Source organism: Ammospiza caudacuta, chromosome 6 (genome assembly GCF_027887145.1).
Source record: "Ammospiza caudacuta isolate bAmmCau1 chromosome 6, bAmmCau1.pri, whole genome shotgun sequence".
Classification (NCBI taxonomy): Eukaryota; Metazoa; Chordata; class Aves; order Passeriformes; family Passerellidae; genus Ammospiza; species Ammospiza caudacuta.
Window position 1 is genome coordinate 23,119,433 of NC_080598.1, and position 144,179 is coordinate 23,263,611.

The window sequence follows — 144,179 nt, forward strand, 5'->3', positions numbered from 1 at the left end:
CTGAGAGTGGATGCAGAGGTATCATGCTTAGAAAGATGCTCTGGTGACAGAGATTTATTTTTTAGACTGCCATCAGTAGATCTACTCTCTCCAGAGAAGAAACCCAGCTTGTTTCCACTGTTAAACTAACATAACTAATTTAACAACTGCAGCAGAGGATGATCAGTCCATGGGCCACATCTCATGAAAAATCACAGGAACTAAATTGGGTCAATGGAATGTTGGTATGCAGGATATTAAAATCCACAGGCCAGCCTAAGACTGAAAAATTCACATTACTCTAAGCCACAGAGATATATTTAGTGAGACTAAGAAAGAGAAGAGGAACATACGTCCCTTTAATGTAATGTCACAAAGTAATTCAGGAAGTCACAAGAAGAAATATAAAACAGCTTTAGTCAAATTCAGCTGTCACATTAATTGCAAAGAATTGCAATTACTGTGAATTGCGTGACTCTTCTCTTGGGCTGTTCCCAGGAAAAAAAATCCCACATTATTTACAATTCTGTTCTTATAAAGAAGAAGCCAGGATCTGATTTAGTATAACCTCACTAGTTGAACACTTTGTAGATTGCAGTGCTATGCAAGCAGTGTCTCTGGCCATGTGAATCGTTTCTACACACACAGCAGGTATGTATATTCAGTCTGTATATTCAGTCTATAGACACAAACTGCCATACTGGAGTCAGTTTAATGAATGAACCACTGCAATCAGTCAACATCCCAGTCTGACACAAACCCCCCCTTATTCAGTGACATACTGCACTCCTACATGAAAATTTTATCTGCATATGACCAAGAGGTTCACAAAAAAAAGAAGTGCACATCTTTTTAGCTTGGGAAACTCAGACACAAAGAGGCAACTTAAGGTGATTAAGAGCCAGATTTTAAACTTTGTTCATATTTTTTCTAAGATAGAATTCCTCCTACTACTCTCATCTATTTCATCTTCTCTGTGAGCAAAATCCTCCTTCCTCCACACATATTTTAGGCGTGGGGCAAGGCACAATTTTCCAAATCAAAATCCACACTACTGTTACTCAGACAATTAACCAAGGCCTTATTACTCCAGCATAGTTTAAACTAATTTCTCTATATGTTGTAACTCCTGTACTAGGAATTAGATCTGTTTCTTGTGGAAATTCCTTTATCCTCCAAAGTAGAACATAGGTTTAATTTATTGGACAGAGCAATGCTAGTACAAAACCAGCCACAGAAAAGTGTACTTTGAATGGTAATGACAGGTCTTTTCCCCAGTGAAGGTAGAGCAGACAATCTGTGAGCTTACTGTAGCAGTCTTTCACCTTCCTCTCCTGGGGAGTTCAAAAAATGCTTAGGCTGGAAAAGGATGGATTTTAAACCCCAAACTAGGATATATCTGAAAATTCAAATCAAGCTGCTACCCTTTCTTTTTGATTATGAAACAAGTTTCCAGTGAAATAAAACTACGATCTCCTAAAATCCACATCAGTTTTTCTTCTTATTGATAATAGTTGTTATTCTTCCTCTGTGCTGAACAAAACTAAGTCAAATGCAAGTACAAGAATAGCCAAATATTAATTTAAATGCCCTGTGCACACCACAGCCTCAAGAACTTATCATTTTTTAAAAATGCTAGTTGTTTGACACATTAAACACTTTTCTAGACTGCCTTCTGTACCTTTTTTTGTTTCCACAACATCCAGCTCTCAGATCCAAGAACAGCAGCAATTAAACTGGATCATTACCTGGTAATTCTTGCTTTTGGTAGCGTGAGGTGTCTAAGGCAGAGAAGGTCTTAAACTACATTTGGTAATGTACCTGAAATGCTCTTTTCTAGAGCTAGGAAGTGCTGCCACACCTGCTGACTCTGGAGATAATGGGCTTTAGCTTGGGCACAGAGGTACCCAGGCCTTGGGCTGGCAAAGGTTGATTTCGCTCTCCAAGGCAACAGCAACAGTGTTGTTTGCCAAAAGAAAGGAAAGTGCTTTCCATGCCAAGTGGTAATGGACAGAACTTGTTTGATCATTACTTCTGCTGCAGAAGCCTGGGAATGCCCTAAGGATGAAACTTTCATGCCCCAGAAAAGACAGTTAAAAGAAAAGGAGTCCCCATCCCACTCTTTCAGCTTTGAACCATAATGACACCTTTCTTCACGAAGTAACCTGTGCTCTGTTGCTATTTACACTGCTACATTACACAGTGATTAGGCTGATGTGAGATAGCACAGTCAGACCAGAAGAGCAAACTCCTGCGAGAATAATGGACCTTATGATGGACAAAAACTACTTCAAAGCAGAATTTAAACTGCTCATATTTTAAATTAATGCATGCAACAAAGTTCAGTACTCTTGATTTTTCAACTCCTGTAGTATAATGGAGTTTAGGTAGAACTTATAGATTTTCAAATGCCAAACTCCTAAAAAAAAAAAAAATCACTGTTATCAGAAAATGTCTTCAGATTTCCTGTAAAACCCCACTATCATTAAGAGTATTAGAGAGAAGTAAAAGTAGGCATTGTTGTTAACACTGAAATATGGAATCATATTTTCAAGCACTAACTTAAGGAATACTGTGCAAGGAAGTATCAGTTGCTGTAAGAAAAAAATTTTTATTGTATAAAATCAGGAAGTGCTTATACAATTAATTTCCACATGACCTTTTCTGGAAAATTGACACTGACTACCCATATAAATAATGAATCAATACAGAGGACTAGTCCAAATCCTTTTTCTTACTCAAAGTGCACAAATATAATGAATTTCCTTGCAGCCTGGCCAGCACACACCTAGCAGGGGAAATGCCTTTAGCACTGCGACAGAAAAACTGGCCAAACTTTTCTCTTTTCTTCAACTGCCTTGTATATGTATGTATGCATAGATTTCTGGGTCATGAGACTGACAGACCAGTGGAGTGACTTTGGATAATTCATTTATGGAGTAATACTTGCAACACTTATTCCCAGGCACATTAATCAATAGTCTACTGATAACTGATAAGCACCATATGTTTCCACTAGGAGCTTTGTAGCTATCATCACTATGGCCTCATCCAGGCAGAACACATGGAATTATGCTAATGCCTTTTAATTAATACCTATAAAACACTTTCATTTCAAAGCTATCAAATGGCTAGACAAGCTGAAGCAATAGGAGATTCAGGCAGAACTTGTAACTGCAAAAACTAAATTCTAATTTCTTGTGAAAGTCTGCAGGCATGTTGCTTATTTTGTTGAGATAAAACCTTTCTTTTTTTTCTAATAGCAGTAACCTTTCAGACATCCAAGTCTTTTGGGCAGCCACCACACTCACAGCATTTTAACAGGTGAACCTAAAGACTTGAAAGAAGAATTTTTGTTTGAGACAAAAACAAACAACATTCAGAGCTCACTAGACTATAAAGAGCTCCTGACTAGAGCAGAGCAGCCCTTGGGGATTTCTGAAGACTTCCAGGTGATTTCTCTTTATTTGGAAAGAATGCTGTCAGGCTTTAATCACCTAAGTATTTTCATGCTTGAATGTTACTTAGGAGACTAGATGGTGGCACACTCACAGTTACATTCATATTTTAACTTATTTAAGTATGTCAAAACAAATTTAATTTTAGTGAGCAGTGGAAGCATACTATACTGTATTTAAGACCAAGATATTCTATGGGTTTTTCCATAACAAAAAACCAAACCCAAGCCAAAATTCCCTGAAACTTTCTTCAGTTTATGAATTTTTAGACAGAATTTCCTGGGAAACGTTCAGAATAACAAATACAAGGAAAACACTGCCAGTGAGAAGAACAGTACTATTTAACTCTACTTTGGCAGTGACTGTGGTTTCTGCTCTCCCTTTGCACACTGAGAACACACTGAGATATGCATTATGCCTTTCTATACCCCTCAGTCGATCCAAAGAGAATGCAAGATGCTGCCCTAGTGGAACAAAGTCAACACCCACAAAGCACTTAAAAACAGGGAGGGAGAGGTATGGCTGTGACCAAATGTGATTCCACAAGGCACAGGCTCCAGGCTACACTTAATTACCACCTACCTCTACAGGCATGAGGCATTAGTAAAATGATCTGAGACCCTGGGAAAGCAAACAGTGAACTAAACACAGATTCTGAAACAACTAAGACATTACTCCTTTTCACTCCAACTCACAATTACTTTTGTTTTCTTTTTGATATGCTTTATACCCAGAATATTTTATGGCCAGTTTTCACAGTTTGGATCTAAAACTTTTTTTTTTTTTATGTGCTTAGCTAATCTGTGCTACTGAGATACAAAAGTTTCTCTTCTTGACTCAGTAAACCCGAAAAAATCGAAGTTCAATGGGTGAAGAAAAGAACGCATGTTCACCTCAGGTGCATTTTCACGCTGAAGCTCAATCAGCATAGGTACCTGTTGTGTGTCTTGTGTAATACAGTAGCAGTTTTCTAAGACTGAAAGCAGTGCTGCAGTGTTGCAATACTATGAAACTTAAAAGCCATTTATGTCTTGACAAGTTCTCATTCAGCAGAGTCTGAGCTCCATGAATCTTCACTCACTGGGAAAAGCTGTAGGTAATGTGGAATATGCAGAAGAATTATGCCCAGGATGACATCATTAAAACAATCCAAGTGCTTTTATCAGCATGCTTCTGTAACTTTTTCCCCCCTTTCTCGTACTAGAACGACAAGTTTTATGACCTTTTCATTCTACGGGAAGACAAAGCAGTTTCATGGCAAGTCATTTAAGAGCTGGTGAACACAGTGCAGAATTCACCCAAAGCTTCAAATCAACACTTTATTAATCACTCACAGTGACACCACAAAATCCACAGAGCTGAGGGGTAGCGTGCAGAAGGTGTCAGAGGCAAACATGGGGGAATACTTTCGGCAAGCTTTAATGACTAGGTCTAAGGGATATAATTAGAACATTTTCCTCCCACCTACAGCTGATATTTCCGTTTAAGCACGAAAAGACAGCGTGACCTATCTCAGCCAAATGAAATTGATGGAAGTTACTAGTGAAGTAATAATTTATGACTAGTGAAGTAATAATTTCTAACTCATGCTAATAACGTTAGTGTAAGTATTAAACATTGCCAGTCTCTACTAGAAAATAAGGGCTATCGGGTTTAGAAACAGTAACTTATCTTGCAAATTACCCTTTAACGCGTTCCAGAATAATTTACTGAGTGTCCCTATTTCACAGCGGGGAATCCAGAGCCCAAGTTCAGCTGCTGTGCTGGAGACAAGCGGGAGCACAACCCGAGGGCCCCCGCTGCTCATTTTCCCGCCGCTGTCCGACGGCTAGGGGCAGGGCAGAGTCACTCCTCCGGGGCAGTCAGGGCAGAGTTACCCCGGCCGGGTTCCCACCGCCGGGCCCCGGGCGGTGCCTGCGGGCCCCGGGCCGGCCGGGCTCAGCCCCGCTGCGCTGCCCGCGCCGCGCTTTCAATTCCGGAGCAGCGCAGCCGGCGCGCCCCAGCGCGCAGCTCCGGCACCCCCGGCCCGGCCCGGCCATGCCCCGAGCTCGGTGGAAGGGGCCGCAGGGCTCCGCGGGGCAGGGCAGGAGGCGGCTCTGCTCCCCAGCCGGCAGCCCCGGCGCGGGGGAAAACGCTCCGCGCTGGGCACCGCCGCACGCCCGCAGCGGCCCGAGTCCAGGCGGGCCCACGCTCCCCGAGTCCGGAGTCTAGGCCCGCCGCAGCCCCCGCCCTCCCGGCCGCCCCGCGCGTTCCGCCGGACTCACCGCGACCCGCGGCCGCTCCCAGCCCGCCGCCGCTTCCGCTTCTGCTCGGGAAGCGCCGCAGCCGCCGCTCGCAGCCGGCGCGGCCTCCCGGGCGCCACGGCCGCTGCAGCGCCCTCTGCCGCCGCGGAGGGGCAGCGCCGCGGGGGCGGGGCGGGAGCTGCGGCCTCACCGTCCCCCCGCCCCGACACGCACAACGGTGTCACTGTCCCCCCTTCCCCGACACGCACAAAGCTGTCACTGTCCCCTTCCCCGACACGCACAAAGCCGACACCACCAGCGGCTGAATCCTCCTGCCGGGCCATGTTCTCTCCGCGCTGCAGGTGCTTCCATGGAGAGCCATTAGGATGCGCTCCGCTCCGCCCTGAGCGCTGTTAAAGACGGGGCGCTGAAAGCCAGGCATGGTGGGAGTTTGTGGTGTGTGCTCACGGCTTGGGACTCGCCCAAAAGCCGCTTCTCAATGCACACCCAAAGCCCCTGAGACACAGTTTCCTCGGCCCGCCCCGGCTGAGCCGCCGGGGCTCCTGCAGGCCCCGAGGCCGGGTGCGCTGCCTGCCGGGGCAGTGCGGAGCCTGTCCCGACGGCCAGGAGAGCGGGAAACTGTAAGGAAGTGAAATACCGGGACAGTGCGAACACAGCCGGCTTCATTTCCTTAGGAACGAACCCGGGGAATTTGGTTGGTCGCATTAGGGAGTTTTCTTGGCAAGAATCTCTGATTAACACACATTTAAATCCAACAAACTCTTCCCATTGTTTGGGGGGATGTTAGCTGGGGACCACAGTTTTCCGGGGATTTTCGGTGTTTCTGTGTGCTTGCCATGCTCCCTGGGAGCTGGGAATCAGTGGATTGTTCCATGGCTAGAGTGCCTGTCTCCCTCTGCAGGGCGCTGCTGCCGGAGGCAAGGCCATGCCAGACCCCAATGCACCCTCCGGGCACTTCTGGTGCCCAAAACACACATTTTTTGTTAGGACCTGCCAGGAAGCTAAAGAGTTAGGGGAGAGAAATAGCTGGGCCGTCAGAAAGGGCTCCAAAGAACCCCAATAAAGAAATAACAGCATTAAGGATAAATAAATAAATTGAAACTTTGTGGACCTGCTGCTGGACAACTGGACGGATTTCAGAGCTACGCTTTTTCCCCTGCCAAGTGAACATACTGTGTGCTGCCTTGATGAGCTGTAAACTAGGAAATTTATCCCTGCATGGCTTTGTAAAACAGGTATCCTTCGATGGAGGGTTTTCTATGTCTGAAAAATACTATATTTTCTTTTTAATCTGCAAGGTGTCAAGGGCACTGATGCCCAATCTATTTTACCTGAGAATTCAAGGAACTTATCTGTAGCTTTTATTCCAAGAATAAATGAATTATTTTATTCAGAAGGGTTTCCAAATCTGTAAGGCTTAGGCCCATAATCACGTATTAATTTCCATGCTGTAACAGAAACAAATGCAAAAATGCTTTTCTCCACTCGGTGGTGCTAGCTGCACAGGAAAAACATTTTCCAGCAGTGGCTCTGTGCAACTCAAACTGTTCAGCAATTGTGCTCTTATGGACACAAAACACGCCCAAAGCTGTAGCAATTTGAGATCAATTAAAATCTTTAGCTGCCTGCTCCATCCCTACGAGACAATATTTTTCCAAGGTGATTTCCTGTGTACTTGGAAGAAAAGCAGTTGACTAGGCTTATGTATGCTGATGTTGTTCCTTTGATAAGGAAGCTGATGCCTGTACAGGGGGTTTTGCACGGGAGCTCAGGCTCCTGGGGGGACGGAACAGGCAGCCAGCCACCCGAGTGAAGTTTTGAATAAGCATCCCAGAGGGAGAGATCTGCTAAACTTCTCAAAGAGCCTCAAATTCCTCAATCCTAACAATGCACATTGTCAGGGAACTGTGCCTGCCATTTCAAGATAAGAGAGGAAATCAGTCTGTGACTGCAGAGAGTGATTTTGATTGATATCTGGCATTGCAGCTCGACCTGGTATTTTTTTTTAAAGGTCTCTCCAAGTGCTAGGGAGTGAATAGTAAAATAGGTAGGTTGTTAGGAAGTTCAGGCAAAACAGCAGCATAGTGAGCTCAGGCCCTAGTCATCTAATGTTCTCAGATGTCCAGAAATGCCTCAGCCATGACATCCTTGTCCCACACTGCCTTGGCCTGGAATGACATCTAGGGCTTCTGTTCTATTTTAACCTGACATTCAGATGTTTCTGATTGGGATTTATTTCATATTAGGGTTTTGTGTGTGTCAGAATCTGAGTAAGGATATCAACATTTGTCTCTAAACCCTTTTACTTTCTCCATGCATTGCATAACCCATAAACACTTTGTTTCCTTTCTCCATACATTACTTGCTTCAGCCTGAATCTTTACACTGGTTTGCAGATGCTGTTGGCCTCTCATGTGACACAAAGACTCAGGACTAAGCACTTCTCCAAGACATCATTTAACAAGAGTAGCTTGAGTCAGAGTGGTTGCAAAAGGACCTGGAGGTGCTGGTTGACAGCTCAAAATGAGCCAGCAGTGTCCAGGTGGCCAAGAAGGCAAATGGTATCCTGGCCTGAGTCAGCAGTAGTGTGGCCAGCAGAATCAGGACAGGGATTGCTGCTCTGTACTGGGCACTGGTGAGGCTGCCCCTTGAATCCTGTGTTTGGTTTTGGACCTCTCACTACAGGAAAGACATGGCTGGGGCAATGAGACTGGTGAAGGGCCTAGAAAACAGGTCTTATAAGGAACAGCTGATGCAGCTGGGGTTGTTTAGCTTGCAGAAAAGGAAGTTCAGGGGAGACCTTATTCCTCTGTCCAACTGCCTTTCTTTCAAGGACTTTGTACCAAGGTGGGCTTGGGCCATTTTCCAAGTAACAAATGACAGGACAAGAGGAAATGGCCTCAAGTTGCACGAGGAGAGGTTTAAATTGGATATTAGGAAAAAGTTCTTCACCAAAAGGGTTGAAGAGTACTGGAACAGCTGGCAACAGAAGTTGTTGAGTCACCATCCCAAGGGGACATTTAAAACACATGCAGATGTGTCACTTAGGGAAAAGATTTAGTGGTGGACTTGCCGTGTTAGGTTTGTGGTTAGACCTGATGATCTTAAGAGCCTTTTCCAGCCTAGAGGCTTCTGTGATTCTAGGAACTGAAAGTGTTGTAAGATCAGAGTAGATAAAAGAGTGTGAGTCCTCTCACCTATTTTAGCTATAGCAAATATCAAGTATTACGACTTTTGCTGATTTTTCTTCTGGCTGACATCAGATGCTGTCAGGTAAGAGATGCATAAACTGGGAGATCCTGAGCCACAATGTGGCCTCCCTCAGCCACCTTCTCATGGAAAAATGTGCAAATCAGAAATGAAATTTGAATCCTGCAGGATCATAAAGTCTCTGGAAAAAGGGATATGCCTGGGTGTTTATGTAGTTTTTCTGCTATTGCAAATTCCTACTTCTGGAGTGTGAACTTATGTTCATGTTTGAAAGGACCTGATGGATCACTAGAATTTTTGCACAATGTTGTGTGTGGAGACTGAAACCTCTCAGGGTGCTGTTATAGGACAGCATCTTTCCACTTTGAGTCAGTTTTTGAGATAGTTACTTTGTGGAAGCTAAGCATAGATTTTCTTCTTGGGCTTTTAGGAAAAACTCTACTGACACTGTTTGTGGTCACCTATGGCCCATACCTGGTGTAATACCTGCCAGTTAATCAATAAGTATGTAACTAATACCTGCCAGTTAATCAATAAGTATGTAACTAACTTTTATATTGATGTCCTGCCTGCTTAGGGCCTTCAAGACCCCAGATACATATTACTAAATAGGTAATATCCATGAAAATTAAATGCTGGTATCAGAAGCACAGACATTTTGTGATCCCTGTTGTCATTCACCCTAACTGCAGAAGGTTGGCTGGGGAAGCGAGACATTGGCCTTCAATTAAATAGCTTTGATGTGGAACACCAGGGTGACCAAGACTAGGTTCTCCTCTCAGAGAGTTAACAGTGAAGAAACCAGTTATGAAACTATAATGAAGAAAGCTAAATGCAAACTTTGTGTTAAAAAACAGTGCAGGTGCTCCTCAGAGAAAGTCTGCATACTTATCTCAGAGCCCAGGAGTCTCACACGAGACAACCTTGTTTATATGAATTTTGTGGTTAAGCCTCATAAATTGCCAGGTGCCACCTGGATTTGAGAGTTCTGTATTGTGTTCAGTTCAAAGAAACTGTGGTTAGCAGCAGTGTTGTATGGGGAACTCAGAGGGAGAAGGATAAGTGAGATAAACAGCACTGCAGTGTCTTTAAAAAGCAGAGGGAATACAGAAAGAGTGAGAGCACGCGTGAGAGACAGCAAACAAGTCTGACATTTGGAGCAAACTGGGCAGGCACAGCAGCAGCTCTACAAACTGACAGCGAGCTGAAGGTAGGCTAGCAGTATTAATGAGAGCATCCCACATGCTTGTAGGACATCCCAGTGTTGGTTCCTTGTCCTGGTTTAATGGGCAGGTCAGTGATTTTATATCTGCTTCCTCACTCCAGAGGTTGTTCTGTTCATTTTGGTGAGCCTTTTTATAAAGCAAAGTCTTCCTTGATGTGAAGAAAAGTATTGCAATCTTGCTTGTCTTCAGAAATGTATGAAATATTGTGATCTGGCGGAAAACAGGGATTTCTTTTCCCTTGTCAAGAAAAAAAAGGTGGTACTGAACACAGCTGTTTGAGTTGATTAAATAACCATGGCTGGAGATTCATGCCTGGGGTTCCCTCTGTAAGAATCTGAGTGGGGTAGGCAAGGTGAAAAAAGCATGACCCCCAACTAGAATAACATAACACAGGCACATTTTCAGTAGCAGGAAATATTCCTAGCACTGGGAAAATTTCTTGCTCTCTTAAGAGAGTTGCTGTAATCTCCACTGCCTGGGAGCTAGACAATTCAAAAGCATTTGATGAGTAGTCTGTTGGCAACAATTAACCACTGCAGAAGGTGAAGGTCTGGTAACCTGAGAGGGCATCTTTGTCATTCATTTCTTCCAGGACATGTTCAATGAAAGAGGAAAAGAAAAAAATGCTTGAACTTTCCTTTAGCATGGGTAAACCCTGTCACATTAATTTGAGCTGGTGATTAGTAGCAAGAGTCAGGTCATGGCTTTGGAGATGAGTATGACACTGCAGTGGCACTTACTCAAAGGGTCAGAAGAGCAAAGAAAGTATTAAATATTTTGCATTAAATGTGCGCTGTGCTAGCTGTTTCTTTACAATGACTTTGATGTCATCCTGAAGAGGCATTACTCATGGTTTAAGAGATTCTGAAAGTGCTGCTGGTGATGGTGAAATTGCACAAAATTGCATAGGGTGTTATGTAGAAGAGAACGATCTGTGGGCAGTATAGGGCAACTAGGTATTCAATTACTCTGCAGGTGGCAGGAACACAGAACTATTCAGGGGAAATGGGTTACTGCTCAGAGCATAAATTTCACCAAGTCTGTCACAAGATGCAGACAAGAGAGTGGAACAGGAGTAATGCTCTGGATACATCTGTGCACAGCTGCACCTCACAGTTCTGTGAACAGCAGAATACAAGCATGCTCCTTGCCAGGCTGGATCAGCAATGGGCAGCAGGGGACTGCAGTGCAGACAGATATTTAGGAGTACAGCAGCTGGACAGAGCAATGTGGACAGATGGGGACAGTGGTATGGGCAGCTTGCTCTCGGTGGGATGGAGCGAAGAGAAGCTGGGATGAAAACAAACCTAAACTTTAGTTGCCAAGCCTAATGAATGATTTTAAAGTAAAACTCAGCTCTTCGGGAAGGAGATAATAAGACTGGTTTGTTATTCTGGATGTGGAACTTAATTAATGCATACAGTCCTTTCCCAACAGACTGTGAGGGGCTGTACTGAAATGAGACTTTATTGAAAGGTTATAGATGAAATAATCCCAGAAACACTGGGCATCATCACTTTGAACCATGACTTGGATGTATTACCTAATGAAGGACAGCCTCTGAAAAGACACCAAACTGAGATTTCTAGCAAGTTATGTGGATTACTAAGTGATTATAAGATCAATAAAAGAAATCACAGCTATGTAATTTCTAGTTCTAGTGCATTGTCTTAAGGTACAGTCTTCCGCATTTTTAGTACTCACACCAAGCAGAGAGTAAAACCAAAATAGGTCAGAAAACATAACTGAATTTTCTCTATACTGTTTATTTACCTTGTGCACTTCTCATAGCCAGGTAATGAAAAATAGGTTAGTCACTCTTGTTGTTTCTATACTATTTTATTTTCTGGGTCTGATGCAGTAGCAAAAAGTTTCTGTGTTTGAGGTGAAAGTCTTGTATTTATTTTTATACATGCCATATTTCCATGGAAACCACATTGATATTACTTTTGGCTGCACCTCTATGAAAGCTAAAATTAGGGTCAAATTTACACAGACATTTTTCAGATTTCCAGTACCAGTAACCCTTACAAAGAGATCTCAGCAAGGTACTTAAATGAATGACTAATATACAATGTATAAATATTCTCCCAGGATCAAATCTGAAGCCAGTATGCATTGCTGTATCCCCTTTGGAGTTCAGGGAACTGTAGTGCTTTGTATCAACAGAGAACACAGTCCTCCTGCTTTAATGGAACTACTCATTAAGCACACGCTAAAGTACCTTACAAAACTGAGGCCTGAATAAAGTCTAGGCTGGGACTGAGTGGTATGTGCTACTCTGCCCATGTGGAATGCTGTGTATGAAACACTTCTGACCAGATTCAGAAATAAAAAGGAACATGAGAGCAGTGGGTTTGCTGATTTAGATAACCTAGCATGAACACACAAAATTCTACCTTTCAGACATCAGTTGAGTCCAGTTTCACATTAAAAGAATCACCAACTTGTAGAATGTAATGCTGTTGTCTATAGTAGCTTTACTTATGGTAAGCTCCATCAAGCAAAAGAAGGAAGGGGCAGATTTAGATGTTTACTACTTCATGTAAGGTGCACAGGTGAGCAAATAGACATGTGATGCCTCAGGATCCAAGTCAAAATAAATTTGGGAATTCATCTCATATATTGAGTGGACAGTCTTTTAATTTGGAAATTAAGCTAACTTACATACTTCTATTTCTCAGGTGACCTGGTTTCTGTGAGACTGCAGATGTCAGTAGCATCACAAATGGACCTACCTGAAGAACTTCAGCATACATATACAAAATTTTCTGAATGGAAATTCAAGCTCTTTAAATTGCGATCATTTGAAAAAACAGCCTCTGATGACAGCCAGCACATACACAAAGATCAGGCAGAAGAGGCTGTTTCTTCAAATAAAGAAATCATCCTGCATGAAGATGAAGCAGTGCCAAGAGGAGAAAAGATGGAGTTAACAGGCAATAGGCAGGGACTTGAGGAAGATGCCCATGCCATGAAAACACAAGACAATAGAGTTCATCAGAACAATCTGAAGCAACTATGCCGCATCTGTGGGGTTTCATTTAAAACGGATTGTTCCAAGAGAACTTACCCAGTGCATGGGCCAGTGGATGATGAAACTCTTTGGCTTCTGAGAAAGAAAGAAAAAACAGCAACCTCTTGGCCAGATCTTATTGCTAAGGTTTTCAAGATTGATGTGCGAGGGGATGTTGACACTATCCATCCCACTCGATTTTGTCACAACTGTTGGAGTATTATACATAGAAAATTCAGTAATACTCTATGTGAAGTGTATTTTCCTAGGAACAGCACAATGGAGTGGCAACCCCATTCCCCAAACTGTGATGTCTGCCACACTACCAAACGAGGAGTCAAGAGAAAAAGCCAGCCCCCAAGCGTGCAACGTGGCAAACGTGTCAAAACCACTGGGGAGCGTGCTCAGCTAAACAGAGGTGTAAAGAACCAACATCTCAAACAAGCACAGATAAACAACAAAAATTTAATGAAAGAGATTGTCAGTTGCAAGGATATACATCTCAGCACCAAGCTGCTTGTAATTGATTACCCAGTAGATTTCATTAAATCCATTTCTTGCCAGATTTGTGATCATATTTTGGCAGATCCAGTGGAAACAACGTGCAGGCACTTGTTTTGCAGAACTTGCATCCTTAAATGTATCAGGGTTATGGGCAGCTATTGCCCCTCCTGCTGGTATCCTTGCTTTCCTACTGATCTGGTAACACCAGTGAAATCCTTCCTGAACATCCTTGATAATCTGAGTATAAGATGCCCTGTAAAGGAATGTGATGAAGAGATCTCGCATGGAAAATATGGCCAACACCTTTCTGGCCACAAGGAGATGAAAGAAGGAGAGCTCTATAGCTACATCAATAAAGGTGGCCGACCGAGGCAGCACCTCCTGTCTTTGACGAGGAGAGCTCAGAAACATCGTCTGAGGGAGCTGAAACGTCAAGTCAAGGCTTTTGCTGAGAAAGAAGAGGGTGGTGATATAAAGGCTGTATGCATGACTTTGTTCCTGCTAGCTCTGAGAGCAAAAAATGAGCACAAACAAGCAGATGAACTGGAGGCTATAATGCAAGGGAGGGGATCTGGACTTCATCCTGCTGTCTGTCTGGCCATCCGAATCAACACGTTTCTCAGCTGTAGTCAGTATCATAAAATGTACAGAACAGTAAAAGCTGTCACTGGGAGGCAGATCTTCCAGCCTTTGCACGCTCTTCGCACTGCTGAGAAAGCCCTTCTACCGGGTTATCACCCATTTGAATGGAAACCTCCCCTGAAAAATGTATCCACTAACACAGAAGTGGGAATTATAGATGGACTATCAGGACTGCCACTCTCAATTGATGATTACCCAGTAGACACAATTGCAAAGAGATTCCGATATGATGCGGCCTTGGTTTGTGCCTTAAAGGACATGGAGGAGGAGATCTTGGAAGGCATGAAAGCAAAAAACCTGGATGACTATTTGAATGGCCCCTTCACTGTGGTAGTAAAAGAGTCCTGTGATGGAATGGGAGATGTCAGTGAGAAGCATGGAAGTGGGCCTGCTGTCCCAGAGAAGGCTGTTCGCTTTTCCTTCACAGTCATGAACATTTCTATAGCACATGGGAATGAAAGCAAGAGGATCTTTGAGGAAGTAAAGCCCAATTCAGAGTTGTGCTGTAAGCCCTTGTGCCTTATGCTGGCTGATGAATCAGATCATGAAACCCTGACAGCAATCCTGAGCCCCCTCATAGCAGAAAGAGAGGCTATGAAAAACAGTGAACTGCTGCTTGAAATGGGAGGCATTCTGAGAACATTTAGATTTGTCTTTAGGGGTACAGGATATGATGAGAAACTCTTGAGGGAAGTGGAAGGGCTGGAGGCCTCAGGTTCCACTTATATTTGTACCCTGTGTGATGCAACGCGCCTGGAGGCATCCCAGAATCTGGTCTTCCACTCCATAACCAGGAGCCATGCTGAAAATCTGGAGCGATATGAAATATGGAGGTCCAACCCCTATCACGAGTCTGTAGATGAGCTCCGTGACAGAGTGAAGGGTGTTTCAGCCAAACCTTTTATTGAGACTGTTCCCTCCATAGATGCATTGCACTGCGACATTGGCAATGCAACAGAATTCTACAGGATCTTCCAGATGGAGATTGGTGAACTTTACAAGAATCCTGATGTGTCTAAAGAGGAGAGAAAGAGGTGGCAGTTGACTCTTGACAAACACCTCAGGAAGAAGATGAACTTGAAGCCTATGCTGAAGATGAGTGGAAATTTTGCTAGAAAGCTCATGTCCAAAGAGACTGTAGAGGCAGTATGTGAATTAATTAAGTGTGAGGAAAGGCATGAAGCCCTAAAAGAACTAATGGACCTTTATCTGAAGATGAAGCCAGTGTGGCGATCCTCATGCCCTGCCAAGGAGTGCCCAGAACTGCTGTGCCAGTATAGCTTCAATTCACAGCGTTTTGCAGAGCTCTTATCTACAAAGTTCAAGTACAGATATGAGGGCAAGATTACAAATTATTTCCACAAAACGCTTGCTCATGTTCCTGAAATCATTGAAAGAGATGGGTCCATTGGGGCCTGGGCAAGCGAAGGAAATGAGTCTGGAAACAAACTGTTTAGGAGGTTCCGAAAAATGAATGCCAGGCAGTCCAAGTTCTATGAGATGGAGGATGTCTTGAAGCACCACTGGCTATATACCTCCAAGTACCTCCAGAAGTTCATGAATGCTCATAAAACATTAAAAAGCCAGAACTTCACCATTGATTCAGAGGGTAGTTTAGGTGATTCTTTGCCACTGGAGGTGTTGGAAAACAATGATTCAGCAGAACTCTAAACGTACAGCACCTTTGGTGTTGGGTTTGTGATGGTGTCTCCCTGCAAGGAATCAGATTCTTCTTTGAACCTGCAGAGGTACAGAGAAGTCTGATATTTACACTCCCTCTTAAGGTGCTGAGAGGAGTTCATTTAATAAAATGTGTGTGTTGGGCATCTCCTAGAGGCAATGCACTGGTGCATTTACCAGTTGTTATATGAAATGAAAGCAGAAAAAAATCACAAAGAAGGGTCTTTGTTTTGTTCTGGTCATATTGTTTCCAAGGGACAAAATCAAAGTTAACAAGGTTTTATAGCAAGTTTTAGCTGGGAGGGAATATGATTGTGGAAAGTTGTGACAGTTGCTGCAAAGGAGCATTGCTGTTTGTTTGCATCCTGTTGAATATTTTGCTGTTTACTTTTTAAGAGGCCTTGATTATTTTCTTGATGGTTCTTTGGGTTTTATAAGTAAAGATTCATCAGTGAGACAGTTGGATAATTGTTTTGGATAAAGTTCAGTTATTTTTGTAGAAAATACTTACTAAAAATGCAAACTTTGATGTCACATACTCTAGAAATATTATTATTTAACATATATATTGTAGTACTGCTTAGGAGCAGATGATGGTATCATCATGCTAATTTACTACATGAAGATATAGGAAAGGTAGCTGAAGTTTTTAGAAGATTTTTATCATAGCTTGTTTACTCTGAAAGGCAAACTTGTGCTCCTAAATCAGGATTTACAGTACCTTGTGGTTATCTCATTATATAAAGTACATTCAAGCTCTGCTGTGTAGCTTGTTGCTTCATGAGCATTTTAGACTTCTATGGTAACTTCAGTATATAGTACAATTTGCATGTGTACAGTTTTATTGAATGAATTCCTGGCCTCATTGAAGTCACCAGTAAATCCTCATTAATACCAGTAGGTGCACATTTTCACCAGGTGACTTTAGTCGCAGCAGTCCCATTTCTCAGGGGATGGTTATTACCTCGAGCAGATACATGCCAGCAGGGTATTTCCCTGACTGCGGCTGCTGTACTCTGCCTGTATCTGATACCAAACTTTTTCTCACTGCCTCATTTTCCAAATCTGTAAAAGAGGGATAATATTTATTAACCTCAAAGACAGCTGCTTACACGACTAGTTAAAAAGCAATAAACTCCCTTGAAACTTCTGCATGCCATATTTTTCACTATTACAGCAGTGTTTAGTTGGTATTTGTCTTTCTGAAGTGATATTTAGTATATTTATAATTCATAAAATTATGACTTTAATTCACTGACATGTTCATGAAACATACTCAAGTACCTGAAATACCTCCAAATCATCCAGCCTTTCAGATCTGCATCTGTGGCTAGGGTGTGACTGTGTTTGCAGTAATGTTTCTGAAACAAGGTTAAATGCGGAAACAATCAAAGCACAGATCTAAAAGAATTCACTTTTTTTTTTTTCATTTTGATGTGGCAGAAGTTGGTTTCTGAGTGTAAGTGAACAATGAATTTAAAAGAATTAATGGTCTGTGGTTTGTTTTGTAGTATCTCGTTCATGGTGTTTAAGGATCTGGCATTTACCATTTATGGACAATTAAAAAATAGAATTAAGAGCTAATTATGCCTTTCTTTTGGTTTCAACTAATTAAATCACTATTTTTAAAATAGTCTAATTTAGGATTTTAGTTTAACATTATTTCTTTAAACAGAGTTTTACACAATGTCAAAATCTGCAGATGGAAAGAGTCTTTTTTCTAAGCAGCCATGAGGGCTACAGAAATTTCTGTATGATGTATCATTTATATCTGCACTTCCTGAGTGTTCATTTCTGGATTAATTTTTTTTTAATTTCTTTGAAAACAAGTATTTCCTATATAGCATAAGAATAGTTTTGCATAACTATAAATGCACACCACAAATAGACCTGTTTCCTAGGGAGTGCAAACAGCAGTTATAAAGAACATTCTCTAGCAGTTATAGTTTTGCAGATATAGTTTTCATATTTGGTCAGCATATATTTAATTATACAAATAGTTGCACACTTTTATTTTTTCTCTGTATGTATATTTGGGACAGCTGTTTTACCTTGTTTTGTATCCTTGAGTTTGCTTGAATGAATTAGGGGTTTGTTTAACAATCTTGGCTCATCTCGTGGTGATCTTCACTCCACTTAAGAGGTATATACTTAAGGCATTGCCTTTGCACAGGAGTGAATTTCAAGTAATGCAAAGTCATCCATGGTAATGCATTGATACTGATATGAATTTGTGGCATGGAGTGAGGGACCAGACTTTGTTAATTTTGCACATTTTATTTCAGTGACTGTAACTGAAACATGGTCAAATTCCCAATTCAATTTAACAGACTGCTGATACAGCAAGTGATTGGTCTCACTGTCTGTGAAAGGGCTGAGTAAGTTTGATCCTTGCACACATGTTTTCTTAAGACAAGCCTTACATCCTGGGGTAACTCATCAAAGTGAACAAAATGTGAGTGGGGACAGAGGAATGCAGTGCCATGTAGCAATACTCTTTTGTGAGATATTTTAAGCTATAAAGTCACATTTCACACTCTACCAGCTCTGGGCAGGATAACTGATACAGAGAAGAACTACTATTTTTTTCCCTTTTCTGTTTTTTCAGACTTGAATCTAGTTTAATCTTCTATTTCCCCATTGTTGACATCTTTCTGTAAATCAGCTGAGAATTTTGAGCTCATTAGAACAAACACTTAAAGAGTAGGTACCTGCAAGTGAAGATTTTGTAAACAAAGCTGAAATAATGATGCTACATGCACCCAGCCATGCACTGGAAGGCCAACAAATCCTGACTGAAGGCAGGTGCAGCATTTGGTTATGCAGCCTGTTGTCAAGCCTTCTGACTTTGAAGAGGCTTTAGAAATATGGAGAGACTTCTATTCATGGTACTCTTTCAAACCTTCACATTCTGTTTTTTACTGGTACAAATCCTTCAGTAATTACAGTAAATAATTACCACCTTGTTCTGAAATTGTATTGACCATAGTTTTCATACAATTACATTATGTAACTTTTTTTGCTTGGTTTTGTTTGGTTTTGTTTTCTTCCAGGGTTTGGAATTGTGAATTGCCATGTTATAAATTATATGAACTATGTTAGAAGCCACAATTCTGCTACCACATGTTTTTCTTCCTCACAGGAATAATTATATTGTCTTCACACAAATTACTTTGATTTTTAATCAGGTAGCTCAGAAAGAAACTTTAGATATTTACAGGATCTTAATTTCTGACTACACTGAGTTATTTGCTTTATTTCACTGCATGGCTTTATAATTTTACTTTTTCTTACTGTATTACAGTTTCTTATTTCATTAAACCACTTTAAAATAAAAGCCTTATAAATATTTAAGTTTCTGACTTTTTATTTCTTACAGTTTTTCAATGATGCACATAATTTCCTAGTGGTAGTCTTAGTTTTCATTTAAATTGTGGAAGCTTTTCACAGTTAGGGTGTTCTAATACCCAGAGGCAGCTGTAATTCCAGCCCTCTTCTGGAAGTCACTAATTTAACACAAATGAAGATTACTCTGTGAATCTCAGCAGTCCTTTCAGCACCCTTCCTCACAGGCAGCTTTTTGACAGTTAAATAAGCTGATATAAAACCAGTTTTATTTAGTCTGTAAATGTCTTTTGGTTAATTTACAAATACCATCCCAGATTTTATGTAAAATCAGCCTTGCACTTTTATCATCATGCTAATACATTAAGTATCTTTTGCATCAAAGTTTGGCTCCTCATTAGAGGTTAAGCTGTAAAGATTAGTTCCAATCTACCACTATTTGTAGCTTAGCTTTATTCTACTTCAGAAAAATCTTTCTTTCTTTCTTACAATGATATCTACAGGTCAAGAGATTTATGTGAACCAACTGGTTTGAATGGAACCAATGATGAGCAAATTAAGCTACGTGATTTCCTGTGTAATCAGACAACCAGAGATCTAATATCTGGACGTTATATCACCAATTTAGCTTTTCCATCTGCCCTCAAGTAAAAAATTGTTGGATAGAAAAAATCAGAGCCCATATAAAGCAAAAACCTAAGCCTCAGACAGTTTTCTGGTAAATGAGGATGATGTAACTCCTTAACTCCTAAATCTGTAGTAACTGACTGAATTTTACTTGCCATGTACTCCTGTGGAGATAAGATGAAGAATAATGAGGTCTGTCACACCTCCTCAGAGTGCTGCTTTAGGGGACTGAATATGGTGTGATGGTCAAGCAGCTGACCAGCTACAGGTACTGTTTCCTTAAGTATTTAAGGAGCTTTTGTACCTTTTTCATCAAGCTTAATATTGTCCATGATACAAAAAGAAACATTAGAGACAATTTAATTAGCAGCTTTTCTAGCAGCATGAGGAGAGAGGTCAAGAGGTGCATTTTTAATACTCCTCCTCTGGAGATGGGCATTCTGAGCAAGTGGACAAGTAACCACCGTCTCTACAAAGGTGTCCTGCACATCTGTGGAATGGCCAGAGCCCAGTTGTTCCTGTACGTGTTTATGTATTGAGAAACTGCAGAGTTTATGAGGTTATTCTCGTGCCTTTTTTCCAAAGCAAAAATGTGCTCCACAGTGCCACAGTTTTCAATGTAGAGACAACAAATTGGAGTTTGATTTTCAAAGGCTCAAGCCTTTCCCAAAAGTTAGTCATGTTTGAAATGGAATAGGGTAGGAAATAAAATACAGAGGGAACTGAAGCCACCAATCATGAAAAAGAAGTAAGCCAGTCCTTCTGTCTTTATTACATAGGGTTCAGCAGTAAATAACAAATTCCTTTTCAATCTGAATTCAATATTTTCCTTCTGCTTTTGGCTCCCACTTGCATTATTTCCACTCCTTTCAAAGGTCCATTGGTGCAATGAGTCACTCTGAGCGACAACACATGCTTTAGTGCTACCAGTAAAGTTTGTGCTGTGCTTTTCCGTAAATTAATCAGGTACTTCAAGGTCCAAGCACCTTTCAATAGCAGTAAAATCCATATATTCTTCTCATAGAAGCTGATAATAGCAATACAGTGTTACTAAATTGTGTCTGGGAACCATGATGCTGCTTACTGCGGTTACAAAACACACAGGTCAATTGGATGCAGATACAATAGAGATTTACTTCTGCACTTAAATCTACTTCATCTTATCTGTTAATTCTAACCTGTCTGAGCAAGAAACATCTTGTATTGATTAGCTGGTTTTGAAGACAATGAATGCTTTTGGAGTACCTGGCTCAGGAAATTAGGTGCTTTCTGCAGTCTTGAGTGCTATGTCAAGTGTCTTCACAGGCTGAAGTTTGTGTATCTCTTTATGTTCAAGTCCTTTCAAATATTTTCTGTTTTACTTACAACTTCTTTCTCCTGCAGTAGCTACAGTCTCTGAGATGTGATTTAATGCTGCTGGTACAGCCTTTCACTGTGAAACTGGGACATGCTTTAACCAAGCAATTTTCCCCTCCTACTCAAATAAACCATACATTTAAAAAACCAGCTCAAATACACGGTACACTTATGTTATGGGCCTAGTGAGGTATAACATAAAGTCTGACTGTGAATTGCTTTTTTCATAGCCACAGTGTTAAGTAAGGAACAACAACTCAGGTAAGAACTGGAAGGAACCACAATGTGTGCTTGTGCTCCCAGGGATTCAGGGAGTCACTGCAGCTGCAGGAGTCAGTTCTGGAAATTCAGAGTTGCTCCCAGCATGCTGCAACCACACCACCAGTGCCTGAGCCACAAGGCTTTATCTCAGGCCACATGTCACTTCTGCTAGGCCAGTGTTGAGCTTTCCCATCACAAAATATTTCCATTTTTTTATTTGTCTGCACTAGCAGACAAATTCGTCATACAGTGTGCTGTCCAAGGAACTTGAGGTAATGACAGTAACTGAGAGAGGTAACAGGCAAAAACTCAGACTGGGTATTGCCAGGGAACTCAATAATTATGGGCAGCCCAGTAATTGCAGGGATCCCTTTGTTGTTGCAAAATGGCAAAGTGGCAAGGGGGGAGGTTTTTGTGTGAGTATATTGCCCCTTTTTGTTGGTGTTGAGATGATGTGGCTTTAATGTAGGTGTGGATTTTTTTGGTTGATCTAAATAAGTGCATGATGAAGATATATTTTAATGACAATTCAGCTCTCTAAGACCTATGACTAACCTTCAAAAGGGGACATTGACTATTTCATCAGTTTGAAGGGACTTTGAATGATATTAACTTACTCTTTGGAAAAACATATAGCACTACATACTCTGAGCTTACATAAACTAACATAACAAAGGAAAAGGGAAGTTGGCATTGAAATCCATTAATTTATACCCATATACAGGCTGTAGAGAGGGCAGTCAGGGTGATATACTTCCCCTTTAGAGGCTCAATCCAAACTTTAAGCTCCCTCAGCACATGAAAAGTTGTAAAAGAAAACTTTGTACAGTTGCCCTTTACTCTTCTTCGCTGTTCACTTGGGGTGCTAAGGTTTTAAGGGGAGTACTGTGCAGACACGTCTGTGTTGACAGGAGTTCTGTGCTCCACACACTGCTTTGTAAAGGAGTGGCTGCTCAGGGTCTGCACATAGTGATCAAATAGCTGACAGCTGCTCCTGTTTTCCTTTTTTATTCAGGGATCCAGCATGAGAGTTGGACTGTGAATACTGAGCTATTATTGTTGGCTCACAAATGTTGAGCTGCTGGTATTGATTTTCTGAAAAGCTGTTTAGAGCAGAAACAAAAATAAAAAATAACGCCAAGAATGATGAGGCTTCACAAATAGCCAATAAAAGAATCCACAAAAATCTTAGTAAACTCTTGGGCTATTCAACCTTGACACTGTCCTTTCCAATCTGAATCCAATCTTCTCCTCATGTTTTGAGAAGCCAACTGCATTTGTTTCTACCCTCACAATGCTCCACTGGCTCAATGAATCCCTCTGAGCTACAGTTTGCACTTCTAAGCTTTCACACTCTACACAGTCACCCTGGGAAAGCTGAGAAAGAAATGGGCAGTGAAGGACCTGGAGTCCTGGATAAAAGTCCTGCTCATCAGAAGGAATTTTTTCTGAAGTCAATGGGAGCTCACAGCATGGGGTGGCTGTCAAGCTGATTCCTCATCAGGCCTCATATGGACCTCCCAAGCATATTTGCTGTCCTTTTGTAAACTTTAGGATTTACAGCATTTGATTTACCCATGAATACATGGAAAAAAAACACAGTCATTTTCATTATAAACTTTATTATATTACTAAATTTTAAAAAATACAAACATAAAGAGCAGTTGATGAACACAGTAGTTTAAGAAAAGCAATTTAATTTTTACTGTTGGATGATATTCCTCAACAGTAGCCAAAACTGACATATAATCATTCCATAACTCTCAAAATAAAAAATTAATTATCCAGAATTAAATGCTCCATATATAAGCCTTCCATAATGGAAGTCCCTGAAGAAAACTGACCCTCAGTATCTGAATATTTCATTATTTCTGACACAAGGGACTTAAAACCACTACTTTTGTTTAAAACCAGAATAATTAGTCTCATTTTATTTCATTACACCAACATAAAACTAGAGTAATGCAGCTATAAATTAGGTCAAATATTTCTAGAACTACTGACTAAGATAAAAAATTTAAATGGGCAATATAATGTTCTTAAGGGACAGATGGTAACAGCACTGACTACATGGGACAATGTCCTACCCTACTAGCAATTCCATTAAACTTACTGGGGAGTAAGTTATAGCACAAAATTCAGTTATAGCAAAAAATTCAGCACACAGTTTACCAGTGTCTGGCTGTGTGTTTGCACAGTGTTCTCCAAGATGGGGATCCCTGTCTGGGTTTTACAAAAATACACATAAGAGACAGAAAAAATTTCATGTGCTTTGAAATGTATCAAAAACATTGAGATAACTGAAATAAGATCTCTTCAAGCTCCAATAACCCACACTGCTTCAACCATTGTTGCCTTTGCCTGTGATTTCATTTCCTCCCAGGTGAATACAAATCAGCAGTGTAAATCTATTCAAAGAGTCTCCGAAGGAAGGACTTTTTCGCTGATGTTGATAACTTCATGGGTTTCTTTTTGCGCAATGGTTTCATGGGTGGCTTTTTCAGGCACGCCACCTTTTGGGGAGTTTGTAGCCCTTTATTAAGGTCAATGTGCTTGTTGCAGAAATACTTGACATTTGCTTCTGAGAGACGTAGAAGCATGGTCTCTGAGAGATCCATACACTGTGCGTGGACCCAGTGGCCAGCCCCACTGGAGCACAGGATCATTGCAGGCTTGTTGAGCTCTGTTGAATAGAAAGGGACCCAGGTGTTGATGTCGATATTGCAACTGGCACAGCAGGTGATCCAGTAGCCTGTTTCTGACTCATCTTCTTCATCATCTTCATTGTAAGTATCAGCATCGTTAGCATCAAAGCTATTGGCTTCAGCACTAAAACAGAACTCCTCCGAATCTTCAAATGGAGTGGAGTCTCCAGGGTCTTCACTTGATGTCTGACTGCAAGTTTGTGTCATCACTTCTTCTTCCTTGTCCTCTTCTGCTCCTTTGCATCTCAAAATGTAGAAGTAGTTTGCATCTGGGATTATTTGTTTGTTGGCCCCTGGAATGCCCAGCAAAACAGACCCTTCACCCATATCACAGCCAAACCACATTCTGCAGTGTTTAATATCTGGTGTCCACTCTGGGCCCACACTTTCAACAATTTCTATCTTATTATCCTCCAGAACTACGGTGTTACATGCCAGCCGTTTCTGGTTGTCTGAGAGGTAGCCACCAACAAGGACAAATTCAGTGTCACTGATCTGGGTCACTATAGCACTTGACACTGATATCCCCCCTGGCAGGATGGTGCAGGTCACAGCTGGGCTGCCCAGGGGCAGATCAATTTTTAGCTTGTACAAGTTAGGGGGCCTGGTGTTATTTTGAAGTGAGTGGCCTCCCAAGATGTAGATGGTATCATCTTTGGCAATTGAAACGTGGAAAGAAAGTCCATCTTGAAGCTCTGGAAGCATGTATGATGTACAGCATCCAAACTCAAAATCAATGAGAAACACAGATGGCAAACAGTCGACTACACTGTTCCATGTTTCAGTGGTTCTCTGTGCAAGAGGAGTATATGACCTCCCTCCAAAGAGAACACTCATCCTTTTCCCCCGGCTGTGAACTACGTTAATTGTATGCCCATATCTAGCTTCAGGCACATCTCCACCCAGGTCCTTCTCAATGCATTGGAATGTCATTTTCTTGCTAGTTTTGCTAACCAAACTTATAAAGTAAATCTTATCAGAAAGATCATTGTTAGGTGTTTTACCACCATGGATGATGTACTGGTACTCATCAGCCCTTGCATCGCTTCTGAGCGAGCAAAGAGCAGGGTAGCGGAGAGGGGGAAGGTAACATGAGTCTTTGGAGAAGAAGACAGGTTTCATTTTGAGCTCATTCTGCTTTATATCAAGAAGGAAAACACCAGTGGGGCAGGATCTCTTTGGCCATCCTTTCTGACCAAAAAAGAAAACATGCCCCTCAAAATTCAGGAGAGAGAAGCCCGGCTGAAGCAAGGATGAGTTACTGACGGTGGATACCATCTGCAGGGACATTCTGTCTGTTGACTGGGCCATATTGTGGCTGAGAAAATAAAAGAAACAAAACAGATCAATTAGATCCTATCACAATTACTGTGATTAGATCCTATCACAATTATTTAACACAGCTTGAATAAATCCTATGGAAGTCGCGCTGCAGTTCCCTTCTGAAACCCACAGAGACACACTTTTCTGCGTCTCAAAACATGAGTCAAGCACGAGGCGTGCACCATTTCCGCGGAATTTTGGGGATTTTGTGCTCAACACGGGCTGTCGGCACACGGAGCCTGCACACGGCGCTGCACTGGGGCGGCTTCCCGGGGCGGGCACGGCCGCTCCCAGGGGAACGCGGGCCCGCGGGCTGCTGGGGCCGGTAGTTCCCGCTCGGTGCCCGGGCCGGTAGTTCCCGCCGGGTGCCCGGCCCGGCCCGGCCGCCGCTTCCTTGTCGCGGCCGTGGGGAATCGGGACCGGCGGGCTCAGCGAGCGGGCGGCGGTGAGTGCGGCCGCGGGGCCGGGCCGGTGTGCTGCCGGCGGGGCTCGGCCTGGGCGCGCCCGGGGCGGAGGGAGCGGCGCCGGAGATGTCGCAAGCCGGGATTTCCTGGCCGTCTGTCGCCCCGAGGCGGCCGGGGATGCCGGGCTGGAGCCTCCCAGCTGCCGCAGCCCCGGGCCCCCGAGTGCGGGAGCCTCGTCCGGCGGGGCTCGGGCTCGCCCGGGGCGGCAGGAGGCTCCGGGCAGGGAGCCTGCCCAAGGCCCCGCAGCCAGCGGGCTGGAGGAGCGACGTGCACGGAAACTTGAAACTGCATGTTTTGTTTACGAGGGAAACGTCAGGATTTGTTGATTGCATTTATAAGGGGAGGTGCCCGCTGTGTGTGCAGCCATGCAGGGCTGGCTGGGGCGGCAGGGCCGAGGTGAATCTCAGCTTGTGCTGAGCAGCCCGGTCGGGGTCTCGGGCTTGCGGGTCCCGCTGGGGCTTCGTGGGGCGCGAATCCTCTGCCTGTCATCTGTGCGCTGTGCTCAGGCTTTCATGAGTGGGCTTCAAGGGGTGTCTCTTGCTCTCATAAACCTGTTTGTTTGAAGACTGAAAGAAGTTTATGTAATCAGCCTGGATATTGACTGTGAAAGAGCTTTGGAGAGCACAGACAACAGGGAGGGAAATAACTGGCTGATTCATTGGCAGTGCCTTTGGTGGCAGCAGACTGGTGCTCTTTAGTAAATGTTCAAGTTCTCTGTCCCAGCCTTTGCCAAATCCCCAGAATTTACAGATGTGAGCAAAACATTAGGAAAAAAACAACCCACTAAATCTTACATTTAAAAATGTAATTCCTCTTTTTTTTTGAAAGTTTAAGGATTTGTATTTTCCTTGCTGCTTTTCATTTTTCTGTGACAACAAAAACAGGACACATAGGCTTTCTTTTTTAAGGAAGGATTGATATCTTCTAGTTACATGACATCAAAACCTGGGGGGATCTGAACAACGTTGTGTAGAAGAAGAGTTGTTGTAAAAACACAGGAACTGATGACACTGCATCAATTGCCATGTTGTACCTTATTGCTGCACTGCCTGCCTTAATTCCCTGGTATGGGAACTGCTGTGCTAAAATAGGCACCTGCCATGGAATGTTTTTCAAAGGTGAGGTGTTTTCAGGCCAGAGCACACAGACAGGGTAGGCATAGCCATTCCTGTGTCTGTTTGAAAAACAATCAATGGAATGGCTGTCTTACCTTGTGGAATCATCCAGAGATTGTGGTTGAGTTCTGTTCACTGTATAGCCTAATGCCTCTGCCCTGAAGGTGCTAGATTTTTCTACATTTAGATTTCTTTTCAGAAGTACTGCACTGTGGGTGAGGTTTGGTTATAAGTTAATTAAATTAGTGAACCCATTTCTGAGCATGTGGTTGTGTCCTTATTATGCATAAAGAAAGACTTATGAATTTTTTTACCTTCAGGTGATATGCTAAACAGGAATCTGCTGCTTGTTTCTTACAAGCATTCAAAAATGGCATCATCAGAGGAGCTTGCACTAAGCTAGGTTTACTTGATTAGATGTCATTTGTCTCTTCTTCCATGCTGCCTGGTTACTTAGCTTCTTTGGTTTTACAGGATCTTTAGAAAAGTAAAATGTCTTCCATACCGAAGATGCCATAAGAAAATTTCTGTTCTATATGAGAAAATTAGACTTCTTTATCTTCTACCTCTCCTGTTCTACATTTGACTGCTGGTTTATATTTGAAGTCTAACGAGAGTATCAAAAGTGGCCAACAATTTAATTGACATATTGGTACACATATTACATTTTTACATATACTTTTAAGAATCTCCATATAGGGCAATTGTTAGTGTCCACAATGTCACAAACTATTTCCCAGATATTGAGCAGTACTCACTTCTGCAGAGTTCTCTGTCTAAAGAGTCTGCAGATACAGAGTGGAGAAAAGATCAGTAAAAATTATTTGATTGATAGACATACAGAACATACGTTAAGAACACTTAAACACATTTCCTTGTCTCTCATATTTCTTGAACTTTACATGAGCAAACAGTTCAGTATGTAATGGAAGGAAGGTTTGTCTGAGATTTTTGGACAGAAGTAGCTCTTAGACACTGCCTGGAATTGCTTTGGCTTTCCATGTATTTTCCTGCTAATTACAGTGTGTCAATACAGTGTGGTTGCTCTCTGGCTATGCTGACCTCCAACTCTAACCTTCCAATACCACTGATTCCTTTGGGCCATGGCTCATCTAACCCTGAACAGCTTTGGGGAACCCAAAAGATCTAACCTTATAAACAAAGAGTTTAAAGTGCTTTTTTGTGGCTTTATGCTCAAAACTGGAGTTGGATTAGCATTACAGCTGGTGCAGAGATAAACAGACAAATGCCTTTGTTGTGGTACAACACAGGATACTGAGAGACACTACAATGAGTAAAGACAAATAAGAAAGGAGGGGGAGTTAATAAACAATTGCCAGTTATGATGACTTGAGTCATACTTCGTTATATTTGGTGTTTTTATAGAAGGTTAAGCTGTAAGCATTATACAAATAAATGAGAATCTCAGCATTACTTTTATAAGCCCCGTGTTTGGGAAGCAGTAGTCACCCAAGCTAGAAACTAAGTGAACAGAAAGAGCAAAACTAATATTCTCCCTGTTTATTTTAAAATCAAACAGTATTTTGAGCAGACTTTTCCAATAAGAGTTGTTTATATGGCAAGAAGAGATCGTAAGGAATTCAGATGTTGATGGATGCATTGGGAAATACATTTATAGAAGAATCAGATGAAGACAGGTGTTTTTTAAAAACAGTAGCTAATGTAGTTTGAAATGTGCTTACTATGGAAATAGATGGACATAGTTACAATTTTGGGTGATGTACCATTTCATAAACCCTATTAGGTGGTCACAGAGAAGTACAGGAAGAACATCTTTTAGAGGCAAGGGGTAGCATGAGTGACCTAAACAGCAGCTGACATTTCATATACCTTTGGATAGTCTTCCTTGTCTTCATGCTTCTCCTATGGAAGCAAGTCTGCCATTGTTCTGTGTCCTAGATCCTAGTAAATCTAGGGTTTATGAAATGTCTCTAGATAACAGTGTTTAGGCACTGAGTCACTCACAGACTGTGTTTATTAGTTACTGTCCTCTTTGACCCTACCCAGAAATGGTTTGTTCACCTGTGGGCTTTGCCTGTTACCTGTTAGTTAGGCAACAAAAACATTCTAATCAGGAGAACAATGACTAATCAGTGCTGCTGTTTAGTGTGACATCTCATATTTTTCAGCATTGAAAGTATTATTTATAGTAATTTCACAGTAATTTGAATGCTGCAAAATAATGAATGACTAATGAGTTGATCTTATGAACTGTAGCAAACTCAAAGAACCTGTATTCATTTATACAAAAATAAGATGTTTGAGCTGTACTGATTGGACACTGAGAGAATGAAATGCAGGATATAAGGGAGTCTTAGCTGGTAAACACCCATTGCTGACCATTAATTAGTTTGCAGTTATTTTGATGAGAACACAGGTACCTAGTATAGCATTAAATTGATTTTGCAGTGTTGTGGTTTTTTCCCTTTGATAGATCTGTTTTTTCATTTCCAAAATGGAAAAGCGTACCCCTGAAAAACAAGTGCTGTTTCCAAATTGTCCACAATCAAAATCATATCCAGACACACACAGAAGTTGGAAGTCCTCCATAAAGAAGCTTAAGGAAGGAAATTTTTTATATAGTATTTCTCAAAACATTTTCTAAGTGTATCAACCAAGTTTGCTTTGAGCAAAGCAGCAATTCAGACGTACCTGGCTGATAGCAGTTTTTTGCGTCCTCCGTAATCTTTCTGTGTAATTGGGATTCAAATGTGAGCAGTGTGAGGAATCTTCTGTGATAGCCCAGGGGGCTCGTGGCATGGAGAGACAGCCTGATGGAGGGGATTCTATCTGCTTAATTTGCAGATGTGCTCTGAGAACTCGATCTACTGTGGCTAACTGGCTGTGACTGGGTTGTTTCCTTTCCTCTCCTGTCTTCAGATGGCACAACAAGAAACCCACCAGTCTCCAGAAGCTTTAACTCTTTGCTGTGGAAGAAGCTCAGAGTGACAGCAGGTGCCTCTTAGGTTGTAAATATCTGCAGCATATGCTTGTTTAGGGTTGAGTTTTTTTACTCTGTTACACCTATCAACCTTGTGATCATCTTCAGAATTTTTCAGTGCTATTTTAAAATGTAATTTAAAATAAATGTTGAGTTAAAAAATAATTTCAATAGGTAGTAAAAGAAAACAGTTCTTGCTGGTTGGCATACTACTTTCCCCAAGAGTGCTCTGCTGCAAGCAGGCAATGACATTGAAACAGAGCAAAGGAAGTGACAAATGCATGCAGTTCACTGAGTGAAGGCTGACTAAAAAGTCCAGCTCAAAGTCCACTAGAGTAATTAGAAATGTCTTTTTTTCTCCTTTGGTGGCCTTCTGATCAGACCTTGAAAGACTAATAAAACTTTGCACCCTTCTGTGGCATTTTTCATCAGTTTCACAGTGCTTTTCTCCAACACCAAATAAATAATGAGAGGCTGGGAAGTCCATTGGGAACATATCCTTTCAACAGCCAGCAGTGCTGGGGCACAGAGGATAAGCCACTTGCATAACACAGCACAACAAATAAACAGAAAAACCTGGAAAACAATTTACTCTTCATAGCTCCCTGCTTTTGTTTTCCTGGCCCTACTTCACCCACTCCTGAGTTACAACATCTGCTGCACAGTATTTTAGAAATATCTCAACTCCCATTTGAAACTGCTGTGAGAATAGAAATAGAAGGAACTTGAAATGGAATTTGATTAGTAGAGCAAAGCAAACACACCAAATGTTTGCGAAAATTGTCTTGAGACACTGAATAACTGTAATGCAGATAGGATGTGGTAATGTTTTTCATCTGAAATAGGAGTGCTAAGGCAGTGCTAAGGCACTGTGCCCTGTAGCATCCATATGGGTCTTTTCTTCTGAAACAAAGATAAAAGGAAACTGTAGTGCAGAGTTGAATGCTGAAGAACTTTCCCCAAAGTTGAGGGCTTTCAGATCACATTTGTTTGTATTTTCAGTAGGGCCTAGATAATACTCAACAGCTTTTTATCTAAGTGTTCGATGTATTTTGACCCTTGTTTGGGTCTGTGGTCAAAGATCAAATATTTAAGTGAAAATCTAGTCCCCAGTTGTGTCACTTTAATATTTTACATTAATTTTATACTTTTTCTACCAGTTGACATGCCTTATCTTTAGAAATTCTTTTTCCAGTTACTTTGTGGTTGAGAAGATGGAGAAATTAAATTTTTTTGGTAACAACAGCATGTCATTTTTGGATGAGGACATGGACTGTCCAAGCTGGTCTCTGACTGTCGGTGACAAAGTGCTTTGGAAAAGCTGCAGCAAATAGCTTCAGATTAATGTATCTACATGGTAGGCAAATTATGTTGAAAACTGTCCTGGTCTTAGCAAGAAGACTTCCATCCTGAATTTAACTGGCAGAGAACCCATGTGAAAAGGAATAAATAGACTTTTCCTTCACAATTTCTATTTTAATAACATAGACAGAGCTAGTATATTTTCAGCAGATTTCTCACTGTTGTGGAAATGCTTTATTTCACTTGATTTTCTTCTTCTACAATTAATTTCTTAAAATAATATGTTGTTTGTGTCTTCTTCATCCCAAATCATTCCAAATTGCATTGAGATATTTCCAGGCTTTTCAGCATATTTTCTGCCAGTAAAACACAGTCATCTCTGAGCTGAAATGTAGCTGGCTTCCTGTGGGTTGCAGTAATGCACTCCAGCTCAGCAGGGAAAGGGAAAGCTGCCTTACTCATTTGTGTAGGGTTTGCCAGCCAGAATGCAAATGTGCTGGATACTTAGCCAGGACCCACAGGCTGAAACCTGTAAAAAAAAGGGCACAGAGAGTCCAGCATCCTACAGTCTTCAATTTTCTGTCTCATCTAAAACTGACAGTAAACAGTATTTAACTTGTGAGGGAGAGGGCTTTATTTGGAGGGCTTATCTAAAATATGTGATTGAATCCAGCTGTGCTTTGACTGTCAGATCCTCAACAATCACATTCCAGGGGGCAGTGGCTGCTGCAGTCTGGATGAAGTGTTACCCTTGCCATGGGCTTCCAGGTTATCTTTAAAGGGAGCAGTACTCTTGAAGCCATTGGAAATTCATTAAAAAAATTCTGCTCAGGTATGGCACTGGCATAATAGCACTGAAATCCAAAAGGATCAATATGCTTGCTTGCAATTAAAGCCCATGGATATATCCTTTAAAAGCTCATATGAGGTGGGCATGAGAGGCACATGTTTTTGTCCATCTAGAGGTCAGCTCTCAGGCTCAGTAATGCACTCAGGCGAGCAGATGCAGCTCCCATCCCCACAAATTGCTGATGCATTAAGTGTGTGCCCTTAAGGCCTCCTGCTGAAGGCAATGGCAAACATCCAGTTGATTTTAACAGGATTAGCTGTGTAGATCCCATTGAATTGAGAGGTGTTGGAAGGAACTTCATCTGAAAGTTTTTGTCCTTCGTAACTTTCAGTTTTTTCCTCCAGCTGGGTTGACCTGCACCTGCTTGTGGCCAGAACTTGGTGCCTCTGTGTTTGCTCCTGGAGCTCTGCCTCCCCACAGGTGGTGGTAGCAGAGAGGAGGAGGGAGAAAAGTAGGGCAGGACATTAGAGCAGGGAGGGCTTTCTTCTGCAAATGTAGGTTTGCAGATGTCTAGACAAGAAGGAGGCAGTTTTCTGCCTGCAGGAAAATGGGTAACTGCTTGACTCAAAATGTTTTATGTCTTTCTCCAGCAGGAATTCCCAGAATCACACCTTTCACCTGGCCTACTTTTAAAGCACCATCCTGGGATGTTTGTTAAGGCAGCGACCACGGTACATAGCTAACAGCAAGCATTTGTTAAGGACAGGCTCGAGTTCCAGCTTTGCCTGCCTCTTTGCACCGTGGGGGCTGATGATGTGCACTGCAGGCTCCAGCTCAGCGCGGTGGGTGTAGGAGTGCCCTGCTGGCAGCTGCTTTTGCAGCATGGAGGAGGCACAGCTTTCTGGGCCATTTGTGAGGGTGTTCCTGAGGAGGCTGCGCTTTCTGGGTTGCATAAGCAGCTATGACAGGCTGCCAAAGGGGCAGTCCTGCATCCTTCCCTTGCTCACGCTGTCCCCTCGTATAGGCAATCGTGATCGTACAGCTGAAAGGCAGAGCAGAGAATATATCTTTGAAACAGAGTATTATATGCATTTGCTCTGTTTACTCCCAGGTTTTGGATTGGTGGTTTATTTTGGATTGGAGGTTTATTTTGTCTGCTCAAGAGATGGACTGGAGTGGTAGACCAGGAGGCGAAGAGGAAATGGAGGTGGTGGTGGCCTTTTTGGGAGCAGCCAGAACTTAGATAGACTTAAATTGATTCTGAGTGCACTTGTCTGCTAAAATCTCATTCTTTTTGCAATGCTGCCACCTCATTCTTCATTGCTGCAACAATTTTGTTAAAAGTGTAGTTACTGTGATAGCTCTGTAGGGAAAAAAGATGCGGCATTTTCCAGTGGCAAAAGAGTATAAGATTTAAAAATAGTGTATTTATATTCAATCTGATTTTTGTAGACATAATTATAAAATCCTGATAACAGATGTACTTAGTGGATGTTTTTTCTGAATCTATGGGTGAACTATTAAAAAAACCCATTTATTAATCAGCCTTTTTTTGAAATTGAGAATGACTTCTAGGAGGGCAAATCCATATTGTGAAAATCTGACTTGAACCTATGCCAGAAGTGCTAGTGAAGTTGGTTCTTTTTCCCTGAAAAATTACATTTCATAAGATTTTATTATGTTTGTAGAGACAATTAGCTTTACTGCTCTTTCCTTAAAAAATTCATAATCTCGATTTTTCTTTTATTGCCTCTATTGTATTTTAAACAAACATAAAACACTTAAAAATGCAACATAAACCAGGAAGTTTATATTCCAGCACATTTTGTGTTAATAGAATTAATCACGGTATAATTGAAATCATGCTAATACTCACTTGACCTGCCTCTTTGATTCAATGCAGAGATTTCTGATTTGTCTTAAACTGCTTGGAAGAAGACTGTGTTTTGAGAAATAAAATTGATTTTGCACAATCTGCTAATGATCAGCAAGGCTTAATGAGTGATCGCCTCAAGAAACCTCATTAAAGTAATTTGGATGGATGAGCAGGAGTGAAATGCAAAAAGAAGAAAGCATAGTTGCTGCTTGAATGCATCACTTACTGATATTTGATTCTAAAAGTGTCCAAAGCCAGCACAAGGAAAGGATCAGATACCCTTGCTTTACTTTCCTTGACACTTCCAAGTTTGTTTGATTCCATTGGGGAAAAAAGAAGATAAGTTTTTGATTTTAGTAGTATCTATTCTTTACCAGAACAATGCAGTAATTTCATTCCTTGAAGTGTCATTGTATCAACTTCTTAAATTGTGGAGGATTCCAATCCATTACTGTGTATTTTTTCATTTTTTCAGGATAGTTTAAAGGAGTCATTGCCTTGAGGCTGTGAATTGGGTGTTTGCTGAAGCCTTTTAATTTTGTAGAAACTACTGGTTGGCTCCTTAGCAAAGGTGAGAGCCTTCTGGTCAGCCTGGTTTCAGCTGTTCACCTCACAAAAGTTTTCTGTGGCTGACACAGTGTGGTGATCATTTAAGAGAGACTCTGGAATAAAGCAGGTGGGAAGCAGCAGAAAACAAAGTGGAATGAAAATGAAAAAAATACCAAAGCCTTGATGGGTTGAGATAAATTTTTGAACACCCTTCTTGTACCATCCATCCTAAGTACATGTTCAGTTTCAGGGATAGTAGATATTCCCCTCATACCATCATCTGCACTTGCTGTTATTTAGGGCCATGCTACAGCACCAGCAGTTCTGGAAAATGATTGCAAGCAGGGAACAGGTAGTTCTGGCTGCCAGTCTCTCCTCTGTTGTCTGGGAAAGTGGCTGTTTTTTTCTGACAGAACCTAGGTTTTCATTAGGACCTGGCTGGTTTTTGCTCTCTGTGAGGAGATGATTCTGTAGACCTCAATAACAGCTGTGCAAGGGAATATCTGAAGTGAAGTTTCCCACATTCTGTAGGAGTAGAAGCTGCACAGCAGAGTAAGAATTGAAATACATGATTTTTGGTACCACCTGGTCTGGGTGCTGAATCTCAGGCTGATGATCTGGTGGCTGCAGAGCATGGCTTTCACAGAGAAAGCTGCCATGCAGGTGGTTAAGGATATGATTATGCCCCCAAAATGCATATTAATTTTCTAGTTTCCTGGAGCATTTGAGAGTGCATTAATGTAAGCTTGGCTGTCAGCCCTCCACCAACTTGTTTTTAAATCATTTATATTCCTGGTGATTCGTTTTTTTTAATCTGTTATTGGGAATAGTATTTGTTTTCTCTTCCTTATGGGAATGTTTTTAAGTTTATTTTGTGTGTTTGTAAGGGAGCTGGAGATCCTAGACACCAGACTTAAAAGAAGAACAAAGTTATTAACTTTTTATTGATTAGATATATACATTTTTTTCTTTTACAATAGCCTTACAAATCACAGCAATATTTCAGGTAATGATTTTAATAACCATAATGAGGAACAGAAGGCACTGCTTGCCTCTCAAAGCCCTGTAATAGACATAAACAACTTTGAGAGTCTGCTGAGTTATATTCTGCTTTGTCAGTCCACAGAGAGATTAATAGGGGTTGGATTTTGTAAAACATTAGAAAACTTAAACTTTAGATCGTGTGTGTGTATGTATTTTGATATCTTCAGAACATTAGTCTTCCTTGGAAGCAGGCAATGCAACAAAATTAGAGCTTTATGAGAGAAGTCATGCTTTATTTTCTTTCTGGTCTCCAAACAATTATTTTTCAATCTTGTTTAACTTCAATATCAGGTTGGCAGCCTTTCCTTAGTATTATTGAAGTTTTACTAAAGAATTAAGCTTTCTTTCCCAAAATCCACCTCTTAGTGTTGTGGTAAATCAGGAGAGGAGAAAGAGGAGCACATGTAAATCAAGCATTTTGTGTATAATGCGTTCCTTGATCAGGTTTATGTGTGCAAACTGGTTCTATTAGTGTGGACCTATGTGTATGAAAAATGAGTGATATGGTGAGTGTTTAGCGTCATGCAGCTGTTAAAATGCATTTACACAGATTTTTTGAGTTAGGAGCAAGGTTAACTTCAGCATGCTTTACCAAGAGCTGTTCAGGACCCGCAGAGTCTGGTTAAGTGATGAAGGTGGGCTGCAAAGCTGTTGCTGTGTGACTGGAGAGTGGAGCTCCCTTCCTTCAGCTCTCAGCATTTGTTCCCTTCTCAAGAGTGATCCTCACGTTCCTGCATGGCTGTCTGGCTCCAGCATGCTCTCCCTGTCCTGTGTCCTGCCTCAGCATACACACACACACACACACAGATGTGTGTCGTTGTCATGCCGTTGTCATGTGGTCCAAAATCTGAGTTTATGGCTTTGATGGTACAGTGAGCAGTGCACCTGAAGGTGATGGACTCAGTCCAAAATTTGAATGTACAGCTGTGTCCTGGTTGTTAAATACAACATGCTGTTTGTGTCACTGTTTCTGCAAAGAAGGCAGCATTTGAAAGACTGAACAACTTAAGGGAGTGAACAGCCAAGAAGAGCTGGCTCTTCTCTGGCCCATGTTACACAAGGTCATAAATTTCAAGCATAAATGATCACATTTTCTCCTTTTATACTTAAAATTTCTATGTCCATGTGAATTTTGGGAGAAATGTTGAGTAAAGTTCCACTGACAAGATAGAACTACACAAGGAGAGAAGAAAAAAGTATACTTTCTAGTGCCCATCTATGTGTACTAGGGACTTTTCTGTTGATTTGTTGTCTGCCTCCAGGTATATATAGCTCTTTTCTTTCTATTGCAGGAGCAGCCTACAAAACCAGATATACCTACTGGACTCTCAAGGTGTGGATGATCATGGGAGAACAACTGTTAAAGAGCAGCATCCTTGATCAATTTATTAATAGCCATGAGCAGTCATATGAGGAGTTTCTAAATACATTCACATATCTTTTGAAAGGTTTGTAATTTCCCAAATCTCCTGTTAGATACCACAGACAGAAGGAAAGATAAAAAGACAAGCAGTGCTATTTACTCACCTGCTTTGTGACTTTAGGCAAATCCTTGTGATGCTTTTGTTTTTGCTCTCAGCAGTGGGAACCCTAAGAACAGCTTTCTACAGATTGTTTCCCAGGCTGCTGTGTCTCTACAGGTGGTTAGCCATTTATGCTTGCTTTGGGGAGGAGAGGGGAACATGCACTGTCTGGAAGGATAGATGTTTCCTAAGTACATCTTGCATTGTTTTGCTTGAGAAGTCTCCATAAAAGAAGAGCCTAAGGAAAGTACTTAATAGTGTGAGATGGCCTGAGATTAGGAGTGTGCAGTTTGGGTACTTTTAGAGCTTTACTGACACTAGATGACTGTGCTGTGCCTGTGGGTGTGCCGGCTAAAAAGTGATCGCATTCTGTGATGGAACAGTTACCTGGAGGGATGTGGATATTGTCTAAATTGATTTCAGCAAGGCTTTCAACACTGTCCTTCACAACATCCTTGTAGGCAAACTCAGGAATGTGAGCTGGATTAATGGACAGTGAGGTGGGTTCTCAACCCTCATTTGGCTGAGTGGCAAATCCCTGAGGGTCATGATCAGCTCACAGGGTCTGGCTGGGGCCCTGTCACTGGTGGTGTCTCCCAGGGTTCAATGCTGGGCCCAGTCTGGTTTACCTAATTCATCAATGACTTGGAGGAAGGGGCAGAGGCCTCCTCAGCAAGTTCCTGCAGACACAAAGCCAGGAGCAGTGGCCCATACCCCAGAGAGCTGTGCAACCCTTCAGAAGGGCCTGGACAGGCTGGAGAGAAGGGCAGAGAGGGACCTTCTGAAATTGAACAAAGGCAGGTGCAGGTCCTGCTCCTGGGGAGGAACAACCCCCTGCAGCAGCAAAGGCTGGGGGCTGAGCTCTTGGAAAGCAGCTCTGTGGAGAAGGACCTGGGGGTCCTGGTGGAACACAAGCTGTCCACCAGCAGCAGTGGCCAAGAAGGCCAATGGGATCCTGCAGTGCATTTGGAGCAGCATTGCCAGCAGGCCGAGGGAAACGATCCTGCTCCTCTGCTCAGCCCTGGTGAGGCACATCTGGAATTCTGTGTCCAGTTCTGGGCTCCTCAGGACAAGAGAGACTTGGAACTCCTGAAGCAGGTCCAGCAGAGAGCTACAGAGATTATTGAGGAGCTGGAGCATCTCAGTTAGGAGGAAAGGCTGAGGCAGTCTGGCCTGTTCAGCCTCAAGAAGAGATGAATGAGAGGGGACCTTATCAATGTCTGTAGGTGTGTGACAGGAGGGTGTCAGAGGATGGAGCCAGGCCTTTCTCAGTGGCACCAAGCAATAGGAAAAGAGGCAATGGGTAGAAACTGATGCACAGAAGTTCCACCTGAACATGTGGAAGAACATTTTTGCTTTGCAGGTGACTGAGCACTGGAAGAGATGCCCAGAGAGGGTGTGGAGTCTCCCTCAGTGGACATTCTCAAGATCTCTCTGGATACAATCGTGTGCAAGGTGCTCTGGGATGACCCTGCTTTGGAAGGGAGGTTGGACCAGGTGACCTACTGGTCACCTGGTTAGACCTACTGACCTACCAGGTGACCTTCCAACCCGGCCCATCCTGTGCCAAGCTAACAGGTAACTTGCATGAAGGTGCAGCAGAGGACATCAGATTCATGATTAGGCTGAAAAGATCTCATGCTCTGCAGGTGAAATAAAAAGTGGAGCTTAACCTTGGTCTGAGCATTGCTGAGATACAGAATTCCAATTCTGTAGCTCAGGTTCACATTTTTTAACCATGTTCAGACAGGTGCCATAAAAATAAGTGCAAGCTACATGTTACTCACAGTTCTCTTTACCACTGCTTTGCACTTGAAGTGATGTCCTCATACTATTGCAGAAGCACTGTATTTTTCAATTACAGCATGTGGCATGCCCCATTGATTGGTACTCAGAAGTCTGTCCTGTCCTTATCCTTCAGGCAGAACTAAGTGCCAGTCACAAGCATTGAGCAGGAAACCAGTGGGGGAGCTGAAGCTACCACAGGAATAATCTTGTGGCAACTTTCTGTTTCTCCTACCTATAAAATATAGAAGAGAAAGGAGACACTGGGAGATGAGATAAGAGGATTGAAAATCCGGTTCTGGTCTTCTTATGTATGATTGATTCACTGGGGATAGCTCCTATCATAGAAGCATGCTGCATATCATGATGCTACTTGCAAAAAGCCTCAGCATGTATTTCAGTCACTTGCACTGTCACTGTAGGCATTTGCCACTAAAATCATATAAAAGGTAGAGCTTTACCTGAATCAAATGCTTAGAAATGCATGTTCTTATGATGGTATGAACTGAACAGCTCAACTTGTTTTCCTCCCACTTTCATTTTCCTTTAAAAGTACCCAACATGCTGGTTTGCATTATAAACTAGTGACCTGCAAAAATTCTACTTAAAGCATAAAACATACATTGTCATCTGATAGATTTTTGTCTGTCATAACATTGGAAACAGAAAACAAAACTAATTGGATCCCATTGATTTCACAGAGTAACATATTTACAGAAGGTGATTTTCACTTGTGCATGAATTTATCCTAGGTATGCGGTTGGCATTGCAAGGATATTTTCATCTGAAGTTTCTATGTTATTCTTGAAAGCATCTCATAAGAATCTGATGCCCTAGTGATTTTTAAATTTTCATTCATATGTTAAATTTACACACAGTTAAGCTGTAAAGAATATACCTTGAGTAGAAGGACCCAAACATCCTTGGCTGTTCTAGCCTAGCTAAAAAGAACTTTTGAGGCTATTAATAGCCTGGAGTGACTCCCTGTGAACACATTAGGACCTTCTGCTTTGAGTATAGTTTCATTCTTATAAATGTGGGAAACAGGATTAATGAACTTTTACATTCCTGACTTCAATTTGGCTTTTTGAGAATTGCTTATATCCTAATCAAGAAAATCACATTTTTAGAATGTTGTCTTTTTATTGTATCTGAATGTAAGATATTACCTTTGATTACTTCTCTTCTTCCTTCTGCTATTTGGAAAGATACTCTCTTAGTTCACATAGAACAAGGTCTGGAGTCTTTCTAAATTCTGTGTAATTGGTTTCATGATGTGTGTTTGGTTTAACTAGCACAGAGATATGTTATAACTTAGCTGGACCATAAAACTACATGTTTGATATGGAAGTTTAATCTTCCAGATTTTAGTATTCCTAAAAATCCCAATGGCTCTGTTTTTTAAAATGTGTTTGGTGCAGTGAGAAAATGAAAGTTTATAGACTAATTGACAAGTAAATCCTACAGTAAGACTATTTATCCACATCTACAAATCTGATGGAAAATGGATAAACATATGTAAATATATTTTTGAAACCCTGACCTCAGCCTATAAAACATACTGCTCCAACAGAACATGACCTATATAGCTTAAATAAATAAAATTTTAAAATTATAGGAGTACTTCCTCCATAAGTAGATTTTTTTTAAAACCTTTTTTATTGGTTCTGTAATGGATGGGCATTTGAGGGCTAGGTCAAGATTCTAGTTAAGTCACTTTATTTTTCCTATTTAGAGCATCCAAAGTGTGTTTTTTGTCACAGGGATAATATTAACAAGATGAATATACGGGCAAAAGTGCTGGTGAACCCATGGGAATGTAATTTAGTAAATTAGAGCACGAGTCCAGGAAGATGAAATCTTTCATACTCACTGTAAAGCTTTGCAGTTGCAGGAGCCTCAGAAGAGCTGAATTTACAAAGGAGTGGATGATACAGATTTCTGCAGATGTGGTCAATGAGTGATGTGTTCAAAGCTACACACGTTCTAGAAAAACTTTGGGCAAAGTCTCATGGAAATCCATCCAACTCCACTTTTGAAAAAATTGCCACAGAGGAGAAAAGCCTCTTTCAAATCTTAGGGAGAGTGTTTGAAATCTGGTGCAAAGCTTTGATGCTCACAATCAGAAGGCAGCATCTGCTCATATTTTAAAACTCAGAGGAAGAATGGGAAATTCACTGGAGCATAAAATAATCTCATTTGACCTTGTACAAAAAATACAGAAAAAAGCCCCCAAATGGTCCAAGCTTCAACATTTTCATATAGATTTTAAATTAACTCCTCTCCCACTTCTAAAAACACAGGATTAGGGGTCATCCAGCTGGATAGGAAAATGCTGCCATGAACAAAATTCTTACCCAAATCCAAGTTAAGATTTGCATTTTTTCCATGGTTCTGGGCATTTGACCACTAGGATTAAATTAATTTCATTCCTGCTGATAATTGTGCTGTATTTCATACACCTCCCACTGCCTGTGTGTTGAAGCCCAGGGAACTTGATTAGACCCATCTAAGCAAGCCACAGCTTGGATTGAAACTTCTTAGCCCTGGTGCTGTTGTTTTGATGCTTCTGTGCTGAACAAACTGTCAAGTGGAGGAAGTTTGGAAGCTACTGATCACTTCTGTGCTTACAGGTGGCATGCCAGGGCCATATTCTGTGTTGTGCTCAGATTAATTTAATTCCCCTGTGAAAGCTGGGCAAGATACTCAGTTCACAGTCCATTTGACTGTGGCTGTCTGCTTCCTTTTTACATTAACCACATTTAGGAAAAACAACAGCTTTAAACTTCCCATGTAAGTGTCAGTGGGGGCACTTTACAAATGTCAGTCTTCACAGCAGAAAGCATAGCAGAGAACTATATGAGAAGTGACAGTGAATGCACTTTTATTTTAAAAATGGACCAGTAGGACAATGCTAATCCCAAGAGAAATTTCAACCTATGAGTAGATTTGCCAATAAAAGCAACTAGACAGTTCAGTAAAACGAATTAAATTAATCTGTCATCCCCAGGGAACTTAAACAGGGCATGAAATAGGGAAACAGTGTCAATTCAGAGCTTTTTATTGATGTGTTGTGCTGGATCATTTGATAGAATTGGCTGGGAGACAAAATTTGCAGTTTTCTATTGATCATAAATTCAGTAGCTATCTCTGTGCAGCCTTTATTCAATATAGTATAAAACCAAATACAATACAGAGCCTCTAAATGTAGAAAAAATACTAGACATAGAAATGCAAATGTAATAGATTATTTTTAAAATAATAATAACTGATCTGTTTTATGAATATTTGTTGTCCTGGTATTTGCTCTGAAAGATACTTCATCTCAATTGTATGGACAGAAAAAAATAGGCTGAAAGAAGGGAGGTGACTTGTGCATTTGCACAGTAACTCAGTGGCAGCACCAGATAAGTACAGGGGCACTCAGACTCCTGGAAACTTGAACAGCTCTTGAACAGTAGTGCTGCCCTAATAGCAATTCTTTGTTTTCTGTGGTGCCTTTATTACTAAAGAATTTCTGAAGAGTATTTCAGATTTAAAAAAAAATAAATATTTTCATTCTCTTGCATAACTGAGATTTTTTAGAACACAGAAAGGGAAATATTTAATAATTTTGCTGTTGATACTTTGGTAGAGGTTCTGTCCTGTAGTGGCATATTGGCAGTGATTGAATTCTGGTAATATGAAAAGCACTAACAGAGTGAATTCTGCTGTACCTCATCACCTTCTCTAGAAAGGCATCAAAGTGCAGTAAATGCAGCTGTTGGCTTAGTTTCATGTATTGCAGTGAGCTGAGGAAGCTTATGTGGAAACATGTGGAAATGACACAAAGCAAATAATGTCAGAGATCAGAGCTCTGTATGAGTGACTCAACAAGACAATCAGAAGTCGAGTGACCTCACTTCCAATTTAGTGCTGAACTCTTTGTAGAATTGGGTACTTTTCAGTGTTCAGTATAAAATTAAATAGAAGTGCCTAATTTCAAGAAAGTAGGCTTTTCCCTTAAAGAAATAAGTCAGGCCTTTTAGGGATGCCTTATTGTTGTGATAATAATATCCAAATTCCAGCATTTTCAAAACTCTTGGGCCTTCTGACATTTTATTTTGTTCCCACCTGCTGTCATCTTTTTTTATATTATTTGTTAAGAAATGAATACTTTGTGTGAAAATGTCAGATGCTTTTAATTATATACAATTTGCTTGTTTCTTTCAGCGCTTACCTATTCGCCTATTAGTGCTGAATTCTTCTAGGATGCAAGCACACTGAAAGACTTCAAGATTGATCCTGCCCTGATTTATTGGTACATCACATTCTTTTAAAAGTACATTCTTTAAAAGTACATCACTGTTCTTTTAAAGCGCTCCCAACATATGTATTTAATGTAGTTTCCTTGTGCTGAGGAGATCTTTAAACAAATTTGCAGTTTCTTTGACTGTAAAAAAAAAAACAACCAAAAAGCCTAAGTATTTAAGAAATAAACTTCAAAGGTTCAAAGTATGGCTTAGTATAACCCAAATTCAGAAAGAAGTCGGGAGTTCTTGTACATCTCTTGAAACAAATAGGATTTTGCTTGTACAAGCTACTGAAATGGTGTAGGGCACATTTGCCTTGTTATTTAACTGACAGCATTAGTATTCAAATGGAGAAGGTATCCAGCAACAACACTGCTGAGCTGTGAAAGAATCATATGAATTTTTAAATGATCAGATGGGGTGAATGAGGAATAAACAGGAAATACTGCCCTTTTTCTAACACTGAGACTATCAAAAGCACAACAGAGACATATATATTGATACAGATAAACACTACATAAAACCAGAACACATATGTTCCATTAAGTATAAAGGGAGAGATACTGATACAATAAAAAAACAGCTAAATTTTTGCAAATTAGGAGCTCAGTTGGTTTTAGAGAAGTATTGCTGTACATTAAGCTAGAGCAGGTCTGTGAGAGCAGCTGAAAATATACTTGATAGTAGCAGTCATTCATCTTTCCCCTGAAGGAACACGTAAAAAAGTCCTTTCCTGACTTACTTTTAAACATACTACAATAAGTATCCAAAAATGGCAGTCAAAAGTAACTATCAGGACTGAAGAGTTTACCCTTTTAGGTTAGAGTTAGTCCCACTGAAATTACTTGTCCCAGTCCATGGAATAGTTATTATCCTAGCTGAGGAAATAATACAGTGGAATTTCCTTAAGAAATGGGTAAATTGAAATTAAAAAATAAAGCCCATATTACTGATTATAGTAAAACCTGACCTTTTCTGAAGGAGGAAGAAAAAAAGTCTAGACAATACTTTATGCTGACTGTTTGTCATTTAATCAGGATAAGATCAAAGACATTAGGGGAAAAGGCTGCACCAGCTGAATTTTTGTGTTACAAATATTAATTTGCTCACTGAGGTAAATGTTTTAGGCAAGGTCTTTGCTGTAAAGGAGTTTTGCTTGCTCAGTACTACTGTGAGATCACTGCCATTGAAATTAGTGCAGATTTTGATAGAGTGAGATTGGAATGGACCTTACATGAGCTCAGATAGTAATGGGATGGACACTGCAGATGCTGAGTGTGAGCAGATGTGGCACAATATCTGTAAAACATCCACTGCCTTTTTGGGTGGCATCAGGAGGCTAAGCCCTTAGACTCCTAAAGGAACACTACATGATGATGTTTAGGTGCCTGAATTACACCTGAATTGCTCTTAATTTTAGACAGGCATGTAGGACTCAAGTACTGAAATCCTCCAGCTACATGCAATATGGGATAATTCTTCTGTTGAAAAGTCAGTCAAAGTGCATTGATATACAGCAATTTATACATAAAAATACATGGAAACAGAAAGGTATCTGGTTAACATAAATCAGAATGGCTTTTTTAGGCTAAGTAACTTTAAAACACTATGTTCTGTTCCCAGCAGGACAATATACAAACACAGGAAGGCTACAGATTTTGGTATGGTTACTGTGTTATAGGGTTACTGCAGAAAATGTGGGAGCTGCTTTGATTGAGTTAACAAAAGTTAAGAAAAGGTTCTAAAGTTATCTTCTCAGCAAACTGGATTTTTAGCCTTGAAATTTCTTATTTTCCTCTTGCAGCTTGTAATTTAGGGTAAACGAATGCAGTGCTGCACAATGGTTTACATAGTTACAAATAGTTAAATACAGGTAGTTCTAGAGTGTGTTACCACCTTGTGAACATGTCAAAATGGTGTTTTGTGGAAACATTTCGGTGACAGCCTTTTTTTCTTGTTTTAAAATGTTTGCTGATGGTGTGTTTGAAGAATGGAGAAAGTGAATGAACATGACATTTGTATTTCTTATCTCTGCTCAAGGCAGTTATTATAGTACTGTGAGTAAAATTGGGTTTTTTGTTTTTTTGCTCAGGAGTCCTGCAGAAAGTCACTGTAATATTTGAATTCCAGGTTTTCCATCAAAGCATAACTTAGAAGAGATTTAAGGAATTCATAGGCCTTCTGCTGGCCCTCAGTCCAGGATTTGAGGACAAAAAAGTAAATTGGAACTAAAATAGTACCTTTCCTGTATGAGTATTTTTTGTTGTTGTTGTTGTTGTTGCTGTTTTATAGCTGAAGGGGCCTGTTTTTAAATCTCAACAAGTTTTTGTTTTTGAAATTAATTAATCCAATTGAAAAAAGTGGGAAGTACCTGTTAGTTTGAATTGTTTTGTCCAGTGTATTCTGTGGTGTGTTATTGATTGTTCTGCCTGGTCTGGCTTTGAAATGCTTCAGACCATGAGAATTTTATCATTCTTCTGGGGCTACTATGTCATCTGAGAGATTTCACTGACAGTAAGTTTTTCCTGATAATACAGGTAGCTCTCTTCTCTGGTTCTGTGATAAGTGACTCCATTATTCTTTGAAATATGTGGGTAATCACTAGACATTCTCAAAAAATTCCTGTCCAGATTGGAAGACAAAGAGAATTGTAGGCAATATAGAGGATAGATAGCAGGAGAGAAAAAAATTTATCAAGTTGGATATCCTTTTTGATTGAAACATGTTTCTGAAGTCTGCACCATACTCATAGTGACACACAATTATGATGGATACAGCTCTTGAGAGACTGAGATGTACTTTTCTAGAGATCTAAGTTGGCTTGTTATTTCATTTTTAAGATACTGACAGTGAAATTACTAAAAAGTGAGACAGAATCTGTCTGCAGAATAAATATGTGAATCTTTATATAATTTCAACTTTCTGCCTCTGCTACATTTTGTTGTGTTTGTATCCCTTATTTTTGATTTTTATCACATATTGTGAAGGCCAGTGTTCTGCAACAGGATCTTGGCAGGTTGAGAGCTGTGACTGTGAATAATGAGTCAATTATCACTTAGTCAGGGGAAAGGCAGTGATCCTCTTGCTGGCTTGAATGCCATCCTTCCTTCTTCCCCTTCTCTTCAAAAAGTAAGAACAGAAATGGTTGAAATTCAGAACACTATCAAAGAAATACACCTGTGATGCTTGTCTTCAGATTGTAGTTTTTTTAACTTCAAAACAACTTCTGTGTGTTTTTTTAAATAATTTTTTTAAAGTTCATTACAGTTAGTGCTTCAGAGGGGCCAGTTATGTGGTGCATGCACTGGGAGGCTGTAGGTGTCAAGAGTTGCTTTGGGCAGCTGAAGTTGGCTTTTACTGGTCCTGAGGGACTGTGCTCCAGGCTGGCAACATAATGTTTAAATCACCTGTCCCCCTTTAATTTATATGGCATGGCCTCATTATGCACATGGTTGCATAGTAGATTCTCTGTCCACAGAATTGCATTTAACAGCTGCTTTGGCTTGCTTAGACATTTTAATTCTGAATTTTTCTTCACAAGCAGTCATGGATGTAGTATCACATTGCAGTGCTGAATGTTTCATCAAATGTATGGTTTAATATTCTCTTACCCAATAACTTTGCAATGGTCTTAACCAGGAAAAGGTTTCTGTCAAAAGTTTATGACTGATCTCTTAGGAAAAGGGATAGTGCTTCTAAGCTGTAGGCTGGGGTTGGTAAATGGCACATAAATACTCTGAATGCACTTGATTTCTTACTAGCTCATTTAATCTTTCTAGCTTTTTAGCTGTGACAATAGCTCAGGTGTCCAGAAAATATATAACCTGATAAAATAAATTTGTCATCTCATATGTGTGCCTAATTATAACTGCCCAACTATGTGTCATAGGTCTTTTGATGCTAAAAGTGGTATTATTTTCTCTGGAGAACTCAGAACCTATATTTTTGAGAAGGATGATCTGATTTATAGCCCAGAAGAATGACCACAGTGGTATGCAAGAAAAGCATGGGCTAGTGCAGGAATGTCATGTTTACTCAGAGTCTGTTGGCTCTATGAATTATGCTTCTGATCTTTCCAGTGATGATTTCTTTTGTCTCTCTGTTGGTCTGGTGAGAAAAGTGTATGGCTTCCAGAATCTTTTTATCACTTCTCATACAGAAGTGCTCCTGATGTGCAGAGGAAGGACCCTGGGTTGCTCCTCAGGCCCTGCTGGTACTCTGCTGGTCTGCAGATGTTCAGCTGCATTATTTGCCAGTACACATTTGCCCCAAAATACATTAATATTCTTTTGTGGCTTGTCAGTCTTTAAGATAAAACTGGCAAGTTCTTAGGATAAAACAGGAAGCCTGTCCTCTTTTACTGCTAAAGTAAAAAAAGAAGGAAGTTTTTTGAGCTAGCCATCTAGTTTTTGCTGTAAAGTAAGGTGAGAGTAAAATTATCTTCAAATAGTGGGTGACCATTTTACCAGTCAAGAGTTTAAAATGGAGTTTCACGTCTAATACTGCTTCATTTCCAAGGCTTTAAAAGAGAATGTGTTGGAAAACATGATGGCTCGTATGTACTGCTGTATCCAAATACTGTTTTAGGGAAGTTCTTGCAAAAGAAGCAGGGAGAAGCAAGATGTTACAGAGACCTGGGATTTAGGAATCATTCACGGGATCCATCTGTTATTTCAATAAACACTGAAACCTGTTTACTAGGTTGCTCTGGTGTGGTTTGCTTTGTATGAACCCTGACTCTTGTAAGTGTGGACTTCAGGTTATGCCCAGGCTGCCAGCCCTTAGTGCATGTCACAGTAACTGCAGCACGGAGCTGTCCCAGGGGATTAATAATTCTTTGCTGTATGGTTCAATGTAGCAACCCCAAAGGCATCATTAAAACTCTCCACAAGAGTTACTTCAATGCTTATAATACATAATTATGCTTTAGAAATGCAGTGCAGTGTTTTTATTGTTGCAAAGTAAATTTTTCAAACTAAACCCAAAAAGCTTAATTAAATGAGCATTTATTTTTCATTAGGAGCATGTGGTGTGAAGTTAATTTTAATTGATTGACCTATAACTGCTCCTTATTTGATAATGGTACTTTTAAAATAAAAAATGCTGCATTTTTATTTTGGCTATGATTACTTTATTTTTTGCCAGGTTGAAGGCAAAAAACCCCAGCTATTCAGTGTGGGTTTGGAAATTCATACTTCCATGCACATAGTAGTCAGCTTCTAGATGCAGTAAGGTGTAACCTTACTGTCTTGCTTTTTGGGGTATTTATATTCTTGGTTGATTTTATGAAGTTTTCTGTATCTTGCATAAGCTTTTGTGATAATGAATTCTTCAGTATTGGACTCTCTGCAATTGAAGTTCAAACTGCATATTCAGTTTTATGGTAAAGTCTGGTAAGGTTTTATGCTGAAGTTTTATTTTATATTTTAAATACATGGAAGCTTTCATGAGAGGAAAAATGAATGTGTAAAAAAGTCACTATTAAATGTAATTAAACACATACTTTTCTTTTTCTTGTATAATGCATTGTGTTATCTGATCTGGTGTGATTCTGCTTGCAGAGAAAGAGGAAAAGACAATTCTGGAAAGTAAAGTGGACTCCTTAAGAAAAAAATGTTCTATTTCTGAATTACCAAACAGAAATAAACAGGATGGCTCACCTGAAAGAAGCAAAGAAATGTGGGTGTCATTTCCACCACGGATGCCAAATGAGAATGAGGTAATGAGTTAACATTTGTCCATGTGGACAAGCACCACATTTAAACAGATGAAAATATGGAGGGATACACTGTCCAAATGTTAGAGGCTAGTGGCATTTATCCTATGTGAGGCAAATATTTAAAATACTACATAAGTGCTAAATGCTTAGAGAGGCACCTGCAGAGATCGTGTTTGGCAGTGGCATTTGCCCTGCTGAAGAGCTGCCATAATCTGACTAACAAATAAGGCACCCTGCAATGAGCTAAGTAATGCTTTCACTGGAGACTGCAGCTTGTGGTAGAGGCTGGCAAAAAGGAAAAAAAAAATCCTGAGAGTGTCGATGCCACCAGCATGGACAGATTCATTTTGTTTCTTGTAGATTTTAGGAAGTACAGAGTTCTGTGTTCCTGAAACTATGTTACTGCCTGAAGTAAACAGTAGGCAGGCCAGGGGCATTTTTGATCTTCTGAAACATAAGGGATTAGGGATTTAATGTGTAGGGACAAGAAAACAACAGACATCATCTGGAAGGAAGGGAGATGGGAATCGGAGTCAACTTGTTAAGAACTTCTGCCTTCCTGCCTGAATAACAAATAATTAGGCTGTGATCTAGTCTGTAAAAATCTCAAAATTGCCCTTCATTAAATTTTATTAAAAAAGAAGTAGCAGGTCCTTTTGTGTCTGTTGAGTAACACACTAAAGTGCTTTCAAATGATGGGCCTGCCAGGCCTCAGAGTAGAAGCTGCCACTTTCCTCCTTGCTAGGACACGTCTTTGAAGTAGAATCAAGCAGGGCTTTTAAAACAATGATGTTCTGTCAGTTGATTGTGTAATAATAATGACAATATTTTTTTGCGATTTTTTACATAAGAAGTATTGGTTCCTCATTGGTATAATTTGTCCCTGTGTCTCTTACTTTAGCCACATTGAATTGTCTTTCTGCCACATAAAGCAGTGTACAACTTATGTTATCCTTTATGCAATGGAACTTCCATAAACCTTTATGTATGTTTTTGTTTCTAAAAAAGAAAAAGGTTCAGACATGCCTGCACATTTTTGTCACATTAGCAGTTTAAGAAACAAATACAAAAATAGTAGAATGCAGCAGAAAAAATGCAATGTAGTAGCAGGAAGAGGCCGTAGTACATTAAGTTGACCGCTGTAACCTTTAAGCCTGCCCTGGGAAAGGAAAATGGGGAAAACAGTGCTATTGAAAACAGTGCTACTGTTCTAAATGCTGCTTTTTAGGCATGCTATGAATTGCTTGCACTGTCGTTCCATTTGATTCAGTCTGGTCCCATGTAGGTTTCCAGAGAATTACCTGTACCTGTTCTATTTTCAGGAGCATTCCATTCACTTTTGTAAAGTTTTTATATACAACATTTATAAAGCTGAGTAGTGTGTTCTAGGGGAGCCTTCTTGTTCAAGGTGACCTGCAGTGGTGCGTTCCAACCTTACCTATTCTGTGATTCTGTAAACTGTGTATAAATCAGTAGGAGCTTTGTGATTTTGATTCTGTTTCATGCATGTAAGTATTTCTGCCTATCTATCTACAGGCAGTGATGAGTGAGTGCTCAACAGCTGGTGTCTCTGTTGGAAATGATCTCAGTCTGTCTGAAAAAGTGAAGGTGAGGTTTTCTTCAAAATGGGGATTATGAGCAGAACATGACTGATTTTTCATGTATTAATTTACAAATTACTTGCAATTTGCTGATGTACTTCCCATCTGTGGGAAAGAAGAATGAGACCAGTCCATATTTTTTTCTGATCTTAGTGAGTATGTACTTTTAAAGTGTAAAGGTTATGTAAGTCTTGAGACTTTTCAAACCAGGTTGAAAAAAAAAATATCTGAGAGCATCTTTAATTACTTCATGGAAACAGAGAAGAAAATCCAGGGCATGTAGTCAATCCTCCATGGTAACACTCTTTGCAGATAGGGTGGCAAAAACCTTTCATTCTCACCCTGTGCATCTATTCAGAGTGGTACCTGAAATGAGAAATGTCTTGTCTTTGGGTATGTTTTAAATAGTTTAGATTGTTCAAGGGACATTAGCCTGAGAAAACAGTAGAGTAAAGCCCCAGGTGAAATACTAGAAATGTAATAATTCTTAGGGTTTTTTTTTTCCTAATCAATTTACCATTAGTGTGAAAACAGAAGGATCAAGCTCTAGTTTGCCTACAGCATGTATTCTCTTTGTGTCATATGAAATGAGCTTGCAAAATTGCATAGTAACTTATGCATCATTTTCCTCTGATAATATTTTACTTCTCCATCTTCCCACTAAGTTCCTGAGAAACTTACTGTACAGCTTGAGCTTCCTTTCCATCACTTATGTGGCAATTTTGGCAGTAAATCTTTGACTATACCTAAAACTACTTCCTTTGGGTTACACATTTCGAAGAAAACTCATATGCTTTCTTGGAAAAACACAGGGGAAAATGGAGAAGATGAAGTAGACAATTTAATGCATTTTTGCTTTGGTCTAGATTGTACTATAAGGAATAAAATTGATACATTTTTATCTGTTTTCCAATTTGGGTTTTCATGGCAGGTGGACAAGTACTTACACTTGGAAGATGTAGACACAGATGAAGAGACATGCAGTGGTAGGTTTTGCCCCTTCGTATTCACCATTGTTTTCTGTCTTCGAATGCAAGTGTGTGAACATTGATTAAAGAACTGCTTCTCCCCTAAAAGAGATGATCTTGCTCAGTTCTTCTATTGCTAGAAAATTCCCCACATTGCCCCAGTTCCCCAAACTGAGGTATGAATTTCCCCACTCTAAGAGGTAATGAAATAATAAATTAAGAGGAATATTTATTGTACTTTGTCCTGGTGCAGTTTAATTTTTTTTCCAAGCTTTTCTAGAAGTGCAGAGTGCTTCTTGTTAGCAAAATCTCTCCATATTCATGCATTTCTATTGTGTATTGAAATTACAGTCATTACAAAAGTTTTTTTTGTAAAGTAATGTGGGTGCTAAGAGACAGTGCTGTAAAGTGGAAATATTTAATGAAAATGCTGTCCCTACCTATTAAAACAATATCATCCTGGGCTTAAAAATAGATTAGACTAATTCTGAATTTTTAAAGAATTAGTGAACTTCTTTAAAAATTCCAATTAGGAGCATTTTGAGTTGCGTTGAACTCTTCTGTATGTTTATAACAATTTTAACTCTCCCACCTCCAAAAAGTAAATGGAATGCTAATGTCTATAGTTAGTTGTCTATCATAGGTCCTTCTTTGGTCTTTGCAGACAGAAGTGACAACCTTTTATTGTTGAAATTAATTTTCCTCATCTATGCCTGTGACTGTACAAGGAAACCAGGCCACACAGATTAAGGGATTTGCCTGAGGTCACAGACAGAAGCTGCAGGGCTTTGATGCTTGGTTTCTTAGCTATTGCCACTTGAGTGATCTCTCCACTCTTACAGTGAAGTTTTGATTAGTCTTTCCTTTCTGTGTGTCCTGAATTCCTGTGAAGTCTGAGGGCTTAGAGACTTCCAGTATCTCACAAGAAAATAATAAACCAATGTAAGTCAGGTTTACAGCAAATATTCTTTCTCCAACCTTTCAGAAAGGAGGGAGTAAAACAGCAGTCCCAGATCAGGTACAAATGTCAAAGACTTTTTTTGAGTGCAATGTTCATATGTGCCCATTTTCCCTTTGTAGAGCATTGTTCTATGTTTATGTCTTAAATTCTGGCATTATCTATTAAAAAGGCCCTGGAGTTTACTGGTGGAAGCACAAACCCACGTTTCACTTGTGTTATAATGAAAAGAGAAATGCCTGTAGCCAGTTCATTAAAGTATTGTTAGATATTCATTGTTCCAAACAGGCCACAAAGTGGTTGATGAGAATTAAGCCCAATGCTACGATACCAAGCAGAACGTGAGGAAGAACAGTTCTGCTGAAACTTAATGCATTCAGTACTGTGACAGACCTTGTCTCTCTCCATCTTTTGGGTCATTTCTGTGTATTTGTGTGTGTCCAAGGGTAAATGTTTATCACATACATGTGGAAAACCCTGGTAAAACACATTTCATTTCAGGCAGATTGCCTCAGTGAAGATTGAGGCTGTATCAACAATGCTCACTAATATTAGGTTTTTAGATTGTATTTTACAGCATTGAAACTCTACCTAGTCAGAAATTAATTGTTCCTTCTAAATGCTGCAAGGAAAGTGAACAACATCCAAATTTATACCTGGGGAATCCTGGTCTTTGAAGATAGTTGTTGAGTCGGGCTAAAAAATTTCTCCTTGACTCCTAAGTGCAGAAAATAACACTTATGGTTTGATAGCTGTCTTACATGTCAAAATCCACTCAATAGCTTCATAGTAAGAGAGGTAAAATCTTAGTCCTGTAGAAACCATAGCAACAAAATGCAATTTAAAGTATAAAATTATGTCCCTTCTATTGCTTGTAATGATAAGGTAATCTAGAATAATGTCACTAGTGAATACCTTAATGAAAGATTAATTCTGTAGAATTACAGTTAGTTTATAAACGAGGTAAATTGTTGCACAAATTAGACATTCTGTTGTTGACCTTTTTAAATGCTGCCACCTTATATCAGAACAAATGATTGATTGAAGACTTCATATTTTCAAAACAAGCTTAAAAATATCATAGCTTATTTTACCCAGTAAAAAATACCATACCTTGCTAGTAATTGCAACAAGCCTTTATCTCTCCTTGTTATTGGCAGGAGCTCAATATTTCTGTGTTTCACTTAGCTTTAAAAGGCAGATCAGTTAGCTGAGTTAGCAACTGTACACTAATACAGTAAATATTCACATTTAAGGGCAACTGGCTTAAAGCTGACTGTATGAGAAGCACGATAGAAAATAGGTGTTAAAACATCCCATGTAACCAGTGCTGTTTGGCAGATGTCCTGGAAGAGTCATTCTAGTGAAGTTTTTTTTTTTGTTTTGTTTTGTTTTTTTACCAATTTATCTGGCAAAGTTCAGTGTCCTTTAAGGTGTGAATGAATGGGACTTCTTCTTTGGAGTAGGAAAAGCAGCCCACAGATTTGGCCAGCATGCAAATTCATTGTAGCTGCTTTTGTTTGACAGCACTGGGCTGAAAGCTTGAAACAGGGGCAATGCTTGGCATTGTGGGACTTTGGCACCATAAACCATGATTGACAAAGTGAAATTGCTGCCCTAAACCACAGCCTTACTGCATTGTGTAGAGACAGCATGGCACGGTGTACTGTAATCACTCTTTCTCCCTGAATTTAATCTCTAACTGTAAGGAGCTTAAGGCAACAATAGAGATGATCAGGTTCTCTCCAGGGATGGATGTATGCTGCCTATGTTTTGGCAACAGGACCTTCCAGGACTGCTTACAAACTTCTAGATGCGGAGTTTGGGGCATATCTTGGTAATAATAGCTAATATTTGAATAAAGTACCAAACATGTTAGAGAATATCTGGAGATTTTGAGTGCTATTGTTTAAATGCAAGAGAAAATGAAAACAGGACTAATAAAATGTGTGGGTGAGGCTTCATAGGCTGGGATGTAATTGTCTCATCCTAATCCAGCTTGGAGCACTGAAGTGCTGCAAACTTGTCTTTTCAACGTCCCAGTTGTCTGTAACACTGCAGAGGCTGAGGAGAACCTGATTGACTCCGCTACTTTGAAGCTGAGGCCAAGCATAACTATTGATTATTTCAATTTTTTTTTGGCAAATTATATCAACATCTGTTATTTTTCATAATCTGTGCCTCTCCATTTGTGTTTTGAGCCTATCCTTACATCCAGAAAAATCATGTTGAGAAAGAGGATTCAGAGTTAAATGAGGTGGATTTTTTAAAGTATGGGACTCCCCCCCAGCCGGTGAATCCCTTTCTTGTTTTTCTTCTCCAGTCTCTGCAATCCATTTAACACTGCCTTGAGATGATTTCACACTAGGCAGCTCTTTGGGACTAACAGCCTGAAGCATGAGAATTAGAGGAGACTGCAAAATTTAGCTGTTAAGCTTTTTTTGTTATCACTCTCTTCTCAACTCCCCATCAACAGCATTTTTGTGAAATGTAGTGTCTGAAAGTGGTAAAACCTGTGTCAGTGTATATATAGCTGTCAGTGTATATATAGATGGGCATCATTTGGCTACAGTAAAGTTATAGACAAAACTTTGAACTTCCTCACTCTTGAAAGTTAAAAGCAGACTTGTGCCAGTAGATTATTTTTTTCTATACTCACAATTGATGTCTATGATACAGAATGAGCAAAAAACTCCCAATTCAGCAGTGTTGACAGATTTAGTAATCACTTTCTGGGATGTAGTAGGGAGGGACTAAAGAGTATTATTGTTCACTTTCCAAATCTGCTGTTATTAAAGTATTCTGGACTTCAGTAAAATTGTCAGCCATATCATCCAGGGAGTTGATTCTTCAAGGTATGAGAGGTGCATTTCAAAATGTCTTCTCAGTTTTTTTGGTATCACTGCCTGTTCAGCTATCTCTATATATGGTGCTGTTGGCAGTATCCAAGGCTTTCCTGTTGCTAATTAATCACCTCCACAGAGAACATAATTAGCAGCTTAATTAGGATCATCATCCAGTAGTGCTGTAGCAGCAGTTTAAACAAGCTGTGAGGTACTGGCTAGAAATTACAATGGCCTGGAGTTCCTTTGGGTGCTCCCACTGAGAAGGACGACTGTCAAAACTCTCTAATTTTTCCTCTCTGAAGGGGTTTCTTTATTAAACATTATCAGGGAAAGCAGCGTTTACCAATTAGACTTTCATATGCTGTCACACAGCCAGGATAGAGTGAGACAAAGCTCATTTCTGGCATGTCTACTGGTAAACAAAGGTTGATTACATTCTTACAGGGTGATTGAAGGGAAATTGAAACATTGTTTGCATTACTAACAAGCCTTAAAAGGTGGAATTGACATTCTTAGTATGACAAGCACTTCTTGCTAAAAGCAAAAATAAATTTCCTTCTGTTGTCCCAATTCTTAAGAGTTATCTTTCTGAGCCATTGCCAGGCTGTTGCATAACAGTGCTTCCTCCTCATCTTCTCTCTGCAGATTGGTCTGTTGAGGGGGAGAAGCTCTTAGTGCAGAAATAATCAGTGTTTATATCAGTAGGTGATAAAAACCTTCTGGTGTCCAGACTTCCCTTACTTTAGTAAGGGTATAGAGCTAGGTTGCAAGTTTGAAACAATAGTGGAAGATGCCATTGTCTTTAAATGAGCATTCACATCTTCCTTCTGTCCTATAAATACTTTTGACCCAAATGATGATAAAAGCAGCTGCAGAGCATGTGTAGACATAGCCTAGATACCTGTGGACTGTGCTATCCTTTTCAGAAAGTTTTCTCATATAACCGGTGCAGAATCAGAACAGATGCTACGCTGAGAACAAGGACTGAAAGCACTTACATGGCTGGAGATAGACATAAGCAACTGAAAGAATAGGGTGAAAACAAACTCACTTATCACAAAACAAGAGATGAAAATCCAGAAATGAAATACCCAAGGGAATTAATGCAACTCTTTCTAAAAGAACGTTCTACTTTCCAGTTTGAAGCCCTGCTGGCTTTTAGATAGTACACTATTCCCACAAGAAAACTAAATGAAGAATTTGATCATGGATTTTTTATGGAGACCTAGGAAATCTTTATTTCCAAATGCAGGTTCACAGGGGAATGAGAGGTCTGGAACTCCACTACTGTGGTAAAATTGTGCAGGTAGAGATAAGTAGACACTCATCCGTTTCACCCTGGATCTATGTACTCTCTTGTTTCTTCCATTAAGTAACATTTAAGCAGTGCTTTGAAAATTTATTCTGAGATTACAAGATAAATGTAAATGTAGTATATAACTGTAAAGAAACTTGTGTATCAGCTGAAAAAATAGTAGGTAGATTTACATAATCCTTTGACTAAATTGCAAGACATATGGTCCCCTTAAGTTCTTTCATAAAAACATTACTGAGACATGATGGACACATCTGTGCTGTGGCAGAGCTGAGATTGATTCATGTTAGAAGATATTTCTAAACCTAAGGCATATCCTTCTGATCTGTCACAGAATGCAAACCCACTGGTCCTGGTATGAATGTTTTGCTAAAATTTGCAAAAGAAAAGTGATTCAGAAAAGCTGTTCATTTGTGAACTGTGGAACAAATCCTGCCTGTATGGAAAGGTTACATGTCACTCCATCCCAGACAGGGGGAAGTCCTCTCAAGTACCTCTTTTTGGAAAGCTCAGGGAGAAACGAACATCTGTGAAATACCCTTAGACAAGAGAGTCATCTGGCACTGCAGTGGGGAATATTAGTAGTTCTACTAGGTATTTTTACTTAATGTTCTGTGAGAAGCATACTAAGATGCTTTACAATGATTCTTTATGCCCAATGTACAGCTGGTGAATCTCTAGCTAAAGAGAAATGAATGACCCTGCTCAGCTCATCAGTGGCAGACGATGTGTTTTATAACTTCTACTGCAGATGTCTCTGCTAAGGACCTTCATCTTTGTTCTGAAAGAAAGGAATGTAATACCAGGTGCTCTCTGAGTATAAGAGCATCTGCATCCAGATTTTAATTCAGCACCCTTAGGAAAGAAGAGCTACCTATCTGTTTTCAGACAAGTTTGATTTTTCCTTAGTTCAGTATTACTACCTAGATTTTAGCTCAGGACTGCGTGGCTCTGTTTTAATGATAGCTTATGCAACAATAACTGCATCACACTCTGACTAACAAGCTACTGCCCATGTCTGAGCACTAAAGGATTCTAGCAGGATTTTGCTAATTTATGCATCGAATGGAAGGTTAATGTTGACTCCTTTTTATTCAGCAGGATCATTAGTTCTTCCTGGAGAGGTGGAAGAGACAGTGAGTTGCTGTACACCCTTCTTTGATAAACCTATTCAGCCAAAGTTCAGAGCCTGGTCAGTTCCCCAGCCATCAGACAGCAAAGCCCAAGAGGTATGAGGTCAGATGTATTCATTCAGACTTTCGGGGTTTGGGGTATTTTTATTTTTCCTGTTGGCTTCTACTGTTATTTCCACAAGAACAGAGGGATGTAGATGTAGTATGTGAAACTGCAATGAGTTAAAAAGGCATATTATTAATTTTTAAATGAATAATGAATTCTTAAATATGTTAAGAATTGAAATAAACACTATTTTATCTTGCACACTGCTGCTATATAATCTTACATTTTCAAAATGTGCACTTCAATACTTCAAGTGGTATGTGGGCTTTTTAATATTTAATTTGTGTAACTCACAGAATATTCAAGTAAGCCTTTGCCCTTTAAGCCTTTTAGCTACCCTTGCTTATGTAGAATGATGGACCATTTAATTTTCCGGTGATCTCATGATCTTATGGCATACTCATTGGCTTAATATAGGAGCCAGTTTTTGTAGCAGGGAGGTAGGAAATGATCCCTTGAACATGACACTTAAAAGAAAAAAAAACATTTTAGAATATATTGTGGTCAGAATTAAGATCTGGTCCCTTGGAACTGAGTAGTAGCAAGATGCTGCTGAGAAACTGCATTGTCAGGGTCTGGTGTGGAGAGGTTTGCTTTATGGCCTCTGAGCCTTTTAGTCAGACACAGTCAGTGCAGACTAATTTAGAATTGCTGTCTTCCTTCAGAAATTCAGTTCTTCTCAAACTGCAACAGAAGGTGTGAATTGCTCACAGGCTTATTTTAAGTCATTAAGCTTCCGATCCAAACAGTCAGCGTGAGCATTAACTTTGGGGGTGTTTCTCTTGCAGAGAATTCCTCATTGCTCTTTTCCCCTGCCTGATCATTGCAATAGAAGCTGAAGTTAGCTTCCAGCTAAAGTGGGCCAGTTTTGATAGCTTCATATGGTTATTGATGCTCCCATGAGGCTTAAATCAAGTTTATAAATGACGCATGACCAATGAAGGTTTGGTGTTACAGCACTGCATATGGTGCCTCCTTTCCTGGGCTCAGTTGTGTTTAGTTCCTTGCAATAAACTATTTACTATAAGGAGCAAGTTTGCTTTGGGAAAAAGTAGACGTTCTAAAATGACCTTTCAAGCTTTAATACCTACCATTCTGTGAATAAAAATACTCACTCTTTTCCCTAAGGATTGACATAATTCAAGGTTTTGCCTTTAGATATATCCGTTGGACACAAAATAACACCCAAAAAACTAGAATGAGGCTTTATAACTTTCTTATTTCATAACTTCTGTAGAGAAGATGGAGGGTTGTAGCAGCCTGCAGTGTTCATAAAGGACTGCATATGATTCTTTAAACTATGGTTCATGAAAAATAGATAAAGATCCGACTGCATGCAAAATTCATTTCCATTTGAGGGAAATTTGGGTTATGAAAGAAACTGAGTATTATTACATTGGCTATGAGTTGCTGCATTTTTCAAGAAGAAAGACAATTTCCACAACCATTTGGTTGGTGCCAGGCTACTTAAAATGAAGGCAGCCTTTCCCCTAAATTATAAACATATTTTTGCCTTCATTTAGATAATATAACTGTGGCCTGATTTTTAGAACCGTCAAGACTGAACAGGTCCATTTTAAAGTCCCTCAGTGCTTCAAATTGTCATTGCCTTGAAAATTAAGTCTTGCATTGCTTATGGCAGGACTAGTTTAGAAAGAGAAAAAGATTTTCCCTGCAGACATCTCTGCTTTAAAATGAGACTGTTCTCTGTCCATCAAAACAAATCTGTTAGGGAAGGGCAACATAATGTGGCTGCCTAATTGGTTTTCTTAGAGAATGGAAGACCATTCTGTATGAAAAATAACAGGATGAGAAATGTCTATGCTATGGAAACACTTGTGAGGCACTTTAGGGCAAATTGTGTATCTCTCAACATATTGCTAGGGAAAGTTTAATAAAAGAAGCTCAGCTAAGACCCAGTTTATAACTTGGATAATTGTTAAAGAACACCTTGTCTCCCTGAAAATGTTTTTCTGTCAAAAGGTGTTAGGAAGTGGCTTAGTGAATGACATAGCAAATTATTTGTATGGTCCACCAGTGTTGCTTCATCTTTCTTTCCTCCCTTTAGACATAAATGTATTTCAGGATTTCAGTATCAACAGTGGAGCATACATGACCTCCCACTGCAAATTGAACCAGCATTCATTATGTCTTTGAAGTACATCATCACAGAACATTTCCCTCCCATACCCAGAAATTTATTTTCTCCTTTATTTCTACTTAATATATTTTTCCATATAAGATATGGATTTTTATTAATATCTTTATGTATTTTTATGTCTTAATTCCTGCTTCCTTGTGTCTTAATTAATTCTTATTTCCTTTTCTGGGTACACATGAGTGCAGTTGCATAGTTTTCATCCACTTGCTACAATTATGCATTCAAAGTGGGATTCATCTCACCTAACTTGAGTTTTAAATGTAGTTTTAGTCCTCCAGTCACCAAGAGGCAGAAATAAGCAACTGCAGAAAGTGATTAATCCCCCTTGCTGTAGGAATTTGTTGCAAAATGTAATATATTTCCATCCACAAGCTTGGCCTGGGCTATTTTTGGCTAATTGACTACCTTAGTCTAGAAACCTAATTTTTGTAAGGCTGGGATTAAGAAAGAAGAAATCTGGCCTTCTATTATTCTTTATTTGTCTGTAGTTTGAGCATTCAAAAAAGTACTTAGCATGTCTGTCATTTTATCTTAATCTGTGGCATGGCAGCTTTTATCCCCTAAAATACAACTTCCACTGAGTTCCATTGGTTAAAGTTTTACTGCTCGGCCTCAGCTGAGGTTTGTTTCTGCTACGTGCTATGCATAAATGCAACAGGAGCACGGAAGAACTTAAAGACAGGATTGACTAAGTCAAAGAAGATGGAAGAGTTATATCTTCTCAGAGGCCAGTAAAGACACAGAGATTGAATGACTTGTCCAGAATGATGAAGCAGAAGTGGAAAATTGGCCAAGATTTATTGACTTCTAGTCCACTGCCCCAAGCTCAAACAAGCTTTTTTTCTCCCAGGTACTCCAGGCTGTACTAAGCTTATATGAGATCATAGCACATATGCCTTCCCCCCACTTCTTTTTTTTATTTATTTAATGTTTTGAACTAGTAAGTTTTCCCTTGAGCATGCAATGAAATCACTGGTGAGTGTACGTGCAAGCTTTACATAATTTGAACAAGTGATCATAGAGTGCCGTAATTACATAGAAATACAAGTTTTAGAAGGACGGAGACAAGATGTTCTGCTAAGTTTAACTCCTCACAGATTAATAAAAGAACTGAGTTGCCAATTATTAATAGACTTCTGAAAATGTCAACTTCAAGGTATTTTATTTACAATATTACTTGGTAAAACAACCTCTAGCAAACCTAGTTTGCTCTAGTTAATAGGAATATTACATTCTTTCCTTCCTTTAATTTGGATATGCAGGAACTGTAAATGAAAGTGATTTTTTTCTTCAGAGAGTAAATCACAGAAGCAATCTTAAGCAAACTGGCAGTTTTCTAATAGAGCAGGAGTCTATTCCCGGAGAGCTCTCAAAAAGATTTCAATTAGATGTTAAATTAGACACCTGAAATTCACATATTTCTCTCAGTTCCTTAGGCAAAAATAACAAGGTAATAACTTGATCAGCTCAGAGAATTCAGTGTTCTATCATAAAATGTCTTCCTTTTGACACAGAACAAAATTGCAGTTTGCAGTTTATAAGTTTTAGATTGCTTGTCTTCATCGAAGTTTGAAGTCAATGGCTTCACAGAAGAAGAAGATAAAAAGGAATCCCTAATTTGAGTATTCATTTGAGAGATGAAGCACACTGATAAATATGCAGTCTGAATAAACTTTTCAAATGTGCAATAAGTGGGTAACAGAGAAATTGTTAACAGAGTGAAGTGGGGTATGTTATATTTTGGCATCTTATTTCAGTTTACCATTGTGGGGTCAAGTTTAGTAAACAAAAATTTTTCCAGTATTATGCTGTGTCTGCATAAAATGTTCCTGGAATGACATGAATGCCAAGACAAGGTCAGAGTGGATGTGTATACTTTCTTTTGGCAGGGGAAAATAGATTTGCTTTTGTAAAATCCCTATAAAGGCTTACTGTAGTTTGAACTCTTCTTAGCTCAGTTACCTTAGATGTGTGTCGTGGTTTAACCCTGGCAGACACCAAGCCCCACAGCCACTCACTTGCTCTCCACCAGCAGGGCTGGGAGTGAATCACAAGGGTGAACTGAAAAACTCATGGGTTGAGATAAAGACAGTTTAATAGGGAAAGTAAAAGCCTCACACACAAGCAAAGGAGTTAATTCATTGCTTCCTACGGGTGGTGCTCAGCCACCTCCAGGAGAGCAGGGCCCCACCACGTGTGACAGTCAGTTGGGAAGACAAAGGACATCCCTCTAAACTCCCCCTTTCTCCTTCTTCCTCCCACTTTATGCACTGATGATTCCACACACATGTGGTGTGGAATGTCCCTTTGGTCAGCTGGGGTCACTTGTCCCAGCTGTGTCTCCTCCCCTGCACCCCCAGCTCCCTCACCACCATGGCAGCATGGAAAGCAGAAAATGCCTTGGCTCTGTGTGAGCCCTGCTCAGCAATAACAAAAACATCTCTGCATTATCAACCCTGTGCTCAGCACAAATCCAAAACACAGCTCTATACCAGTCACTGTGGAGGAAATTAATTCTACTCCAGCCAAAACTAGCACGAGGTTGTAAAAAATATTGTTACAACCAAAATAACTGAAAAATATTCATGCCTTGAATTGTATTTTAGAAGAGTGCTTTGGATTTCTGCAAATGAAAGACAGGTAGTAGAACCCTGTTTGCTGCTACCATTTGTTACACAGTTGCTGGTAGTCTTACTCACGAGGAATTCTACAAGGCTTTGGTTGTGAAAAAGATGGAAATGAACATGAATATGCTGAGGAGGTCAATGAGTTGGCTTTATCTCTAATGGGAATGAGAGTTTGTGTGCAGGCTTTGTCTCCTGTTAACATCTTTCAAGTGGGCTATTTATAAAAGTTACTGATGGTTTAGCTGAAGTAGTTTATGGACATAAGCAAGATAATCTTTGTGTGCAGAATGAATAATGCTTTCTAGACCAACTCTGTCTACAAAGTTCTCCCCATTTATAAATGCCCATGGTCTACTCATCTGTATCCAGGATTATTTGGCAGCTCCAGCATGTAAGCCAGATCCCTAGAAAACTGAGCAGTAGAGATGATTAATAGAGTTATATAACCCCAGAAAAACTATTTCCTGATTATTCATGCAAATTACAGTTTATTAAGAAAGAGTATAGATACTACCCAGATGCTTTCTCCCATATCTGTCAAGTACTCGGCCACCAGAGAGGAATCCAGCTACCAATTCTCTGACTTATTAGATGGCATTAACTGTGTCAATGCTTCTTCTAACCAAAATGTCACATCAAATTGTGCAGGATTATGCCTTCTAAACTGAGCAGTGATCATGGGATGCTGAGTGTTCTTCCTGCTTTTCAGCAAGTACATGTGTATTCTTAATTTCATATATATCAGTAGTCACGGGATTCATTGAGGACTTGTCAAAAGCTTGAAAAAATAAGCATGTGTTTAAATATTTTGCTTATTTGGTGCTGAAGTACTTAAATCTTTGAAATATATTTCTAGACAATTTATATTAACTTCTCAAGGGATAGGGAGCATTCCTACATAGTTTTAATACTGAAGATGTGTTTCCTGTGTTGCCCTGGAATTCATTTTATGTAACTGCTTAGCATAAACCTTTCTTGTCATAGCCCCCTGCAGTTTCTTATCAGCATGGAGCCTGCCATAGTTGTTTTCATTGTTTTATTTTATAGGCAGAGTGTTTATTCTAAGATATTTCAACCAGAAGCAATGCAGAAATGCAATACAGTATGTCAACAAAGCACTTATTGGCAAATGCAGTAAGATTCTTATGTTCATCATGCAAGAAATGCAAGCTCACATATCTCTGAGATGGTGGAAAAATTATTGGAGTATGAAAATTGATTAGGTGTCATTTTGCTCATTGCAGGCCTTTCCTTCACTAAAACTGAGTTCTGGGAAGCATGTTACATTAGTATAAGATGCATGTATGCTGTGGCTTTATGTAATACTAACCCAAATTTTGACAATATGGAATTTGTCTTTGAAATTTAACATAGCTGCATATAACATGTCCATATCCCCCCCAGCCTTGCTGCTGCAAGTGGCAGGAATATAATAGATGTGTGCAAGGGAGGTTTTTAGATTCCTTGCCTTGAGCAAAATTAGTTAATGATATTCATTCAGATACAGTACAGTACAAATGGGGCACATTAAATGGCTTAAATTAGGTCAAATTGAATAATTGAATTTATTCTTTTACTTAAAAAGAGCTTAATCAGCTGAGAGTGTTAGAGTCAGAAAAAAATAGTTTAATTAAATATTAATTAGAAGTTTATTTTTGAGCTTCCTTATTATCACCTTCAGCAATATTATTTATGTATCTGTTTTTCCTCATTACAGCTACTGGGTGATGATGTTCAGCCATTCTCCCTTGATGAAGAATTTGATTATGACAATGTGGCACTGACCCCTAAGTTCTCTGAAGCTGAGCTGAAGGCCCTTACAGAGTTGTTTGAACAGAAAAGTGGTACACATGTCAAATCAGCACCAGCTGAAGACTGAGTCAAAGGTGTTGTGTGCAGGGCTGTTGGAATGACCTTTTCATGGGATGAATGTAGCTCCTTGTTGTACCCTTATTTAGTGTTCTTATCTGCGTGGCCAGTGAATGGCATCCCTGAGATTTGTCATTATTCTGTCAAGGTGCCTTGGATCCTGCACTGGCTCAGGGTAGGTGTGCTGGAGTGACTTCTCCACAGGAGCAGAACAAGCTGGTGGAATTCAGAATAACATCGTGGCTACTCGTGCTTATATCTGGTACTGATTTGGTTCCTGAGTAGTACAAAGCTGGTCCTAAAGCTGCCTTTTACCTCGTTCTTTCAGTAAGGCAATTAAGAGCTTTTTAACAGCTGACAAATCAGTCTATGAGCTCTTTAAATGTATAGAGATATATGAGTGAATAAATCTGGGAATATTTTTTTTCTCTGTCTTTTGAGTTACTTCAGTTCTGCAAAAAATAAATATTCCTGTTTCCAACAAACTTCTTGTGTTGATCAAAATTGATGTGGTACAACTCCTAAAATTAAAACAGTAACTGCTCAAACCACCCCCCCCTCCACCTTCCACACAGGCAAAAATAACAATCTCATCCATTAAAGGAATTGGCATTGAAAGGCTGTCAGATTTTAGATTTTTTCACAGGAGATGATTCCAAATAACAGCTTATAGCTTACACTCTGCATCACTAAAATACAGCAAGCTGGAGTTGAGTAAAAGTCAGCTATATGTGTGGGAGAGAAGAGAGTGCACCTCTGATACAAGGTAGTACGTACACTTTCTCTGAACAGTTCAGAATCTTTTGTTTTCAGTAACTGTAGAAGCTTTGCCATCGAGGTTTGATTTAACATCACAATGCTGCATTGTATTTTTGGTCATTTTCTGGTATAACTGCATTCACTAAACCTTGCTGACCAACATTTTGTCCTTGACCTCTCTCTGTTATTTCTGCAGTGGGTGATTAGCATGATAAATGCTAATTTATCTGCCTGAGCAGACTGACAGGGCACCAAACCATAGGTTTGTGTAAAGGTTGTGGATGAATTTTCTGTGGCTGGTTGGCTGCTTCATTGTCAGTAATTTATAAAAGCAAAGAAAGGTCTTCTGATGTTCCAAAGGAGATTTTCAGGATTAGTGATTTTGTAAGCCATAATTATGCTCCACTGAAATCTGAGTAGCATTGGTTTTGAGGAATGGTATTTACCTTGATTAGGGGATATAATTTAAGAGTGAGAAAAAAAAAAAACCAAAACCAAACCACCAGAAAAGAAAGAGCTCTCACAGAAGATATTTAAGGAGATTGATACAAAATTACAAGTATGTCCTATAGAAAAACTGGTTTGTACAGGACCTTGCTTGTAGAAAGTAATGAGAATTTTTTTTAACACCCACACTCAAAAAAATGCCTGTGCTGTAGTTAAAATGTTTTTTAAAATGTAATTGGCTGTGTAGCAATTCTGCTGGGTTTTCTGAAGCTTTTTTATATGTGAATTTATTTTAATTCAATAAACGGTTTTGTTGGACCCAAGGTATTTTAAATTAAATGGTTTAGATCCAACTGGAGTTTTCCACTGAAATCCTAAAGTTAAACATTTCTGAACAGATCTGATTATTAATTCATCTTCTTCTGAAGGATACAGATAATGTGTATAAATCAGAAGGATAAGAAGTAAGTTCTGGAAGAGCTCCATAACAAATCTGGGAGAAAGAAATGGAGAAGTGCTGCATAGTGATTGCAAGGTCAGCCTTTGAAAGCCTCAACAGAAAAATAAGGGAGACAACCTCATTAACATATGTATGTATAGGAAAGATAAAGTAAGGAGCCTTCTGTCTGAGAGACCTCTCTGTACAGGGTATGCTATCCTGCAGGCAGAGAATCGGCCCTAAGGGTGAGCATTTGTGGCTTTGTGGAACGGTGAATTAGGTGCTTCTTGCGTGTGGTTTTTTTAGAAAGGCATGAGTCACACAAACTAGAGATCAGTCCTGTGGGAATCCTATTGCCTGTAGAGTTGATGAGAAAACTTGTCGAGGGGTTTATAATTTTCTTCAGGCCACATCAGCTCTGGAATCTCTTAAGTGCCTTTTCTATTCATTTCATTATCAATTTTTCACTGTACATTAGGGATACATCCAGCCATCCAATTCCTTCTCTCATAAGCAGATGATTCTTACCAAATGTTCAGGGTGCCTTCTATGCTCCATAAGTGTCATTCAGTATAGTCATGATATGGTTTCCTTTGATATAAAGAAACACTTTGCTGCAGAATACCCAACAAAATTGGAACTCTTTAGTGACATTCATCTTACACAGAGAAATGGGAATAATTCACTTACATTTACACCACTCAGGAGTTAGATTTTTACTCTTTGTTAACAGGCATGAATATCACAGTGAAAATTAGGCAATATAGGCTATTTTCTTTACATGACATTTTATTGGCCTGCCCCTGTGGTTGTTTTTGGCTTGTACCTTTCATTTGATTACCTTTCACAGAGGAGGCATATTTTCCTCTTAGCCATTACCAGGTTGTCATTTTTAAGAACATACTTTATGTGCATGTTAAATTTTATACTTGCTCATGGAGTTAGTTACCTGGAATTGTTTTAGTGTTTGTGAGGTGGTTTGAAGTCTGAATAATATATATCTTTTCCTCTTGGTAGCTTGTATTCTGTTTAATATTTAATATTTTCAGCAGGGGTTGGAGAGGGACATTAATCTTTTCTATTTATGGCCTTTTCTAAACATTTTTCCTGTTTTCCCAAAGAATTAAAGGTAAAACGCTCACATGGAGCAGGAAATTTGGAGTGCTACTTGGGATTGACTTAGGGGTTGCGGCAGTAGGGAACAGCTTTCTCCCTATCACACTGACAATGATTTTGAACTGCAAATCTCTGACATTGAGTGAACCCATGGGAGATGAAGGCTGTGTGATGCATCTCCCCAGTCCCTTTGTATTAATGATTTCATTGATGTCCAAAGTGCAGCAGAGATGTGCATCCTTATCAGTCAGTGAGCTTATCTGTGTTGAACCTGTGACTGCCTTTGGTGTTGCCAGAAGGATGCTGAGTGTTTCTCTCCACAGTCTTGATGGATCCTCAGTTATGGGGAGGGACCATTTGTTTTAGGAACTCTTTGAGTTTTCTGAGATGTAAAATAGTTCTTCCTCTGGGGATGGAAACGGAAGGGTTGTTTCCTTGGCTGACTGAGGTGAAAGTTTGGATATTGCTAATGTTCAGGGTTAATGTTCACTTCTCATGACTGTGAAGGGAACAGTAATCATCTGTTGAGGTAATGGTTTTGGAAGAATGAGATGAAGACTGAAGAAATGAAAAGATATGGAGGCAAATCTGACTCAGACAGTTATGGGTATATTTCTATTAATGCCCAGAGGTATCCTGGCATACACTTGTATCACACAATGCCACTGAAGGAAAATAATTTTGGTATGGAGAGTACCCACCAGATAATTCAGAACCTTATGAAAAAGATGGCATGGGAACAAATCCTTGCACTTATGGAAAAGACTGATCCTCTGGCCTTCATTTTCTGCTGCTATAAACTGGCAGAACTCCACTGAGGCCATTTGTATTCATATAGAGCAGACAGGAGTCTGGTATTTACAGTCTTAGCTGAAAGAATATGGAGCCAAATCAATTCCTGATTTAACTGCACTGAATATATAGTTATGTATACGATCCATTATCATTAAAAAGATTTAAATGAAGAGCCAATGCAAATGAAATGTAAAAAACATATCTCGTAGCTGTTCAAATACTACACAGGTTCTTTTGAAGTTTCTGTAGTTGTGGGTGCTTAGAACATTGCTTTTTGCTTTAAGAAAAATATCTCATATATTTTGGAGTCCTGTGCAAATCATGAAACTTGTTTACACACCTAACTACTAAAGATTCTGATCTCCATTAACGTGGTTTTTTCCCCTCTGCATATTGACAAGGATTAGAAGTGGACTTTGCTTTATCTTGGAATTGCTTTTGAAATATCTGATGTCCTTTGTGAAAACATACACATTCGTATAAAGGTAGACTCTGAGTTAGTGATGCTACTCTAAATGCAGAAGTAAAAATAGGACCAAATTCCTGGTTGCTCAGCAACTTCATTTACATCATAGTGTGGGTAAACACACATTTGGTGCAAAAGTGTCTGCTTGGATAGCAGGCTGATTTATATCCTGTTGTCCTCTACCTTGAACTTTCCTTAGGAGTCTCAGCAGTATCTCGGTCCCAGCAGGGTCTGAGTGTTCACAGGACACTGTGAGACAGGTCAGTCACACCGACCGAAGCAGCTGAAGCACAGCCTTGTGCTGGGGCTCCCTGCTCACTCCGGGACACTTCAGCCAAGCCAGGCTGTTCTCCCCTGCTCAGATGCGTGAGATGTGTGTTGCTGCAGCTCCTGAGGACAAGGCTTGGCTCAGGGATTCCTTGGGCTCCGTTCCCTTTCTGGGCCGTGCTGAGCAGGCAGCTCGCTGCCCTCCATGCCGGGCTGCCGCTCAGCCCCTGCCTTTGCGAACGCCCGAGCGGGGCTGAGCCGTGCTCAGGGTTCTGCTGGCCTCGGGAAGGGGCTCCGTGCCCGCAGAGCCGGCGCTGCTGGCAGCCGCGGGCATTCCCACCGCGCGGCGCTTTCTTGTGGCAGCTGTCGGTTGGCACAGCTGGGCCCAGGGCCGCATGTGTCCCGGGCCCCGGCTGGGAGCCGCCTGCCTCTGCCCGTCCCGGCACACACACCCATGCCAGGTGCTCCGAGTCTGCTCATCCCTGGGGAAAACACGGCACACAGCTTTCTCTGCCGCGGTGCTGAGTTGTAGAACATCTCAAAAACGGGGAGTTTGGTGAGTTTGTGATTGCTGGTGGCACCTTGTGTTTTGCTGGCAAGACACTGTAAGCCTGCGTTGCAGGTGTATGGGCTGTGAAATACCGCAAATTAGACTGAAAATGGTTTTAGGGCTTGGCTGTGACAAGTTTCTAAGAAGAACAGCAAGTGCTAAAAGGTACTGTCATTTTTATAGACAAGCTGCTTTATTTGCAATTGCAGTGCCCCACAGTTAAAATGAAAATCAATTTTAATGCCTTATGAAAATGCAGAAATATTTGTCTCATTTACAGCACTTCCAAAAAGGACAGATAATAAAATTCTCCTGATTTATGATCTAAAATTTTATGTACTCTGTGGTATCTTGTTCAGTACATCTCTCCACATAAACATTCCAAAAGAATGAGGAAAAATAGATCTGAACAACATTCCTGAATCTAACTTCACACTGAATTTCAGATTGTAGAAACTCTATATTCAAAGCTCTCTTTGATCTGAATATTCCCAGACTTTGGGGAAATAGATGCTTAAGTTTAAAAATCACTAATCAAACATTTCTCTAGCAACCACATAGTACTGATCTGGACTAAAAAACCCAAAGCAGTGAGAGACCTGCCTGTATAAAAAGAACCAATGAAATGTGAAAATTGGCATAATGCACTCTGTATGAAGATCGTGGATAAAAGGACTCTAAAGATAGTAGAATTAAATGAAAAATGTTATTTTTCTGGAGAGTGAACAATACTAAAATATTCTGTTAACTTCATGCAATTCTTGAAAGCCTTTCAATGCCCAACTGAAAAATTAGTGTAAACATCTTGTAATTCATGTGGATATACAACAGTTATCTCTTGAGCCATTAAAATGAGATTAAAATTTGTGTGAGATTCTTCAGTATATTTTGTGGCAGTGCTGGCACCATAAATAAAGGCTTTAGCCTCATTCTATCATATGTTACAACAAAGTTTGTTCTTCTGTAGCTGTTGTGGTTGAAGATTCTTGTGGCAGTTTCTGAAGAGCAGGTGTGAACTTGTAGCAAGTAAGCTCTGTTTTCTTGAATCCATCTGCTTTTATGTCCAGGTGTATAAGAACTTGAAAGGTGCAATATGATGTGCCTATTTCTTAGAAAGAAGCAAGTGTCATTTATGATCTTGCTTATGCTCCTCAGAATAACTTAGCAAGAGGAAAAATTCTACTGATTACCTAAAGTCTTGATTCTGCCATTTAGATTTGCTGCAGACTGTACATTTGGTGTTTGAGAGAAAAATGCTGGAGTGCATTTTTTCATCCTCTTTTCCTTATATTTGATTTTGTCTTTTCTATGTCAGTTTTGCTACTAGCTTTCCAGAAGTTGACACTACATTAATCCAATGAGCTACTTTCCTGCTGGATAAAATTTTAAAGTAAAAAAGATGGAAGGCTGGTGTGTGGGCCAGGAAACATCAAAGCATGGTTAGCATTTCATGCTCATGCTTGGAATTTGCAAAGCTGTCAAAACAATCAGGAAAATACAAATAATGGTCAGCCTACTTATTGGATGAAAGTTTAATTCCAAATTGCCTTTGTTTAAATCAGCTGCTCACACTTTGTCTCCTCTGCTCACCAAGGATTCTGTTAACTAATATATTTCAAAATCCAGACTGCCAAAAATACTGACAGCTTTCAATGGCTGAACAACATTTCCCACAACAAAATTGTGATCCGTTTAAGGCTCTTTGCTTCGGGTTGTGACACATTGCCTGAATCCCACGGATTTATTCCCCATTCATGAACATTAGTGATGTGAACTGTACAAACCCCCAGTGGCCCAGTGGATATCCTTCTGCTGACAGCAGGGAGAAGAGATGCAGTGGGAAGAGGAGTTGGCTGAGCAGCCAAACGTTGCTTGTGCTCCGAATGCGATGCTTGATGTTTGCTTTTGATTCTTTTGCAATGTGCGTGTGAGAAGCTTGGTTGTCAAAAGCCAGCTGAATAACACCCTCCCCACTGCACCCCCAAGCCCCCTGGTATGAAGGTGCTGGAAAGCAGGCTAACCAAATTCAGCTGGCAACTGTTTCAAGAGAAATAGGGTTGCATACATTACAGGGTGTGTTTTACAAGGTGCTGCCAACTGATACCATTTCCCAGCTGACAGGATTGGGCTCTGCTCACAAGTGTGCTAATGAGTGTTTATCTGGCTTTGCTTGTAATCCCATACTTCCCAAAATTTAATTTTTGAAATGTATATTTTTTTGATACTTTTGACTCACTGCTTGAGAGTCAACAGATCAAGGACATCCTTCAAAGATGATACTAAAAAATCATGACTTCGAGTGTTCTGAAGCGATGAAATTAAGAATGAAATAAAATTAAATAATGTTAAATTTAGGAAAAACATCATGCTGAAATTCAGATTCACTAGACTCTGCAAGTACCACAAAGAAAAGTTGCTGGAGCTGTTTTGCTAAGGTCGATTAAAAGAAACCTGGAAATAAACATTGGAGAATGTGCTATAGGGACACAGTGGTGCATCAGACAGGAGCTGGATTTCAGTAATATTTTTCCTCTAAGATTAAGGTACATGAGAATGAATGGTTGAGGTTTGAAGAATTTTGCTTGTTAAGGTTGTTCTGTCTTGAGTTCCAATTCCTGTAATGGAAAAAGGATGGTTCAATTTAGTGAAGCAGGTTCAGTCTGATTGTTTTAGTTCCGGAGCATCTCTACCAACTCTTGATTTGTACACAGGCTGGCAGCCCATTTGTGAAGCATCACTGCCAGCATTTGCAAAAACGAGCAATGATATATTATTTAAATATTCTGCTTTTTTCGAACAGTCTCACTGCATTACAATTGCACAGTAAGATAGGAGAAGGCCTTTTAATTTATGTTCTTAAAAAGGTAACTTAGATTAGAATTTGGAAATGGAATGCTGGATCACAACCCCATCAGGGCTTCATGAAAACCTGTGTCTATATGTAATCTTTGGTTCATGACTGCATGGCTCAGCCTTGAGCTCTTTGCTGAAGTAAATGACATCACATTTGATCTTACTTTGGAATAAGTGAAGTTTGGTTTTTTTTTCCAGAATCCAAAAGGTCTATCCAATCTATATTTGCAGGGCATTCTTCTTTTACTGTTTTCTCTCCTTGCCTTTATTGGCCTCAGCTGCTACTATACAGCAATCAGTATAATATAGGGTACAGAGAACCAGCCATGGCATTGCTACATTTTTCAGTAGGAAAAGGGAATCTTCTCCATATTGAGAGCTGAAGAAGCTGTTGAAACCCTTTGGCTGACCATCCGTAAATTTGAATAGATGCATATTGGGCTAAGCTGGTATTTGTGTGAAGCATTTGTTCTGCCCAAATCAGGGAGGTGCTGCTGGTTGGAATAATTAAGAGCAAAATTCAGGTCCGTCAGCTTCAAAATTGTCTTTAGGCCGTTACAAATTCCTCTTAGTACTCCCATTCCACTCTAGCTCTATCAGAATCAACACAGCAAACACATGGACACTCCCTGTCTTTTTCAGTTGGGCTCTTGTATAATGCTGCCAATTCTCTGGGAGCTGCAGCTTACCAAGACACTCCCCAGAGGAGCATGGAGTTTTCATTTATTTTCTGTTTCAAAAAGCTTCCATGTAATCCTGCTTCACCCTGCCTTCCCTGAAGGAATGACTAGAGGAGAATACCAGCATCTGGATTGATTACTATTTGTTGGTGTAACAGTGTTCAATTTTGTTTTTCAGTTCACCTTCCCCAACCTTTCCTTTCCAGATAGAATTTTTCCTCTGGTGCCAAGTGTTTTGGAAACAAAAAATGTGTGTTTCTTCAAGCCACTCCTCTATTATTAAGATTCAGAAAGATGTTTGCTGATGTATTCAACAGGAGAGGAAACTGATTGCTACCTCACAATAAAATTTCTCTGTTATAAATGTTAATTGTTTTAAGCACTCTGGAGTTTTCTGTGACCTCTAGGCATTTTTTTTTAATGACTGTTGATACAATGTCTCAGAAGAAGGGGAGAAAAGAAGTACTTTGCTGGCCTAGTTTCAGGTAAGCTCTAAAAGTTCAAGTGGACCAATTACATGTAAAAGAGCAACAACTTCTGTAAAGCTTCATTTGAATCCCAAAGGGGAAAAATTATAGAAAATCAATTAAATTTCCACATGAAAAATAGCTCATATTGCAAAGCTTTCCTTGCATAGTTTTCTGATTATGTTTGGAAGAAAATTGCCTTGATTATACCTTTGACGGGAAGGAAAGTCTTTTAATTAATTTAATACATGCTATAGCAGTGCTAAATTGTATCATGGAACAATTAAGTGGATCTACACTGATATTTTTTCCCTGTTGAAAATGGATATTGCTCACTTAGTGAGTCATGCTCTTGCTGGGTTGACGCAATTATCCATTCATCGCAGAGCATGTGACTAAAAAGTTATTAGGCCCTTTTATACAGGAGAGAGGCTGAATGGAGTAAACAAAAATCCATTTCAGTGAAGAGTCAGGGAAAGTTCAGAGCCTGTACCCACACTGGAAGCTGAACCCAAACCCTCAAGCCCTAAGACAGCTTCCACTTTAGGAATGCTTTAGATGTATTTTCTGTCTTATTTTCTATCTATTTGTCTTCTCTGAAATGAGGAGTGGAAATGATTGTCTGTTAGCCATGTACTGACATAATCCTCAAAATCATGTGCAGCTAAGAACAATTGATAGCAAATTTGTAGTAGCATCTAGAGTGGTTGCTGCACTAGCTGCTTCTGCAACCAATTTTTGCCTCAAGCTGAAAAAAATTACATTTGTTGTATGTGCTGAAAATAGGATTTTTAAGTGACAATTTTAATTTAAATGTTCTAAATATGACATGAAACAACAAACATGGTTTTTTTTTGCAAATTGTGCATGTTCTTGTAATGATGTTACATTATATTGTTGAAAGAAAATAACATTAGGAATCTTTTTAATATGTCTGTTTGATATTGGACATGTTCTTGTCTTGCTGGACTAGTACAGCAGGGTCACATCACTTTCCCTGATGGATCTTATCTGCTGGAAATGTATTTGCCTGCATCCTGCTTTTCATGCTGAGGTGGGCTAGGTCTTTTCTGGTGAGCTGTAGAATCAAATATCCAAGAGCTGAGTAATAAATGAAAGACTCCATCACCAGAGACTGTCTCATGAATTAACTCATAACTGTGTAAACTCAGATAAAATATTATCACAGATTTTTCTGATGTCTCAAGGCCATAAACAATGAAAAATATAAAGCTGCACAAAAGAGGAACAGTATGCTGTCTGATCTTTCTGTGTTCTTAGAGAAGGGCCAGCTGATGAGGGATTTGTTTATAAAAGGAAGCTAGTAACTGTGGTTATGGAAAGACTTGAGACAAGATACGAAGATTTCCAGCGGCAGTGTGAAGGAGAATCTCTACTAGAAATTAATTTCAGAGGTGCAAAATTGTGGCTGTGAGCACTGTACCACGGGACTGGTAAGTTCTGATTTAGAATGTTGTTCATTATTTGGAGATTTAATTTAATTAGAAGTCTTAGATTTCATAATTAACATTTTGAATTGTGACAGAATTGGGCTGGAAAACAATATTAAGCAAGGAGTGCTGTCAGATGCACTTTCTAGTCTTGTGTACCAATAAAAATATTTAGTGTTGACCAGAATGGCAAAGCCAGGAACCACTATGGCTGCATGACATGCCTGGCATTAGGTAGAGAGGTGCAATTTGTGCCAGTTAATTCAGTAAAAATTAACTTCCTGGAGGGTACGTTTCAAATTTGCTTGTTGCTCACTGAGGGTGTCCTCAGGGTCTCCCACAGGGTGAAAGGGCCAGCTCAGTACCTGTCCCTTCCTGGTTCCAGCAGGTTTGCTGCCCATCCTCTGGAGCAGCTGAGGACTGTGGCTTCAGTGACCTTGAACGTGGTGGTCAAGCTTAATTGACTGTGTGTAGTCAGTAAATGTATCCACACTGCTGATACAATCACATATTGACCTTTTCCAACTGTGGCATGAATGGTTCAATGTAGCCCTCCACCTCCCCATCAACTGAGATTATGAAACAAAAACATCTTGTTTCTTCTTTGTTATTTAAATTTGCCTTTCCCACCATCGCAGACATTATACATTTATGTACTACTCCAGTTCTCCCAAGTGAAAAATACCAAAAACATAGCATACCTTCACTCTACTGTAGCTTGATTGCACTAAGGTTCTATGTTTAATGTTAAGCCTTTTTCATCAAGAGGAATAAAAATACATTCTAGCAAAGATTCAGGCAAAGATTGTTTGTGAATTCTATTAGTGCTGAGATCAGCATCACACTTACTCAAGACCTAGTCCCTTTGAACAAGAACAAGGTTGTGTCAAAGGTGATTGAAAATGTCAGTGATCCTGAAAGGCAATCATGTATGGCTAATCATTCCCAGTGTAACTAGAATGTGATTTTCATTGGATTACTCTAGGAAAGATGCTGCTTGGCAGTTTCAGCAAAAATGTTAAAGAACTATGTTATTTTTAGAAAAAAACACTCCCTCCTGATCTATTTCAGTCCTTGAATTTTCCACTTAAGCCTGGGATCATTAATTCCTAATGCAATTCGTGTGCCCCACGAGAACAACAGACCAAAAGGAGACTCCCAGGTGTGCTGCCTGCTGGCTGACTCTGTAGAGAGACTGGTGGCTGATGGCCAATGCTCCAGACATAGTTTCCTAGTGCCTAAGCCCACAGTAAAACAAAAATTTTTGTTGAGAAGAAATTACTTACCCTTAAATTTTTTTTTTTGCTTTTTCTCTGACTCAGAAAGGAGGGTAACTCTATTGACTCCATAAAACCAGTTCTCGGTGCAGAGCACATGGTGGCAATGTTGCACTGCTCCTGAGCAGCTCTCATGTGGCACTTACCCAACCCATATTCATTTACTGTGTAATAAATAGATAGATGCAGTAGAGTGCTGCTTTACCCAGGGAATATCATACTCATACATGGTAGCACTGATTGTGTTTTCTGGTAAAATAAAGAGTAAGGTATAGAAAAAATAATTTTTCTTCCTTTTTTTTTACCACTTCTGTATTATTTGCATGCATCCTAGGCACAGAGATACAGAGTTTAAATTTTGGAGAAATAATGTAGCTGATATTGGAAAAAGATATGACAATTTAGTTTTGTTCCATAAACCAAGTACACCTGCCTTAGAGGAGCACTTAGGATAATAAAACCCTCTGCCCATCAGGCATGCACAGAAATCGGAAACTGAAGGTTTCTCGCTTTCAAAAGAAGGCTTTGCTATTTAAACAAGCTAGCCTTGAACTCTCTCTTTCAAAAACATCTCTAGCCTAAATATAAGATTTCCTAAATGTCTTCAAAGAAGAGGAAGGAAACTTTTCCTTAGCTGGAGAAATCCCAGGCACATGTGAGTTCCTGGGTTCAGTGGCCGTGGATGGCTCTTAGCACAAACCCCTGAGAGCCTGTGTGGTTTGGCTGAACTCTTCAGTGATCACTGCAGCAGAGCAGCCAAGGTTTCATGTACCTCTGGCTTTCTTCTCTGTTCAGCCTGACAGGAGGGCCCTTCAGAGGCAGACGGAGTAGGAGCGTACTTGCATTACAAAGGCAGCACTGCCGAGTATTTCAGTCCCTGGGGCTGTTGTCTTTCACATTTGTCCTGCTTTTGGTGAGCTGCTGCAGCTCTAGCAACTCAGTTCCCAAGCCACAGCCTTCCCTGGTGTTCCTCTGCTTTTAATGATCTCTATGCCCTGGCAGACAAATCTTTCACTGTGTCTGTCGTGGCTAATCTGATTTCCATCCCACCAACACAAGATGAATCCGTTTTTTTCTGCTTCTGTTGTTTCGGCTTTTTAGATGTAGACATGGTATCAGCCACTGCCTGGTTATTCTAATTCTCCTTAAAGGGTCTGGATTTAACTCTAGATCTTGATGGCAGCAGCAATGAAGTCAGCAGGTATCCCCAGACTGTTTCCACACTGCTTTCTTGCTCTCTGAGTGGGAGAGGCCAAGAGGAAAAACAAAGCTGCAGGATGCCAAGATGCCTTCTTATAGAGCAAGAAGGAAAATACAGGTTATTTCAGCTAACAGGCAACTTTGTGCTTTGTTTCCTTCTCCTAATTCTATCAGGCAAAACCATAAACTAAAATTTAAAAAAGCAAATATCAAAGTGTGGGAGCAAGCACTCCAAGTAAGCCACGTTCAATCAACTGCTTAGATTCAATTAGTGGGAGACAAGTGCATTCAGACTGGTTGGTACAGGTTGATTTTTGTGAGGAACACATATTCACAAAGACCAGCAAAACCAAAATATTTAGAATAAAACAAGTATTTGTATCATGTTGCTGTTAATGTTATTGTAAATAAAAACCACCTAAACCACTGAAAATATGTTGAGGTAATTGATGCAACAATAGCAGAGAAATGAATGGTGCATTTTTTCAGTGTCTAAGAACTTTTTTAGGTGTACATTTCCAGGATAAAGATCAAGAGTCTTACAATTCAGTGTGTTTATTTATTCACAAGAGGGATAGCTTAAGTGGTAGTGGAAAAATTAGAATGGAAATTGGCCAACAACAGCTAATCAGGATTTTGGTATGACTTGCTTCTCCCTGCATCCAAAAACCGAGTTGGAAACCTTCAGAAACGTATAGAGGGAGGAAACTTAAGTGCCATAAAACTATTTTTCAAATGTGTAACATAGCCCATATGTTCTGATTATTATTTATACTGCCAATGTTTCTTAGAAAGAGAAATAAATAAGAAGAAATAGCCATGGTAATGAATTTTCTCAAAATGTGTTGTCCTTGTATGATTCAGCAGGAACTGTAGAGGTCCCAATTCAAACTGTGCACTCAAACCAGACCTGCTGCCTGTGCCACTGACTCCCTGGGCCAGACTGACACAGTTCCTAATCTTTCAATCCTATTACCCTCCCTCTTTGTGTTGCTGGTGAAGATTCTTGTGACTCGCCATGCTCCCTGACTCAGAAATGCTATGATAGCTCCCATAGCCTGTGCCTATTTTATTTCATTTAATTTCTCCTTATTCAGTCTCTGCCAGGTCCCCACTTGCCAACACCAGTCAATAGTGTGTCGGGGTTGTGCTACTTTGTGTGATTTTCTGTGCTCTTTGCTTTTTAGCCCACACTGCTGGAGATTAACAATGCAGTGAAATTTCATTAGGAGCCCTTGGCCCAGCTGCCTGCAGTTACAGGGCAAAGAAATGCACCACCCTGTTTCCCTCAGAGATTTAGTTTACCTTCATCTTTCTGCTTTGGTTTAAAATCGAGTTTGAAAATGCCAGAAACAAATTCAAACACTACTAGTAGGAAAATGATAAATCCCTCTGTAAAAATTGTCATCTGCGAAGTGCAGAGAAATAGCTAAGCTAAACATTTGTAATTTAGGAAGAAGGATATTAACATCCTTTAAAAAGTCTTGCTGGTTTTTGCTTGTTTTATCACATATAAGTAAAATATCTGCTAATCTCAAACAAGTGCTAAAAGCCCAAGCATTTGCCAGTTGCTCTAAAAAATTTTTGCTTTTGCCACTTTGCATTAATGGCGTGGTGATCTTCTGCATCATCTTCTGCCAATCTTTTTTAAAAGCCAGTACAAGTGTTATTTTTGCAGTCAAGGCCTTAAGTCCTTGTGAGTCTCAGCAAGGCTTCATTGGTGTGCAGATTTATTTCCACTGAGCAGCCAGAAGTATTTCAGCAAGGGAAAGATGCTGAAGAGAAATGCAGTAGCTATAGATAGTAAAGGCAGATGCTGTGGGGTACTGACTGAGGGCTAGAAAGTTACAGAGATTGTGATATTTAATGCTCATCACTAGTTCAGAGATGGTAAACCTTTACTCTCCTACCCTGATAGGAGAGTAAACCCCAATATTTTACTTAGTCAAGGTTTGATGGTAACAAGCAATGAAGTCCATAGTACATCATATATTTTCTCTTCTGTGGGAGCAACACGTGGAAAAAGTGTGAACATCGTATTTACATGTTGAAATAAGTCCTGCTTCCATGAAGTGCACCCTAGAAGGGATTAATTGTGTGGGTTTCAGATGTGATATAAGCTCCTCTAGAAGCAAAAACACAGAGTAGTTTAGACAGGACCATGGAAATACAATTGTCCAGCCTGCCCAGGAACTAAACCCAGTTTGTCCTCATAGGGAGTGACACAGGCTAGAAAATGGTTAGTGGGGACAATGGCTCTGCTATCCTGATTATCTCACTTTATTCTTCTCTACTACCCTGCAATCGCTGGGCAATCTGTTTTGTAGCAAACACCAGCTGAGATCTCATTGTCTTTGGGGAAGTTCCTTTTCATGTTTTATTGCTTCTCAGTGGAAGCTACTTGTTTTGGGTGGTCTGGGCTTCTGCAGCAGTACAGGAGACCTGCAAGATGCTTAAAGTATATTTCCACATTTTCCATGCTGTTCTATGACAGATGTTTTGTCCAGTCATATTAACCTATTATCTTGAAAATAAGTTCATATTAAAGAAAATGCAGACCTCATTTCCCCTCCTTACTTCAAAAATCTGTTCTTGTGTGCTATTGAGGTCAGAGTAGTGAAGCAGCTGTAGCGTGTGGTAATTTTACTCCTTCCATAAAGGTATTATCTTTCTCTTTGCAGTCATATAATATTTTCCAAATTGAAAATTTATTAAAAATCCTTACTGCTCAGCTTGTGACTCAGTCTGTTTTGTTTCCTGCTGTTCTGGGATTAAGTGTATCTGGTTCACTTTACTGCAATCACTGGGGGTTTGTTTCTTCTCCAGAAGCCGTTGTTTTGAGATTCTCAGTTCCAGGAGCAATCATGCTTTTGCCCTCATGTTCAACATTGTTGTTGCTACTGAAAAAAATATTAGGTTTTACTTTGTGGGCTAAAAAAACAGTGTTTTCGATCTCCCTGCCAGATTCCTTGCCTACCACATGATGATCCCCTTTTTTCTTTAATTAATATCTAATACAAAAGAATGTGTCTGATAGTGACATTTACTGGTGGCAATGCCGGGAAATGCTTTAAATGTAGAAAAGGGCCAGAACACCACTCAGAGGACAATGTTTTCCCTTGAAAATAGAATAATCATCAGTTAGATGAAATTCAGAAATATAGAGGGAAAAGAAATTCACATGAGGAGGGATTTGCCAATAGCCAGCTCTCCTGGGTGTTCACCAGACTTCTGTCAAAAATGGGGACTTTGACATTATCAACATAACAGAAATTCAGCCCAGCTTGAAGTCAAGCCTTCTATCCTGTCCCTTTAAAATGTAGGCTTCCTGAACAAATAACATCTTGAACAATAACAAAGAAATAATGTATTTTTTTCCATAATATAAAACCTCTTAATTTATAAAACCTCTTAATTTCTTAATTTAATTTATTAATGCTTTGTTGGTGTCTTTGCAATAGAAGATTTTTGCCATCCCAAATATTTGAAAACAGAAAAAGTAGTCTATTGTCTAAGTATTTGTTTTCTTTAAATGTTATCTCTGAAGGCACATGTATTTGCTTGAAAACAATTGCAAATGGCATAACTGATTTAAGCCTATATGTCACCTGAATTTCAGGCACAGGAGTACTTAAGTTGCTGGTAAACTCCAGCCTAGAAATGCTCTGGTCTTTTCAGTTCCTAAAACATATTTCATTAACAGCATTTCCTTTCTAACCTGCAGCAACAAGATTTGACATTTATATATTGCCCCACACATACATCACATAATATTGCCAGATTCTTTATGATTAATGGATATAATTGACTTCTGAAATAAAAAGAAATTTATGTGGGAGAATCCACAGAATCAAACAAAGTTTTGATTGTATTCCAAAGCTGAACCAAGAAAGGGAGGAAGTAGTCTTTGCTGAGGACAGGCATTCCTTCAGGAAAGGGAGTGTAAGAAAAGCTACTGCATCAATACTGGTGAGGAGCAAGGGCGTGCCAAATTTATCCCACACCTTGGCAGTGTGGCAGATCAATGTATCACACAGAATGCAGGAAAATACAAAGCAGACATCAAGGAGGTCACAGCAGGTAGGTAGCATTCTCCAACTTGGCAATAAGTCTTCTGCCCCTAGGAAAGACTGGGCTCCTCCTTATTGTTTGGACTAGATTTTCATTGCTGGAGTATCACGCTTAGCAGTGTCACTCTATACTACATCAGTCTTACTACACCTGCTTTGCCGATATGTTCCTCATGTTAAAAAAATAAAGGCTTGAAAATATACAGTGGATGTGAACACACAAACTTGCATTCAAACTGCAGCTCTCCCACGACCTTCTTTTACTGCCTGATGTGTTGAACAGGTTTTTGTTACTGTTACTACAACTTGAATCCGCAGTGAAAGCTCTGAGCACCACTCCCAGCAAACTCTTATAACTTCCTTTGAGCATCTTTCACCTGGGCATCTCTGGGCTCACAGCTGCAGATTTCTACGAGAGCTATATTCATGCTACATTTTTGTGTGAGTTCAAAAAAAATGGGAAAGAGAAACTGCAACCTTCAGACAGTGGTGCAAGTGTAGTACGCAAGAAATCAGACAGGAGAAGAGCCATTTGAACCTTAAGAATATTTCAGATCTTATTGCAGCTATGATGAGAAGAAAAGGCTTTTGTTGCTGTCCGGAAGACTTTATAGCTTTGCTTGCCACTCTTGCCTTTAACCACTGTATGCCTGAATGAAAGAGTGTCAGGATTAATTAAATTTTCTTGTTTGTTTGATGATGGAAGGGTTTCATATTAGCCAGAAAAATAGCTTTTTTTGAGTAATTTAATTTTTCTACTGGAACATGGTGTGATTCTAGAAAATTTGTCTTCCTGATGAGGACAGACTCTGAGATCCCACAACTCCAGAGGGAGGATCAGTGAGGCTGGGGTAATCTGTATCCAGGGAGTGGTGTGCTGTGCCTCCAGTTTGAAGGGTAGGGAAATTCTATCTAACTTTCCTCACTGCATATATTAAAAACTCCTCGTTTTGTTTCATATTGCTGCTGCGGTTTGCAAGGAGTGACAGACACTGTGTGAACCCCCAGCTAGTTAGTTTTTCAACTACAGAACTGAACTTCAGCAAAGAGAGATAAATAAGAATAATTCAAAACCTATAGAAACCTGTTGTTCTTGTGTTAATAAAAGAAAACTGAACAAAGGAAGGAATAAGACAGGGAAGATTAAGTGACTCCTTATCTCATAGCACAGTGACATTTTCTTATCCTTCTTAGAAATCGTGGCCAGCTCTAGGACTTGGGTTAGTAAACTTATATATTAAAATTCCAACTACTTGCTGAACTTTAAAATATTTTCCCTAATGCCCATTAGATTGAAAAGAAATCTTCATTATTCCTCTGTTTGTGAATGGCTTCCTTCTGTCAATGTTATTTTGTGAGGCAGCAGTGGCTGAGGCATTGGTTTACCTTTATATATGGTGGCTGGAAATACAGAGTTATACATACTACAAGCAATAATTTATGACAAGGTGTGCAGTATGCAAAATGTCGTGTAGTTTGCAGAGATTAATGCATGAGTCAAGTGCAAATACATTAACTTAACCAACTATCTGGAAAGCAAGCTTAATGAAAGAGGGAAATGAATGCAAAATATGAAGAAAAAGGCATTGTAGTGACAGAAAAGAGCATATAGCAAATGTATTTAATATAGGAACCCCTATGCATTCATAGCTCGTCTCTGAGTCAGGTATACATGTACTTGTCTTGGTAGGGACAGTTGTATAAATCAGAACAGGCCAGTTATGCCTACAATCAAAAACAGCATGGGAGGCTGAGTTCAGCAAATCTTAGTCTGTTCCTATGTTAGAGGTGTCACACATCAAAGTATAGTATTACAAAGTGAGTTTCTATCACATTTTAAATCAAGTGTCCATGTCTCATTGTGCTAAATCCCATTTCTGCAATATGGATTAGTAGAAAAGGTAAAGGAACTCAGTGTCTTTGAGTCTGTGCATTCCTAATGAATTGCTGCATGTTGTGATCTTTGGGAAAGGCATCCTTATCTCCTCACGCACACACATAAAACCATGAGCACAAATTTTTTCAATACTTATCTGTGGTCCATCCCCAAGTCATCTTCAAAAGACTGTAGGCTTCTTGATTACACTCTAAACCTGGTGGGTTTTCTGTGCCCACACTAGAATTTACACTGTAAAGGTGTTGACCTTCAAGTCAGGTGTTTTCTGTGAAGTGTTCTGTGTTGACGCCACTTGCCTTACTGTTTGCTGTGATTGGCACACACGAATTTCAGCCTGTGCAGACACCAGTGGTAACCTTAGGCTGAGTGGAGGCCATCAAAATCCCAAAAAATTCCACCATCAGAAATGTGAACCTGCCATCTTACTTTCTCTTCCTATAGCACCTTACTGTTTTCACCCCAAGTCTTCTGCCTTCAAGTGCTACATCTTGTTGGGCTGCAGAGGAAGCCAGTCTGTCTGTACATTCTCGTGGCTGCAGGCCCACAAGATGCAGACTTTATGTGGGAGCAGCAAAGGTGTGACAGAAAGTGGCTGGAAGGCTCAGGTTTAGAGGGAAGCACCCATTGTGGTTGACCCCCTCCCTCTGTCCTAGGAGCTGTGGCAGTCCTGCCCCGTGCACACTGCAGGCTCTGCAGGCTGGGAGCTCAATCCAAGCTGCCATGGGTGATGAAGATGACTAGCTATGTATTTATTCCTACACAGTGGGCTACACTGCGAAATTTAAGAGCCCCTCAATATATAGGAAGTCCAACTAGATGATTGAATGGGCCTTTCTGGCACCACGAATTTCTGTCTATGTATATATATAACCATTAGGATCCTGCCTTCTGTAGGCTGCACCATTAAATTTATGGGACTTGGCAGTCTGCAGAGGTAGCTGCCATTCTGTGAGACAGAACATATGCTGCCTGCTACACTGAAATGCTCACTACATTGTTCTGAAAGTGTTGAAAGTTCATATGAGTCTAAAATAACTCATTGAAAACATACTGTGATTTTAGGGGCAAGGAAAAATATAATGCAGTCTTGTTTGACTTCTCTCCGTTTGAATTTGGAACAGAAATCATCACACAGTAACTGGAAGAAATGATGAGAAGTCAAGAAAGGATTCCTCACAGGGTCTTTGCTTATAGTTTTATCTCCACAGTTTCTATTTAGAGTGAAATCTCATACTTAGCCATTCAAATACAGGCTGTCTTGTCAGATAATATTCTCAAAAACCCCTTTTGGAAAAGACTACCACAATGGCTGTGATAAAATTAAGATGTTCTTAACTTGCATATGAAAAAATAAAAGTATTAAATCTCACTAATCACTTAGACAGCATTTGTTCATGTTTCAGGAAACAATACAGTTTTAAAATTTTGTATGCATAATTTAAAAAAAAGATGGCAAGAAATAGAAATGTTTTCTATCTTAATTCCTTATTTCAACTGACAATAGCTAGAACTTATGACAACAGGAAGTATTTTCCATGTAACTAGCAGAAAAGTAAGTGCTATATCTGGAATAGGACTGTATTATACACTGGAAATTCTATATTTTTAGCAAAACATGCCTTGGAAACCATTAACTAAAATGATGTATTTCTTAGTCACTAAATATATGTGTGGTATACTTTTAAATTAGCTTATGTGTAATTTTCCCAGATAATTTCTTGCTTAATATGGTAAGGAAAAATAGAAGACATTCTAGTTCCTTTTCTATCTTATCATAGCACATATCTCTAGCATGCATTGAAAACCACATGAAAACAAAGCCATGTCTTCTGTTCTGTCTTTGCTTTGGGGACTTAGAGGACATTAGTAAGGAACAACAGTGGCTGCTAAATTGGCTTGCGTGTGGAAGGACTAAAGTCACCTTGGCTAATGGCAAACACTGTGTCTGAAGTTTATAACCAGCCCCTTTTTGGACTCAAGATTCAAGGAAGTCCCTTCAGTCAAAGTAATTTATGAATTGTTTTTCTCTCCTCACCAATTAAAGAATTCTATATATCCTGCATTCACAGCTGTCACTAAGTTAATATATCTCAAAATATATGTCAAAAGTTTTTGTTCATATTAGAGAAAAAGGTCATATTCCTCTTAAATGCACTCTGAAGGCCACCTTTTGTAGGCTACCTCACTTAGAAAATTCATTAATTGGCTTTTTCTTAACAATGCCTTCTCTCATGCCTATTATTGTGTACACTGACTGTTTCAATTGTATCTAATCATAATTTTCAAGCATTGTTCAAGCCACAAGGGAGAAACTGTACTGACAATAGTGCTAAGTGTTGTTTGCTTCTGGCAGTCTGGAGAGATTTGATGGTTCATTTCTTTTCCCCACAGTAGCTTCATGATACCCATGCTGCCAGATAGTTCTATAAAGAAGAACATTCAAAAATACCTACTTTTAAACTTTGAGTTGAGCCTGTTTACCTCATTATTTCTATTTGCATCCTTCTCCTTGGAGTGACTCTTAGCCCGTCTTTAAACTCCTTTCAGCTGTTATTGTATATATTTAGGATGCAGAAGGCTCTTTGAGGAATCTGGGCATGATATATAAAGGGACCTGAGCCATATGTACTTATGGATGAAAATCCATGACATATCCTTTATTAATTTATGCCTATTGATGTTCTGTTTGTTCAATTTTGTCAAACAAACATGGTACGCTGACTCCTGCCATTTTTAATTATGCTGCATCCTTACACTTGCTGAGCTTTTCCTTCAGGTTTGGCCCCAGGGCTCTCCCAGAAGAGGCTGTGCTCGGCTGGGGATGCAGTGCTCCTGCCTCAGGAGGCAGTGCTGGTGGAGCAGCTGGGGCCTGCTGCCTCGTGTAGAGCACTGAAGGTGACACTGGGCTGCAGGCAGGGCAGAAGGAGGAGAAAGGAGGCTCAAATGGGCAGAAGGACTCAAAGGGAGGAGTTATAAACACTCAAAGGAGTTTGGGTTATAAACACCCCAAAGCCTTATACTCATCCTCAGGGGATGTTTTCTTAGCTCTCCCCCGCACACAGGTGAGTTAGGGGGAAGAGAGCCATGTGGATCAAATAGCTGCTCTTCATAATAAGCTACAGGGACATGCTAATGGACCCAGCTATGTATGAGATCTGTATCGGCATTAATGAGTCAAGGCAGAGCTCTACAGGTGCAATTTAAAGATCCATTAGGCATTTCTACTTGGCAAATTTTGGAACAGCCTTTGGGTTTGGTTATATAGTTACACTTTTTGCTTTTGATATCCATTTGCTTCTTACATGATTTGTGAAATTAGATGTCATTCATAGAGGTGACATTAACAATGAGGAAAAATACTAGTTTCTTTTATCCTCTACTCAGTAAATGCATTGTGATTTTTCCAAATTTAAATGACCAATAAATGATATAAATAAACTAGTTCTGCTAATTTTCTGATGTTAAGTTTTTGATCTTATTATGCTTAACTATATCCATTATAAAGTGGATCATCATCTGCAATTGCATCTTTGCACTCGAGACCTGCATAGTATTTATTCCACAGTTTGTGGTTTATGTGAATTTTGGTATGTAGTTATCTACCCATTCCTTCTGTTTCTTCAGGGATGATAGTGAAAAATAATGGAAGAGAACTTTATTTCAAGAACTTTTATTTCAATTATCTCTCTTTTGTCTGCGAAGAAAAAGGAAAACTGCTTCAGGTAAATATTTTATTACTTGATCCCTTCAACTTCTATAAAATCAGTCTATGAGAGATAACTGTATACCTCAATCCTTTTTGTTTCTGTTCAAATATATCCAGGGTACCAATACTGTCTCTGTTCCTTCCACTTAGATTCAGAACTTTTCTTTCATGTCATTTATCTCATAGCCAGAAATTGAGCCATATTCCTTTATTATTTTGAATAGTTCTCAGATTGATTTTGAGAGGATTGAAATATCCTATAAAGCAGCATCCACGTGAAAAGGAAATTTTATGAATGACATTTCCTAGTTTTACTGCCCTTGTTTTTTCTTCCTCTCTCTTAGACTACCAATGGTTCTGCTGACATGATAAAAGGTGCCAGCAGATACCCCACTGTGGATAGGGCTCTGCATAAATAACTGGGCTGTATGTGAAATGTCCCTGCTCTTCCTTTCATCATCCTTCTTCCCTCCAAACAAAAAAATATGCATGAAAACATAGGGGATGCTGGGAGTTATGTTTTTGAAAGACGGTAGAGATAATAGGGGGAACTAGGTTTTCCATATGGATGAGGCATAAGGTGTATAGGAAGGGGGTGACCTTCCCTACAATCTCCAAATTGGAGAAAGAAAGTCAGAGCCAGAGGGGAGAAATCTTTGTCTCAGAAGATCCCCTGGGAAAGATATTTTGTGTTTATCCCGCACAAGCGGGTGGTAAACCGTGTTAATTCACCACTCATTCGCCACAGGATTCTTTCTTCTTTTTGGACTGAAGCCAGCTCTGCAACTAGCTAAAAAATCTGCCCTCTTTCAAGGACACTAAAACACAAATATGGAGGTTCTCCTATTTTCAAAAAGGGTTCACAGCCTGCAGAAGATCTATGATTTCAGTCCAATGTATATCTTTATATTTCTCTCTCTTTTCAAATCTTACAGAAACCATTGAAAAATCTTTCTGCCTCAAAAAGAAATCAGGCAGTCATAAATAAGGATACAGAGTTTAGGTCAGGTGGGTGTCAGGACATCTGGCTTCTTACATGTTTTATAATATTTTATGGTACAATGTTCTTTCATGTAAGGGTGCAAAGGAACTCCTTGTGACATGACTTTTGAATGCTGTAATGTTCCACAGTGTATCACAATTACTAAAAAACTTCTGGCTAAATAATCAAGACCTTAGAAATTTTTATATCATGTCTCTTGTGCAATGGCATATATGGTAAAACAGATGGATGTGTAAATCATGAACAGAAATGGAAACCAGTAAAATTGTACTCGGAAAACTATTGGTGAGATGCCCCAGTTCTTTAATCATCTTTGTTTTCCTCCACTGCATGCAGGAGCTCCAAGTCTCTCTTGTCCTGAGGAGCCCAGAACTGGACACAGAATTCCAGATGTGCCTCACCAGGGCTGAGCAGAGGAGCAGGATCGTTTCCCTCGGCCTGCTGGCAATGCTGCTCCAAATGCACCCCAGGATCCCATTGGCCTTCTTGGCCACTGCTGCTCATGGACAGCTTGTGTTCCACCAGGACCCCCAGGTCCTTCTCCACAGAGCTGCTTTCCAAGAGCTCAGCCCCCAGCCTTTGCTGCTGCAGGGGGTTGTTCCTCCCCAGGAGCAGGACCTGCACCTGCCTTTGTTCAATTTCAGAAGGTCCCTCTCTGCCCATGGGTCATAAGCAACACTGTTTATCAGACACTCTTTAGATGCAGTGCTGGCAGCCTTTGTTGAAGAGCCCATTTCTCACTCACAGACTATTTGGAGTAAAGCTTATTCCAAAAAGAAAAGCCTGGACTGGAGCATGGTGCATGGGCTGCACACACAGTAAGACACACATCAACTGAGTGCCAATCTGTCCTTTTAGAAAACGCTGGGTTTTATGCATTAATCACAGTTGAGTGAAAGATGTGCTATTGTTTTTACTAATCAGAGGTGGTTTATTTCTCAGATTATTCAGCAATAGTAACAGCCTTCTAGGAAAAATTTAGGTACTTAGAAAGGTATGCTGTGTAACCCAGGTTTGTCATAGTACTCTGTGGAAGAGTAAAAGAAGAGAAGAGAAGAGAAGAGAAGAGAAGAGAAGAGAAGAGAAGAGAAGAGAAGAGAAGAGAAGAGAAGAGAAGAGACGAGATGAGGGCAGAGCAAGGGGAGGAAAAAAAAGGATAAAGGAGACTTGTCAGCTATTTTTTCCGTCATTATCTCAGATCAAGCTCTAACTTAAAAGGAAACGTTCACAAAAATGGGACTTCTAGTAACTGGGCACAAAGCTGAATTGGGATGACTGAAATTCAATCCTTATCCTTTCTGGAAAATAGTTACATTTGACATAGTCCAATGAAAGGCACAGTGATGTGAGGACAGATGGGTGTAAAGGCTGTGACAGAGCTGGTGGGTGGGTAGAGCAGATGGAGGGCTTCAGCAAAAAGTGTCACTGGGAAATGTCACTGATGGGTAGGGTTAGAGTGGAAACAAAATGTGCACAAAAACCAAACTGGTGGGATTTTGTGGCTTTGTCATCCAGTTTCCATCTAATAAATTATATTTTGCACTCCTGCCCATCTCACTGTCTTGCCAAGGCCATTGTGGTCCAAAGTAAGTGTATGAAAATAAGTTTGGTATAGTCTCTCTGATTCACACTCAGCTCACTGACAGGATTGGGACTGATTAACCATTTCCACAGACTTTTCTCTGTTATCACAGAATACTTGAGTTTGAAGGGACCTGAAATGATCATCAAGTCCAGCTCTTCGGTGAATGGACCATATGGGGATCAAACCCAAAACCCACTTGTTTTTAGCAGCATGCTTTAATCAACTGATTTAATCTCCATGGCTAAATGTTAAGCTTCCCAACTCCCAATGAGAAAAAAAAAAACATAGGAGGAGCAGCTGGGGGAGCTGAGGTGTTTTAGCTTGGAGAAAAGGAGGCTCAGAGATGACCTTATCGCTTTACAACTATCTGAAAGGAGGCGGTAGCTGTGTGTGGGCCAGTCTCTTTTCTCAAATAGTAAGTGGTAGAGCAAGAGGAAATTACTTCAAGTTGCATGAGGAGAGGTTTAGAATAGCTATTAGGAAAAAATTTTTTGCCGAAAGGGTGATCAGGCATCAGAACAGGCTTCTGAGGAAGTGCTGAGTCATCATCACTGAAGATATTGAAAAAAACATGTAGATGGGGCACTTAAGGACGTAGTTTAGAGGTGGACTTGGCAAAGCTGCATAAATGGTTGGACTTGATGCTCTTAAATGATGGACTTGATGCTCTTAAATGATTCTATGATTAAAATGATTCCATGAATGTGCCGCCCTAGCACCTGTTAAGTAGACTTGAGAAATGGGAGTGAAGCTCTTGTGTGGGCTGAAGAGTGTAACCCCTTGTGCTGCCTTGGAAGCCAAAGTGAAGCCAAAAAGCAGATGGGCAGTGAAATCCCACTGCCCATTCCTCTGTGATCTGGCTCTGCAGGAATGACACTGTGTGAGGAGCATGGCAGCCTTTGTGCTGGCACCATCTTTGCACTGGGGTGTGTGCTGAGGTACAGCCAAACCGGCAAAGGCATTGCCAGCCTGCAGACCTGCTCTGAAAGGGAACCTCTGACCTACTTCTCTAAAGGCATCTGCTCTCTTTCTGCTGGGAAGAACAGCTTATTCTGTACTTAATGGCAATGCTCAGGGAAAGGGTAGCTGTGGTGAAGATATTAAGGGAGAGAGAGAGAGAGAAAGGAAGTGGCGGAAGGAAGTGGCGGAAGGAAGTAGCGGAAGGAAGTGGCGGAAGTGGCGGAAGGAAGTGGCGGAAGTGGCGGAAGTGGCGGAAGTGGCGGAAGGAAGGAAGTGGCGGAAGGAAGTGGTGGAAAGAAGGAAGGAAGGAAGTGGCGGAAGGAAGGAAGTGGCGGAAGGAAGTGGCGGAAGGAAGTGGCGGAAGGAAGTGGCAGAAGGAAGGAAGGAAGTGGCAGAAGGAAGGAAGGAAGTGGCGGAAGGAAGGAAGTGGCGGAAGGAAGGAAGTGGCGGAAGGAAGTGGCGGAAGGAAGTGGCGGAAGGAAGTGGCGGAAGGAAGGAAGGAAGGAAGGAAGGAAGGAAGGAAGGAAGGAAGGAAGGAAGGGGCAGAAGGAAGGAAGTGGCAGAAGGAAGGAAGGAAGTGGCGGAAGGAAGTGGCGGAAGGAAGTGGCGGAAGGAAGTGGCGGAAGGAAGGAAGGAAGGAAGGAAGGAAGTGGCGGAAGGAAGGAAGTGGCGGAAGGAAGGAAGGAAGGAAGGAAGGAAGGAAGGAAGGAAGGAAGGAAGGAAGGAAGGAAGGAAGGAAGGAAGTGGCGGAAGGAAGGAAGTGGCGGAAGGAAGGAAGGAAGGAAGGAAGGAAATTTGCAATGGAAAATCATTAGATCTGTTAGACCTTTTGAGCAGGTAAGTTTCACGCTTTCAAACCTAATGTTAGAGACTCTTCTTCATAAATAAGCCCCCCTTGTATAACCTTGTGCAGTTACTGCCTGAATTTATAATTTATTTCCACATAATAAACCCAGGCTTTGCTTCAGATAATAAAGTCCCTGCACGGCACAAGGAATAGTCCTAATGTGGTGGCTAAGTCTGGTTTGTGGATGATCTGAGGGGAGGATTGGGAATGACCCCTCAACATGAACAACTGGTTGTGACAATGATTAATGGCCTGGGAAGGCAGAAAATTAAGCATTCTTCTGTGTTTACATCCTGGTGATGAAGCATTCAAAGGTAGGAGCTATGTCAACACAAAACCCTCATGGCTTTCTATAAATGTTGCCTTTCCCAAAAGTGGTACTATGAGAGATGAAGCTGGGCAACCTGAATTGACCTGTAGAGGCTATCTAGACATTGTGGATGTCATGGTGTAACTTTACTTCCCTCCCCATACTGTAAATTGCAATCTGTAAATGTGCTGAGGAAGTGCTCGAATATTATGAGCAAAGAAGGTGAGACAATAAATGGAGAGAAGAGGTATAACTGGGCTCAGCACTTGCCATCAACAAATCTTGGCTGTGACTGGAAGTACCTATGAAGTCTAGAAACCAAATAGTTCTTTAACAGATAGGAGAAAAATAGAGCTGGGGAGGAGAAGAGAATAGTTTTTAATTATAAGTTTAGTTTTTCATCTGATTATTAATACAGCTTAATTTAACATATCTTATTAGGAAAAGCAATTGAAAGATGTAACTGTGCTAAGGGATAAAAAATATTGCCTGGGTAAGCAATATCAGGGAAACAAAAGAAAATAATTGGCAGGGCAAATCTCAAATAAGCAATCAAAGTAAAAGGCAACCCTTTAAAAAAGGAATGAAGTACAGAACATCTCTCTGGAATCAAAGACACTATTCCTGGTACTCATGGTACTCAAAATTGAGCTCTTGTGACTCTCTGGGGAGTGCCTGGCTGGGGAGTTCTGCCACAGAAGCAGTACAAACCTACTGATGCAGATGCAGTTAGAAATATTATGAGATATAACACCACTTTGTCCCATACCTATCACAGTGTTATTTTAACAGACTGAATCCTGGATGTCACCTTAAAAGGAAGAAAGCCCTACAAAAGACTAAACAAAACAACCCAACAAAAAAACGACCAGCAAACAATGGATTTTTGCATAGGAAGGTGTCTCTAAAATGATACATTCACTTGAGTTAATTACTCCTTGTGAGTCTTGCAAAATGAGCTACTGAACATGGGGCAATTTATATTTCCCACCCTTGCAAAAAGCAGGGGCATGTGAGCAGTGCATGGAGACCCTGCATAGAACCAGCAGAATTTACTCATCCAATACATCCAGTTCAGAAGGCCATGCATTTTTATTGCCAAGTTGATGCATTAGCTTTCCATAGTGCAAATGCAGCTGGATGTGTCAAGGAACACAATTGTATTTTACCAGCAGTTAGGAGATTGGGATTACTAATAGGCTCATATCCCAGGACAGATTTACTCTGTTTAATTTTGTCTGTTGCAAAGGAAAGGTTAAATCTAGATACATTATTAAGCAGATAAAGCAACTTTTTATACAATGCATAGAAGAGCAGCATCTGTTCCTGGGAGATTTGTCATCCTGCATAGACAAACCGCACATTTATAAAACAGCTCCTGGAGCACTCTTATTAGACAATAGAGGTGGGCTTTATTCTATCTATCTATCTATCTATCTATCTATCTATCTATCTATCTAGTATAGCAGATCTGAATAAGAAGACAGTTTTCAATTATTCCAAACTCAAATAACACTTTTTTTTACCCTTTTCTTGCCTAAGGTGTTTTTCCCCCTTCTTTTGTTTTTTTTTTTTTTTTTTCTTTTCCAAGGTGGTGAGGAGAGGGGAGAAAGAGGCAGCAAAAGAGATGAGAAGGGAGAGAGCAAATTCAACAAGAGCCTTGTGATTAGAGTTGTTTTCTGGGCTCTGCTTCTCCCTGAATGTGAGGATACTCAGAACATGCCTTTTATACAGGAGAAGGGGAAAGTTGAGTGCCTGCCTCTGTGGTAGCATCACTTACAAAAATTTCGTACACCTGACCTGAAGGAGTGAAACTGAATCAAAACTAGGTCTTTTCTGTGCCATCACATTGAATTAATATCGCTAAATCAAACTTTGTGGCAGAAAGCGAGGAGCTGCTAGCAGGCCAAAGTCCTGGAATTTGGAAGAAAAGGCAGGATGTTGCTCACCATTTGCTGTGACTACCTGGATAATGAGCTCTATAATGCACAGTTTTTTCTATGGTGTTCTCAAGTGCACAGCACAGTAGCAGATAGTTGAAGCAATTTTTTGGGAGAGAGGTATAATGCCTTTTCAATATATTTGTTCCCCAGATAACAGCAGTTAATTTGTTGAGCCTAATCTTTCCCAAGGCAAAATTAATGTTTATCTGTTTTTCAGACGTGAGCTATTCACAAAGTTAGAGGTCAAATTTGTTGCTCATAAGGAGGACTATTATTTCTGAGCACATGAAATATTTCCCATCTTCACACTGACACTCAGGCACTGAGGAGAGACAGCTTTAGTCTAGCCTATCCTCCTCTTCTTATCTCTTTCAAGCTTATTAACTATTCCTCAGCAGGCACGAGGAGCCTTTCTATATTTCTGAGTGTTTCCACAAAGCTGAAAGATGAACATTACTAGTGGTTTCATAAAATTAATGTCAGATTGTTGCTATGTTTTATTTGTCAGAGTTGCTGAGCTTGTGACATCCAGAGGGCTCAGAATATATCACAGTCTTCCCTGGGAGTGCAAAAAAAAAGCATTTGCCAAAATAGAGTGCCTACTGTCTCCCCTGTCTGCACAGCCAACTTCTCTTTGATGCCGAGGGAGATGAAGACACATGTCAAAGGGATGAACTGATGCCCTACAAGTTTATAGAGCCTGGGGTCAAAGATAAAAAAGCATCAGAAGGCACCAAGTTGTAAACAAACAAACAAACAATCTTGGCCTTGACTTTCAGTATACATTGAACTGTGTACTTCTCTCTGTGATAAAGAATAGAAAAAACCAAAAGATAAATTAGTGTTGAAGCTACTGTGCTGTTTATAAAACATGTGGTTTGGAATATGCATATGAAGTATGAATTCATATACATAGCACACCCACATGCCAACTAATCCAGGCAATTTTGAAACACATTCTGAGAATAAATTTTATTTTTAACAACAAAAATACACGTTTGTGATGCTAATACAGTTTCAATACTTAGGCTTCTGGGGATAAAGGGTGAAAATTGGAGCTGCAGTAGAGCTCTCAGAGATGTGTTTCCTAAAATCTAAGGTAACTTATCCAGGCTTGTGGCTCATAATAGGAAGTGTTACCTAGTGATTTGGCATGCATCTATATTTACATGGTTAGTTAGACCTCTAAAAGGCTTTTTACTGCTCTGCATTTGTGTATGTGTGTGAGTACTGAGAAACAAAGTCTTTCAAAATGCCTTACCACTTTTGAAAAGCACATCATTTGGCCTTCTTGCAAGAAGCATAGTGTCTTGTCAGAATATTATAAGTTATGACTTCATTATATTTTGTATCTAAAACCAATTTAATCAGACACAAAACACAGAAGTCCTTTTGCTTCTGCCTTGTTTTATTACACTGCTGTATGCAGATAGTTTACAGCAGTGTCATTGGTGCTTATTTTTGCTCCACGTAGCCTACATTATTCGTGTGCTGTCTAATTCATTAAAGTGGGACCCTTTGAAGTTTAGAGTGGCTTAGCTTCTCTGTGGACTTCTAATATTCCAAAAAAGAAAAAAACAATATATATAGGGAGCTTCTCTCCTGAAATATGAGGGGGATCATAGGATACACAGAATGCCCAGGTTGCTATAAAACTGAAAATTTCATTTCTACAAACCTCAGGGACAAACTGCAAGGAGTAAATCCCATGACAGTATCCATTTAATGGTGTGTATTTCAAAGGCTGCAAGACTAAAGTGAAAGAGAGAGACACTCTGAGAGAGAGAAATGAGTGTGGAGAAATGGGAAGAACTTGGTGACATTAAATTAAATGACAAAAACTCCAATATTAACTACTTTGCAATAGAACTACTCAGAAGTTGCATACCAAAGTCTTAAATTTGGAAATTAATGGCTTTTAGGGAGAAAGATGAGTGGATAGCAACTTAGTGCATCCATGTCAACTCTGTGTATACAAAGTTCATGTGAGATTTGTTTATTGTCTGTTTGCATTGATGCTGTACAGGGACAGACAGGCAGAAGTTTGCATAGAGATGGGCCCATAAAATGGGTCTTGCCAGCCCATTCTTAGGTGAACCGATTTCTATCACATAGAAAGTCTACTCAGGAGACAAAATGTAAGCAGACCAATCCCTTTTGCCTTGGGACTGCGAAGCCTGAGGGATGCTGGGGTGGTCCTTCCTCCAGCAGGTGCCAGGTCCAGCCTTGGTGGCAGCTTTGAGGCAGCAAGAGCAGCCTCTGGAGCTGGCAGCACCGCCAGCCCTGCCCATAGCCCATACCACGTCCCCACCTCTTGTGAGCAGTGGGAGATACTTTGATTTTCCAAGACTATTACAAGCTAAAGGGAAAGGCCAAGTCCTCCTATATTGCTGTTCTTGAAGGGCAGCACCGCAAAGAACTGTTTTTGCTATATCCTGAGACTTAGATTGCTAAGATGGAAGGAAATAAATTTCAAGTAGGCAAAAATATGGGAGTACAACCTCTTTTTTCTCTCTAAATTTTATGAGCTAGCTTGCCCAGAAGGACCAGTAATTTTTAACACCAAATAAATGACAGTGTAAGGCTGAAAGGTTTTAAAAATGAAAATAGGGGAAGGAGGGGGTAGGGAGAGGGAAAAAATTATGTTATTCCAGAGCTGTTAAACTATTAACAAGAGGGGTATTATTTTGTTATTCACGTTGGAGCTTGTGTCTCTGCCAAATCCATCACAAGAAATTCTAGTAATTAATCCACACAGACACTTATGCATCTAATCAGATTTGAGGTACTTGTGCTCTTGGCACAAATAATGTTTTCTAGTTACTTAAGACCAGTATAAATTGGCATTTAGCTGAAGCTAGCACCTGCACTGAACACGTGAACTTGTGCTTTTTAGTAAACTACCTCAGAGTTTTTTGATAGAAAAAGCAGAGAGATGAAAGAAAGCACTGGGAGATGCCAAAATTTTCAAAGAATCATAGAATCATTAAGACTGGAAAAGACCTCTGAGATCATTAAGTCCTGCTGTTACACTGATACCATGTTCAGCACTAAACCTTGTCCCCAAGTGCCAATTCCTTTTTTTTGAACATTGCCAGATAACCACTGGAGATTTATTGAAGGAGTAAATCAGACTGCTGAACAGAAATCTTGTCCAGTGATCTCCAATACTTACTGAAAATAAGGATTTTTAAGCAAGTATTTAGTCATGATGCTTTAAATGATAACTTCAACTGATTTGCTATCAATAACACATTGTGGCAATATGGAATTGTGACATTAAAAACATCCTGGAGTCAACAAGATAATTTCAGTTTTTAAGAATCTGAAAACACATTTTATTACATAAGGCACTATAAAGAAACTGGAATAAAACCTTGATACCTCCTTAAGAAGTTAACACAGTAGAAATAAAATTGGTGCAATTTATTTGTACTACTGAATACTAATTCACTCTCCAAAATGGTACAAAAAGCAAAGATTTTCTTTTCCTCAAGAGCTAGGAGTTGGTGAAAAAAAAATTATTCCTGTGAATAGACTCTGCTTCTATCATACTTATTTTGATGGAATTGATCTTTTTATCAAAGATCCAAGATCATCTAACGAAGGATTTTTTTAAAAATTAAAAATGTAGCTAAAATTATTACCATAGGTCTTAGTCCAGTATTTATATCTAAAATGTCTGACATTTTCAATGAAAATATATATTGTTTTGAATGAACAATGTATTATTTTCACATGCAAAAAATCTATCTCTAGTAATTTGTGAAAGCAGTAAAAGAAATTATCCTACAAGATTTCTCATAAAACTTAGATCAACTGATCTGAGCACCAAAATCTACTGTGTCACCTTGAAGCCTGACTGCATGGCATGAATTACGAGCCAAAAATCATCAGTGTGTCCCAAAACAACAACTTAGTCTCAACAAGTCATAAAAGAATGTGCATTGCTGATTGATTGTCAATTCTTGTCTTCACAGGAAAACATTCATCAAGCAGGAGGGCCAGATGAGTGGGCTCAGATTAGACACTGTGGAAATCACTGCTCTCATGAATTAGAGGAAGTGAACCTCTGAGTATCAGTGATGGGCTTTTAGAACAGAGGTGGCACAGTCTTTTACACCGAGCTTCCTGCAGTCACCAAGAAACGCTTTCCTTTCTTCAATGCACACAGATTTTCAAGCAGAAGCTGCACTATTACAAGTAATTTACATATAAATTAATCCATATTAGACCATATGAATCACTCACTCCTTCACAGGAATGATCACCATCCAGTTGGTCTGATTGCCTGAGCCAACATATCCATCATAATAATTTGTTTTAAATCATTAGGTAGACATCCCGTTAATGGGCCTTGTGTTACCGTTCTACTGGAGACAGGCCTAAGTAAAAAAGTCCAGCTCTGAAGTTCAAGTTTCCAGTTATTTGGCACAATCAAGAGTGATATTCAAGTGTGTGATGCTGCTTCAGACCGTGCCAACAAAGTCTGATGCACAGGAGCACCAGGGGAAGTTGGGACCTGGCTGCCTCCAACACGGACTCTAGGTGAAGGTTGTGCTGCTAAATGTTCCTCTCACACGACATCAGTCATCTTCACTTTCACTTCCAACTTTCTCTTTAGCAACAACTGCCTCTAATTTCTACTAAAGAAACTGCTCAATTAATGCCTTGGCGGTAGTAATTTAGTTTTCCTGGCATACATTTCTTTTTTCTGAAGTGAACCTGTTAAGTTTAAGGAGTGAAGATGTTTTGAGAGAACAGAAATTGCTGCATACTAGATCTATGGCCCTGATTATTCCCAAACTCACCCAGCTCCCTCTGGGAGTTACATGTTGGTTTCTACCACAGAAGACAGTACTTCAGAATTAAAAACAATCAACCAACCAACCAACCAACCAATCCAGCCAAAATCAGTCTTGACTAATTTACTGCAACAGATGTGTGGAAGATGGATAAGATGTATAGAATTAAGGAGCTTTTTTTTTTTTAAATCTCTGGAGTCAAGTTAAAATGGAATACTGTCATTGAAAGGTTATCTGTTGTAATGACCTAGCCAGTAAAATGCAGAAGGATAAGAGTGTATTATTCTGTGAATTGTTTTATGAAGTATCTCTGATACTGACTATCAGTGACCTAAATCCTTCAACAAGGAGAGATTTACAAGAACATGTCTATAGAGGCAAAGTGTTTCTACTGAATTCAGGCAGCCCTGGGATCAGGGATTAGCAGTACTGCTCATAAATATGGCTTACAGCTACAGAGTACCACAACTGGGAGCATTCAATAGGAAACTATGTGTAAACATGCCTATGGAAGCAGTCTTCACATACTGATCATGAAATGATGGGGTTTAATATCTTCATAGACCTATTTGTTGGACTTTGAAAAGGTACTTTCCTTTATTAGCTCACACATTTTATTTATGGCCATAGAATTTTGCTATCAGTAATTTTTTTTTGTTCAGGGTTATTTCAAAGTTCCCCACTTAGACAATCCCAACCTGTGAGACTTCTGTATGTATCAAGGATGAGTCTAATTCTCCACCTGGCACTATCTTCTTAAAGGGCTGCATTTTTGTTGTTTCTTTTTTGTTGTTGTTTCTTTTTTTTTTTTTTTTTTGCTTTTTTTTTTCCCTTTTCTTTTAATGAATGATAAGCATTATAAGATGGATCAGGTAGAATTTAAATATCACAAGCTGTTAAATCCCAAACACTTCAGGAATACTTAATTAAAGCTGCAGCACGCAGCGGGCGGTCAGACTCGGAGTGGCTATCACATTCCTGGGATGGTATCATGCTGGAAAAGCCCATCTGATTACCTTTATTAACCATCTCAGAACAGTAGTAATTAACTACTGCAGAAATTTGCTGTCTAAAAAGCACATTGTTGTCAATGAAATGAATGCAAGTTTTCACAACACTGCACTTAATGGGCATTACTGCCACACACAAAGCAGTATTGGCATACCATTTTGCAGCCCATTTGAGTTCAGGTAATATTAAAGCTCTTACATAATACGAATTTTAAGCAGGATTCAGCTGGATAAGTAAGTGGAATAGAGATTGCTGCTACCTGTGTAGTGCTAGCAAAAGTGACTAGCATCCTTTGATAAATGAATATTGGTGAATCTTAAGGCTGGTCTTCAGAGACTGCGGCTGCATCCACTCTGTGAAAATGTATTCTGACTGCATGACTGTACTTTGACATTAACTGCCAAAACTGCAGCCACTGTGGATTTGATGTGGCTACGCATACCATTACAGCAAGAAATTAATTCAAGGATCATCATGTCAGGGCAGCTTAGCTTTGACTGGGGCCTGGTGTACTGCTGAAAGTACTGAACTTCCTGTCTGAGCAAGGTAAACTATCAGACCCCTACAATTAATGGTCACTTTAGTCATTGCACCCTCCATCACGTGCTGCTGCTCCTAACCCCATGTGTTCAACAAGGGACAAATTGCTTTCTATGTAAATAAATCCTCAGTAGAAGCAAGGAAAGATGCATGCTAATGTATCCTAGCTGCTGATTAAACATGTCAAAACCCTAAATTGCCTTTCTTCTTTCAGCTCGATGTGTGATCCTTTTCTTTTCTTGCCTGAAGCTGCAGGGAATTTGTGCACCACAAACCAGCGACTGCATGTACCTCATGGATCATTGCTGGGCAAAGCAACATCTCCATATACTTCATTCTGTCTTCCCAGAAACCATTAGTATGCCAGGGAACGAACTATTCCAGCCCCCTGAGCAGCTTCAAGGAGCCATCATCTCGTTTAAAATCCTCTGACAGAAAACATGTCTTTTGTCTTCCCTTAGAAGGGAACAATTGCCCAAGCCATTCGTATCGAGCCTGGGGTCAGCAATGGGTTTCCTAAACATGAAATGACATGGCTTTGAAGCCCATTGTCTCACTGCCTCAGTGGGTCAGAAAGCAGGATTTTTATCCCTTTTGAAAAGGGGAGAATTGCAACTTGCTAGGACTTGCTTCTCGACTCTGGGATGGGCAGAAACAGCAAATGTAATGTCATGATACTGGCACAGTGAAAAAAGGAATTTGAGAAAAGACGTTGTGACATATGCCAAGACCTCTGCTGTTTGAGTTAAAATTGCAGAAACATCCAGTTTTACTCGATTAGTCAGAAAATTTCTCATATAATGACTTAAAATTATCTCAAATGTTCCTGAAATAGCCTTTTTTTAACAGGTGTCATGAAATGACAGTGGAAGAAAATGGTGCATGTTTATATTATGACCATTTCAAACCAATGTTGATCATCTCTTTGTGTCATATTTCACCAGCATATATTTTATATCAAGTTAGCAAAATAGTATCTTTCAGGATTACAAGCATTACACTGGGGTAAGATATTGTTATTTAATAATCAATTTAGTACATTAGTTCCAAAATAAATCAGTGTCATTATTGACACTTGCTATTTCATGCACACTATTCTTCTTAAGGATTTAACACTGGCTCACTAATGCAGGTGAAAAAGACAAAAAGGTAAGACAGTAACTTGTGAACCAGGAGACATTTTTAAAACATGTTTTAAAATTATACTGCTTTTTTTCAACATCTGCCTTTGGCACTCTTTCCTCCCTCAGCACAGTTACTAGTCAAGGCATTATTATTGCATATGTTCTGAAGATGTAGGATACTCTTCAAAAGGCTTTATTTAAAAGAAATAAAATCTGTATGCATATTCATTTCCAACAGCACAGTATAAACATTTAACAGAAATAAAACAACAAAAATATGGAGAGCAGATGAGAAAATGAGTTCAAATTCATACCCATTTTCACTGAAGAGTTTCATCCTTGGTCTCTGTACTATTTATTTCTCTTATTATGAAGAAAAAGGTTGAGTCAAGAGAAAGCGCGAGTCCCTGCAGAGGGACTGAATAGACGTTGCAGCACTCAAAAGTGATTACAAAGAGACTGATAATAAAAATAGCAGTGAATAACTTGACTGGCGCTGAGTTACTGCTGAAAGTACGGCACCACCAGCTTGCCTGATGCACAGACAGATTTTTGTTCCGTTTCCAGATTCCTGCAATTATGTTGTTGTTGTAAGCAACAAAATATTTCAAATAATGATAGCAATTAACAATGAAAACATACATTATGGGGCTCATGCAGTGTGCTCAAGGCATGAACACACACAATCCTTCTTTCTCTTGATACTACAGAAATATCTTTACATTGTAAGATATCATCTAAAGTCTCCACATATTCTTTTCTTTTAGACTTGAAATAAGAACTCTGGATTGACTGAGCCAAGTTGACTAGTAGGTAAAGGTGAGCCTTAATGCAATTTCCAAATTTGAACTCTCAATATTTAAGCCGTAAACGTCCTGGAGCTTTGCACCCAGACCAGCCGCAAAGGCCTGGGTGTCCCAGGTGAGATGAGGCAGCACTGATATGCCAGAAGTCCAAGGCTGTGGTCCTTAAATCACCTTCCTGCATCTTTTAGAAATGGATTTTGCAGCAACAAGAGCTTTTGTCAGGAGGCTTTTCTGGGAGGGCTGTCTCCAGGTCCAAGGTTCCCTTCTCAGCCTGAGGAGGACCATGAGGAGCACCAAGGCTATAAGCAGTGTGTGGGGAGCACTGTGCCCTTTCTTGCTTCAGAGAGCCTGACACAAGTGCAGCACTGGGTACCAAAATAAAGTGCAAAGGCAAAGTGTCTAAAACCAAACAAGCCTGTAGGAAATACAAGGCATGACCGAGGTGAAATGATTTTGAATTTCCTGACTGGTTGATGAGGGACTGGGGTGAGTATTGAAACACAAACTCTCAGTGAAGTGGCCAAATCTTTGTAGTCTTGAGGTATAACATCTCTAAGAGATAGAAAGGAGTTAATAGAACAGAATAATGAAGATTTTCTAATTCTGTTTTATTATTTATGCCAATAAACAGAGTTAGTGACATGTAAAAAGTGAGAATTCTCTTTACGCTATTAAAAAGAGGCTTGAAAAATTTAAGGCTGGTTTTTCATGAAACCTATCTTTCACATTGGACAAAACCCAACAATTTAGCTTTCTGAAAGAGTTAATGATTTTAGATTCTTTTTAAAATCAGCAATTTCATAGCAAACTGCCCCTTTGTGCTAATGCAAGTTTGTTTACTCACAGTAGGTGTTTAAGTTTTTAACGTTTGTATTTCAAACACAGACTCCTAAAGTACACAAATCAGCTTTTTTTGTTTTCCTTTTTATGAAGCAAGATTTTGATTCAGATAAGACTGTGGTTAAATGCCCTTAGACTTGCTGTAAAGGCCACTCACTGACTGCAGCTCCTACTGAAGTCAGTGGGAGTGTTTTCACAGACTTCAAGAAGGCATTAGATCTGATCTGGGTGAATTAACTGTAGCAAAAGTGCTGTTATAAAAGCAGAATGTCATGACACCAATACTATAGCTCATAGGCACTTTTTCTAGTCAGTCTGTGAATTTAGGAGGCTAACTACAAAGGAAGCACTGGCTCCACAGAAACACATTTTGAGGAAAGGTTTCAATATTTTAATATTGAATTAATATTTTAGTTTTTATTTTTTAAAAGAAAAGAGAAATAAATATAATGACTTAAAAGAAGTCATAAGAGAATATGTGTCTCCTCATTTGTAGGACAATTTACAGGTACTTGAGCTAGTGGAGGGAGGAATGGGGGATAGAGGCAGGGAGAAATTGCTAGAATAACTGGAAATGAGGAGGTGGCCAAAGGCATTGCAGCTGAGGCTCTGGAGAACACGGATGCAGATGGGGATGTGCATTTACAGGAACTCCCATGGCTCGATGCCAAGCTGGAGCTGAGTTGACTCCTTCCTGGAAGAGCTGCCATGAGCTGAAGGTGCTCCCCCAGCTGGGCTCAAGAGGGCCAGGAGAACACTGGTTGAGCAAGTATTTAGAAAATTTTAACTGCAGGGAATTTGTGTCAGCCTTGTTCAGGTCATTGCCCTTCCAGTTTCTGCAGGAGTCACAGGCATCTGTAGCTAGGAAGAAATTTTTATTTTCTTAATCTAAGTCTCCATGGTGCAGTAACATTTAATCTGACAGCAGGATGTAGGAGTTGTTGACATGCTTAAGCCAGTTTTTGTGATACCCTGTGAACTGAAGATATCACCCAAAAAGGTTTTTAACCCCACAAAGATTGTCTATTTGTAATTATTTATTATCTTTGCTGTTACAGAATTTTCCTGTCTTACATTTAGGACATTGCTTCTTTTGCAGCCATCTTGTGATAACATTAATAATCCCCTTTTTTCATTTGTATTATCTCCTTGGAAATATTTATAGACTATGTTCATATTCCCCTGATTCCTTCTTTCTGCAGAGAGAATTAATTTTGTTTCCTCATTCTGTCTATTATATGTTAGACCATAATCCTTCCACAGTGTCATTTTCTTGCCCTTCTATGCATTGTCTCTACTTCTACAATATCATTTTTAATCATGGACAAGAGAGCTACATAAAACTTCTTAAATATAATTGAATACATGTTATCTGCTCTTTCAGCTGCTCAACTGAACAAGGTGTAAGGCCAAGATGATACTTTCAACCTCCTTGTCATGCCAGAACATCCATGCTAAACTGTACTAAGTTTATTTTAGTCTCAAAATACTATGGAGAAGAGAGTTTCAGCCACACAGCAATAATGTTTCCAACAGGTTGAAATGGAGGGGCAGAAGGAATGAAATTTAATCAGTTTTTATAATTTTACTTGTAAAACTAGAGCCAGAAACGGCCATCATTGATACTTTTACTAAACATTTTTCAAGGCATATTGGAACACCTCAAAAGGATTTCAACTTTTAATTGCCCTTTAGTTGCCCTGGTAGGTGTCCAGCTATTGTCCTATGACTTAATACCAAATCCAGCAGTATTGGTTTCATTCAGAGAGATGCTCTATAGAGACATACTGGTTCAGTTCAGATCAGAAAAAATATTAAGACTGCAATCTATTCTTTAGATTCATATATCTGTTCATTTGTTCCTGTAATAGTACCACATCTACCAGCCTCATTAACCATAATAGACCTTTAAGCTCCTGGTGGGTTATAGGTTCCTAAAGTGTTACAAAGTAATTCTTGTCACTATAATTTAAACATGATGTTGTTGTTATTACTGAATCTATTTTATGAACCTGTTTCCATAACCAGATATATGCAGAAATGCTTGGTTGTATATTGCTCTTGGCTGCAGTGGTAAAAAAGTCTGGGTAATTACAGCTGACGAATGGTGGGTACTGAGCTCTTGAGTACCTACAGCAACCTTCTGCCCTAGCACACCTCACAGGGAAAGTGCTGCAGGATAATGCTAATGAAGAATATTACCTACCTGGCTCTGAAAACGAGCCCAAACTGTGATCATTATGCATGAAGGTACTCAAATTCACAGTCAGGATCTTTGCCAATGCACCTTTTTGATGTGATCGAATGGCAGAACAACCCAAGGCATCACTGAATCCTACACTCAGAACTTGTAGGTTTTTGTCTGTAGAAAATAATGCTGCTCTAGTCATTCATCAATAGTAGACTCAAGAAAATGCATCTTTGTATTCCATGCAAGGAGATTCCAGTCAAGCCCTAGATCAAGATAAAGACATTTCTTGTACTCTGCTTTATACTTTATCCATGAAGGTAGCAAACAAAATAATGCATCTTGCTTTTATAATACTATTTCTTCATCTCATAGAGTCATATTTTGTAATTACCCAGCATTCCTTTAAATATCTTAAAGGCTTTGTCAGCATCAACTAGTGCAACCAAACAACCTCTGTATTTGTCAAGTACATTCACAGTTGGTATTATATACCCTAAATGCAGTCATTTGTCAGCTACTCATTATTTCAAAGATCTGTAGTGGTGAGATGATTGTTGGAGGGCCAGTCTCTAATATTCAGGATGAAGCTCCTTCCAGAAATTTAAATACCCATATCAGCTGGCATTTCAAGTCAGCCTGGGTGAAAGTGGACACAAGAGATATAACTAAATTGAAATTCAAGAGCTGATCATCATCAGTACTCATTAAAGGATTCACATTACCTTAGCTGCACTCTGTTTGGGTGAAACCTGGGTAAACAACATGAGCATCATGTTTAAATTACTCTGGAGTAGTTATAGCAAGCCCTGCCTATGTCCCTGCAGATGGATGGTCAAAACCACTGGACAAACATTCTTTGCACTTCATGGGAAAAGAAATACTAGGCCACTGAATGCTGGAAGGGAAGATCATTTTCACTGAAGTCCACTGAAGGATGAGTAACTCATGGATTAGCTAAAGGACATATTCACTGGAAAAGCATAGGATACAGGAGAACTAATTCACTCTGGTCCTGCCCACTATTTTTTGCCTAGAATTTAGGTTATGCTACAAGGGTTTGGGTTTTCCCAGCCTGTGTTATCATAGTTCTGTCTTATAATACTCTGAAGTTCTTTTCTGCCTTTAGGTTTTTTCCCATAAAGTTCTCTACTTTTGTTTCTGGAATTAATTTGTCCTTTGCTCTTCTCTGACACTGGTACATAACAGATGATAGAGGAATATATAAAACTCAATACTACTTGTCATGACAAAAACTCTGTCTGGACAAGCTACACATCTTCTTATAATTTTAATATTTGCTTATTCTATCTCATACTTTATGAGTCTCTCAGGAATATCACAGAGTGGCAGATCTTTAAATTTTTTTCTGTGTTTTTTTTTTTTTTTTTTTTTTTTCTGAACTAAAATGAAAAAAAAGGTCCCACCAGGGACATTGGTAATTAGTTTTCCTAGTGTATTAGCTTCTCCCCATGTTTTTTCTCTCAGTCTTGTGTTTAAACATGGGAGATGAAGAAAGAAATATTTGCAAATACTGTGCTATTGCAAATGTCAAAATGTTCAAGGGTACAAGTGGATTATTAATCATTGGAAAGGACTCAGCTGACAATCCATAAAAGGCAAAGTTTTTTATTTCTGTGAAACTATCTTTTCTCTCAAATAATTTCTTCTTGGCAGAGTGACAGCATTGGGTCAATAATTACTCCAACCATTGAAGCTGATTTTGAAACCTTAAATCAAATTCAAGTAAGACCTGGTGTATAATAACTGAGAGCTTTCCTACTGCTTTTCAATACTAAATAGACTCACATAACAGGAAACTACACACAAAACAGAAGCCATAGAAGCATTTTGGCTAAGATAAAAGCAATAGACCATAAGGCTTAACTGGAATCCCCTCACACTTTCTACGCATTTACTGTTTCTAATAAAACCTCAGATACCCTGGAAAATGATCAGAAAGAGTGTAACACTAAATAAATCTGGGCAGCTCAGAAGATGAAAGCAGCCAGAATCATATTTTACCCGGGGGACAAAACTACAAATCTACCTTCAAGACAACAATGATAGAATTCAACATTGAATGAAAATTCTCATTCATGTAGAAATTTTATGCTATGTAGAAAAAAACCTTACAAAATGACAAGTGACTCTTTACCAACATTGGCCTACATCTTCAATCAATGATGTAATTTTTTTAATCTATAAAGAGTAGAGAATTTTGATTGCTTCTTGTGAAAGTGTGGAGGATCTTTTTTGTGCAGGTTTCTTCTTTTAAAAGTGCAGGGGAAGATTATAGCCTAAAGGAAATGACTAAAAGCACCAGAAATAAAGCAAAAAAAGGCTGTCTTCTGTCACTGGAAAAAATGTTTGTGCTGCAAATGTACATATTTTTCTGTGTGTATATTTTCCCACAGAGAGCATGGATGGAAAAAAGTGACAAAATTGAAAAAAAAAATCACCACAGAGTTTCATTGAGATAAAAAAGTTTAAACAACTTTGCCCCTCTGTGTCCCAAGCTTGCCTGAATCAAAGGGAGAGCAATAATGTTGGGAAGGCTGTCTGGCAGTGAGTCTAAGAGCCTTTCCCAGTTGGCACAGTTATTGAAGTGGGAGATTACTGCCAGTGTTATTGCCTTTGAGCAGGGCTGGATTGTGGCTGAACACTTGGGTGTGTCATGTACCCACCAATGCCCTCTGAAAATCTTTGTGCAAGCAGTCCTGGTAGCCCATGGCTGCAGAGCTGTGCTGGCCTCAAACAGTAACTGGGGTCCTGCAGCTAGAGCCCATAAGTGCTGTGATGCTGGCAGAAATGCTCCTCTGTCATCAGAGCTGCTCAGGAATCAATGCCTCCAGCACACCAGGCTTCCTAATGGGTGCTCACAAAGCTGAATACCTTCAATACATATGGTATTAATGGTTATTCTCTTATTAAGTCATCAAATGAGATGTTTTGAGATTGCCTTGAGGGAGTGAAGAGAGACAGGTAAGAGGCATTTTTTTTAATGTGCAAACTAGCTTTACTCTCTCAAAGTCATTAAGCTACAACACCAGATGTGAGTTGGGTTGGGCTGCAAGAATTTTGTAGTGGGTTGATTCCTCTGTGGGGGAAAACGAGTGCTGCATACATTCAGGAAATAGTTTTGGGTATGTTTTATTCACGAGCAACAGATACCTAAGGTCATGTTCACCTTGTAAAGAGATTGCAAAAACAACAAGCAACCTACATATAATCAATCCATCATCAAGACTTCAGCTGGAAACACACCTGTCTCCCAGACTGTGCTATCAACAGCTGCTGCCTGTCTTTGTCACCTCCTTATAAGCACTGAGATCACCTTTAGGAAATATTTTGTACTGGTTATTTTTGGATATATAGATTTTTATTTTTTTAATTTTGAATGTTGAAGCCATGTGTTCCTGCAGACCACCAGTATAGATGGAATTCATCTGCTGCTACTGGATGTGAGCATTAGTATTTCACCTCTAATACAAATCATATGGAAACACAAATTTCTGTCAAAAGCCAAGCTCAATTATAGTATTAAAAGTCAAGCTCAATTATAGTATCAAAAGCCAGTTCTCTGATTCATGGTATAGCAAACGTGTAGAAGGAGATAACAGACATAGCATTAAATATAATTATTCCCCTACTTAAAAACACCCACAGACCCTGAACAAACCAACAACACACATTTGAATGGGTAGAGTGTTTTTGTACTGGTTTATGACTTTGCTTATGGGGGCAGTGGCTTTTATCCAGTACGAAATACAGATTCAATGCCTGGGGAAGCACAGCTCAAGGCTATAACTCATCATGACGTCAAATCTCTCCTGCCTACACATAACTGGGATCAGCTGCTCCCTTTGCACCAAACATTCTCAGGCAGGGTGGTACCTGAGGGCGCTCAGCAGCTGCTCTCTGGCTCCTGGCACCCTCCCTGGCAGACTGGGTTCTGAGAAGGCCAAGGGGCAGCAGCAGCTGGAGCACTGCTGCCGCGCTCCCCAGCTGCTTACCGCACGCTGAGCTGAATCTGGTGCTGCAGGAGAGGAACTATTAAGACAGTTCCTTTCCCTCACTCTACAGTGAGGAAAAACCTGTTTGAAACACACTAAGGTCTCCTTCAGTCTGGGCAATGTTGCATTTATTTATGATGCAGAGCACTCATGTTTAATTTCTGTCAAAGATGCTACTGGAAGGCAAATGATGGCACATAGCCAAGTATTGTGAGGTCTGTCAGACTTGCATCAGAATGACTGTGCTATTTGATGGAAGACAATATTTGATGCCAGATATTTCTGTTCAAAAAGAAGATAAAATTGTATCCTTTTGCTCTCCTCCCAGTCACAGGAAAATTACACATATAATTTCAGTGATATTTCCTTTTTAAGGCTGAAGGAAATTCCTCCTAAGGATGAATCAGGTGTGTGTGTGTGTGTGTGGGGGAATTTAGTGAGCACTTTTGTTGCTAGGAATAATTTAAGGGAATTAGTTTTGGTTTAAAGGACTGCCTTCAGACAGAGCTGCATGTTGTCTTGAGGGTACTGAGTCAGTAAAGCCAAAGAGTTAAATACTGCCAGGCATGTCCAGGTAAAGTTGGGTAGCCTAAAGCCAATTTTATTTATATATAATTTCTTTCAGGGGGAAAAGTTTAAGAGTACAATAAAGTTCAAAAGCCTTAGGGATACTACAGCAATAAAATATCATATAGACAGAAGTAACAAGTCAGTATTGAATTATCCCCTGACATGAGCTGTGCAGGCTTATAAAAATTAGCTTCTTATGAAGACATATCTGCGCTTATTATAGATGAAGTTTCAGAACATATTTCTTCTATTTTGCTTTTCTATTCTTTCTAAGCAACTGTTTTAGGTATGTTTTCAGAAAATATCCAGAACACTCCATGGCGAGTCTGTTATGTTTGAACATAAGTAATACTCTGTGGACATTTTTGTGTGCATTTGGTGCTCTAGCCCTTTTGTTTTAGTATTCCAAAGCAGTGACTTTAAATGTGATATCCAAAAATTGCTAACAATTTCTCTCTTACTATAGGAAACAAAAATCCTATGCTTCATGTATGATCCCATTTCAAAAGTCAAGGCTTTCCAGCTTTGTAACATCAATAATTTTTCATAATCATAATCCCATAAAGTTCAAGAGAAATTGAACCTCTCTTTTCAGCTACCTTAACAGCTTAGTAGTTTTTCTGAATTGACTGGAAACCCTATTTGTGATTCAGAAAGCTCTTTCACCATTTGATTTCTGATGTTATGTCATTACCATAAAATTAATCATTACTTGGTTTCTCCATACTTACAGCAGACAATATGTTCTTACCTAGGAGGTAAGAACATGTTACCTGCTATAAATATGTAAGTGATCAATGTTTTGTAATCATGTTGGTATATTCAGATACTTAAATTATAGTGACTGTCATAAAAACCTTAAAATTCATAATTAAATTTGACAGTCTCAAAAATTATCGATAGTTCTCTTTCACTCTAGCATAGAAAATACTTAATTTTCTATGCACCATCTAGGCTAGGAAGATGAAATCCTCAGAAACACTATTATGTGTTTGTTGAAATTTATTATGAAGGAATAAAGCCAATGACATTCATTTCATTTGCAGAAAAAACAACGTTTTATTGACAAATAGATAGATATGTTTAGGAAAAAAAATCCTCCTTTATAAAATAAATAAAAGAAGTGTCATTGAAAAATGGACTGTCAGATTGGTGCTGGTCTAATGCTGTTATTTCTGCAATGAACATTATGCATTAGTGAGCTGAGAGCAACAAGCTGGAATTATTTTGAGATACTACATATTATTTCTTTAGAATAATACAATCAGCTATTCCATCTCAGGCAAATCGGTCCCTTAAGCTATAAATGTATCCTGATTGTTTGTCTCATAAGCAGCCAAATGGAACAGGAAAAATCAGGAGTTGTACTTTCTTAGTAAATTTCTCCTATGTGGTAAACATGCTTGCAGAAACAATTAAGCACCCTGAAAAGAACATCTCTCATTTCCTGTGAAGCATAGCTGAATTTGGAAACCAGCATCTGTGAATACAAGAAAATTGCTGCAATACCTGGTTAGTTTCTACATATTTGTGAATAAATTGTCATTTACAATGACCTTCATTGCTTATGAAATATGATCTGGTTTTTTGGCAGTTTTGTCTTTTTTTGTTTTCAACAAACTATACACTAGATGAAATGTCTGATATAGTTTGAGAACGTCTGTCTTCTATTGGCACATGTCTGATTTCTATTTTCCGGTGAAAATCGATGAAAGTATTCCTATGGTTAATGGCAACGGTGTTAGCCCAGCCTTGTTACTCCTCACTGTGATTCCTCATCTCAAGGATTTCTCCAGCTAGAGCATAGCTGCACCATCCCAGTTGCTGTGTTTCACTCCCAGATCTGAGGGGCAGCTGGGGAGAGATTTGCACTCACCACAGATGAGCAGAGCCATCATCCTGGTGCAGTGGTGAGGGATGTTGGAGAAAACAGCCTTTGAAAAGCAGGGAACAAAGGCTGGAGTTGGAAAACATGTGTAAAATCCCTGGAACCTCTTTGTCCTTGTCTGTTGCAGGAGATACCCAAAAAAAGTTCATCTGAATGAAAAAGAATCTTCTGTGAGCTGGGTGAGGCATTGTAAATATGATCTTGAGGAATGCAACGAGGAGACAGAGTAATTAATTAGCTAATTATTACTTGGATAGCGATAAGGCTTATCTTCATGTCCATGAGACTCTGCTGGCTAAGTGGTGGCTTGGGATCCAGCAGAACTTGTACTCTTTGCCATTTTTATGGTGCTGCTAAATGCTGCTCAGAGGAGGGCTGGAAGCCGTGCTAATGGCACTTTATGCTAGCAGGGCTTGCTGCCTGGTGCTGCAGAGGTTTCCCTGTCCACACCCTCTTCACCTCACCCTCCTGCTAGGTGTTGTCCTCTCCCCAGGGAGAACAGCCTTGGGTCTGTCCTGCCTCCCTTGTTCCCCCAGCAAGGCCTTGTAGCTGCCACATGAACAGCACAGGGGAGCAAGTGCCCAGGACAGAATAGGGAGTTAAATCTGCCTCTGGGCTGCATTTGCAGCGTTCAACCACTCCAGGCCTTTCTGACTGCAGCATTTCCAGACTTGCTGTGCACTCAGAATAACCAGCTTGGCTTGGGCTTATCTATTTAAACAGCTTGAATGGGCTCACCCGGGGTGAAGGTTTTTTCCAAGAATTTTCTGTCTTGGGTCTTTCTTAATGCTGTGAATTTCCTGAGCTCTTTCAGTTATACCTGAGGACCATTTAGCTCTGTCGCACCCGGCAAATGTGACAGCAAGAAAAAAATTTAAATGCTAAAACTTTAGCAGGCAGCTGAAAAGCAGCATTGTAACACACAACAAAGGAGAAAGAATATTTCTATGGAGTGCTAAAAATGACTGCTGTAAAGTTTATTTGCTCCCTGCTCTCACCTTCATACCTTGTCCCAGAGTCTTGCTGACTGCAGTGACTCATGTGGACTCAATCAGAAATTTGAAGCAAAACAATTTGAAAAATGCCAGTTTCTTTGTAAGAGGTCAGAAATTGTATTTATACATTACTAGTTAAAAGTATCAGCTACTTAACAGTTCTGAAATTTCTGTGTTTAATAGCAGGCAGAATGATCTGCAAAGTCATCTGTCAGCTGTGGACACAAAACGGTCTCCTGTTGGTTCTCTTGCCTCTGTCCTGCAAATAAGGCAAGGTGAACAGCTAAATGGGCAGGCCTGGGAAAAGCCAGGCTTTAACAAAGAAGTGATAAAAATGATCTAGATTTTCTTTCTTTTTTTTTTTTTTTTCTTTTCACTGAAGCATTTCTAAGTAGCAACCAAAAAGACAGATGCTGGAGCTGTGGCTTGTCATCTTGATTGCCTTAGGCTGATTCTGTCACCAAGTCATTTGACTGGGTTCCTCTCCCCCTCATTTACAGTCGAGCCATAGCACTCTTCCCTCACTTCTGAAGGGTGTTATAAAGCTTAATTAGTACAAAGCCCTTTGAGCAGAGATTAAAGGAGAGCAATGCTGGATGTTCCTCCTCCTCTGACTTTAGGTTTGAAGCTGATACATAGCGTTGCCCTTCATCAGCTGGTGCTACACAGGTGCCACATAAAAGGACAGGCTGCTCTCAGAAAAACCTTCTTGTGATGGACAGGAGGACAAATTCACTGGGCACTGCCCCAGCTCCATTTCAGCTGTGTCCAACTGCAAATGTTGCATTGATAGAATAACAGAATTATAGCACATACTGAATCCACCTGGACAGTGAGAAAAGTCCTGGGAATGTAAGAGGTTTCTGGAGGGACACCCTCAGCAAAATCCCCTTGTCTTGTGGTAGAAAGTCACTGGGTGTGTTTTCCTTAAATCCCCATATAAATTAGTCAATGCTTTATTTTTACATTTTTAAAATGGAACCTGTGAATTCCTGGATATTTAAAGCACATCCTGGAATTTCATCCTCGAATAATTTAATGAAACAGCAGTCACAGGACTGAGGTTTTTTATACATCATTGTATAATAAAGTCACTGGAAAATAGATGTGAAAATTTGGGCTGATAATTCCTGCTGGTGAATGATGTAGAAAATACCTGAAGAGGTCCTAAAAGAAAGCAAGCAGAATAATGGAGAAGACGATGGGGCACCTGCATAAATGTCACAGATGGGAGCTGCTAGAAATTCTTTCATGTAAATCAGGAATAATTCCCAGAGATCATTAGTACTACATAGGTAAATACCAGTGAGAAATCAGAATCAGAACCAGGGTATGGGTAAGTGGTGAGAGCAAGCAGATGAACATTAAAAGGTGCATGTTTTTGGCTGGCTGTTCTGATATGTTCTAATTAAGATCAGTAATAGGATTCACACAGCTAAATCCCTGCACATCACAGTGAAAATTTAGTCCTGATGCCTGCCTGCAAGAAGATGGGTGGGGGGAGGAGGAAGGGAAGGAAAGGAAGTAGAAGAATGAAAAAATGACATTTCACCCCACTCTTTTAGAGGAATCATCTAATAATTACTGAGCAGGATTGGCAACACCTTTTAATGTTAGATTTTCTTTCTTTTTTCTTTTTTTTCTGTAGGCAGGGTAGTTGGAAAGGAGGGAGGGAAGGAGGTTGAAGTTGAGGATTAGTCTGGGTAAACAATGGAGCCTCAGTCTGGATGGTTTAAAACTCAGGATAATCCTAGCAAGTTGGGAGCTCTGCAGTGGGATAGTTTGAAATGTAAATGTGACATTCTCCTTGGTAAATTAACAAGACATGACTGCAGGCTCTCCTTGTTACTACAGTCACATTCAAAGAGTCACTCGTTCTCTCTCTTTTCATCTAATGCTATGACAATAGACAGTCACCAGGAGCCTGCTTCAAATAAATATCAAATCAAGCCTTTATCGTATCCAGAAGTGACATATGTGCTGAATTATCTTTTATTCATTTTACACAGAATTTTGTTGTTATGAACACCATATAACAGGATGCAGCTGGGATGCCAGACCCTCTCCCCCATCCCCTTAGTGCCAAGTTCTTGCATGCTTCCACAGTAAAATGGGTAGAAAGTATCTAATTCATGATTATGAAGCAAAAATTTAAATTTTATTATGCAGTTGCCTAAATGGAGATGATTGATCATGTTTTGTTCCTGAACATCAATGAGGGATTTATTGAAATTTTTATTCTATTACTTTAAAAAACGTTGAAAAAATGTCCTCACCCACCATTTACATGCCCTGACAATAACAATCATGAGCCAATGTCAGATGATGAGATGTGGCATCTATACAGTACAACTCCTGCTAATTCCATCTGTCCAGGACATAGAGCCACGTTCTCCTGTTCAAACAGAAATGGATGGTACTGTTTAAACTATTATTGTAACATTGCTTCCTGTTTTCTCAGGAGAGATCTGAGGGTGGGAATGCTGTGCAGATGGCTCTTGCCCTGTGTTTTGTCTCACTCTTTGGGCTGTTTAGCACAAACTTGTCTGGTCCCTCGAGGAAGGTCACCAGGGAATGGCTGCCATACACTTATCACAACCTGTCTCTGTCTCCTTGATGCCTTTTTTTCTCCAACATGCCTTCTAGCCTCTTCTCAGCCTCCAAATAACTGCTAAACTCTTTGGAGACATGCCAGAGTGGGAACACCTAGCTTTTCACAACTTAGTGGAAAGAATTTATTCTTCAGAAGGGTTGCAGGGCAAGTCTTTCGTTACCAAGTGTATAGGCAGTGGTAGAATGATTTTCTTTGTGAACTTTATCAAGAGCTCCACAATTGTGATAGCCCAGCATTTCAGAGATGAAATGCATTTTAATAGAATATTTTGAGCATATCTTTTTCTCTGAACCTGAAAGCTGCCTCACTGTGTGTTTATAGCCCACAAGCTGTCCAGAGGAAACTTCTAGCCACGTTTGCTGCATTATCTTAGACAGCCATGCAGACATTGCCTCAGTAAACCCTCCTTTAAACTTGTGACATAGTGGTGTGCATGCTCAGGCTTGGACATCCCCACCAGAAATAAATGCTGATCTTTGCAAAGCTCTAATGAGTATTATTGTGGTTGTACATATCTGCAGTAAAGAGATAGCTGTTTCCTGCCTGTGGCACTGGTATTACTTTTCACATGTATTTCAAAAATATGACAGAGATCAAGGTGTCTGAAAATAAATTCTCAGAAAGAAAGCACTACCAATGCTTTAGCACACTCATTAATCTCTCAAAGCTAGATTGCTCCACGACAGAAGCTGGCCAGTTATCAACAGCAATCCTTTCCCAGAGGGTTTCATATAACTTAAGCTTTACCCACATGCTAAAATAGCTTCAATTAAATATTACTTTCCATGTGCTCACATAAATTCTCATGTGTTGACCAAGATTTTCTTCCATGGTGATTTTATGTACTTCCATTGTAGCCATTACTCCTCTTCAAAAGTGAAATCTGCTTTCTGTGTTGTGAGTGAGGTATCTGACAGGACAAGTTGTCAAATGGTTGCTAAAATTTAAACTTTCTATGTCTTTTGTGAAACTGATGGGCATATTTGGACACTCCCAGCAACAGCAGCAGTGCCATAATAAGACAAGGTTCTTAAGTAATGAAGGATCACAAACATCCCTAAAAAATTCCACGAAAACATGCTCTTGTGTGGTAATTCAGGTAGCACTGCTCACTTCTGAAAAAATGTTCAAAGATCCCTTAATGCAGTACTTTTGCCATGAGCAGGATTCTTGGTGCTTCCCTGCAACCAAGAATATAATGGAAAATATCAGGAGTTATGACTCTTTAAAACATAATTTCTGCATTTCTGGATACTTTGTTTAACACTGTTTTTGTGTGAAATGGATGTGATGCTACATCCAGAAAAGACGTTTGAGAACATCTGAGTTCAAAAGACCCCCAGTAATACTGACATTCTCAGTTCTGCAACGGGGAATGCAATGTACACACCTCTACACAGAAGCAAGGCTCTGTGCTAACAGAAACCAGCCCCATTTGCACCACAGCAACTCATCACAACCCATACCAACTGGTGTCAAAGGGTTTGGGAATAAAGGCAACCACGTGTCCTGGCATGGTTAGCTGTGGGAGCAAAATTTAATCCAGTTTAAAAATTCAGCCTAAATCCTCCATCACCTAGAGAGTTAGTCTATGAGTTTCAGCACTGCAGACAAGGCAGTAAACTAAGGACAGCATTTTCTGACTTCATTACCTGATCAAATGCCATTTAAAATTCTCTTGATCTTTTCTCAAAGAGAAGACATGACTTTCTGCATTTAAGTCCTTGCAAAAATAACATGGGTGCTAGAGATCTGCAGCAGTTGCACTGTTTAAATAGGACATCCCAGTTCACAGCTTGGAGAGCCTGTTTTAAGTCCCAGAGTGGCTTACTTGGCAAGGCACTCAGAGCCAGACCTACACACACCCGTGTGCCTCATTCAGCCCCGTATGAAGCTGTTTTAAGTGAGAGCTCGGCTGCTCAGGGCATCTGCAGTGTGCTCAAGCTGAGGAACTCTGCTCTTTCTAGGTAAGTCTGCTCAGCACAGCATTGTCCCGAGTGAATGAACTCTCCTGATGAACCTGCCTTTTGTCTCATTCATGGGACGCTCTGCTGTGGCCAGTAACACTTGTGATTCCCTCTGAGCCATGCTTTCCCTGGCTTTCAGAGTACTGACAATGCCACAGAGGCTGTATGCTGTGAGCCTGAACTAATGCACATTTGTAAAAATAACCCTTTGAGATCTGAGGAGAGAAAGAGCTTATAGAATAGCCTGTCTCTGGCCACTGCTGCTCCTAGTTCCATCGTTGATTTCACATAGTAGTTTTAATTCATAATTGAAATTTGCCCTTGTGTTTGACAGGAAATGGGCAACATCAGAGAAAGCATTGAAGAGACTATGTGCACTTACTACTAGAACATGCAGGTTGACAAGTAGTTTTAGAACTCAAAAAGAATTTTTAAATTGATGTCTTAGCACAGTAATTGATTCATATATACCAGCTTGTGATCTGCAAGATAAAAATGCTGATTAACTATGATGCAAGAATGCTTTAAAGTAGAATCCTTTGATTTCCATATTTTCTGACAGACATAAACTTATTGAATAACATTTGCATGATTTTTCTGTCTTATATCCTTAATCAAATTAAAAGATTTAAAGGAAAATGTATTATTTATAATGCTTTTATGTATGTAAATCCTGTAATGTAACAGGATTTAATCTTATCCTGTTGAGTATTTATTTATGTTAAGTACAGCTACTTTGACACAATTTGATACTGTCCAAAACCTGAAAAAAAAAGGAGAAATATAGTCAGAACATAATAGCATCTCCTTGACATGGAAATATGTGAACAGCAACAAGAAGGGTCTTATGAGGATGTACATTTGACAGATATTTCATCCTCTGCAATCTTTTTCCTCTCATGTTCTGCTGTGTTGCATCTAAAATTTTTTTGTTTCTCCCACACCACAGGGAAGTGACACCTGGCCTGAGGTTTAACTAGTTTTCACCTAGAATTTTGGATATTGTGATCAAATAATGGAGTTAAAACCAGAATAGCATATTGCCAATGGAATGAAAAGTATTATAAATATTGGCATCAAATGAAAAGGGGTTCTATAATACATGATTTTCAAGGAAATAGGGTTCTATAGTAGATGACTTTCAAAGAAATATGCTAGTCCTCAAACACCATGTAAATGGCAGGGACAAATCTATTTTCTGTTTAGAAAGATATTACTAATCGTAAAATTAGAAATCTATTATCTTTAGTCCACAAGATTATTGTCTGGCCTCACTTATTCACATTGCAAGTTATCCCTCCTTACATGCCTGGAAGGACTTTTATCCAGTTTTCCTAATTTATATTTTCATAAATGGTTATCTGACATTCATTCCTATACTATATTTCAAGCAGTACATAAAATGATTTGCAAATCTCATAAAATCAAATGTCTGTTTTCATTGGCTTGTACAGGACTTTAATATTGATATGACTTCATTCAGTTTGGCTTGGTTTGATCTTTTTCATTCTCCTGTCTCCCTCAATGCTTAAAAACTAAATGACAGATTTAGAGTTCATTGGGCAAAATTATTTGATTTGACATCCATGTTCCAATAAACATAACAGGTTCATTGTATTTTCCTTTGGAGCAGGATTAAGCATAGGACTACCAATATTTGGATATCCCAGTATTAGTGTTAGTCCTTAGCAAAATGAATAACAAATGGATAAGGACATGGGGAAGACAGATACAGCTGGAAAAAAAAAACTATAAGCAACCATTGCTTGGTCTGCTGCACTGCAGAGAAAACAGAAAATTTGAGTCCAACCACTTTATAAGATCTCCTGTCAAAACCACAGCAACACTAGCGGACAGTGTTTCATTGGACTGGGAACTACTACACCTCAGGTGGATTCCCTGTTTCTGTCACTTTGAGATCCTGTGGAAAAGCTGGATAAGGGATCTAGTCAGAAACCGCAGCTCACAGAAGCATCAACAGAGCCCATCAAAACAAAGAACTCGGATAAGAGCTGGCTGGAGTCTTGACTGCTTTTTTCCCCATAAAGTTCAGCTAGGTATTCCAGTGCATTTATTCCACAGCTCCTCTTGTTGGCCTTTCCCCTTGTTTTCTTTCCCCTTCATGTTCTGTCATCCCCTTTTCATGATATTAAAAGGGAACTAATCTCTTCCCTTTCAACAGATATGAAATGTAACAAAATTAGTGTTTGCCTTGTCAGTTGATCTCTGTGTCTGTGTATCATGTTCCTCTTTCACATCTCTTTGTGCAGGGCAAGTTTTTTTTTCAACAGTTAAAAGTCAGGATAGGAGAACAGAATTCCTAAGGGACCAGAGATAGGTGGTACCACAGGATACATGATCAGACAGGCACCTCTCAGACCTCCTTGCCCAGTGAGCCCAACCTGTCCTTCCCCTTGTGCAAAAGAGAAAAACCTCTGACATTGACACCCAGCCCCAAGCACCATTTCTTTGCATGCATTAAAGGACAGTGGAAGAATTGCTCTGAAACAAAATCCCTTTTAGCTGGAGAAATTTTTCTGCTCTGGGGAGAACAATCTGCACTGCAGGAATGGTAAAGTTTTTCTGCTAAATGATGACAGTATATTTTCCCATGCACCGCTCCCTGAAGGGTTCTTCATAGGTCAAACACGATTCCAAATGATTTACATGAAGACAGTTCTGTGAAAGGGACTCAGAGTGCTTCCAATTAAACCATTTCACAAAGAACTCATATTAAGACATTTTTGTGAAGAGAAACTGAACTGAAACAAGCAAGCAACAGGTTCATGCCCAGCAGGATGAGCACACGTGTAAGACTCAGTTGTTAGTCTCATTTCCCAATCTGTAAAGAGAGATTACTGAAATTTATTTTCCTTTGAAAGTTCTTTTAGTTTCTTGTCTGAAAGTTTTCATTAAAGGCTGGCTGATTACTCTTCAAGTCTGTGTATTTTGAAATTTCCATATCAAAACCAGATTAATTAGACTGTTTTAGTTTGCTGTCTCTCAATAGTGGTCAATGATTGATTCATCAGGAATTCAGGAGTTTTAAAACGCACGCAATGGCATTATAGATAAAAATAATTCCCATGAGAGAACATTGCTTCCTGGCTCAAGCTGGTGATCAGCTTATGCTTTGAAGCATGTGGGCTGATAGCCCTTGTAATTTTATCCTTCTGCAGAAGCTTTTTTTACAGTATTCATATGTGTCTAATCCTTTTTTAGAATCTTGCTAAGCTAGGTTGCCTCAACAATTCACTTTCCATTTGCTCAGGTTCTGATATAGGTGAAGATTTGTAGTATTCAGGACTGGTTCCAAAGCTCAGCTTCTCAGTTCTTCAAAATTCACACAGAGCCTTGCCTGAAGGTTATTAGTCATGGCTTTTTGGAAAATGTTGTGATTATACAGAATAAAATGAGAACATTAAACAGCATTCCAAGTTTACCAGTATGCTTACTGTATAATGCAGTGGCTTGTTTACAAGATACAACAAATGAACACACATCTATTAACAAAAATTAATGATGAACAATTGCTGTAATATCTCCTTGTTTGAAAAACACCTCTTTCAAATAAATTGAGTTAACAGTAGTTTGCTGATTGGCTTTATCTCACAAACAAGAAAATGAAAAACATTAATGAATTCACTTTGGTGACATTAAGATTGTGATATAAGAAGCAATAAAAAATTATGGGCTGTTATGGAGAGTGGGTGTAAGCAAACTTAAACTACAGGAGCTTTTCATTCTCGACATTGTGTAGACAATGCACTTCAATTTCTGAGGCCTGTATTTGCAGTGGCATTGTAGAAATGGCTTAGTGAAAGACCAAGCTATTAATCTATTCTGCTGAGGAATCTGTCAAGCACTTGTTGTGTTGGGGAATAGAAGCTGAATATAAGAGTGAAAATATTTAACATTGACATGCAAAGACTGGCAGAAATCTGATGCATAGAATATGCATGGAAAGGACTATTACCTGATGTTTTATGAATAGGTCTTCTCAGACACAAGTGTATATTTTAAAATAAAGAGAATGGTCAGAAAGGTATAAGTGGAAGAAATTAATGAAAAGAATAGAAACACAAGGACTTCCCTTCAAGGACTTCAGCTTTAGGGAATTCCAGGGCTCACCTTGGCTGAACATTCTTCCCTGCCTAATGTGCAGAGTTTGACTTTGATTTCCAGTGGGGACAAATACTTTGATTTGGAAAATATTTTAAAATGCCAATATGACTATTTGCTGTTTTGAAAGGTTTAAGTAAGGTATACCTTATTCAAATAGATGAAAGAAATACCTCTACACCCACTGCTTGCACACTAACACCAAGGAGGCTTTAGGAACTTCAAGCCTTGTTCTACAGCCTAGTCTGGACTACATCAAGAAATTCAGCAGTGAGAGAAAAATTGTGATAAAATTTTTCAGAGATAGCTTCTTCATGATTTGGGAATTTATATGGTAGCATTTTACTCTAACTTAATCTGATGTCTCTCTTCTGTACACACACAAATGGTAAGTCTCTGTGCTGTGAACAAAAAAAGCCTCTTTCCAATCCAGTCCTTTCCTAGTAGGATACTGATAAAATAGAACCCTAAGGAAATCTGCACAAAGCCAAGAAGCAGTCATCTCTTTGCTGAAGACATGGAAGAGAAGGATCAGCCCCTGAGAGTGAAGGCTATGGCAAGTTAACAGGTGGTCTGGGGCATTGTGTGCATATATAATTTATATAAGAGAACTCATGTGTGATTGTTTGTTCTAATTTCTACCTTCTATCACTTCCTCCTTCTCATTTTTGAATTTATATATTTGGGAGAAACTGTTGTGTAGCAATCCTGGAGAACTAAATTGTCTAGACACGTCCTATGAGTACTTCACGGTATGAGTATTTCACTAGTCTGAAATCTTCCTGTTTATTGGGCCATGAACTCAATCCACTGACTGCTTCAGAGAAATATAAGCTTATGTGTGTCCTGTCTCCTGCTTGAGTCTGAAATTCCAGGTAGTACCCATTTTTCCTTTCTCTTGTGATTATTCTAATGATTTTGGATATTTTCATGAAATAGGCTGACACCACAAAATGCATTTCATAGTGGCCACCACACAGGGTGGCAGGGAATCATTCTGGGCAACTACTCACTAGTAGGCTGCATATTAAAAGTGCTTAGACATAATTTGTTTTGTAATTGCTTTAATAAAGCCCATTCACCATAGTTTTCTAATACAGAGTTTCCAAGAGAAAGCCTCTGTGTCAAAAAAGTGGTCTCACAGGCAATGGTGTGACCAAAAATCATTGCTAAACTCAGAACTGATTATCATGAGGCAAGACATTTTCAAAGTAATCCAAGGACCAAAGCAATACATACCACTTACTATAACTAGCTGTCACTAAATTCAGTGATGAAAATGTTTACATGGGCACATAATTGCTTTCTGACAAATGGGTAAATAAAACCTCCTGCCTAAAATTTGTAATGTTAATGTTGCCATTCTAGTGCCACTTTCTGCTCCTCTGTGTGGGAGCGAATCCTGCATCCCAAAACCAGAGCCTTGCCAAGGCTGCTGGCAAGATCCTGGAGAAACTCTGGAATGGCCAGTCTGCCTGAAAGAGACAAATTAGGCAGCACTTCAAAAACACTCTACAGAAAGCATGGTAGCTACAGGAGATCTGAAATCTAGCTATGTGAAATCTGCTAAGAGAGCAAATGCCAGGTCAAGCTCTGACACAGCTGGAATAATTTGGTTTTCCTTGGTCCTAGGACTACATACCAAAACCCTGAAATCCTCTGCTGTGAGTCTGATTTATCAACAGGAAAGTAAAAAGTTTGCTTTACACCATCCATGACAATCTGTAAATACTAAACCGAAATCCTCTTTATATCAAATCAAGTTTTCCCCATGTAATTTTTGATGTCACTGAAATTCATACAGATTGTAAAGGAAATGGAAAAGGCTGTTCATTATTCATTAATGGAGGACAATTACAGGTATAAAAGGAAACAATTTTCTTAATGTCTCTTTTGCTCCTGGAATGTGATTGATGGTTGCTGTTACTGAAACAACAGAAAAATCACTTAATGACAAAATAATCGTTTTGTTAGGCTGCAAAGATGTCATGGAGGTTGTATTCCCCTAAAGCACACATTCTTTCTATAAGACTCTCAGAGGATTTTAGAGCAGCATTACCAATCTGCTCTACACAAAAGAAACCAAAGCAGGAAGAAAGCAGAGGTGCTCAAGAGATCCTGGCTGGTAAAAAACAAATAAAAAATAAAAAAGAAAGAAAATGGTAAAAAGAATCTATGTACTGAAAAGACTAAAACCAGAAAAGGTTACATTGCAGTTATCTCTGTAATCTGCCCATCTATCTCTGCTACTAATTGACTTCATTAGATGAAACCACTTTAAAATGGGGTTTGATGAATAGGATTGAATACTGAGATTGTGTGTGTGAGAATAGGAGAATGGACTCCACTTCCCTTTTGGTGCTGTGTTTCTATGACTACTGCTGAGAGTAGGAATCAGACAGAGCCAGTCTCCCTTGTGAGAGAGCCACGGTATCTAGATACCACCAAAAACAATTCCCTTCTGCTACAAGGCATGGACTTCGTGCCATGCAAAGAGTAAATAACATTGATTGTAATAAAGATTACTGGGAGAAAAGCAGCAAGCTTAGATCATTATCATAAGAACATATTCCTGATTTGTGAAATGCTTCTGCCAACATTTACTGCTGTATTTTTTCTTAATGTAATTGTTTACTAGTAAAATCAATCTCAAATAGAAATAAATGTTTTAAGCTTACTAGGTGGTGAGGGGAAAGTAGCCAAAATGTTGCTTCCTAAAAGGAGATTTGTACTTCTAAAATCCCAAAATTATTATCTTCACAATAGTCATTACTTTGTGGTACAAATGTCTCAATGACTCATCCTTATTTATTGTATTATGGTAAGCCTTTGGCATATATCTAGAGATAATGACTACCTCTTCATTTTCATTGTCAGTAAAATAAGCCATTATTATCACTACACAATGAACACACCTCAGAGGAGAATTAAGGATTTTGAAGCTAATTGATCTTAGCTGGGTGTATTTGGGTAAGCACTTGTCCTTGTATGTAGCCCTTGACCATTACCTGGCTTCCCTGGACTCACACTAAGCTACCCACTCTCCACTTGCTTGAAGAAGGAATATTTATTTTATTCTTTTGTCCACAATGGAAGAGAAGCATCTGCTTGTGCAGCTCAGCACTCGGAAAGCAAAGGGAAGAAGTTTTGTCACTGTTTCTTTCTCCTAAATGATGGCTTGAGTGCCTGAGCCCACTGGGTAGGCGAACTCCACCTTGCAAAGGTCTCAGAGCTAGCTAGAGATAACATAAGCAGACAATTGTGTAATGTGTAGTTTTCACCTGAGATATCATAAAGGAACCTCCCTTTCCTTGGGTAAACTTGCTGGTAAATTTCTATCCTTTTACTTTCCTCCAAATCTAGAAAAGCAGAGCAACTGAGAAAGCAGAAAACAATATTTTCTCTAAAAACAACACATAATTTTATCCCCTGTTGCTGGTTTGCTATGTACTCCTCATGCAGATTTTTGACCAATGGATGTAACTCACATTAAGCCATGGCAAACTGAGAGAAATTATTCAAAAACAACATCTAAAAGATGCCCAGAGTTTAGAGATATATTGATGAAAAATTGAGTGTATGATCTGCTGGGGTGACATTCAAAGTGTTGAGAGACACTTTACATCTTAATAATAATCAGATGAATGATAGCTCCAGTATGTTCATCAACATTTTCTCAGGAAGCCAAATTTATTGTTTAGCAACCTTATATTTCTCAGGAAAGATTGAGCAGAACTTTGTCAGGTCATGTTCTGAAGAAGGTTCTCTCTGCAGCATTTGGTGCTGATTGCTGCTGGAGGAAGGATAACAAATTAAATGGCTCATTGATCTGTTGCAGCACAGAAAATCCTACATTTCTCTGTATTTATTGTACTACTGAATACCCACAGGCTTAATGTAACTCTCCCAACAACTTAATATAAGAATATGTGAGAAGCCTGTGAAATCAGAACAGTCCTGTAAGAATCACAGAATTGCAGTATTATTAAAGTTAGAAAAGAGTCCAGCCATTAGCCTAGCACTGTAAGTCCACCACCACTAAAAATGTCCCTAAGTGTCCCTAAGCTGGGTGCAGACATGGCCTGGACCTCAACTGACTACAGGGATATTCCAGGCCACATAGCCTTGTGTTCAGTATATAAAGAGGGGGAAAGAAGGAAGAAGAGGGACATTTGGAGTGATGGCATTTATCTTCCCAATTCACTGTTACCTATGATGGAGCCCTGTTTTTCCTGGGGATGGCTGAACAACTGCCTACCCAGGGTAAGGAGATTGAATTCCTTACTTTGTTTTGCTCATGTGGAAGACATAATTATATTGCTTTGTAATATTTACAGTTATTAAAAATTAATACAATCTCAATTTTAGGATCTAGGTACCCACTTGAGAATGAACATTGCTATATTTGAGTCATGCAGAAGACATCCTCTTCCCACACACAACAGCCTAAACTATGAAAAATCTCAACTCCTAAGACAATCAAGGATATGTAGTGGAAAATCACCACAGAACATGTGGTACTCCTTCAACCAGTACCTACAGGTTGTAGTTGGTCAATGACTGTATCTTCAGCTGTGTAGGAATGATCTCTATGGTCCAAGGTCTGGCTGTAGCACAATCACTTCCATGAGACTGTTCCTTTACCCTGTCAGTGACACCACCACCAGCACCCAGGTTTTATAATGTTTTGCTGAACAGCAATCAGAATATTTAATCTGAATTAGATCTTGTCAATGGCACAGATTTACCTCTGGTGTAACTGTGCAAAAGTCGAAAGCGTAAAAATATGGAAAGACTTGGTCTGTTGAATTTATTGATTAAATGAGATGCATACAAATCTCAAGCCATATTCTATCTTTGGATGCACAGATTCAACTTATGTTGTGTCTAGTGAAGGCCATGAATTTACATCTGTTACTGGAATATGGTTCGAAAAATCATGTCATTATCTTAATGCAAACATAATTGTCCCTGATGTGCGAAGCAAGCAATGCCCTGACTCCTGACCTTGTGAAGGGTTGCTGACCCCGTGTCTGAGCTGAACAACTCATTTGGCCTCATGTACTTCAGTAAAATCCTGCTAAAATCCATGAGCTTGGAATCTGCAGGGGTAAAAAAGCAAATCACTGGCAATGAATTAAGATTTTCTTTGCAAATAATTTTCACTGTTGGTATACAAATATCACAAAAATATCAGTTTGAAGTAGAGCTGCAGAAAGACCTGAATAGATGCTAAAAAGATATGGTACTGCCATGAAGATACAGTGAGAAAAGGCTTGGGATTTTTGCTCATAAGTGCTTGCTTCTAATGAGATACTATGAAACAGGGGTTCGCAGTTTAGGAGGTTTTAGCATCTGTTTCTTTATTACATGCTACTTAGGTTATTCAGATAATTCATTCTAGAGGCCATTCCTGAAAAAGCAAGCTTGTCTGTAAGGAAAGTGAACACCTTCCATAGCTCAGAGAGAAAAAACCCCTTTTATTCCCTTCTCATAGAATCATGAAATGTCTAAAAGAGTGAATTGCAAGGAAACATAGGCAGCTGGGTTGCTGGCTATTGATGTGCAAAATTGATCAATGTGGTGGAGGCATTTTGAAAAGGACTCTAATATTTATAGTATATAGAAAACATGTAGACAATATTAAGGAAGGGTCCATCACGTAATGAATTGCCTCGTTGTGCTGAAAAAGAACTAACGTGCATCAGTGTATAATTTGTCATATCCCCCTTGGCATTTTCATCTCCTTGCAAGGAAGAGGTAGTGTTTGAAAAATATTTTGAGCCTCTCATCCTATTTCTGCCGCTGTTACACAGAAGAGAACAAGGAGTCTATGCTGCACCAAGAAAGCAAGCAAAATGGGAGCTGAGAGACGTGAGAAGGAAGCACAGAAGGAAAATGCATCTCTGAGGACTTCTCTAGGAGCCCTGCTGGGCTTTTAAGACTGTTGGTGACACGATGGTCAAACTCTCTGGCTCTGGATAAGACACTTTATTTTTTTGTCATAGTAATTGCACTAACAAAAGCTGGCACTTCAGAAGTTGTGGCAGCTGATCAAACACAGAAAATGCAGATGGTGAGAGCCCGGAGCCCAGCACGGCTAGAACAAGCAAGGTTTATCCACCTTGGGTCTGGCAGCACCCTCCTCCCCAGGGCATGGGATCTGGAGACCAGTGAAGAACATGCTGTGCTTTTTTCTTGGGAAAAAGGGAAGTGAGCGATAGAAAATAATTCTCATTGCTCCAACTCAGCAGAGCATCATGCTACATTTCTGAATGTATGATGTTTCTGTGATTTTTGAGGAAACTCAGTAGAAACCAACTCTTGATATCAAGCTAAGGAAACCACTAGAGGTATGACATACATTAGCATTCAAAGTGTCAAATGTGTTTTTCTCAAAGTGCTAGAAATACTAAATCTGCAAATCTCAGTGAAAGGCCAAATACCTGGCAAACATTGTTACAGTCAACTATTTCAGTTAGGTTATTTTTACAATAAGACAAAGAGCCAGAGCCGGTATTTACAGATGGTCTTTAAAAGCATATCTTGGCATTTCTTATCAGATTGCTTGCTTTCCAGTTTGAGCAAATATAAATTTTTTTCTGGGTTGTATCCTTCTAAACAACACAGGTGTGAAGTTATAAAATAAAGGGAAGGTATTTGCTAGTGAAAGGCCCCATGAGTCACCTGCAGATTTGCTACTTGTGCCAGAAGGAGTTACTTCCGTCAGGCAGCACTATGCCACAGTATAAATGGTGCACCAGCTGGGTGCTAGCCACAGAAATAACACGGTTTGTCATCTCTGACGAGTGTGGGCACCACAATCTCTGTCTAAACACTGACAATGTCTTACAGAGCTCAAGTCCTGCCCAGGCAAATACAGGAGTCCTGTCTAACCTAGGTGTTTCTTCTTACAAATACTGCAAATTTTACCACAACTCCTCTCAACTGTTAACTATATTTATGGAAAAGTTCTGTGCTCTGCTTCATTAAAACACTGCATTGGAACATATTTCTCTTGAAAGCCCTGTGTAATCTGACTCTGTATTATCCTGGTTAATATTCTTCTCTTCCACCATATCCCCTAACAGAGAAAAGAGGAGAAGGATTTAGCAATAAAGAAAAAGAAAAAATACACTATATGAAAGAAATAAACTGAAGAATTCTTGCTGATTCTGGTTTTCAGGAACCTGATAATGAGGATCTGAGTAGGCACTTTTTATTTATTATAATGAAGTGAAAAATGTGGAAAATTAGCATAGAAGTCCTTAGTGGATGTTATGGAAATAAACAAGAAAGAAAATATCAGACCCAAACCAAACCAAAAATAACTCTGGAGAGGAAAAGAAATTAATTTCAAGAATAATGTAATGCCATGCAGACCTGCTCTTACAGAAAACCATCAAGTTAATTTAATTTCACAAACCCCATTGCTCCAAGAAAATGTTGTTTAAATCAATTCATCCTTTCATTATGCCGCTTAAGAGCACCATGAACTGATGAGAAATTACTGAGATGACTTTCATGTATCAGAATCCCTTCAGTTTCACTTCATTTTCTATCCTGACATGGGATTAATGTGCTGTATTTGCATGCTAAAATAGTATATTTAATTGTAAAAGTGGTGTTGTTAAATTACCTTGCAATGAGTTTATTTTAAATGGTTCATTAAAGTTTTTAAAATAGCTTGCTGCATGATTTCATCTCTGCGCTGCTTTAATGGATTACATCTTCAACCAACAGCTGCATTGTAGGAAACCCCGACTTGCTGTTTGCCCTTCAACAACAGATTTTGCACTAGGAACACTTGTGGTCTCACAGGATCAGATTCAGATAATCACAGTACCTGAGCAAAAGTCCATCACTCTCCAGAACTGCACAAAAATGGTATTGAATTATAATGTATAGAAACATAGCATTGTTTGTGTTGGAAAGGACCTCTGAGATCATCAAGTGCAAGTTTTAACCCAGCACTGCCACGTTCACCACTAAGATTTACCCCAAAGTGACATATCTACACCTTTTTTGAACACTGCCATGGATGGTGATTCCAGCAGCCTTTCCCTATGCCTGACCACCTTTCAGATGAAGGAATGTTTCCTAATTTCCAATCTAAACCTCCCTTGGCATAACTTGAGGCCATTTCTGCTGTTCCTTGTCACTTGATATGTGGGAGAAGAGACCAACCCCCACCTTGTTACATCCTCCTTTCAGGAAGTTGTAGAGGGTGACGAGGTCTCCCCTTGACTCTCCTTCCATCCAGGCTGGACAATCCCCTCTCCCTCAGCCACTCCTCACAGGACTTGTGCTCCAGACCTTTCCTCAGGTCTGTTGCCCTTCTCTGGACATGCTTCAGCACCTCAGTGTCCTTCTTGTAGTGAGGGGTGCAGAACTGGACTTGAGGTATGGCCTCACCACTACTGAGCACAGCTTCCTTGTCTTGGTTCCTTTACATCCCAGGTGTTTAGAGACTACTGAAAGATCCCCCTGAACTTTCTGTTTTGCAAACTGAAGTGTCTTAGCCCACTTACCTTTCTCATATATCAAAGATGCTCCAGCCCTTTCCTCATCTCTGTGGCCCTGTTCACTCTGGGAAGTTCACTGCAATAATTCCATATCTGTCTCACACTGGAGAGCCCAGAACTCAAGGTCTGACAGAAACACTGAGGAGCAGTTCAAGGCATAGCAAATCATCACCAGGAACCATGGCAGCAAAGCCACTCAAGAACTAACTTCTCTAAGCAACTCTGTCCATACTCTCTTTAGTAACATTCTCACTTGACTCTGCCTACACGGTTGAAAAAAGTTTTTCTCTAAATTTAAAAGAGCAGAATTTAGCTTTTACTTTCAGTTTAATCTGTGTGCTTCCTATGATAAAAACCATAACCTAAAGGCTGTTGCAAAAATGTAAATTTCAAACCTGGTCTCTATTCATATCTTTGTTTACTGTGCTCATATCAATACACTGAAACTGCAATGGAAGAATCACTCTTGATCTCAATGGGAATTAAGCACCAAAATAGCTTTGAAGAGTCAAGTATAAGTCCTTGGCTTGTAGAATAACAGTCCTATTTTGAATACATGCTGAGGCTTTTCAGGGAGCCTCTTGCAAATGTGCACAAACAGTTGTCTATATTTAGGTCAGCTATATGCTTGTGCACTGAAATGTTGTTTTCCTTACATGCTGATATGGAGGAATATTGTCCCTTAGGGAAGAATTCTGTATCATTAAACTAATCCACGCTATTCCATTTCTGCTATTGCTTCTGTGTATATGCATTTTATAACTAAAAATGGTGGAGATGAATAATACACATTTAGAAAGCCAGTATTATCATTGCAAGTATCTGCTCATATTGGTTCTGATCAACTGTGCACTTCTTCCCTGTCATCACATGGCATATGGGGGAAGGGAGAAGAGGAGAAAGGGAAATTTCCCAGCTATATGGAAAGAAAGATGACTTGTAGTGGATATGGGTTATCTTACAAGCCTTGGAGTTACCTGAAAGCATTCAGGATGGATTTGAGAGTCAGGTAGGTGCAGTTCCTATCTCAGGTCCTATGCCTGTAAAGGCACACCTTCAAGCTGCTCACTTCTGATACTATTGTTCCACTTGCTCTCTGGATTTCCTAGGATGCCCTCATGTGCATATCCTTAGACAGCAAAAGGCACTTTTTAGGTTTGTGAAAGACCAACCCAGCTATAAATTATACACAAGTTCTGCATAGTAAGATGTTTGAAAGATAAAGCTGCATTACATTGTTACTGCTATGTACACATGTCTATCTGTAAAAGCACATTTTCTGTTTTCATACAAAAAAAGGATCATAACCCTTCCTGGGTACAAATGGACTGGGCTGTTTGATACTATGATATCAAATATTGTTTTCTTATGATTTCTTGCTTTACTGTTATAGAGAGGTTACGTGCTTTTGATGCTAGTTTCAGTGAAAGAAGTACACTTTTACTTCCTATACACAGAATATGTTTTTGCAGTAAAAAACACAGATCTAATATATTGGTTTTAGAAGGTGTTTACCCAGTCTACTAGCACAGTCTTCCTAGCACATAACTCTGGTCTCTGTGTAGAGAGTAGAAGTTCTTCTTGGTGTAGAAAATTTTCTAGGTAATAGCCATGATTGTACTGAAAGCTGCTTCTGTTTTTAGTACACATTGCAGAATGATTTTTGATGATTTTTCTTTCCTGTTGTTATGGCAGGAAGAGTTTTAGTTCAAAGCTTTTAAAATAGACTCTGTTTGTTCCAAATGCAAGTACTCAGTGACTCCCTGAAGTGTCCAGTAAAACAATTTAACAAATAGAAAAACGTTTTTCTCAACCTTTCCAGTCTTCTTTTGATAATAGATATGCTTTGTTAATCTCAAAACTATTGCTTGGTAAAGGCTTTCATTTCCTTTCCCAATTTGCACAAAAGCAGGCTCAAGTCTCAACTTTACAGAGTTTTAATTGCAGACTATTCTAGATAGAGGAAGCAGAGCAGTCCAAAGCCATTAGTGTTAATCAAGGTCAAATGTTAATCAAAGTCAAAAGCTGAAAATTTTAATTTAATAACATAGCTGTCTCAAATCTTAACATTTTCCAATTGCTACTGAGGCTAACAGAAATAGTCTTGGATATTCTAGACATGTTTTATTTGTTTTCAAGTACTGGTTTAGATGTTGCATTCTGGGCTAGCTGGCAAATGAGGTTTTGTGAGACAGCATATGTAAACCATGGATGTGATTTCTAGGTGTTAAAGTATTGAACCAACCCCGACCTACAGCCCAGTGCAGAACAACTCAGCATTGGAAGCCTCTCCCTCCCCTCCCTGTCTGGAACCTGCTGGGAAGGCAGGAGGGAAGCAGCTATTATTGCAATAGGTCTTGAGACCAGGAGCAGCAGCACTGGCAGTCCCAGCTTTCTATCCCTTCCACCTCACCCTTACTGTCACAGGGTGTGTCAGAATAGCAGAAAGAGATTTTTCAGGAATCAAAAAGAGAAATAAACAGATCAAAACAATTCTTTAAATAGGGAGAAAAAAAAATAGAATTGGTAGGACAGCAAAAGGGGAAGACTGAATTGACTCCAAGAGAAAAAATTAAGAGTAAGATGAAGAGGAATGAGATTTGCCATTGAGGGAAAATCTGGCTATTTTGAAAAAAGACAAAAGATATATTTATGTGGAGGTAAAGAATAGAACACAGAAATTTTAAATAACTATTTTTCAATTAGGCTGAGAGCTCAGCAATGCATATACCCTCTTCTTGCTGTCTGCCCAGAAGAAAAGGAAATGCTGAGTTAACGAGAATTCTCTACTCCCAGAACACAAATCAGACAGTCTACTGAAAAAAAAACCCTCAAATCTTCTGGCAACCACCTCAGACAGAACTAGCTACTTTCTCCTTTTATTTTAAGAGGTCACAGATCTATCCTGTAGGCCCTCTGCTCTAGAAGTCTTGAAAATGGGATTGTCCTGTCCCCAGAAGCCTGAATGTGCATGCACTGCTCTTTGGGCCCCTTCACAGACAGTCCTAGTGACTTTTTGATTCTTAGGGAATACATCTACCAAGGCTTACTCCCACCAGTGCTGCCCTTCTCTCTCTACAGCTTTCTCCAGATTCACACAGCTCAACAGACGCCCCAGCTGTTTACAGACTAAATTTCTGTGCTGTGAGCTGTTCTCCTCATCCTTTCCACCTGAGATGAGCCAACTGCAGTGGAACAGCACAGAAGCAGCTCTCACCAACCAGATCTATTTTGCAGCAGATAGAGAACATGTCTCACAATAACAGAGCCCAAACTCTCCAAGGACCATATCCTTTTCCTCCTGCCATAAATATCCTTCCTTTTTCACCTTTCATTTCCCCGGCTCCTAGGCCTCATGTTTATGAACTGCTTACTATTTACCAGGCTGTCATTGTTTGGGACAACCATGGAACTCAGTGTGATGTATTTCAGGTAAAATATAGCCTCTCTCTTTAGGTGAGGTTTTCATTTCGTCTCTTCCTCTTCCCCACCCTCTGCAACTTGCTCTAAGTCATAACAATACACTTCAAAGGAGCAGTAACTATTGTGTAATTCCAAGGCTCATTTTTTGGCATCAGTATCAAAACATGACAGGTGGCTGTCAGCTAAACCCTCAGTAACTGACGTAGCACTTCCATTAATCCGCTGATTTGACAACAGCACTTGGAATCACAACAGAAATGCCACTGGAACAACACAACACAGCAAATAAACCACAGCACCACCTGTACAGGTTTGTTGTTCTCTGAACAATCAAGTCTCAGCAAAAGTTTCCTGGGACACATTTACAAGGCACCACAAACATTATCTCTTGAAGTTCACATTCTGATTTCTGACAGCATCCATGAATAGCTTAGGACAGTTTGTCTCAGTAAAGTTTCTATGTGCATGTGCTCTTCAAAAAACATGAAGCAAATCCCAGATTTGCAATTTCTCAGAGTTCAGACAGTGATAGCATTTCTGTTTCTAAGACCCCTTTGGAAGAAAATTTCAGCCCTCTGCTTTGGGTGGATGGAAGGAGAAATTGGCCTGCCAAGATCTGAAGTGAAAATTAGGGTACTGATGAAGCGCTGTCATATTTTAAAAAATAGTGAGAGGTGGTTCATAGACCACCAGTGGATTGTTTAGTAAGGGTTTATGGTAGACAAATTTTTAGAAAAATAGGTAGAAATAAAAAAAATATTTTTTGGTTTTCCACATATTTGGAATTGAATATAATGGAATAATTTCCTCCTCAATTAAATTAATTGTAACTGAATTAAAATCAAGCAATTTTGCTTATGTTACTTGTACTATTTATTGCAAAATGTCTGTCAGATCATCCAAGATTTGTATAAGAAAGATGGATCACCTGGAACCTAAGCTCCTTCACATGTACAGATTTCAGCATGGATGCTCAGACAGTGGCACATACTTAGAGGACGATATGTGTCAGTTCCTGGCCTTAAAAATTTCTGGCACTTTCTACCTGGTAGAATCCCCTGTACAAGAAATGGACTTGTTAAATCATGCTTGTGTACAAAAAATTTATTTTTATAGAATGAAAGAAGGGAAGGGGAGACAAAATGTGAATGAACAGCACGGCTTATGTATGAGGAAGGCATTGAGAATGACAGCAGCTAAATGCATGTTCAGGAGAGTTACTATTTTTTGCTGTAAAGCATCAGCTCTGCAGCAGTGATGGATGTGAACAGAAAGTCCATGGATTTCCTACCCACCCAACCATGGACACCAGCAGTGTTCCTTCTGAGTCATGTGCTGGGATACAAATCAAATGATGAGAAGCCATTCCAGGATGAAAGATTTCTACCATCTAGGATTTAGCTGATAGGCTGTAAAGTACCTTTAAATCCATATGCATGTAGGTGGTTATCACGGAAGTTGAACCAGAAAACCCTATTAAGAGAGGAGATAAACAAAGCCAATGATTTTAGCAGGAACCATTCATACCACAGACTATGAATTAAAGACAGATGAAAGAAAAATAACAGCAAAAGAAAAAAAACCTAAACAAGTGGATCAGTTTGGGATAAGGAAACTGTACTTTTCAGTCTACATTTGAAATGTTGGATGTTCAGATATACGCATTTCATTTCATATGGATCTCCAGTCCCTACCAAAGAGAGGGATGTGAAGCATTATTTGATATAAATGTAATGGTACAGCTTTATGGAAGGCAGTGAGCGCACAAAATATCAATTTTTTCACTTGCACTATTTTCTATTTTACTAAAAGGGTGTGTATCAGATTAACGACTCTGTTTGTCCTTTAGTAATGCAAGGGTGGCATTTTATTTTCGCCCAGGTTATAATTTTGGTTCTGATTTCTCTGTTGTGACTACATAGTCAGATAATTGTGAATATAATAATTTTATAATAAATAAACATGCATTTGTAACTAAAGGTAAAAGGTTATTTTAGCTATACATTGGATAGCATCACAATAAACTTGATTCCTTGCCTAGATCCAAGCATGTCTGTGTCCTGACTGTGTGTCTCAATTGGAGAAAAAGGAAGAGCTATCCCTGAATGGCTCCTACTGTTTTGTTGCTGCACAAAATTTTTCAGGGCAAATGATAGTCCTCTGGTCCTGATGCTACACTTGAAGCATCAGACCATAAGTTACATTAGATAAAGAGCAGTTTAAAGACTTGAGGTTTACTAAAACCTGATGGGAACATTTGCTGTGCTTTGGAGGCAGTTGTTTTTCTAAGGAGGATTCTTTTCACTGGGGTTAGTCTCACAAGATTTCATTAGCAGCAAAACAACCCTGAAAGTCATTTAGTGTGCTAGACAACATCACAGTAAACCACAATATGCATCTGTGAGAGTCAGGCATCCATCTCTGTTCATTATGCTAGTTTTTAAGCACAACCCTTTTTATAAATGAGCATTTTCAGCATTTCCCCAGATAACTCCATAGTCTGCTCCTGCCTTTCCTTGATCATACAGCCACTCTGGCTGGTGGCTAGCTGCCACTTCTGAGGTGCTGTGTTGTGTCATAGCACCTACAGGAAGCCTTAAGAGCCTGAAGGGTCAGCATAAGGAAGAGAAGGTGGGAAAGGGATAATGAAGCGTAATAGCTTTATAGGGCATGTCTCACCATACTGGATGGTACTGGCAGTGCTCCATTCCTTTCCTGCACAGCTGACTCACATGATTTGATCAGTCACTGCATTCCTTTCTCAAAAGCTAATGTGCATCCAAAGTTGCCAGTTATATGGATCTTGAAAATTTTTAACTGCATTTCTCTGGCATGTGATACTACCTGAAAGAAAAACTCTGCTGTGAATCAGACACTTCTCAAACCTTCAAACACCCAGGAATTGTGGTGTTTGGTACTTCTATGTGCTGCACAGCACCGTGCTCTGCAGGCTTTCTCTGTGTGCTGGAGAGGAACCTGTGCCAGCCTGAGCACTGACAGCAGCCTGTCAACCACAGCATGGCTTTCTCAGCCAAACCCAGAACTGCTTGGGAGAATTTGGGCCTCCCATGCAATATTGCATGTTCTGTCAGCTGGCGGGCCCGTGCCAAGTGCCAGGCTGCCTGCTCCTCTCAGCTACAGCCTTGTTGCCCTCTCTCAAGGGGCACTCAGAGGTGCTGCAGAGAGATGGCAGGAGAGCAGCGTTTGCCTTTGCTCGCTCTGCTCATCAGCAGCACTGCTCCTTACTGTGTGATTTGCCCAGCCCCATCTCACAGTGCATCAGAGCAACTTGCACAGGAATATGGTAAAGTGGTGGTTGAGAAAATTCATGGAAATGCAGATTTCTTTTTTTCAATTATTCACCCACGATTGTGAAACAGTTTTAGTTTTACATATCCTATTTTCTCAGAAGATGGCAAAGACTGAGACACATGATACTAATCCGAGAATAAGGATTCTGCTACTGAGATACTCCTATGAGGAGTTTTGCTGTTAATCTGGAGATATTGCACAAGTCCCCACTGGGCTTAGTCAAAACCTTGTCTTCTCTGTCAATTGTATCAATCTCTGAAGTAAAAGCTTGCTTATCAGAAACCCTAGGGGAGGAATAAGGAAGCAGGGACATAGAGGCCATTTCTCAGTTCAATGGTTATTAGATGAAAGCAGTTTACAGCTACTGCTGACTGGAATTAGAGTGGTTTTCCAAAAGACCTAGCATTAAAAGCCTATATTATCTTATTACAAATTTTGTAAGCCAAGCACCCCTAAGAGGGACAATGGATTTGTTTCCCTTGATATGAAGAGTCTTAGACAATCAGCACAGCTGGGAGGAAAATATGATTTACTGGATTTTCTTGTATATGTGTAGATGTCTTGTTTGAGTGATGCATTCAAACTTCATTTAAATTTCATATGGAAATAAAATGCAGAGTCCACTGCAGTTTTCTGCTTTTGAAATGCTTCTGCCCTCCTGAGTGTTAAAAAATAGAAGGAAAGAAATCCAGCATAGCCGAACATAACAGCACAAACCCTTTGTACTGTAAAATGCCATGTGTCATTTCTATACACAATAAGCTCAAAATTAAAGAATTTATATGTTAAATTTGAATAATGGACCAAAATAAGATAATTCCTCTTTGCTAACAGAAACCCATTAGTTGTGAGCACATCATAACCTTTCTTTGGCACAGAAATAGACTCCCTAAAGTAGGGATAATTGCAAAAGACCAACCAGAAAGGAAGATAGGTTAAAAAATATTACATTTGATTAATGTACTTGACAAGTAGGTAATAAAATTATTTTCTGCTCAGAGCAATTTTGAATAATTGATTTGGTGTATGATTTTGACCAAAATATGCAGAAATGCAACATTGCCTCAATTACTCTATAATTGTTCATCCTACTAAGAGAACAAGAAAGAGGGGAAATGCCTATTACATAGAGATTTACAATGAAAATGGACCTATTAGACAGAGTTTCATTATGAAAATGGCTAATTAGAGACTCTTAATAGGATATTTGAAATATCACATCCTCTACAATGCCCATGGACTCTGTGTTGCATATCAAGCACACATGATACCAGGGACTCTCGTCACCCTTGCACACAGAGGTTTTCAGAAGCCTCTGGTTTTATGCCCACTGTCCATCATGGGTACAAATGACCTCACTGAATGCTGGATTCCCTGCCCTCAGTGTCTCCAGGCTGCTGAGACCTGCTGGTATGCTTGATTTTCATAGGGTCTTGAACTGGCAGGCTCTGTGCCTGGAGGCAGATTATAATCTGTGAAAGGTTCTTAACTCCAGCGCTCACTTCTCTTCTAAGTGAAGGACAGTGAAGTTAGTTGGCAGGCAGAACCAGGCAAGGCTGACCCTTGCATGGGTATGGACAGCTAATGATTTATCTAGGTGTGAATGCTCTCTGCCTCCCCAGTGTGCGCTGCTGTGGCACATAAATCACTTCACACCCTCCCCAGGGGGCACAGGATGGGACAGGGAGCAATCCAGGGAAAGGCTACACACTTCTTTCCACAAATGAGAGGATGCAGGACTCTGCAGGCATGGAACTGGTCTAAAGAGGGACATAATTAACCTCTTCACAACTACACTTGGTAGCAGCAAGCAGCAGGGCACGGAGGTGTTGCTGGAATCAAGAGAGCACTCTGCTTCTGCAGTAAATAGGCAGCACAAAAAATCAGAAACAAAAATGAGAATATCTTAGTTCAGTCAACTAATTTCAAAATGTGATTTTTGGGCCAGAAGCAACTCATTAGCTGCAGCCTAAAGCTTTCCCAGTAAATCTTAGGAACAATTGAATGATTTCATATTATAAAAAGCTTATTATTATAACTGGATATTTTAAGTGCCAGGAAAAACCACTGAACAGTACCTCACAGCAAAATCTTGTAAGTGATGCACGCACTTCCAATTACATGCTGCCTTGACCATTTCTGCATGTGTTCAGTTGCTTAGCACCATCGTGTATGCTCACACTCCCAGCAGGAGAGTTCATCATTCTCAGCAGAAACACATCCCTGATTAGGAAAAAAAAAAGGGTTAGAAAAGTACAGGGAAGTATTTTCAGGATATGTTAAAGGTAATAAAATGGTGGGGAATGCCACAATCCCGTTAAGATTACCTGCACAGAATTTTTCTGTGAAAACTGGATAGTAGTGTCTATTATCAGAGTGTATAATTTACTCTGTTTAAACATTTGGGTAAAAGTAGATCTTGGGAAATATTGTACTATACCAGGAGAGTACTTTCTTTTCCTTTATTTAATTGAATAGGAATAAGTAGATATTTTTGATACATCATCTTTCACCAGGTGCTTGCCAGGTGTTCATTAAATAACAACTTCATTGATCTATTTTCATTGTCCAGTAAAAAAATTAGCTCCTGTGAAGAAACCTTAAATTAGGGATTGTAAACAGATGTGGCATAAAGCAATTAGTCTTTTACTTTAAAAATCTCAGTCAGTCTGCACAGGCTTGAAGAATTCTGGAAAGGAAGAGCAGAAAAAAAGATCTGCATACACATACACGTCACTTACTCTTTACACAGGTGTAACTGCCAGCAACTTTGTTGGAACTTTTAAAGATTTGAAACAATTAAGTCAGGGGACAATGGAAACCAGGTAAGATCTCTAAGCAGGTCACAACATTACCTCTTGTCCTGGTATGAGTCAATTTAAATCTAAAGCATCTCTCCCTTACCAGGTACAGATTCTGTAAGACTCTTTGCAAGAAAGAAAATGCCTCAGATGAGATCCTTTAGCTCATCAGTGCTTTGAGCTTGGTCCTGGTTTCAAATAGATCCTCAGAAAGATTTATCTCTCCATCCTGCATCTCTAATCTCCTAGATCCAAAATACAGACATTTAAAATGCTGGGTCAGTGTTACTCTGGTGTATGCAGAGCAAGGGACTCTGTCTCAGCTGTTCTGGGTCCAGAAGGGACCAGCTGAGGAAAACGACATAGCAGCAGCTCTTCCCTGGCTTTTCCTTAAAGGTGATGTCTGCTACCTACAGGGCATGCAATCCTTAAGGCTCTTCCTGCTGGATGCTGAAGATGCCTTCATATTCAGGTATGCAATCCTGCTCTCAGCTGGCCAACATTCCCCAGGAGCTGAATAAGCATCTTTTACCCCAGCAGAATTCCTGGGGAAAGCAAGGTGCTTGGAGGTCAGGCAGTCCTCTTGCTCATTTTTTGGATTGGAAGCCATAAGTATTTCAAACTCTGTCAGCCGCATATTTTAAAGATTTTTAAAGATCCTTTACAAGTAGGATAAACAAGCAGAAAGGAACTCTTCTTTCAGTAAATCTGTTGGGTTGACACTTGCTCTGTGTAGAGGAGGGGACATCCCCAGGTGTCCAGGTGCCTGTATTAAGTTAGTGTATGTCAAGTAAATGCATAGTCATGGAGGAGAGGCTTTTCTGCATGTTGTTCTTTAGGCTCTGATCCAGAAATCCAGGCACTTATTTTTTCATGTGTACATGTCTTTTCCATTGACAGCCACAAAACAAATTGTGCATCTAAATGTGCTGAAACGTTTTTCTGGCTTGCAGTGTAAATCTGTGATTGAACAGCTGTGGCAGACTATTTTGTTAGAGGGAGGCAATGTAGTTGTGTATAGAATGAACTGACAGAGAACAAGAAAATTGCCACAAATAGTTCACTTCATAGGATCAGACAACATGGATTCACAGAATCACAGAACATGGGATCATGGAATCATTAAGGTGGAAGAGACACCCAAGATGATCAAGTCCAACTATAAACCTACCATTGCCACAACGAAACCCAAAGTGCCATGTCTACGTGTCCTTCAAATATTTCCAGGGGTGGTGACTCAACTACTTCCCTGAGCAGGCTGTTTGATCACCCTTTTGGTGAAGAATTTTCTCTTAATTCAATTTAAACCTCCCCAGCACGACATGAGACCGTTTCCCCTCATCCTGTAGCGCACTTGCCAGTTGGCAAAAGAGACTGACACTTATCTCACTGCAAACTCCTTTCAGGTAGCTGTGGAGAGTTAGAAGGTTTCCTCTCAGCTTTGTCTCCAAGCTGAGCAGTCCCAGTTCCCTCAGCTGCCCCTCCTAAGACTTAGGCTGTTTCCTACTGCACGTTTTTTATTTGTTTGCTGTGAGGGAGAAGTGTCTCAAATACTGCACACAAAGTCTCTCTATCTTGTACGAGGAAGAATCACCCTACCCTGACTTAAGATAGTGGCAGTGGATCAAACTAGTCCTGGAGCAGTTCAAGAATTACATGAGAATTTTGGAAGCTTGCTTTTAGTTTTGCCATTCTTCATTATATCAAACACTGGCAAGCAACAACCATACTTTTCCTGGGTGGGCAGAAATGTATTTTCAGCAAATGGTTAATGGCTGGATTTGTTCAAATAGAATGGATGCAATTTGGTGCATGATGTCAATTTGATTAAAGACTGTATACAGTTATTCAGGAATAAGTGGATAACAGTACATATTTTAGAGAAAACTGAGGGTGTAAGAAACAGCAGGAGTGGAACATGAAAATTACAAAAGGAGCTGAAGTGGACTGTTTAACAGCTAATTAGAGTCATCAACTGAGCAATTTTAGTTTGCATAACTGGAGGCATTATGCCATTGAATAGGGATGTGCATGGAATGTTTCATTAGTTTCTGGGAATTTCAATACTGGAAAGTTACTGAGAAATATTTCAAAAGGTAGAAGAAAAATCACCACAGGCCAGGGATCAATTTAACAGGATATCTAGACAAAAGAATGAAAAATTCACATGAACATGTTGGCAAAATATTAGCTGAAATAGAAATATGTTAATAATCTTGCAGTGAAGAATAAAAAAGATCAATTAGTTAATTTAAAATCTAATGCTAAAAGAAAAATTTCCATTTAAACTTATATATGTTCTCTCTCTTTTAAATTCCACTTGCATCCTCTTACCTTTTCAGTAGTTGTTTAATCTTGAGCAAAATCAGCAGAGTTTCCCTTAATTGCAGAGCCACAAATGGGCATTACTGCTGCTTGTTTGAGCAGTACAAATGGTAGTAATGATTTCTTTAATTAATTCCCCTTGAAGTAGAGCAAGGCTTTAGAAGTAAAACATCTAGATTTGATTTTAAAATTTTCTAGAGATGTAGAATTTAAAAATCATAGAGTGTTCTTCCAATGGTGAAGTATTGCCATTGTAAAACACTAAAATGGTGAAATCAAGTATTTTCAGAATCAAGAAATATTTTTCAATCTTTTGATTGTTCCTGAATCCATAAGTGTCACTCTTTCTGGACTGTGGATTGCTCTTCTGTAGCAAGTCTATCACTGACAGCACAAAAATAATAAACTCATCCCCTAACCTGGTAATAAGTCCAAGAATTAGAGTATCCTTTTCAATCACACCCTCACAGGGAAGTCTGCCTTCCTGGTTAACTTCCAGAGGCCTGTCCTGCTCCTTCTAGTGCCACTGCTTTCCAGGTCAGGCTACTCTGCTCTGCAGGCATAGCTCTGGATATTTCCTTAACCCATACTCACATACATTTAGGTTTGACCATGTGAGGATTTGGCCAGATTTCAGCTTACCAAGCCATCCACATCTTTCTGTAGTTTTAATGACTGTCCTGCTCTGCTCTGAGCTGATGTGGCCTCCCCTCAGGTTCTGGGTGCAGTTTTGGCAATCACAGTGACCTTTTGAGCTGCTAGAGAGTGCCCAAAGGAGGGCAGCAAAGATGGCAAAGGGCCTTGAGGGGAAGCTGTGTGAGGAGCAGCTCAAGTCACCTGGTCTGTCCAGCCTGGAGAAGACAGAGGAGACCTCATTGCAGTCTGCAACTTCCTTGTGAGAGCAAGAGGAGGGGCAGGCATTGATCTCTCTTTTCTGGTGGTGCCCAGTGACAGGACTCGAGGGAATGGCCTGAAGCTGTGTCAGGGCAGGTTTAGGTTGGATAGTAGGAAAAGGTTCTTCCTTCAGAGAAGAAACCTTTTGGGCAGTGGGACAGGCTCTCCAGAGAAGTGGTCACAGCACCAAACCTCAAAGAGTTCAGAAGCATTTGGACAACGCTCTCAGGGACATGGTGGGATTCTGGTCTGTGCAGGGTGAGGAGCTGGACTCAATGATCCTTGTGGGTCCCTTCCAACTCAGGATATGCTGTGATTCTATGAAATTCTTGTATCATTTGCACATTTTTATCAGTGGTTTTCTGCTCCTTTGAGGCAATTTCCCACAGTGTTGAACTGCACGTGGGCAAAAAACTACTCTGAGGACCCTGCTAGAAACTTACCCTTACTTGGAGTTACATGGCTAAGGAAGCTTTTGGTATGCACAGGGTAAACTGTGCAGACTTTTTCATCATTTGAATTTCATGTTATGATGAATAACAAGGCCTCTTTTGTCAATCTACCTCACTGGTATTTACCCTCCAGTTCCTACTCTTAAATGCACGTATGGCATAAGTGCTGCTCTTCCAGGAAGTCCAATCTGGGAAGAAAACAAAATGGAAGCACTCAATGTAACAAAAGAAAGCCTCTATTAACTTGCACAACATGAGCACTTAAATTTAACATTCTTTCTATATGAATTCTTTTCCTGTGAATGCTAAGCAGGGTTCTGGAAATTCCTTTCCTAATCCATTGTTCCCTGCATTGTCCTGTGCTGGAAACAATGGATGACAGTTGAGTTGAGAGTTCTGTTGCTTGAATTTTCAATTATTCATCTGGATTTTACTAGTAAAGATGAGTAAAGTGGGTAAGGCTTCACTTGTAATCTCTGTTGCTGCTGCTTTTCACCAGCAATAAGTTAACTTAAGGAAAAAACCCAACAGCAGTGTCACTTTAAATACAAAAACTTATAACATGCTGCCCTTTGGTATTAAATTCTAACCATGTAACAGATTAAAATAATAAAATGACAAAGAAAAATACACTTTCCACTTTTCAGGCACAAAGAAAGCATTGATCAAATATAATACACACAGCAGAACAGAGAGCAGGGCTCTTTTTAGAAATAAAGATTAGCTAAAAACATTTAAAAGGCTTTAAACACAAAAAGCCCCTGCAGGGTTGGCTCTCTGAATAATGTTTCAAAATTTTACCACAAAAGAATATGATTTATTATTATGGTTTTTATCGAGATGACTTCTCACATAGCTCTCCAAGTGAATTCAACCTTGGGAGTTAATCCTCCTGCTGACAAGTGAGTTTTTGCTATTTGGACTTCCAGATCTTGAGGCTGAATGATGAAGTCTGGATTGAGAGAACATGGGCCAATCCAAGCCTTTTTTTGTACCCTGGACAACTCTGTCAATGTAACTGCATGGGGTGCGAGCTTAACACTTTTAAATAACTTTGTCAAAGTTTTATTGCAAGCTACTTTCAGTCTTTTCCTGAAGAATTTAGTGCTGACGTAGGCCTGAACACAAAGAAATCTGGCTAAATATTGACTCAACAAGAGTTAGGATTTCTGAATAATTAAATTACCTGTATTTTCTCCATCCTTTTTCTCTTTTAAATTTGCAGTTATTAAAATTGATCTATCTATGAAATACTTGAAGTATATCTTGAAGTATATCAAGATGTACACCTAA

At 39.7% G+C, this 144,179-nt stretch overlaps 3 protein-coding genes across 7 annotated transcripts; 2 read left to right on the top strand and 1 right to left on the bottom strand.

Moving 5' to 3' along the window:
- The first annotated feature begins 12,826 nt into the window (after positions 1 to 12,826).
- On the top strand, positions 12,827 to 15,949 carry RAG1 (recombination activating 1). Its single transcript, XM_058806347.1, has one exon. It carries the CDS (start codon positions 12,827 to 12,829, stop codon positions 15,947 to 15,949), a length of 3,123 nt encoding a protein of 1,040 aa, XP_058662330.1.
- An 8,006-nt stretch (positions 15,950 to 23,955) lies between these two features.
- Positions 23,956 to 25,563, bottom strand: RAG2 (recombination activating 2). The gene has a single exon (XM_058807812.1). It carries the CDS (start codon positions 25,561 to 25,563, stop codon positions 23,956 to 23,958), a length of 1,608 nt encoding a protein of 535 aa, XP_058663795.1.
- A 340-nt stretch (positions 25,564 to 25,903) lies between these two features.
- Positions 25,904 to 66,041, top strand: IFTAP (intraflagellar transport associated protein). Of its 5 annotated transcripts, XM_058807190.1 has the most exons (9): positions 25,918 to 26,020; positions 29,981 to 30,130; positions 32,859 to 32,939; positions 36,970 to 37,125; positions 48,839 to 48,996; positions 50,533 to 50,604; positions 51,529 to 51,583; positions 57,783 to 57,913; positions 64,429 to 66,040. In XM_058807190.1, the coding sequence occupies exons 4-9, from the start codon at positions 37,017 to 37,019 to the stop codon at positions 64,588 to 64,590; spliced, it is 687 nt and encodes a 228-aa protein (XP_058663173.1). In that variant the 5' UTR covers positions 25,918 to 26,020; positions 29,981 to 30,130; positions 32,859 to 32,939; positions 36,970 to 37,016; the 3' UTR covers positions 64,591 to 66,040. The 5 variants fall into 5 exon arrangements, with proteins under 5 accessions (XP_058663176.1, XP_058663171.1, XP_058663173.1 ...); XM_058807191.1 differs by lacking the exon at positions 32,859 to 32,939 and having other exon boundaries at positions 25,920 to 26,020; positions 29,981 to 30,141; XM_058807189.1 differs by lacking the exon at positions 32,859 to 32,939 and having other exon boundaries at positions 25,920 to 26,020.
- Positions 66,042 to 144,179: the final 78,138 nt, after the last annotated feature.

Bases quoted from the DNA above. Each gene is read 5' to 3' on its own strand.
- RAG1 (XM_058806347.1), top strand. From the start codon at position 12,827: ATGTCAGTAGCATCACAAATGGACCTACCTGAAGAACTTCAGCATACA.
- RAG2 (XM_058807812.1), bottom strand. From the start codon at position 25,563: ATGGCCCAGTCAACAGACAGAATGTCCCTGCAGATGGTATCCACCGTC.
- IFTAP (XM_058807188.1), top strand. From the start codon at position 37,017: ATGATCATGGGAGAACAACTGTTAAAGAGCAGCATCCTTGATCAATTT. The intron at 37,126-48,838 runs GTTTGTAATTTC...TTCTGCTTGCAG, and splicing joins ATTCACATATCTTTTGAAAG to AGAAAGAGGAAAAGACAATT. The intron at 48,997-50,532 runs GTAATGAGTTAA...ATCTATCTACAG, and splicing joins GGATGCCAAATGAGAATGAG to GCAGTGATGAGTGAGTGCTC.